A 144,179-nucleotide genomic window follows, 5' to 3' on the forward strand; every position below is an offset into this window, starting at 1 on the left:
ATATCTATGAGGTCCATTTGGTCCAGTGTGTCATTCAATGCTCTTGTTTCTTTATTGATTTTCTGCTTCGACGATCTGTCTATTTCTGAGAGAGGTGTGTTAAGATCTCCTACTATTAGTGTATTCATATCAATATGATTCTTTATCTTGATTAACAATTTTCTTATCTAGCTGGCTGCTCCCATATTGGGGGCATAGATATTTACAATTGTTAGACTATCTTGGTGGATAGTCCCTTTAAGAATGATGTAGCGTCCTTCTGTATCTCTGACTACAGTCTTTAGTTTAACATCTAATTTATCTGATATGAGAATCACTACCCCAGCCTTCTTTTGAGGCCCATTGGCATGAAAGATACTTCTCCATCACTCCACTTTCAGTCTCGGTTTATCTTTAGATTCAAAATGGGTCTCTTGTAGACAACATATGGATGGGTCCTATCGTTTTATCCAATCTGCAACCCTGTGCCGTTTTATGGGCATATTTAGGTCATTCACATTGAGAGTGATTATTGATAGATACGTTTTTATTGACATCGTCTTACCTTTGAAGTCTTTCTTTCTGCAAATTGTCTCTATATTTCTGTTCAATGCTATTCTTAGTATTTTTCCTCTTTTATAGAACCCCCCTTAATATTTCCTGCAGTGTCGGCTTGGTGTTTGCATAGTTTTTTAAGCCTTGCCGGTCTTGGAAACTCTTTATCTCTCCATCCATTTTGAATGTCAGTCTTGCTGGATAAAGTATTTTTGGCTGCAAGTTCTTCTCAGTTAATGTCCTAAATATGTCTTGCCAGCCTTTTCTAGCTGCCAGGTCTCTGTGGACAGGTCTGACGTTATTCTGATGGGCTTTCCTCTGTAAGTAAGGAGCCTCTTTGTCCTAGTGGCTTTCAAGAGATTATACCTGCAATTATGATTCCTCAATTTGACTATCAGGTGCCTTGGTGTTTTTTTGGAATGTACAATCTTGGGTGGAGACCTTTCAGCCTCTAGAACATGAATGCTGGTTCCATTCACAAGATTGGGAAAATTTTCATGAAGAACTTGTTCCACTATGTCCTCTAGACTTCTTTCTTTCTCCTCCCCTTTAGGGATTCCAATAATTCTGACGTTGGAACGTTTCATGGCATCATTTATTTCCCTGATTCTGTTTTCGTGGTTTCTAAGCTGTTTGTTCCAGGCTTCCTAGTGATTCTTTCTCTCTATCTGTTTGTCCTCCAGATCACTAATTCTATCTTCTGTCTCAGTTACCCTAGCTTTGAGAGAATTTAGATTAGATTGGAACTCATTGAGAGCATTGTGAAGTTCATCCCTGGTAGCTTTCAGCTCAGCCCTAACATTGTGAACATCCTGTCTGGTCACTTTCAGTTCGGCCCTACTCAATTCCATTTGGTCATCCATGGCTTTCTCCAACCTAGCTATTGCCTGGATAATTGTTAGCCTTCTCTTTCCGACATATTGTCTATGTTGATAGCCATTAGCTCTGTTCCAGAAGGTCCATCCTCTGTGCTTTTTTTCTGTTGGGCATTCCTCCTCCTAGTCATTTTGGTGAGAGATGACTGAACAGATGTAGCTGGATGTATCGACCGTGGTGCAGTCAAGGTGCACCCTGGAATACTTCTGAGCAATCAGGATTCCCCACCCGAACAAGAGACAAAAGGAAAGAAAAAGAAAAAAAAGAGAGAGAGAGAGAGACAGGAAAGAAAAGGAAGATGAAAGAGAAGGTTCAGCCCAAATGGGCCCCAATGTACGATTTATGAAGTATATAAACAAAAACAGACAAACAAAAAGACTGGTAAAATATATGCCACGAGAAAAAAAAAAAAAAAATATATATATATACAAATAAAGGAAGAACCTCATCAAAAAGAACCCCAAGTATAAGATTTATATACTATCAGGACAAACACAAAAACACAGAAAGAGTGGTGGAAGAAAAAAATGGGAGAGTGGTTATAAATTCTCAGTGTGGGCGAGAAAGGTTGTTTTGATTCTTCCTGGTTGTATCTTGATATCTTTGTTAAAGGACTCAACTTTCCTAAGATAAAGCAGGATTAAAAATTGGTTTACCTATAGGGGTAGTGACTGGGGGAAAGAGATTACTTTGAAGTTTAACTCTCTATGAATATTAGAAAATAAAAATACAAAGGAATAAACTAGACTAAACTAAACTAAAATTAAAAAAAAAAGAAATTAAAAAAATAGAAATGTAAGAAAAACACAGGTGTATGTATCAAAAAGTTCAGGTTAGAAGGTTATTATGCCTTTTTTTTTTTTGATGTACTGGACAGCTCACTGTGATGGTAAATAGGTTAAAAAAAATATCTATATATAAAAAAAATGAATCAGAACAGTGAGAATGAGTTGAAAATAAAAGTTGTCCTATGAAGTAGTGGTGGTTGCTCTCTTGCAGTCTTTTTTTTTTTTTTCTTCTTTCTTGGTTTGTTTTCTGGGGGAGGGGCCTGCCACGTGGGTTTTCAGTCAATGATGTTCCCTGACTTAAGTCCCCCCGCCCCCCTCAAGGGGGTGGGCTCTGAGGAAACTGTTTTTGTTTTGTTTTGTTTTGTTTTTCCAGGCTTTTGTTCTCTGGCGGTTTTTATATTTGTTCACTTTTTTTTTTTCTCTCACCTTGACTGCTTTTGATGGTTTTTGTAATTTTAGAGGAAAACAGACTGCACCCTGACCTCCCTCTCAGAGAGAAACCTCTGTCTGGCTGCAGAGCCCAGATGAGTTCCCCCTTTGCAGCTGGCAGAACAGGTTCAGATTTGTGGTCCCTGGGGAAGCAGGATCTTTTGCTTGTACCCAAAACCACAGCAGCGGCGGCAGTCTGGGAGTTCCAGACTGCCAAAGAGATTCCAAGCAGCAATCTCACACTGAGATTTTCCCGCTGGCCTGGGCTGGGAGTTCCTGGTCTTTCTGGGTCTAAGAGTGCCGGGCTTGTGCGCACCTCTTTCAGGGGCGACTATGGGTCTTGCGCGTGTCTCAGGCACTGAGAACGGGGCGCAGGTCCGAAAGCACCAGGCTGGGCTTTTGCGCACCTCTGTCAGGGGAGGGATTGGGATGCACATTTAGGCTCTGAAACAATGGCGCGGGTGAAAGAGCGCCAGCTGGGCCTTTGTAACTCTCTCTGGGGAGTATGAGGGACTCGCGCATATCTCAGGCTTTCTAGCAGGGCTCTTGCGTTCTGCCATCGGGCATGGCTCCCAGCCCCTCACAGGAGCCAGAACCCACGCATTCTTGGGCGCGCTGGCAGCTTAGGGACCAAGACCTGGTTTCTCCGCCGCACTCTCTCTGGATCTGCACCAGGGGAGGCTGTCCTGGGACTGAAGACTTAAGCCCCTGTCCCTAGCCGCCCCGATTCCTACACTTTCCCGCCAAGATCCTTTGCTCTTTTTGAGTGCTTTCAACCAGTCTCCAAGTTAATGCTGGTCCCCAGACGCAGTGCACTCTCGGATTGGGGTATTACTTTCCAACTGGTCGCCTCTGGTGGCTCCCCCCTTTTGTTTATCTTCTGATATCAGTCCACAGTTCCCACTCTGCTTTACCTGCCCACTGGAATCTTCTGCCCCTGTAGAGAGATCCAGACATGTATAATTCTGATCTCAGGCTGATTTCATGGGTGATCAGAGTTCCTTGGTAGGTAATCAGCTCACTTTGGGGTACCGGTTAAAAAGGCCCCTCTTCTTACTTCCCCGCCATCTTGTCCCCTCATATAATATATTTTACAAAGGTTTATGAATCCCAGAATTTAGGGGCGCCTGGGTGGCTCAGTGGGTTAAGCCTCTGCCTTCAGCTCAGGTGATGATCTCAGGGTCTTGAATGGGTTTCTTGAAGCTATCTTCATTTCTCCCTCAACCATCCTAAATTTAATATTGAGCTTAATTTAGCCATGATTTTCAACCAAGGATGATTCTGCCACAGAAGATAATTGTCAATATCAGGAGACATTTTTGTTGGTCATATCTATAGTGGGGTACTGCCTTTATCTAGTTGGTAAAAGTAAATTATACTGTTAAACACACTATAATGTATTGGACAAGACCCTGCAAGAAAGAATTAAGTGGTCAAAATGATCAATACTTCCAAAGCTAATAAATTCTTCTTTAGAGTCATTCTATCATACAGGACTTGGTATTATTCCAAATGTAGAGCTTCTCTGAAAGATTTTAGACTTCCCAGGTTCCATGTGTGAAACCAACCCCAATACTTTCAGATTAACCCAAACTTACTTAAACCTTTCTATCAGCTTGTTTTTTTATTTTCTCCCCATCTGTTCACTACAGTGAAACTCTTACAGTTCTCTCCCTCACTCTGCATTCTTTCTCAACAAAGCTAAGTCTTCATGACTATTGTCTAGCTATCAATCTTAAAAACTGAGTTTGATTCTTAAAATGAAACAAGTATTTCTTTGATGTATGTATTCCCTTTCTGATACCTCTCTACCCCTGAAGTACTGATTGCCATTGTCCCCATTATAATTCACCAAATGCTCACAAGACTAAGCACTTTGGTGCCAAGAGTTTTGTTTTATTCCCCTCTGTAGCTTTAGCCTTTACCTGGAACAGTGGAGGCACTCAATACTTGTGAATAAATGAAGAATGGATGAATGGTGAACAATGGCATTATCTCCCATCTCAATGTTTCTTGTTTCTCTGATTACCATTGTTTCCTGTTTGTGGCCACCATCTGATTATCTAATGTCGAGCTAGATATCCTTTATCAATGTCTATGACTCTGGATCCCTGACTCCTCCAAGTACTCTAGATCATTAAGCAAGCCTCCTTTTTTCAAAGTACTTGTATCTTCACATGATAAAAAATACATACGAAATTTTATTTTAATCTTACATAGAAGAATACTAGGACTCAAATTTGCTTTCTCTGCCTCTCATTCTTTTCTTCCTTCTCATGCGTTCTTTCTCATGCAACAGGTATCTTTTCTATCTCTCATCTTTTATACTTCATATACTTACATACTTTATATACATACATACATGTATGTATACTTTCATTTAAGTACATCTTCTATACTTATCACTTGTTCATATATCACTTGCATCAAACATCTGTTCATCTTTCCCTGCTGTTAACCTTTATACTCATCCTTCTCTCATTGCAGTCATTTCTCTCTTCCACATCCTCCTCTGCTTTGCTTTTCTTCATATAACAGCATCTTAGCTCAGATTCTGTAGAAACGGTTAAAAGAATGGGCTGTATCCAGACTATTTGGTTCAAATCTCGGTTCTGCATTAACCATCTTGTGACCCAAGGCAAGTAAGATCACCTCAGTTTTCCTCATCTACAAAAGGTGACTAAAAAATTACATTAAGAAACAAAGGAGTATGAAGAGTCAATGAGTTAATGGCTATAACAATGCTTATAAGAGGGCCTGGTACATAATAATTAATCAATCATGCGATTTTACTCTGACTATGTATCTTTAAAAAAAAAAAGATTTTATTTATTTATTTGACAGACAGAGATCATAAGTAGGCGGGGGGTGGGGGGAAGCAGGCTCCCTGCTGAACAGAGAACCCAGTGCGGGGCTTGATCCCAGGACCCTGGGATCATGACCTGAGCTGAAGGCAGAGGCTTTAACCCACTGAGCCACCCAGGCACCCCATCTGACTATATATCTTAAGTGTGTTTATCCAGCCCCACCTCATTCATTTCATTTCTCCTCTTTCTCTCTCTCCAATTCTTTCACTCATTTTCTACACACACTCTTTCTTCTCTGTCCTTCTATCTAAAATTCTTTCAGCTCTTACATTTGTCATGTTACAGTCTGCAAAGCAGGGTGAGAAAAAGCAAACTTAATTGCTCCCATCACCTGAGAGAGCAAAATTACAGGATTTGAGGGGGTTATCTGATTTCATTTCCTATTTCTTCTTATAGAACAGATGATTATATTTAGTCTTGGACTATTGTTTTTGGGAGTAAGAGTATTAACTCTTTGAACCCTAAGCATATGTCCTTTCTTTCATGGTCTAGTGCATTTTATTTATCAACTCTGTGATTCAAATTTACTACCTTAGATATCTATGTTTTTCTTCTTCTAGCATACATTAAATCTGCTTCTCCCCCATGCTATGAATTTTCTCCTGCTATTTCCTCTCTAAAGTTTTGTGGTTTTTTTATGAAGTTTCCTTAACAATCTGTAAACTATTTATAAATCTTGTCATGTTATAACTGAGGCTTCATTACTGTTCTGTTTTATTCATTATTTAAGCTCATCAGTTACAAAAAAAGAAGTCACATCCCAAGGCAGGTTTTGGGCTTAGAAACCTACACTACTAACAAGCATTGCACCCAAGGGTACATGGATCATACTTGAAGAAATCCAGAGCTAAATTCTCAGAGTTATTCCTCTCTTATATTTTTAATCTTGTAAACTCTCAGGGCCACTTCTCTTCCTAATGAAGAAATACATGTTGCCCTGAATTGTTATGTTAACTAGCATTATCTTTATCATTATGAACGTAAACTCTGGTACAAGCAAGAGGGTTTTATCATATTCTAACCTAAATAAATGAACACTTTGCTCAGTATCTATTATCTGCGGCTTAAGCCTATTCCCATTAATAGGCTGTTGGGAAATGGTTACTTCCAAACATACTTTCACTTCTACTGCTAAAAATTTATGTTGCACAAGGTAACTTCAGATTCCTTGTTAGGTAGGTAGACCACATTATTCTCAATAATTCAGCTGGGTTGTATTTTAGTATTCTTTCAATCTAAAATCTCTGTTTAAAATTACTTCTAATGGTTTAAAAGTTTTAGTAATAACATAGCTCTCTTTTGGTCAAGAAAGAATAATTCACCAGAGAATGGCAGAATTATAATAATCACTAAAGAGTATTAAAGAGTATCAGGGCATCTGGGTGGCTCAGTCAGTTAAGCATCCACATATTGCTTTCAGTTCAGGTCATGATCTCAGTGTTGTGTGATCAAGCCCTGAGATGGACTCACTGCTGGGTGTGGTGCCTGCCTAAGCTTCTCTCTCTCTCCTCCTCTGTTCCTCACCGTGCTCACGCATGCGTCTCTCTCACAAAAACAAAAACAGAACCCCCTCAAAATCAAATAAATAAATAAATAAATAGAAATAAAGTAAAGAATAACTACTTTTATTTTAGCAAATCAATTCCATCTTTCAAACAAAATATTTTAAGGAACTTCAGCTTTGGGGGTACTGGGAAACCTCAAGGGACCCGGACTGAGGCCAAGAGATTTGGAAGTGGTATCATGACTAAGCAACTCACTCTCCACTGGTACCTGCTTTGGCCTTTCCCTCCTGCCTAAAGACTAGCACTGATCAATGATCTTTTCTAACTAGAAATTTCATTTGAAAACAAATTGTATTTGTTTAAAAAAAGGTATTTTTTTCTTTAAAAAGTTATTAACTTTTTTATTTTTTTGCTTTGAGTCTTTTAAAATTTATGATTATTACTTATATTGAAAATGTTTTACTTTCTGTGTAAACTGAAGGATAAAACTTTGAATGATAAAAATTTAAAAGAAGAGCAACTATGGCAGAAGCTTGACATTAGCTGCAAGCTATTTCTTCCCCCTTTAAGATACTATAGTTACAGCACTTTCAAATCAAACTTTGTACATTTTCGGCTATGCTTGACTTCTCACTCTTTGCAATTTACTTTTAGATATTCACCCTTGACGTATTTATCTGTAGCTACTAAACATCTCATGATTCTTCATACCATAAGTTTCTCAAATATATTTAAGAGTTCAAGCAAAAATGGCAAGCCTTAGGAAAAAAGGATCTAGCCTACAATATATGTTAAAAAAAAAGAGCCCTCAAAAACTAACATAATACGATTTTATCTTAAGTTTTATATTGTTTTCCTTTAACAACCTTGCCTGTAACCTTTAAAACCCAGTTACAAAGTGATGTTATGTGGCATTTTAGTATATCATCAGTGAGCATGCCGTGCATAACCCATCTCTAGAATGTTCTGTGAATGCTTTTTAATGACTCCAAAGAAGAAGTTAGTTGGTATAAAACAAACTGAAATAAAAGCCTCTGGCAAAATGTTGATGTTTTGATCACAGCTCATGTGAGAAATAAGCACGGGTAGTTTATGACAGTCCCACAAGAAAACTTCGCATGGTATATGAAATATAAATATAAAAATGACAGGAACCTAAGTTAAAGGACATTTGACAGAAGTGCCATATTTTCAAAGTTTGCCTGCCCATACCTTTCCTGTCATATATAACTGGAGTAATATTTGACGAGCAGAAAAAGGAGTTATAAATATAATATTGCTTTGGTACCTGAGGTTAATGCATTTAATTAGCACACTAACATTAAAATAAGACCATCCAATTTGCCTACACAATCAGAATCAGAACATTAAGCATTTCTCATTAAGTTATGTTGCCTTTTCTTCATATGACTTTTCTTCTTCTCGTTATTAAATTTATTTACATTCCCAGGCTAACTCTTCTTCACACTTCTGCATGAGAATCACAAATAGTATTTTAATGAATTGATATTCAGTATAATGCCAGTCAATATCTCTTTCAAATAAAATTCAGTATTTTTGGTACTAAAAATAGGTAAAAAATATATACACAGAATTTTCTTTCACTCTAAGAGTTGATTAAGGCTGTCACTGCTTTCTTTTTAATGTCAAAAAATAGCCTATAATTCAGATGCTTGTTAAATTTTATTTTTCATTACATTAGTATTTACCCAAATTTCTGAAACACATTCCTCAAATTTGCTTCAAAACATGTTATATTTAGTTGTAAAGCAATTTCTTTTTTGCATTTATTTTCACTGTATAACACTTGGGATGATAAACCAAGGATATGAATATGTATTTTGTGTGTGTGCTTGTATGTATAACAAACCAAAAAGAATGCTTATCCTTGCAACGATAAACTGTAAGAATATCTGTGTGTAACTTATCCAGTGGATAAACTGTGTCATCCATTTTAACAAAATAAATTCATCTTTTATCCAAGAGTCTGAATACTTCTATGTATGGCACATTTCCGTGAAGATGATTTCAAAAAGGATTTAGTTTCATTTATTCAACTGCATATATAGATTGGTTTGGCACATTCTCTTTGTGTCATATGATGTGATAGCACCATAAAGATACAGAAATATCAGTCCAGGGTGACAGAGCTAAAAAGACATATAAGAAATTGCCAAAACAGAGATCACATGTTTGTATTATACTTTAGAAACTTCATTTTTTTATATGACAAAAGGAAATATAAAACTAGAAAGGTTGTTTTATGTTGGTGTTTTTTGTAGGTCATCCCTACAAATTCCTGATCCTCTTCTCTCTTTGCTTTAAACTGTCAGACATCCCACCGAGTCTTCTCATGGATGCCTCATTGAAAGCCTCTCCATGTGTTTCTGAGTGATGTGAAATCTGTGAAGGGAAGAAACATAAATTACCCCTTTTTACTGGAGGAATTGCCTATCTCACAAGGTTCAGAGGTAAATGTGTTTCCCAGTAAATAAAAAATTAGAGATGACAGCCAAATGCATTATTTCAATTCAAATCAATTTAATTCAATAAAAGTTAATTCATCACCTGGTATTTACAAAGCACTACTGTAAGTGTCCACTTTATCTTTGAAGAAGAGTTTTCCTAAAGGGGAAAAAATAAACAACAATAAGAGAACTTTTCATATGCACCAGCAGGGAAGCTGTACTTGTCATGAGAGCGCTGAACTCACCTGACAAAAGAACAATGTGAGGAACCCTTAAATGACTACTGCAAAGATGTTCAATTCCATAACTTCAAAGTGAAGTAATAAAACAGAAGTAAAACGAGATCTGGAATAGATCATATGCTAATTTTTATCAGAACATCAAGCAAAAACTAAAACATAAACAATCACAGTAACATAATAATGTTTCAATGCAAGTCATGATTAAAATGTACTATAAATGATAACTGATCATGTTTCTACCCATTACATTAACAAATATGCACTGAAAAAAGTTAACATCTATCTAAAATCTGAACTTTTGTCTTAACCCATGAACCCTTTAAAGAAAACAATATCATTGCTTCACCTTTAAAAATGGCTTTGCAAAAGCAGTGAAACAAGTGTTTGTGTTATTTTCATGTCCATTAAACTGAATGTCATTACTTTTTTGAAGTCTTAAATGGAAAAATACAACTCCTGTATTTTAGACAGATTCCCTCCATGACATAAATATCTGAAAAAGAGAGTTTATTTTTGTTGCTGTTGTTGTTTTTGCTGTTTAGACTCATAGAAAAACATACCTTAGAGCTATATGGTGCTTCATTTTAATTTAACTTCTTAGAGAAATTGAAGAATAGGTTAGGGTATCAGCTCTGATATCTGGCAGATCTCCTGAATGGAGCCAGTTGAGACAAAAGACACAAATCAATATAATAATAATATTGGTAGTTGCTAACATTTTCAGATCTCATATATTTTGTTTGGTACTCTTTGCATATATCAATTTAACAAGTTTCCAATCCTATTGTTATTAATTATACCAGATTTACTTGTAGAACAATGATGTGATTTGTGGCCAAATGGACTTGAAAATATTCAACACTTCCATTAGCCTTCCCTCCCAGCTCCCAACACACATACACATTCCACTCCTTATTAACTTATCATCTATCACAGGCAGAAGTGGACAATGGTAGACCTCTCTGTTGTTGATAGGACACTTATGCATAGCTAAGAAAATAAGCATTTCCTTAGGATATGCCACTCCCTAAGAAAAAGACTGTTTCTTCTATCTCAACAGGTAAATATCAACTTCTCGTATGGAAATATGAGATGTAAGGAAAGGAGATAGAGATACTTGAATTATTTCTCCTAAATAACTCTTTCTTTCATGGGAACATGAGTAAAATAACATAGAATTTCCTTCTAAAGAATAGATACTTAACATATTGAATTTATTAACTTGAACAAATCTACAAACACTTCAGAGCCCTTTAATTTGTAGATATTTTTAGGTTCTAAGTAATATTTTCCTTATCATTATAAAAGTAGTTAATTAAATCTCTGAAAATATCGAAATTTTTGTGTTTGAACACCTTTTATGAAATGCTTCTCATAACTATGTGTGATACTTAAGTGAGAATTCATAGAAATTTAATTTTTCTCACAGGTATTTAAAATGTCCTGTGGGAAGAAAAGATAAAAACATCAAGAATGTGAAAAAAATCTATTTTTTCTTGTACTTTTACAAGCCAAAGATAATTAGAAATGGCTATCAACTTAATGTTCATAGCTAAGCTATATTGCTCTTATAACAGTGAAAGCTTTATCAAAATTTTATTCTAATTACTCAATCACTCTAAAATACTCATTCTACTTAGAAGTTAAAAATAGTTGTAACATTATACCAGTCAGAAAAAATTTGATTATACATTTAAACACTACTTTTCTTTTATGTTTTGCCATGACTTCATAAGACCCTAATATTTAACTAATTTCAAAATACAATGTTTAACAATAAAGGAATTAATTTTTGATTATCTAATTATTCTTAATAGAGCTACTAATATCTGCAGAACTACTAAATCATAAATGCTATTATACAGTTGTAAAACCAGAAGAAAATATTTATTTGCACATAAATTTGAACAACTTAAATGATTGCTTTTCTTCATTCATATTGGTTTTAATTTTTTACCGAGAAAACTTGAAGTAACATAAATTGCATATCATCAAAAAAATTTTAGAGTTCCCCATGCTGTAGCCTAAAACATAGTGCACAGTATAACTAGTAATTATAATAACTTTGAATGACTTCATTGGTCAGTATAATTTTTGAATATTCTATTATATTTTAGTTTTGGTGTTGTATAGTCAATTAGAATGATGACTTTAATAATAGTAGCACTAGCTGTTCATACTGATAACCATAACATGTGGCAAAATGTGAGATTCCCAGAATTGTTCTACTAAGCAATTTTATAATGACCTACACAGACACAATCCCTCAGAAAATATCTTATTTTCTGGGAGTCTGTAATACTGACGTTTCCTTTATTTATACCATATTCTACCCCTGCAAAAGATTGCTTCCAAGAAAATATCATCCGATAAAGAGTATTTTCATATTTGTACTGAGTTATAAATTCTTAAGTAGTGTATCTTACCCCAATTTACAAGAATATCTATCTTGGTGTTAATTACAGCATAATGTTTTATTTGTGTAACTTAGTGCTAAGGAGGAAAATTAATCAACATACAGGTTAGTAGAAATGAACTTAACACATGAAATTGTTGTTAAATGTATTGAAAGAGAAAGACTCTTATTCATATTATAATTAATGTAATTCATACCAGAGCTAGCTTTTAAAATACTCCAATACAATTTATGAAAATTATGCATGTGGCCATGCAAACATTACAATGAAGAACAATGATACCATTTGCTAGGGTTGGAGAAAACTTATTCAATAGTGTTTTGATTTTCAAAATTTCACTTGATTTATTTTAAAATATTTCCATCCCAGGGTTAGAATATTGACTGATGGAAGCCTTAAAAATTTGCCACTGAAAATGTGGTTAAGCATATTTCTACTTCATCATGGAGCTTATTGAGAGTGCAAAATTTCAAGCCCTACTCCAGACCTACTGAACCGGGAATTATATTTGAATAAGATCTGTAGTTGTTTCACAGGTACATAAAAGCTTTGGAAGGACTGCATTAAGGAAGGCTAGGAATTGCTTCAATTTCTCCTTCTAAAACTTCCTTATTTTTAGGGACACCTGGGTGGCTCAGTTGGTTAAGCAGCTGCCTTCGGCTCAGGTCATGATCCCAGCATCCTGGGATCGAGTCCCACATCGGGCTCCTTGCCCCGCAGGGAGCCTGCTTCTCCCTCTGACTCTGCCTTCCACTGTGTCTTCCTGTGCTCGCTCTCGCTCGCTCTCTCTCTGACAAATAAATAAATCTTTAAAAAAAAAAATTCCTTATTTTTAATATAATCATAGTTGACTTATATGAAATTAGTTTCAGGTGTAAAACATAGTGACTCAACAATTATATACATTATAAAGTGTTTGCCATAATAAGTATATTACAATATTATTGTTTATATAACCTATTATGTACTTTCATCCTGGTGACTTATTTATTTTATGACTAGAAGATTGTACTTCTTAATGCCCTCATTCATTTCACCCATTCCTCCATCCCCTTTCCTTTGACAACGACCAGTTTGTTCTCTGTATTTATGAATCTGTTTCTCTCATTTTTATAAAAAAGATTTTATTTATTTATTTGACAGACAGAGATCACAAGTAGGCAGAGAGGCAGGCAGAGAGAGAGGAAGGAAAGTAGGCTCCCTGCTGAGCAGAAAGCCTGACATGGGGCTCGATCCCAGGACCTGAGATCATGACCTGAGCCGAAGGCAGAGGCATTAATCCACTGAGCCACCCAGGCACCACTGTTTCTCTCATTTTTAGTTTGTTTGTTTGTTTGGTTTTTCTGGATTCCATATATAACTGATACCATATGGAATTTGTCTTCCCTTGTTTGACTTTTCTCATTTAACATAGTACTCTCTAGGTCTGTTCATATTCTCATAAATGACAAGATTTCATTCTTTTTTATGGCTAAATAATAATATCCCATCTTGTATACATACCACATATTCTTTATTCATTCATTATTCATTAATTTTATGGAAGCACTTAAGTTGCTTCCATATCTTAGCTACTGCAAATAATGCTGCAATAAACATAGGGGTACACATATATTTTTGAATTAATCTTTTCATTTTCTTCAGTAAATACCCAGAAGTAGGAATTCTGGATTGTACGGTATAAGGAAACTCCATACTTTCCCAGAGTGGCTGCACTAATCTACATTTCTATCACCAGCACAAGGGTTCCTTTTTCTCAACATCTTCACCAAAATTTTTATAGCTTGTCTTTTAGATTCTGCTCATGTTGACTGGTGTGAGGTGATTTTTTTCATTGTGGTTTTAATTTGCAATCATAAATTGATTAGTGATGTTGGGCTTCTTTACATATGTCTATTGGTCATCTGTATTGTCTTCTTTGGAAAAATGTGTATTTATGTCTCCTGCCCAACTTTAAGTTATTTGTGGTTTTGGTGGTGAGCTGTATGAGCTCTTTATGTATTTTGAATATTAATCCCTTATTGAATATGCCATTTGCAGATATTTTCTCATCCAATGGGTTGCCTTTTTGTCTTCTTGATAGTTTCTTTTGCTGTGTGTGTGTGTGTGTGTGTGTGTGTGTGTGTCTGTGTGTGTGTGTTTTAGTTTGATATAGTCTTAATTATTTACTTTTGCTTTTGTTTCCCTTCCCTAAGGAGACAGATACAGAAATTAAGAGATCTAAGATTGATGTCCAAGAGATTACTGCCTGTATTTTCGTTTAGCAGTTTTATGGTTTCAGGTCTTACATTTACTTCTTTAATCCATTTTGAGTTCACTTTTGTGTATGGTGTTAAGTTTTATTCTTTTGCATATAGCTGATCAGTTTTCCTGACACCATTTATTAAATAAACTATCTTCTCTTCCCTTGTATATTTTTGCCTCCTTTGTCATAGGTTAGTTGGCAACATATGCATGGATTTACTCCTGGGCTCTCAATCTATCCCATTGGTCTCTGTACCTGTCTTTGCACCAGTACTTGATTACTATAGTTTCATAGTCTATCCTGAAATCTAGAGTTTTTGTTTCTCTTTCTCAAGATTGCTGTGGTTCTTTGGAATTCTTTTTGTTCTTCCATACAAATTTTAGGATTTTTGTTGTTGTTGTTGTTCTAGTTCTTTAATTTCTTATCCAAGAAATTCTGCATATAAAAGGAAATAAGCTCTAGTCCAGGTAGAGTAAAAGGGAAACAAGATAACTACACATTACTATAACATTTATCTAAGAACCATGTTTTTATGTTTGTAATGTTTGAAAGGTGACTCTTCAAGAATAATTGTAAAAGAGATAGACATGGACTTTGTTATCAAAGAGCTTATCTGTTAACAGGAAAATTGTAATAAACTGTATGGGTACTGAAAGAGTCAGTGTTCTGGGACCTGGGCTCAGGGAAGATTCTGTATATGCAGAGTTCAAGGAGTTGCTAACATATCTTAAATGAAAGTTCTAAAAAAATAGGAATTAAGTATTAATTCTGAAATTCTGTATTGAATAACTGAAGGGCAGCACCATTAAGCCGATGGACAAATTTGGGAAAGAATTGGTTTGGGAGATAAATAATATATTTAACAGAGACTCTACAGGCAATCAGGTACTTCAGTATGGAGTTCAGTAGAAAGCCAGAGTTACAATTTTTTTGAGTCACCAGCAAATAGACAGCATTTTAAGAAGTGGAACAAAATGATATTATCTGGTCAGAATGTGTAGAATGTAAAAATGGGACTTTGGACTAATCTCTCCCCACTACCACTTAGAGATAATACAAAGGAGATACAACCAATGAGGAAAACTAAGAAAAAAGCGGCCAGGGAAATCATAGGAAATCAAGTAGAATATAAAAGCCAAGAACAAAATTATTTTTTTGAGAAAGAGAGGGTAGATACATATCTTTTTTATTTTCCCTTTTCAGCTTAATAGTATTCATTGTTTTTGCACCACACCCAGCGCTCTATGCAATATATGCCCTCCCTAATATCCACTATCTTGTTCCCCCAACCTCCCACCCCACACCCCTTCAAGACCCTCAGGTTGTTTTTCAGAGTCCATAGTCTCTCATGGTTCACCTCCCCTTCCAATTTCCCTCAACTCCCTTCTCCCTCCATCTCCCCTTGTCCTGCATGCTATTTGTTATGCTCCACAAATAAGTGAAACCATATGATAATTGATTCTCTCTGCTTGACTTATTTCACTCAGCATAATCTCTTCCAGTCCCATCCATGTTGCTACAAAAGTTGGGTATTCATCCTTTCTGATAGAGGCATAATACTCCATAGTGTATATGGACCACATCTTCCTTATCCATTTGTCCGTTGAAGGGCATCTTGGTTCTTTCCAGTTTGGCGACCGTGGCCATTGATGCTATAAATATTGGAGTACAGATGGCCCTTCTTTTCACCGTATCTGTATCTTTGGGGTAAATACCCAGTAGTGCAATTTCAGGGTCATAGGGAAGCTCTATTTTTAATTTCTTGAGGAATCTCCACACTGTTCTCCAAAGTGGCTGCACCAGCATGCATTCCCACCAACAGTGTAAGAGGGTTCCCCTTTCTCCACATCCTTTCTGACGCATGTTGTTTCCTGTCTTGCTAATTTTGACCATTCTAACTGGTGTAAGGTGGTATCACAATGTGGTTTTAATTTGAATCTCCTGATGGCTAGTGATGATGAATATTTTTTCATGTGATAGCCATTTGTATGTCTTCATTGGAGAAGTGTCTGTTCATATCTTCTGCCCATTTTTTGATACAATTATCTGTTTTCTGTGTGTTGAGTTTGAGGAGTTCTTTATAGATCCTGGATATCAACCTTTTGTCTGTACTATCATTTGCAAATATTTTCTCCCATTCTGTGGGTTGCCTCTTTGTTTTGTTGACTGTTTCCTTTGCTGTGCAGAAGCTTTTGATTTTGATGAAGTCCCAAAAGTTCATTTTTGCTTTTGTTTCCTTTGCCTTTGGAGACATATATTGAAAGAAGTTGCTGTGGCTGATATCGAAGAGGTTACTGCCTATGGATTCTGATGGATTCCTGTCTCATGTTGAGTTCTTTTATCCATTTCGAGTTTATCTTTGTGTACAGTGTAAAAGAATGGTCTTCTACATATAGCTGTCCAGTTTTCCCAGCACCATTTATTGAAGAGACTGTCTTTTTTCCACTGTATATTTTTTTCTGTTTTATCGAAGATTATTTGACCATAGAGTTGAGGGTCCATATCTGGGCTCTCTACTCTGTTCCACTGGTCTATGTGTCTGTTTTTATGCCAGAACCATGCTGTCTTGGTGATCACAGCTTTGTAGTAAAGCTTGAAATCAGGTAGCCTGATGCCGCCAGTTTTATTTTTGTTTTTCAACATTTCCTTAGCATTTCAGGGTCTCTTCTGATTCCATATAAATTTTAGGATTATTTGCTCCAGCTCTTTGAAAAATACCAGTGGAATTTTAATCGGAATGGCATTAAAAGTATAGATTGTTCTAGGCAGTATAGACATTTTAACAATATTTATTCTTCCAATCCAAGAGCATGGAATGGTCTTCCATCTTTTCGTGTCTTCTTCAATTTCTTTCATGAGTGTTCTGTAGTTCCTTGAGTACAGATCCTTTCCTCCTTTGGTTAGGTTTATTCCCAGGTATCATATGGTTCTTGGTGCTATAGTAAATGGAATCGATTCTCTAATTTCCCTTTCTGTATTTTCATTGTTAGTGTATAAGAAAGCCACTGATTTCTGTACATTGACTTTGTATCCTGCCACGTTACCGAATTGCTGTATGAGTTCTAGTAGTTTGGGGGCGGAGTCTTTTGGGTTTTCCATATAAAGAATCATGTCATCTGTGAAGAGAGAGAGTTTGACTTCTTCATTGCCAATTTGGATACCTTTTATTTCTCTTTGTTGTCTGATTGCTGTTGTTAGGACTTCTAATACTATGTTGAACAAGAGTGGTGAGAGTGGGCATCTTTGTCATGTTCCTGATCTCAGCAGGAAGGCTGCAAGCTTTTTCCCATTGAGGATGATATTTGCTGTGAGGATACATATATTGAAAGGGAAATAGACAACGAGCCAAAAAGAAAATAAAAGTGACAGTTAGCTTTGTCTGCCTGTGAGGCATTGAAGTTCTTAACAAGAACAGCTTTAGGTGTGATGTAGTTGAATATGGATTGCAAGAGGAAAAAAAATATTACCTATTCAGAAAATTGATCATTCAATATTCTGGAATTAGAATAGAAAGAGACAAGTGACAGAGGATATCAGAAATGAAATTGAGGCCATATCATGAAAATAATTTTAGTCCTGATAAAAAATATGGACTTTATCCAGTGCAATCAGTGAGAAGGAACTGACATGTTTTAACTAAGAAAATGACACAATCAGAATTTGCTTTAGGAATATCATTCCTGCTGCAATTGAAAAGTAAACTGGAGAAGTGCAAGTGTGGAAAAGATGGACTGGTAATCTGAGAGAAAGCAATGTCTTCAACTACGATTGTGGAGGTAGAGGTGGAAAGAGGTGGAGTGGCTGGAGAACAACTTGAGAATTTGAATTAAAATAACTTTTTGGTAGAATATAGGAGTGCAGGAAGAAAAGGGTAAGATGATGCTTATATTATGACTTGACCATCTAGGCTGATGGTCATGACATACACTAGGTTAGGGAATATTTTAGTAACAGAAGATAGTTTCTTCTATGTTGTTCATTGTGTTTCTTACTTGTTTATGGGCATCTCAGGTATATTATCCCATAGGTAGTTTGGTAGGTAGGGCTCCCAAAAGTGGAACTCCTGATGGGGATCTGACATGGCAAAATAAGTATAAGAAATAATAGTGTTAGGTTGGAAGTAGGTGAAACTTCCAGGAAGAGTACAGATTGTGAAAAGATCTAGAAGAGGATCTTGGGAATTTATTAATAGTTAAAAAGCAGAGAATATTAGATGCAAATACAGAAAGAGTTTAATGTGTGGAAATTATCATAACATCAATAAATCTACAGAAGCAGAAAAGTTAAATCCATTATAATATGCTAGTTATAAAAATATTTTCCTACTTGCATGTAACCAGGAAAACAGTTATTTACTCATGATATTTTTAAATAAATAAAAAATAAATAAACTTCAAATTCTCCCCCTAAGGGAAATTATTCATACATAAATATAAATGACCCTGCTCAAACCTTCCTTGTGGCCACAGATACATATTTTTCAATTTGTATCCCTTCAAAAACATTTCATATTATCTCAAACATTACAATACCCAAAAGAGTTTGGGTGTGGGTTATAATAATGGAATAGAGAATTTTTAATTTATATTTGTAAAAGCAGTGCTTTGAGTGGCAAGTAGAATTTGCCTGAGTTACCAGGTAATAGAGACATAATTTACACTAATAGGGTAATATGTTGATATGAATTTATCCTCTGTTCTAGTTACCATTTAATTGTAAATTTTACAAATGTAATTAAAATGTTAAACTACAGTGTTAACATGATTTAAATTTGGCACTATTCCTTTCACTAATCTTGCAGAGTTTCATGAAAAAGTAATCAACCACCACAACACCTTACATTAATAAGGTACTATTATTTCATTTTTAAAAATGAGGATACTGAACCACATGCTAGTTAATTAACTTGAGAAAATGAAGAATTAATGAGAGCCATGACTTCAGATTTAGTGAAGGTTAGCAAGGCAAAATGACAACATATATACTGCCATAATTTACATACTCCACTCATTTAACCTAGTTGGTGTGAATTCTACAAAGGTTATGATCAGTGCACCTTGGAGAAGCAACCTAGTTTCTCCTAGTTCCAAGAATCAAAAAGGTGACTCATTATCATAAATCGCTCTTCACAAGGTTCAACAGCCTATTATTCAAAATCATGTGCTCCCTGCTTCCCAATATCTTATTTTGAGACACAAGAAAAATGAGTTCAGAGAAAGGCAAATTAAGGTATGCTCTATGGATAATTAATACTATTAATTTAAGTTAGCCATGCAAATTAGTATGAAGCCACAAGTCTTGGACGCAAAAGAAATGTATCTCTTGGTAGATGCATAACTAGTTATCAAAAGGTATTTTTGGTGAATATTGCCAGATCCATCTCTGTATTACCTTGTCTTCTTAACAGGTAGAGACATTCTATCTCTCCTGGAAGATTAGTTCTTCCTCAGGTGTAAAGCAATATTCCTTTCTAAGTCTGGTCCAATTGCCTGCATTGTTATTATATGTACCGTCAACCAGCATGTAGATACCTGAGTTAAATACACCAGACATACTTAATGGTAATATTTTATGATAAGCCCAGGAATCTGCATTTTAATTTAAACCGGCATTAAGGACATTAAAAATATTTTCCTAAAGGTAATCTTAACCTGAGTAGGAGTATTATAACCTGAGACAGGATATCCATAGGCCCTTTCAATTCACATTTATGGAAAGAAAAAAGAGTTGGGATTTGGATAATTAACTTTATCCTATGAATTTAACCTTAACTCTTTTTTATGCTCTGGCTATCAAATTTGACTTCCAAATTTGGCCCTGCCCTGAAGTTTCACCTTGGCATTTTATGTATTTCTACAATCTTTTAAGAGTGGTGTTCTTTCTTATCTATAGACTGTCCTCCAAACAGAATTTGATTTTTAAATCCAACATCCCCAGTGGCTTTTCCGTCCTGCTCACTGACAGAGAACTGTATCCTATGCAAAGACTATCCCTAGAGTTTCTCCTTCTGTTCTATCCACTTTTTCAAAAACCCTTAGCATTTAGCCTCTCTCTGCTTTAATAACAATCACACATATGTACTCCGTGGGTACTGTGACAGTTAGACTGAAGCATATTTGCTGGTGGGAGCAGCAGGTCAGTCCTCTCAGGACTTGTGCTAATGGGTCAATTTATAGGATAGAATCTTACTCAGTAGGCCAGTTAAGTTCAATGCACAGAACTTTACTGTGCTCTGAAGATTTCTAAAGTTAAACTTATAAAAAGATCACCGCTATGCTGGGACTACAGAATGAAAGGCGACAATTCCTATTTCAGCACTTGGGCCTTAATCTAATTTAGGTGAAAGAGGCAATATAAAATGTAAAAAAAAAAATTTCACCAAATTAACATCTTTTTGCTATTGATTATACTATCAGCCAAATGCTCAATACTTCGGTTAAGTATATGCATTTCAGAAAACCTAAGTTTAAAGTCATTACCAAATAGAAGGGAAGTTATATGCATAGAACATAATAGTTATGATACAGAATTGTGCTTCCCAAAGCAGTAGCTACTATTGACATGTGACTATTTTTTCCTTTTTATTGAGATAATTATAGATTTATAAGCAGTTTTAAGAAAGCATACAGAATGATCTCATGTACACTACACTGTTTTTCCCAATTTTTCCCATATCACAAAATTATATTTAAATGTTGGGGAGCCTGTGTGGCTCAGTGGGTTAAAGCCTCTGCTTTCAGCTCAGGTCATGATCCCAGGGTCTTGGAATTGAGCTCCACATCAGGCTCTCTGCTCAGCAGGAAGCCTGCTTCCTCCCCTCTCTCTGCCTGCCTCTCTGCCTACTTGTGATCTTTGTCTGTCAAATAAATAAATAAAATCTAAAAATAAATAAATAAATAAATGTTATATCCAGGATATTGATACAGTCAAGATATAAATTATTTCCATCACCATGAAGACCTCACAAGTTGCCCTTTCATACCCATATCCATCCTATCCTATCCCACCTTTAATCACTAGCAACTCCTTTGGTGCCTGGGTGGCCCAATTGGTTGAGCAATGGATTCTTGATTTTGGCTCAGGTCATAATCTCAGGGCCCTGAAGTTCCTGCATAGGGCTCTACTCTCACTGGGGAGTCTGCCTAAGGATTCTCTCTCCTTCTGTGTCTTCCCCTGCTCTTGCTCATTCTCTCTCTTTAAAGTAAATACTAAATCTTAAAAAAAAAAAAAATTACTGGTGACTACTAATCTGTTTCTCATTTCTCTGATTTTGTTACTTCAAGAGTGATGGAATCATACAGTATATAGTCATTGCTGGTTGAATTTTTTCATAAAGCATAATTCTTGGGATATTCAAACAGGTTGCTATATGTTTTGGTAGTTCATTTTTTGATACTGCTGAATAGTATTCCTGTTTGTTCACAATTTACCTGCTGAATAATATTTGAATTGTCCCACTTTGGGGCTGTTACAAATAAAGTTGCTACACACAAGTGCATTATCCATTTTTGAATGAACAAAACAGAAATCTTCATTTCTTCAAGACAAATGCCCTGAAGTGCAATTACTAGGTCAGATTATATGGCAGTTTCATATTTAGCTTTTTCTTTTTTCTTTTTTTTTTTTAAAAAGATTTTATTTATTTATTTGACAGATGGAGATCACAAGCAGGCAGAGAAGCAGGCAGAGAGAGAGGAGGAAGCAGGCTCCCTGCTGAGCAGAAAGCCCGATGTGGGGCTTGATCCCAGGACCCTGGGATCATGACCTGAGCCGAAGGCAGAGGCTTTCACCCACTGAGCCACCCAGGTGCCCCGTCTTTTTTCTTTTTTTAGTAACTACCAAACTGCTATTCAGAAATGTATGAGTGACCCAGTTTCTTTGCATCTTCTCCAACATTTAATATTGTCAATATATATTTAATTTAACCATTTTTATAGCTGTGCAGCAATATCTCATTGTGGTTTTAATTTGCATTTTCCTAGTGGTTGAATATGGTTTCATGTGTTTGTTGCCTATATTCTTTTTAGTGCCATGTTTATTTATGACTTTTGTCTATTTTCAAATGGATAAGGGAATATCATGAATTATGTTAGCCTAACTTCAATAAATACAATCAAATGGACAAATTATTTAAGAGTAAATTATCAAGTTAACTCAAAAAGAAATAGATAATCTTAATATTCTTACATCTAATTAAAATTTCATTTGTAATTTAAAATCTTCCCACAAGGAAAACTCAAGATTTGACTTTGAGTCAAATTTACAAAATATTAAGGAAAAAAGAATACTAAGTCTGCACAAACTGCTCCAGAAAATTGAAGAGACTATCCCAATCCATTCTGAGTTCAAAATCCCTATGATACCACAACCAAATATATTCTAAAAAATAAACCTATAGACCAAAAATACCTATGAATATATCTGCACAAATTGCTAACAAAATTTTAGCCACAGAGATACAATAATAAATTAACAAGAATATTCAAACATGAACATATGGAATTAACCATAAGGAAGCATAGTAGGTTTAACATTAAAAAAAAATTAATTCCCCCATAACTGGCTAAAGGGAAAAAAATACAATTACTTCAATAGTTGTCAAAAAAAAAAAGTGCTTTTGAAAAATTTAACATCTATTCTTGATTTTGAAACTCAGTAAAGTTGGAACCTCTGCAATTGGTAAATAATGTCTATGAAAAGCCTATGGTTAAAATTGTACTTAATCGTGAAAAAATAAATACTTTACTTTAAGATGAAAAATAAAACAGGATAACAATTGAGAATTTCCATTCCATATTATATTGCGCGTTCTAGTTAGTGCAGTAAGCAAGCACAAGAAGAACCCTGATAATAAACTGTCTACTTGCAGAGTACATTATAATCTATATGGAAATTCTTAGGAATCTTAAAATATATACAAGCACTAATAAGTGAGTTAAATGATTTTTAGCATACCAAATCAATATATATAATCAGTTGAATTTCTATGAATTAACAATGAATATCTAGAAACTGAAAACAATACCATTCACGATAGCATGCCACTTAAATTCCTAGGGATAAATATGACAAATAAAAGCACACTGAAAAATTAAAACAATTATAAAAATAAAAAAGACTGATAAATGAAGGGATAATTCATGCTCAAGAATCATGAGGCTCAATATTTTTAAGATGCCAGTTGTCACTCCTGTTTATCCATAGATTTCATACAATCCTAGTCATTTTCTTAGCAGAGTGTTTTGTAAAAATTGACAGTCTGATTCATGTGAAAATGCATAGGACTTAGAATAACCTAAAGAACTTTCAAAACAACTTTTTAAAGAACAAATTTAAAGAATTTACATTGCCTGTTTTATTATAAAGCCACAATAAACAATCTGAATAGAGACTTACTCTTCTCACTTACCTTTTTTTCTTCTTTTTAAGATTTTATTTATTTATTTCAGAGAGAGAGAGAGAGAGCATAAGGGACAGAGGGAGAGGGAGTGAGGGAGTAGCAGAGGGAGAAGGAGAAGCAGACTCCCCACTAAGCTGGGAGCAGGTGTGGAGCTAGATCTCAGGACCCTGAGATCATGACCTGAGCTGCAGGCAGGCACTTAACCAACTGAGACATCCAAGAGCCCTTTTTTATTTCTAATATACTTAATAAGACATGCAGTATAACATAAGCACAGCATAGATATTTACTAAGATATTTTAAGATATTTCTTATTTAAGATCTTATTTCTAGGATATTTTAAAATATTTTCCTAAAAAAATAAGGGTACTTCAGGTATCTATAGAAAGTCTGTCCAACCTGCGGGACCCATTTAGATTTTGAATTTAAATTTAGGTTTTGAAGAGTTTGGCTCATTTGGAGTGTATTAATGAATATAATGATATTGGTAGTGTTTAAAGTCTGAAAAGTCTTTTAAATATGTATCACATCCCAAACTCACCAGTGGTAGTAATAATAAATTATAAAGCATCTGACAAGAAAAACAATGACTCAAAAAAATGTCCTTTTTCCCTTTGACCAAAGCATTTTTCCAGGAAACTCATTTATTTAGCAATTAAAGATTACATCCCTATGTTCCTACATTAATTTGAACAAACAAAATAAAACAATTTGAATGTGCACATGAGAAAATTTCCAGGTTTTATCTCATTTATTGTTACTGGTATTTTTGTTCACCATAGGAAATTCATTATTAATACTGCAATGTTTTAAGGAAAGAGATGGGTCTCTGTTGTACCCAAACTTTATTAAAGTGGTTCTGAACATACATTAAATAGTAGGAATATTGACATTTTTCAAAGATGTCCCACAATAAGACATTTACTTATTTCAGAAAAAATATTAAAGGGATCCAAACAATAAATATTACACATGTAATATTTATTATTTCATGTACGAAAATATACAGCTTTCACCATACTATTGAGATTGTAAGAGCACATTAAACTTTAGATTCTATCCACAAAAGTTGGATATAAGACATCATACCCGTTATTAGGGCATTACAAATCATATATTGATGACAGGAACCCTATTACTTTTTACAGTAAATTAAAGTGTTTGAAACCAAAAGACATAAACTTATAAAAGATTTATTGAGTGTGCAATAGACAATTCAATTCAGTCCAAAATGTTTTAATGGGTACTGTGTGTTTGCTTTCTTTGCTTTTCTTTCCAGAGGCAATCATTTCACAAGGACAATCTCAAGGTTCGAAGACATTTTGCTTTCTGACTATATTGAATGGAAATTTTCTTTGTTTAGTTTATTTGTGTATACATGTAGAAAGAAGATTATGATAAAGTAGCAACGACTACTTATTCACACATTATCATTATACCACTGGGGAAACTAGTCTCATTCAAAATGTTTTAGAATGCATCTGCCAACAAAGGAATAAGCTATTATCTGTTGTTTTGCTGTGTGTGTCACCCTTGCTTAAAACCTTGATTGTGCCAGGATTCTAATTCCATTGATTTGTTTCAACGCTTTAAATTGCAGGTATGACCAACCAGTTTTATCAAAGCTGTTTCCTTTATATTCAATTGGGGACAAAGACTAAAAATTATACTTAGGTATAATACAAATTTTTTTGCAGCAATGATTAGGTAAATAGCACATTAAATCATCATTTTACGAAACTTCTCTCTTTTTAGGCAACTGTAGGACATTAGCCACTGAGTTGTTTATTTTGTTTTTTTTTGTTTTATTCATCTGTGAATGTTTTGTGGCATTTAATTTAAAGTAGGTTTTGAAGCACTAGGCTTACTTTAGAAATAGTCATCAAAACTTGTCATACAAATAATTATAAGGTGCAGAAAAAAGTATATTTAGAGTGTACAGAATTTAATCATTTGAAGGAAAGAACATCTTTTGGTTGACTTTATGAACTCATTACAACTAGTAAATCTCCAGGGTATCAGGATGTTGAGTGATAAAAATGTAATATTCACTACATTGCCTAAGGCTTTTCCTAATTTTTGGTCAAGTAACTTAAAAGTCATGATTCAGTACAAACTAAAATTACTTATTTAAACCAAATTATAAAGGTATGGATTTAGAAGTTCCTTGTTAACTATATTTTTATTGTGCTATTTCAACATTTGAGAGGAGTTTACTTTTCTATGTATAACTATTAGTAGAATAATGAGCATAATTTTCAAAAGATATTTGTAAGAATATTTGGATTATGTAAATCTAGGCTTTTAAACTATATTTGCTTAACACACACACACACAAATACACACATACACAAATGATCACAAGAATATTTTTTTAATGTAAAAATCCACTGCTCCAAACTATTTCAACCAGGTCATCAAAAAGATATTTTTAAAAAATGAAACCAGGTCTGACCTCTGGGGAATATCACTGATTCAGGCTAATTCCAGATCTGTCATCACCATCTGTTTAACATTATCTTCCAATCAGTTGGGGGTTACTAAGATAAGAATTTGCCTAATATTCTTATCTTCCTAATTCTTCAGAATTTTCTGGTGATGTAATCAAAGCCCTTCTCGAAGTCAATACAAATTTGAATGATTGCTACCTGTAATTTTATCTTCAAATTAAAACTTTAGGCTAATTCCTTCTTCACAAAGCCTATGATTATAACACAGAAATTCTCACCATTGAATTTGATTACAAATGAATAAAATGAAATAATACTGTTTTATTTTTCAAAAGCTTTAAGTTAGACATTTTTTCCTAGTCTTCTTTTGTTAATGCTTTGTTCTGTTCTTACATTAAATATATAGGTTATCAGATATCTCACCTACAAATACCTTCAATATTTTCAGGTATACGTTACAAGGTTCTTATTATTTAAGGAGGTATTCAAAATCTTCAAGTCTTGGGGATTTATATTTCCAAATTATGAACTTGGAAATTCATTTGGAATTTGGAAATTTGAATTTCCATTATGAATCCTGTTTGTTGTTAAAGTGCTAACTTCAAGTTTACTCTCCCCCTACCCTTTTATAAAGCTACGTACCTTTTAGGCCTCCTGATACCACCTCGATACGACTTGCTTTTTTTATGTGGCATTCCTCATAGTCTGGTCTGTTAAATATTTTGTTCACTCCATATAAATGAAAATCTTCTCATGAAAAATAGAATACAGAAAAAGATTTTAATATTTTCTTGTCAGCTTTTACAATGAAAGATGATTCAAAGCTTTAATTTTGATAAAATCCACACTGTTAAAAAATAGAACATTAACTTTTGAATTATAGCATTTTTTTAAAGCTTATGTTTGGCTAAAAGCCCAGTAAAAATCAATTATGTGCTAAATTAGTATACAGAAGGTATAAAAACTCATTAATTTAAAGAAAAAGAAAAAATTTGAAAGACCTAAGTACTCATTATATGCTTTTCTCAATTTTCTATTTAAACTTTTTAATACTGAAAAGTCTTCACTTGATTATCATAAGAATATTATATACCATATTTCATAGTGATAAAGTGAATATTATTCAGTTCAGTTTTTGCTGATTATTAATCTTAAATGACAGGATACCTATTATATAGCTATGGCTTATTCTGCTCCCCATAAGAATTACTCATAAATTTCTAACTTATAAGAATTTCTATAGACTGACATAAACTTGACTTATATAACAATTTAAAATGAGAAGAGCCAAGATTATAAAAGATCACTAGGGAATGTCCACGGTGATATATGACAAATTCTAACAAACAATAATCTCCATAAACTCTGTGCTCTGCTTTGGAAATTAATGTTGATATTTCTGGAATGGGTACTCCTAACCTAAAACTTTTGAGACTCTATATTACATAAAAATATTAAATATTATTTCCTACTAATTGAATTTAGATATCAAAGATTAGATGTGGTGGTGATGCAAATTAGGGGCAACAAATTTTATATTTTTCATTTTTGAGAAAATATACTTGAGAAGTAACCAAAAGGACTACTATAAACAGATCTACTATGAACAGGAAAGAAAAATGCAAATGTAATCACAGTAAAAATAGGCAAACAAAATATTAGCTTTCCTTTATGCTTTTATTAAGGAATTATTGTAAATCAAGTATTATGCTAAGTAATAATTAATCTTCACAACTCTATAAAGTTGTGTTCTTATCCCACTTATTCAAATGAGAAAGCGGAGCTATAAAGAAATTAAGTAGCTTAAGCAATGAACGTCCTCTGAGTGACATCATGACATCATCTAAGTTAGAGAACAATATTTAACACCTAGGTATTTTGCATATAGAAGCTGCTCTCTTCATTAATCAGTATTTTTAAGAAAAAAACAGGGCAAACATAAAATTTATTTTGTAAACAAAGCTTTAATAATGTTAGAAAAATTGCAACAAAATTTTAATTATATAATATTGTTTTCAATTCTTTATTTCCTTTTCATGTATTATGTCATTCAGCAAATTATTAAATAGGCATTGTATTTTCTTTTTTTCCCAGCTGAGCAAAAAGAGGCACAGCAGATTATATATTTGTCACGCAGCCAGGAGTACATTATGGGAAAACATTTCTTTCCCTCGGTAGGCATAGTGTCTGAGAGTCTGTGTATCAATTAAGCAAATCCTGACTATCTGAAAATTATAGTTATAGTAGAGATCTTTCATTTGAATTGTGGGTTTTGGCCCCCTTTCTTCTGAGACATAATCTTAGGACTCTTTATCCTGAGAATCGTTCAGCCCCTGATTCATATTATCACTTGTGTAGTGGTAATTAGGGAATTCATATTCTTATTCTCATTGTCTAGTCAGTGAGTTTGGTCTAGTGTTTGGCATTAAATTCTAAATAGGTTAATTGAAGCAGTCATTTCTTCTAGATATAGCTGATTGCTCTAATAATAGGCACGTCACCCAAATGAAAATAGTCATATTTCTTCCATATTTTCCCCAAAATTGGAACAAGAAGAAAGACAAATTTTTAGATGTGAACACTGAGAAATGTTGACTACCAAATTGCCTTCTATGTGTGCAATGAAGAACAGGAAGAGAGACTGGAACAGAGAAGCAGAATGAAGCAGAAACAGGAAACCAAGTATTCATGTTTTTGTCCTTTCTGGTTTCTGAGGCCCAGATACATTATAGGGGTCTCCATGGGTATCTGAGACTTCCACAAGTTTTCTCTTTTGATTCAGTTACTTATTTATGGTTGTTTTTTGCTACAAATAAAGGATTATAATAAATGCAATGATCTTCTAAGAATGTCTGAATGCTAAAGTGGCATTAGGTTGGCTTTAGGTTTTAGCCACCTCTAAACTCCATCAGTTGACAAAGCCACCCTAAATAATAAAGAATGAATATGATGGCTTAATATAGAAAACTGATATTTTCTTAATGTAACTTATACTGTGCATAAAAACAGTTTCAGAAAAACCACTGTTTTAATTAATCTGTAACTATCAATGTAAATAGTGCTTGCTATGAAAAGTCTATTTTAAGACATGTTCCTAAGATTCCAGCCTCTCATATATACTGACAGACTGAAGTCCCTCATACATAGAATTTCTAAATCTCCTTTGGCCAAAGAATAATAACCAGATACGGGAATCTAAAAATGTCAGTAGAGATGATTACCTGAGTTCATTCAGGTGTGATGTTTACTGGATGAAATATTTGTCTAATAGCTATTTTTAGCAAAAACTAATTGGAAGATTTATTCACATTGGGGAGGAAAAAAATAACTCACAAAAGAACTTTAATTCTAAGGGGGAAAAAGGCTGCTAGTTTACTTCTGGCAATGCTAAAGTATCCCAAATAAATATGTTTTCTGCCACTGAGCTCACATACTTAAAGAGAGAAATTAACCTGAGCATAAAAAAAGAAAAATTTTGAAAAAACTTGCTTTCTTTCTTAAATTGAGATATAATTGACAGGTAATATTATATTATTTTCAGATACATAATGTAATATCCAATGTAATGATCTGATATTTGTATACATTGTGAGATGATTATCACAATAATTTTAGTCAACTTCCATCACTGTACATAGTTCCAGATATTTGTATAATGAGAAATTTTAATATCTACTTTATCAGCACTTTGCAAATATACAATACAGTATTATCAACTACAGTGCCCATGCTGTGCATTGCATCCCTGTGACTTATTCATTTTATAAATATAAATTTGTACCTTTTGACCACCTTCATCATTTCACCCATGTTCCTAAACCCCTCCCCCACCATACCTCTGGCAAACACAGATCTGTCCTCTGCATCCATGCCCTTGTGTTTGTTTATTTACAAGTGAGAACAGATGGGATGTGTCAAAAAAAGACTTACTTTCTTGAAGGGGAAGGACCTCACTCAAACCTGGGGACCAAGAGGAAAAAAGGCACAGATATTCAGAGGAGTTGGTGAGTGTAGTCAATATGTATGACTTAGAGGTAAGAGTTTCTTCTTCAAGTCATGACCAAAGCAAAATTGATTGTTTTCAAGGCTATTGCAAACCAAAAATAGGGCAGTATTGTTTTTTTTTTTACAACAGAGAGAAACTGACAGCAAGGCTACATAAACAGAAGGGCAGTCATTCTGGGTTATATATGATATTGAGGAAAATTTTCAGGCAAGGCAAGTTGTTCTTTTGTCGGCTGATCAGAGAATTTGGTCTTTATTTTGCAAAGCTTACAGTTTGTTTATGTCTTGCCTCATTTTAGAAATAATTTGAAACAAAATGTTTAAAACCAATAGGGCTGCTCAGGAGCTAGTCCCTGAATGTTCCCATTAGGATTTCTTAGCTCTATAATAAACCCTTTATATTGCCTAAAATGGATTAAATACATGCATAGGTCTGTTTTTTATATTCCTTACTGAAACTTGCAGTACATATAGTCAAAATTATTGTTCAAATTAGTAACAAGGCAAACATGATGAATTTAGGCGTAACAGGAAATGCTTACTCTCAGAATATATCTCCCAGCTGGTCTGATATTAAATCCCAAAGTTTTAAAAATATGTTAGAAATTCATTCTTTTCATTTGTATTAATTTAGCATTCAGATTTTCCTTGTGTATAAAATGGATAAAGTTGGAAATTTTACCATATTAAGCTTCTTTCACCAGGTACTGATGTTATATAGTCTCACCCAAAAACATAGTTCTGAGAGATTTTGAGACAGCTGCACACTTAAAGAACGGATGTGGGAAGTACAGACAAAGGGCAGTACTTGTGTGGAAAATGAAGAAAACTATTTTTATGGGAAACATTTTCCTCTCTCTGTTTTTCTGACACTATATTCTTTTCTTCATTGTCTTTTCTTTCTACACCCTCCTTTTTGTCAATTTCTTGACTTCAACTATTTACTCCCAAGAAGATATGCTCCCAAATCTTTGTCTCTGCTCCTGACCTTTCTGTTGATCTGTTGTCCTTCATTCCCACTTCTTCTAGGCTCTTTAACACACACACAAACACACACATGCATGCACAGACACATATTCTATTTCTGAATGTATCATTTTTCTCTCAAACCTGAACATTCTATGTCAAAATTTTACTTTTGTGGGCCACGATAAGTAAAATATTGAAGCTTCTGTCTTCCTTACCATACCAATATTACCAAATATTACTACTAATCTGGCCTCCCAGCTCTTTCAACCTCTGCCATCTAGAAGAGACAGCCAGTACCACTGTCAGCGTACTCCAGCATCAGTGGTATGACTTGGCTCTAAATCTCAGCAATACCATGGGTAAGCCATGAGTTCGTAAGATTCCTAACTGGTTAATACTATTCCATTGATTAAATGCCAAAGAAATATTTGACCTGAATACAATAATAAATGAATGATTTAACTTCCTTTTCCCTTATTATTTTTTTCATAGCATGATAATCTTTGCCTATCTGATTTTTCTTGGCAAGAAACAAATGCATCATGCATTTGTTTCTTGCCAAGTAAAGTGAAACCATTTCACATTCAACAATCTGACACTATATTTAAGATAACAGTAGCAGGGTAGCAGGGATCGGTGAGATTGAGGAACAGCATAGACTCCAATATACTGTTGTTCAAGGGGTAAATGTGTACTATCATTTCGGGAAAAGTTTATAATATCAGTTTATGACACAGTGAACTCTCCCTGGTGAAGAGTTAGGGTTCTCCAGGGAAGCAGAAGCATCAGATGGAGAGAGAAGGAGGGAGAGTTATTTTTTGTCTGTCTGTTTGTTTGTTTGTTTGTTTGTTTCTTAGGGAATTGGCTTATGTGATTTTAAGGGCTGGCAAACACAAAATCCACAGTGCAAGCCAGCAGGCTGAAAGTTCATTAAGACTTGACATTGCAGTCTTGTCTCCAAAATCTGCAGGACAGGCCAGCATGCTGGAAACTCATTCCATGCTGCAGTCTCGAGACAGAATAGCTTCTTCAAGAAATGTGAGTCTTTGAAGACCTCCAACTGATTGGATAAGGCCCCCTCATTATAATTATAAAGAGTAATCTTTAATTAAAGTCAACTGTAAACAGATAGTCTTCCCAGCAACATCTGGACTAGTGTTTGACCAAACAACTGGGCACCAGAGTTTAGCTAAGTTGACACATAAAAATTTACTATTGTAAGTTATGTTTTTAATATGTTAAGTACTTCATCCCAGAATCAGGTGATTGAATTACTATCACTCTGGGTTTTTTTTTTTTTTTTTTAATCATTTTGGGTTTTAATAGTTTGCCAACACATCAAACATCATTTATAATAAGCATAACAGAATAGAATGTCCCTATTAATGAAGATGAAATCATAATATTCTTTCAAATATTAAATGCAATTTATGGTTTAAAAGATTGAAGAATTATGGTAGTTTCCAGCATAACTTAATTTGTAATCTGCATGTATTATGTCTATGGGAAATTTGTTTGAGATAATTTAACAGGTATTTGTTTTGTTCTAAAGATAAATGTGTGTTGTTAGCAATTTCTTAAATGTTGTATAGTTATTTTAACTACAATCTACCTTTCATTATTATCAATTGGTTTCTCATTACATAGTCTCAAAGCACCAAAGATAGTTCTATAGAAGTGAACGATACTCTTTTTTTTTTTTTAATATTTTATTTATTTATTTGACAGACAGAGATCACAAGTAGGCAGAGATGCAGGCAGAGAGAGAGAGGAGGAAGCAGGCTCCCCGCTGAGCAGAGAGCCCCATGTGCGGCTCGATGCGGGGCTCGATCCCAGGACCCTGGGATCATGACCTGAGCTAAAGGCAGAGGCTTTAACCCACTGAGCCACCCAGGTGCCCCGAAGTGGATGATACTCTTGATGCAAGCTGACAAATGCTGATTATAGTGTGGTAATATTAATGCTCTGGCCAAATTCACAAAGGCTAATTCTTTGAACCTACCAAACAATGCAAACTAAATGTCAATTATTTTTTTCTTCTAAATTTATCTAACATGTCTCATCCCTGGAATAGAAGCCTTTTTCAAACACAAGGTCAAAATAGCCCCAGTACTAATATTGATCTAAAATGTGTTGATATTTAATTAACGAAAAGAATCTGGGGGGAATATAGCAGAGCCACTATTGAGAAGAGAAAAGAATATGCACATATGGACAGACTTATTTTAGATTAATTAAAAAAAATAACTGATAAATATCCACTCTCTTGGGCTACAGAGAAATTCTTGATCTGCCTCAACACCTGATTACTAGTTACAATTCACTTTCACGTTTTAAAAAATAAAACTAATAATATTATGGTATAATTAATGATTGCTCTTCCATTTTCTTTTTGTACACACAAGCAGCTAGCATTGAACGTTAAAAATAATAATTTAGATATTCTGAGTAATTTAGATCCTTTTCTACCACTCATCCCATGTGAGAGTAAGCTTTGATATAAAAGAATTTGATTGCATATCAGTGGAGATAGTTTTCACAATTGTCATGACTCACTGTTTTCTAGTAAATGCAGAAATAATTCTGAGGTTAATCTTCCATATCAAAATAAAATGAGCAGCCACCTGCTCAATGGCTTCTCACTGCTTCAAATGGGCTGACGAGCCAGAAGAGCAGCTGGAGAAGGAAATGCCTTATGATGCCAGTGGTTTGTTTACCTAATTCGACTTCAACTCATTTTACTTTATTTTTCAAACAGTATTTATGGTTTTCTTCTGATCATAAAGCGAATGTATTTCTGTTGAGAACATGCACAAAATTTGTTACCTCTGTTTCCAACATTTACAAATTTAGTAGTAAGTTTTCTAATATTTCAGCGCATATACATTTTAGATTTTAAAAATTAGAATAATACCTTATATATAATTTCCTACCCAACATATTTTCATTTAATAAAATAAAGTGAGTAATTTATGACATTAGAATATTTCTGAAATATGCTTTACTAATGCTGTAGGATTTCTGTCTTTGTCAAGATGACAATCTAATCAGTCTATGACTGTTTAAAATTTAGGGTGTTTCAATTTCTGGATGAATTACAGGGTATTTTAAATGAACCCACATAGATATCCATATTAGTGCATACTTCTGAATATTATATAGGAACTTAACTTATAGGTGAAGTTTTTGCATCGAGATTTTTGAACAATTGGAAGGCTTGCAATGCACATTGCCAGTCGGCTTTCTAGAAATTTTAATCTTACACTCTCAACAACACTGAATGAAACCATCCATTCAAGTGTATCATTGTTGACACTAAGTTAGCTACTAACTTCTACATCTTACAGGTTAACAAGTAGAAAATCATATATCTTAGTGTTAATATTTGTCTTGACTTCTTGTGTAGTTACAATGTTATTACTTTTATTGGGCTCCCTGCTCAGTGGGGAGCCTACTTCTCTCTGCCCATTTCCCCTGCTTATGCACTCTCCCTCTCAAATAAATAAATAACCCCCTTAAAAAAAAAGATTGTAACTATTTTATGACATTAATATTTTGTAAATTAAATTTCCTTCTCTTTTCCTTGTAACCCACTTCCTCCTTCCCTTGATTTTCGTTTTTGAATTCATTATTTTTTTTCTCCAGTAAATCAAACAGTTGAGACTGTGGACTTTGAGAAACAAACTGAGGGTTTTAGATGGGAGGGGTGTGGGGGAATGGGTGAGCCTAGTGGTAGGTATTAAGGAGAGCACATATTGCATGGAGCACTGGGTGTGGTACATAAACAATGAGTCTGGAACACTAAAAAAATAATAATAATAAAATAAATAGTAATAATTTAAAAAGAAAAAAAAATGATGCCTTTTATTTTTCCTTTTATCTAGAACATGTTTATGAAACACAAAAACAAGACCGTGGAATGCTCTGCTTATGTTTGTGCATGTATAATGGGTCCAGACACAGGAGTGTTAGTGTTAGAAATCTGGCATGCTTATTAGTATTCAACACTTGTATTTCTCTAATATCTTTTTATGACATCAACATAAAAAGAGTTTCTGAGGAACACTGTTCTGTGGAAAACAACGTGAAAATGTAAACTTTAATGTTAGACAAATTAGTGCAAAAAATATTCAATGTTTGTAAAAAGAAGAACCACATCATGCCAGTCTTCTATTCTCCAAACTATAGAATATAATTTACATCTTTTCCAAAATCAGAGTACAGTAGCCTATAGGTCAGAAGAGTCAAGAAAATCCTCAGTAATCTAAGCACTGCATTTCTGAATGCAGAGACTACATGAAATAAAACCAGAACATGCATATTGTACTCACAGCAAACTGGAAAGGTAGCACAACATAAAAGTAAAACATCTCCAGCTTTGGTGGACATTTGTTTTCTATTGTTAATACATCCATTTATCAGCTCTCTAATACTTGACAACAGTGTTAAACACTGATCCTCTGTAGTCTGGAGAATCAAGGTATTGATATTTTATTAGAGTTAGATATTATACAAACTTACAGCATCTGACATATCAACTGGGTCATAGTAGCTGAATAAATTATTGGATTAATTACTATTTCTTGGTATTCCTGGACACATTTATAAGCTTTCCTCTGATGATCAGTTTCCACATATTTTAAAAATTCTTGATGGGTGTAAGTCTTCTAGTTTTTATAAGTTAAATGTCATGAATTTAATCATTAAAATTTCACTTTTGCAACAGAATAAGCACTTTACCTAAAAAAAAAGTTTATTTTTAATATAGTGGACATAGTATTTGTACAATGATGACCAAAAATTTTTATAATAATTTAAGTGCAAAACAATCAAAAGAGGTCTTCACAGAAATATATGGAGAGAGGAATAAATATTTTGGTTAACTAAATTTCCATACTCATGCATGTGAATGTCATATGTATTATATAATTCTCAATTTTTGAAATGTATATTTAAAAAAGCTAATGAAGAATTAGAGGCTAGGAATACTGTAAAGCACTTTCCATTTGGAAAAATGATTATTGGAAAAATGATTATTTTTATCATAGATTAATGCCACTATATTAATAAATAATATTTATAAAATATATATCATATAGCATAAAATGGTAACACTAAATTTTAATTATTCACATTTAAAAGTTTCTCTGATATAGGAATCATATTCATTACAATTGTTTTTATAAACTATCTCTTATACATGAATCAAGATACTGATCAAATGTCCTTTCCCAAACTGACAATTCATTGAAACAAAACCAATTCATATGACTGTATTTAATATTTTTAAAATTTTTAAAATTTATTTGCAAAAAAATTTTTTTTTTCTCTGCTTTGAACAGTCCTTTAAGACTTTGAAAGCATGCAGACTTTGGCACAGAAGAGTCAGAACTTCAGGCTGTATGTGCAGACCAACTGCATTTGTCCCACTGGAATAAAATTTCTAGACCCAAGAGGGAGCCTCTCCTTTGCTGTCTCTGACAAGTCAGCAAACTGAACTTTTATGTTCCGGTAAAAGCTGCTTGCCCAGGAACTTAGTACATCCAGTCGGCCGGCTCCCCAAAGCTAGGCTAACTCTGGCGTCCATACCTACTTCCTTGTTCCTTGATCTTTCTAAATAAGGTCAGAGACGGAAGCTCCCAGCCAGTCAGGCGCTGTTCCCACCGCGGCCACTTCCGGGGTATGAAACTCCCGCCAAATTCCCTCAGGCGCAGCCTGCGCTGTTGGGGGAGGCCCTGCCCTCCGGGTTGTGCCCCGTTTTACCTTGAATAAAGAGCGTTGAACTCGTCGCTAAATAGTTTCAGTTTTGACATGCTGACAGTCTTGGCAAGGACGTGGGACCCCAGGCAGCAGCCGGGAATTCCAGGACTGCCCCTCACGAGGCAGAGCTTCCGTCTGAGCTGTTGCCGTTCGTTCTTCTGGCTCGCCGAGATCGGTAAGTTTTCTCGGACGGAGCTCGCAGGTTTCGTGTTCTGAGCTCTTCGAGTTTGTTTCTTTTAATCCTTCCGGGGGTAAAAAGTGAGGTGTGAGCATCCACATACTTCAATGAGGCGTGGCGGGGCACACACAGCATTTGGTTTGTGGCCAAGCTCATGTCCATGGTTAAGTGGCTTCGGGAAGACCTAACCGGACTCAGAAGCTGTGTACCGGCCCCCAGAAAGCTTACAGTCCGCTTGAAAGAGAAGATTCTTTCCAAAGGGGAAAATACTGGTCTAAAAGACAGCAAGAAAGGCAGCTGTGGAGGAACTCACAAAAATCTTGAGGTAAGTCCACTGTAAAAATCACTTGGGGAACTTGGGGGTGATGGTGGACTGTTTTGACGAACGGCACATCAAAATCTAAGTAGGCACAAGTCGTATTATAAAGGCCATTAGGGCGCCCACCATTATAAAGAAATCTTGTGAAAGGAATAATCTCTTGTCAGTGGGCATCTCAGAAGCCAAGCTGCAAAACTGGTGGACAGGCGGGGTGTCAAGCCCTTAAAAGCTGTTAGATTCCTCACCACCTGACTTGAAGACGCCTGAGCCAGGACAGGTTGGTCATGGAATATATTAGATTGACACTAGGTCACCTGCCAACCTCAAGAAAATTTCTGTGCAATGAGATATACTGTGAAACACCAAAAAATTCCCAACCCAGCAGGACACCCCTTTTGGGGTATTAATTTAGCTCTGAGAAACTTAAAACTTAGCTAAATGAATGGGATCCTCAAGTTTCAAAGCATGGAGCATGTCATCTTCCACATACCTACTTATTTTATCTCTAAAAACTGTGGTCTGGTAGCTATAGATATCTTTTTTTAAAAAAGGCAAAATTTTACTAAGGCAGTGTAGAATACAATGGTCATTATGGGAAATGTTCCAATTTCCTATGATAGTTCATTTAAGAACTGCACTTGAAAGCAAGGCCTCTCAAATCAAACTACATGGGATACCTGTTTAAACAGGCACGCAGAAGGCTTTTCAAGTTTTCAAGATTCCAAAATAGCTTCATTGAAAAATTCATTGCAAAACGTTAATGAAAAAGTAAAGACACAAGTTACGGAACCTAAAACAAAACCTCTCTAAGACTGTGCTATCACTACTGTACCACTCTACTGTTCTTTTACCTGAGTGGTGACTCTGCTAATCCTCTATCTGAATTACCTTTCTACTCTGAAGAGACTGGAAGAGCATAACCAGAAGTCTACCAAGCTAGTGGCCTTTTAGTTGCAGTAGCTCTAAGACCAGAAACCTAAAACAATGGCCAAACCTTCCCTTTTGTATCTTCTTAGGGGTCCATCATCAAGACTCTGTCCCAGACATTGATGACATACTGGGGAAAAAACCGAAATGCTAGGGAAAAAAGATTATCCTCATAGGTTATGTTAAATCCTTCCACACTACCTGGAATGGCCCATATCTTCCCTCAAAGGAGGGCCACGATATGGGCTTCTCCCAGGGTTGACAGGATTCCAAGGAATTCTTTGGTAAACTGCTACAATTATTCCTTTAAATAGGCAAGGGGAAACTCAAATTATAATTAATGGAAAGTCTTGCCAAAATTTTGTAGCTATCAGGGCTGCACTGTCTATTTTAAACCCCACTCTTCCGGGAGCCTGCAGATAGGATCCTGGGAAAACTGGCAGAAGCCATCAAAGAATTCTTACTGTAGAATTTTAATCAAGAGTTCACTTTCTGGAATCTCCTTAGAGCTTGGTTGATTATAAGTGCAAGCATTAACAGAAATTTTGGAGCTAAACAAAACCGAAAGGAAAGATAGGAGACACCAATTCTAAGACTCATATACAACCATAGCTGCTGTTTAAGTCTATTGTTCTTTTCATAATTGTGATTATATAAAAGGAACTAAGTTATATTCAGCTTTTTAGCATGGCATCATAAAACAAACAAAAATCCATCCATTTCCAGAGTGTTTTTCCTCAGAATTTATATTCACATACCAATAACTTAGATTTTTGGCATCTTTTCACATCCTCCTTCATGACTCTGATATGTCTCTGTTATTAACTTAAATTATTATACAAGCTTGTTGAAATCCTACTAATCCTCCAACTCTTGGCTCACATTTTACATTTTAAACATAGCCTTCTGAAATACCAACCAATAGGAAGCAATCTTTCTTTATTCTAAATAACAGGATTAGTATGCTTTCCAAAATGTACTGACTCTCATTTCTAAGCCATTCAGGCACAGGGTCTGGGTGGTTCTGGAAAAATATTCTTAATACGTCTCTCCTTGTGTCATTCCCTTAATATAATGCAATCCACAGAGTGAAAGATACACACTGTAAATCCTCCATATATACATTTATGTACATATTCACACACAGAAACACATTTGCATGCCGCATCAATGCCTTAAATATCATGTTTAAGAACAAATGATCACAGATTATAAACTACTTGACACAACTAAAATCCTCATTTACAGTATTTTTATTGAAAAGAACAAATAAGATTTTGGAAGAATTGGTTTTCTTATTTTTACTTTGTGATAACCACCCACTACCATTAGTAGCATGACAAATTGAAGCATCATTATTAATATTATTCATCCTACCCATGTAATTGATTAAAGTGGATGATCCTAGTATCAGAGTTAAAGTAACATTTGGGGATTGTTTTTATTCTTTGCTTTTTTTTTTTTAAATGCTTTTGAAAATTTGGCTTCAAGTTTTTGTGAAATTTCACATTATATTCTTTCATTCTTCCTATATGAGTTTTATCAACCTGTTATGTGTGAAAAATATTTCACCCTCCAAAATCATTTTGTTACCCTGAAATGCTTACCTTGAAATAAGTGAAGGATAATAATCTTGTATTATTTTTCACAATCTATATGCATTGTGAATTTAAGTTAGGTTTTGCCCTCCCTCGTAACAAGTGTAGGATATTTTTTTATGGTTGATTCATTGTTTTGAATTATTTTTATGGAGAGTTGTTATAAGAAAGAAAGAAAAGATAGAGAAAGAGAAAAGAGAAAAGAAAGAGATAACAAGTGTATGTGTTGGAGTATATATACCACTTAATGTAATCCACATACAGGGAATTTCTATAGTGAAATAAATTACAGTGATTACATAAGACATTCTTAAAATGCCTGCCCCTTTCTCTTTTTTTCCTTCTTTTTTTTTTTTTTTTTTGTAATGGTTTGAGACTTTTATAGTAGAAAAGAAAAGAAAGGTGAATAAATAAAGATAAAAATCTTTTCGAGCAATATAGAATGTTATGCACCGTAGGAACTGAGTGAGTAGCTGTTGCCAGTTTATAACTTTTTTCACATTAAAAGGAATAACTCTGGATTGAGGCTAAACATGATAATATAAAAACTTTCCAGAAAAATAGATGTTGTCAGGATTTTATAGCTAAAGGTGCAACATAAATCTTGGAGGATCCATTGTGATCCAAAGCAGTTACTGCAAGACAGCATTAATAGTGCATGTCTTCAAATAAAACTGAAACTGGGGCAGAGCACTTCAAAATGACTTTGGAAAAGGATAGTATCCTAATATGGATTGAAGTCAACACTCTAATATATCATAGGGTTGTTTATTATTATGTCTTATATTCTTCATAACACATATGACAGTGATTAACATAGTAGCTATATTTTTAATTGTTGGCTATTATATTATCTAAGTAATGTATGATAATTACTAATGAGAGTTGAAGTTCACAGGAAAAAATAGTGATCTGAAAGCCACTTAACCATAAGTTATTTATACTTACCACATAGTAACTGATTTATTATTACTTGGTAAATGATGAAGGCAAGCTTTGGAGAATCTTACAAACCACTGTATGCTTTAATTCTTTTTGAATTTCTAATAGTTGTCATACAATTATTAGTCACAAAGAATAATTCTTGATTCTCACACATTGACTCACCTCTCCTTCCATTCAGTCAATGTCATGATCATTACATCCACAAATCAGGTCCCAACCTAACCAACAAATGAACCAACCAACCAACCAGATAAAACCAAAGTCACTCTTCATTACTTTATCTTATCTCTCTCAACCAGTACTATTTATTTAAACATATACTCCAAAGTTCTCATCTTGCTCTACAACAACTATGAGCAACCTTGAGAAGGGCCATAAGTTTTTTCTGGACCACCTTAAAAACCTCCAGAACTGATCATTCACTTGGAGTTTTGTCCTCTCTACTCTCTAGATTATAAACAATGTGACATAATATTAATTAAATAACAAATACATCAGACCATTGACTTCCCTGCTTACAAATTTCTATAGCTTCCCAATAGCCTTTGAATAAAAGTCCCTCTAATTTCAGTTTTCAAGAAAGAAGTGCCTTCTTTCTCTCCAACTTCCTCTATTACTCTCTTTGTATCTTTCTATTTCTCTGCCTTCTAGCAATACTGGCTTTTTTTTTTTTTTTTTTTTTTTTAAACATGCAATGTTTGTTCCACTTCAAGATCTTTGTCTTTGTAAGTTTTTGCCTCTGGATGAACTGCTCTTTCCCCAGACACTTCCATGGTTGACTAGCTCTTATTATTCAGGTCTTACTTCAGAAGTCTGTCTTGTGAAGGCTTCTCTGTCTGTACCCTCTGATGCAGGCCATAAGTACTCTCTATCATAGTGCCCAAATTTATTTTACCTATAAGACGTAACAATCAGATACTGTCATATCTGTTTAATTATTGTCCAAGACCTCACTACGTATAAAGTCCACAAGGCAGGTAAGTCTTGTTTCATAACTTTAAAGAATGCCTAAAACGTAGAAGGGAGTTGGAAGGTGAATATTTAATGAAAACTTGAATTTAAGTACCCATGGTAGACTGGAGATGGACAAGAATTATTCAAAGTAACTCTAATGGAGATCAAAAACTTGGTGTAATAGTCTGTCTTGACTTTTTTATGTTTGATTGATAACACCTTTCAAGTGTCAGACTTCCTTTTTCCTCTCTTGGCTCACATCTAGGCAATCTCAAAAGAAAGCTTGCCCCCCTCTTTGCCTTTGACAATCTGTGGGATGTTCAATCCATGAAAACTTCTGTATACTTAGGAACTCTTACCCCACTCCCATCCATAGCCACTTGTGTTTTCATTTTCTTACCTGACTCCAGCCAATTCTGGATCCCCTTAGGCACTGTCCCCCTTCTCAGAAAGTCCCATGATATGAGTGATAAATTTTTCATAGCTTTTTGGTGTGTGCCCCTGTTATTAGTATTGATATCTGACCTATTAATTAAGAGGGGGTCTGTACCATCTTTTCATGGTGACAATAGAGCTACTCATTTTTATTGGGAATTTCAAAATAAAAATTAAAAATTGGATCATATCACTGTAAGACATTTTGCTTTAATCCCATTGTATAATGTGGATATTTTAAAATTGTGTATATATATATATATATATATATATATACACCTCAGACCATGTTGTTGATTCTTGCTAAATATTTTTGAGAGTGTTTTTCAGTTAAATTGTAAAGCTCTTAGTTTATATAAAATCTGAGTGAATTAATGAGTGAATAATTTGTAATCTTAATGTGAGGTTATCATGATACATATTACATACATATGGAATTAGAATCATAGCTTTCTAGTTTTATAGTATATTTAGTTGGCTGTTAAAATTAACATTTTTTGATGAAATGAATTAGTATTCATTATTAAACTGTAATTTAAACATTTGCTAAGAAATGATTGATCATTATTTCTTAAAAACTAAAGTATGGTTAAGAAGATGTCATGTGATGATAATATTCAAGTATTTATTTTGAGAAGAAAAAGTTTCAAGATGTGATTTGAAACTTATTTGTAATCATTTTGCTATGATTGCAATAACTGCAACTCAATAATTCAACAAGAAAATTGGGAACTAGTCAGTCATCTTTATCTGTGGTTACTAAAAGACTTCAGGATGCATTTACAGGGACAAGCACACAGGCTTGACTTTTAAAATACTGGGAGACAAACCATAAGTGACTCTTAATCTCACAAAACAAACTGAGGGTTGCTGGGGGGAGGGGGATTGGGAGAAGGGGGGTGGGGTTATGGACATTGGGGAGGGTAGGTGCTTTGGTGAGTGCTGTGAAGTGTGTAAACCTGGAGATTCACAGACCTGTACCCCTGGGGATAAAAATATATGTTTATAAAAAAATACAAAAAAAAAATAAAAAAATAAAATACTGGCTTAAATCCAATTTGTGTTGATTAAAATTCATTACAGAAGTTGATAAAACAGCAGCATATACTTTAGTCCATATGTTGAGTTAAGAAAAGGAAATTATTGTTTATGAATCTTAATTTCCATTTCTCTGGGAGGGAATGAGACTCTCGGAAGGAAGAGAATGCATCTGTTTGGGCATTATTTAGACAGTTGTGGGAGAGATGACTCTACAATGTGGAAAGTCCTTAGCTTCCACAAGCTTCTATCAAGGGCAGCATTATTTGTTCTGTGTTTTGTAAACACAGTCTTGACACCATATATTATATTTTATATAGTATGTATTGTAATTATGTACACAGTTTGTTTATTCTGATTCAGTGATGTCTCATTAAAAGACATATTATTCATTTTTTAAATTAATTGACCATTTAGCAGACATTTATTGAGAGTCATCTATGTGTCAGGCACTATGCAATTTTATTGTTGTCATGCTTAAACATTTTGTTAACTTTTAAAGATTTGTTTTAGAAAGAGAGAGAGAATGAGAGAGCGTACATTTGTGGGGAAGGGGTGGAAGGACAGGGAGAGAGAGAATCCCTACAGATTCCCTGCTGAACAGGGAAACCATGGAAGGGCTCAATCTCATGGCCCTAAGATCATGTCCTGAGCCTAAATAAAGACTCAGATGTTCAATCAACTGAGCCATCCAGGTGCCCCTGTGCTGCTAACTTTTAATAAATAAGTGTTTCTGTCACAGTGACTACCTGCATGAAAATTGTGCGTGAACTTTCAGAATGCTCCACTTGCTTTTATTATGCTTTAGATTAATGGTTCTCCAACTATGGTCTGGATATTTTTGCTAGACTATTGACTTAAAAACCAACTTGAGATCCTGCTTAAAATTCAGATTTCAAGCCCCCCCTAAACCCTCAGAAATTTAATATTTTGGGGACTGAATCCCAGGAGTCAACATTTTCCTGCCAACTTTGCTAATCATTTCTTTAGAATGCAATACTTGAAAGTTGGAAGATTGTCTTTAATTATACAGTGATCAAGGATAAGAAAAGAAAGAGTATTTTGCTCCGTAATTTCTGAATAGTCTCCATACCAGTCTGCTAGGTAGTGAGATTCTTTTGTTTCACTAATTTGTAATCCACATCTTTTATTTTAATTGGTAATTCTGTGGGATTCTCTTAATTTACTTTGAAAGTGGAGTATTTTCCATGTGATAGCGACTTAGAAAGTTTCTTGTTTAAAGAAAATGAACATGAAAAACTTCATGAAGTATATCTGGCATATACTGACAAAATTATTTCATTGATTTATTTATCAAAAGAGTAGATTGTAGAACTACATAAACAGATAAATTGAATTTACAATCTCTTTATTTCACAAAAAAAAGTTGACCAATACCAGATATAGATGGATTTTATTTATATTCTTTTGAGTCTTTTAATCTAAAAGGATGCCTTATTAGAAACATGATGTTTTGGAAAAACTCTCTGTCACCAGGAACTAGCTCTAAAATTATTGGTAGATTAGAATTCTGACAAAAATATATTTTGGAGTGCTGGGCTTCATTCTTAGAAAAATGGAAATATGTCTGTATGCATATTTTTCTATCATCTAACCTATCTGTTGGGAGAAATGTATCCTTATATTGCATGCTATTTAATGATGCTGGACTAATTCTTAAATGGAATCCGCTAAAGCAAAGAGACAGTGAGCTAGACAGGTTGGAAAATATCTTCACATACATCACTCAGCTAGCCATTGAAATGAAAAATCTTCCTCATGGCAGATGAACAGCCTGGAGGTTGTTCAGTTTGTCATAGTGGATAAAGGCTTTTCTAGCACACCGCATTAATTTTTGCCAAGCAAGAGGAAGAAAAACGGATTAAATATTTCACACAAGCCCAGAGTGCCATATATGTTTTAAAGGTTGAAGGAATTATATATTCACAGGATTGTTTTTTTTCCTCCCCCTGATAATAGCTTTGTATGGTGTATTTAACGAGGGTATAATATTTACTAAAGTTTCTAGTAGACTTTATGAAAAGGAGTAGCTCTTAGGAAAAGATATCAAAGCATCATGTGGCAAACAGGGTGACATATTAGTTCCTTGTGACACATCAAGTGCAAATATTACTAAAAACTACCAAGTTACAAAGCTGCATAGTCTGATCCCTATCCTTATTCTATTCCATAAAGGGAATTGTTCTCCAGGGGCATCTACTGAAAGCATGTACAGAAGAAATGAGGTTAGTTTTATTAATTTACTTTCTTCACAACTGAATAGCCATAGCGTTATTCTTTTCATTCCCCTTGGCGCTACTTTGTTCCTTTCTTTAATAACAGTAAATGTGAAAAATCTGGATTTGTTTTATTCAGCTTCATTTCACTGGGAACGCTGTAGGGAGATGAGATTTGAAACTATTCACCATAATGTACAGGATATCTGGATTCACTTTACTGATGATGCGGTATCACTGTAAATGACTCACTTTGGGATGTGTGGCTTTATCAGAGCATTAAGTCTTGAACTCCTGACTCCCTTTGAGTGGCACTGGCAATTGCTTAGGAAGAATTGCTGAGATCTGTAAGTGGTATTCCTTTTTTCAATGTTCTGTTGTCAGTGCAAACAGAGCTTGTTGGCAAACATAGTGACAGCTAAAAAAAAGTAGGACATTTGGGATAAGCTTTCTATCATACATAAATAAATGTAAGTTTTCCTACAGAAAAGCTCATTCACATGATTAGAGGAATCCCCAGAAGGAGCTTTTCAATCTGGAGCGAACATTCCTTCTCTATAGGTGCTGAGAATAAAGTGATGAAATTGGTCAAGATATGTATTCATATATGACACTTTTGGTGTAATTTGAAGACAAATAATGACCAAGTATGTGGTACCCATATACGTGTAGGGTATAAGTTTATATATTATATACATTTTATATTGTTGTGAAGGGGCAAAGCAATAGCTAAGTGTTGAGAAACACTTAATAAATAAGTGATTCGTGAAGTATTTTCTTGTGAAATGACATCTAAGTTGACATTTGAAATTTAGGAACAAGTCAGGCTTTCAGAATAAAGAGAAAATTTTTTTATGGAGAAGGCACAACGTAGGTAAAGATCCTGAATTTGGAAACCTGTTAATGTGGAATTTAAGAGACATTAAGCAGGATTTGAGAGTAAAAATTCAAATATTAATTTTTCTACCCATATCTCTTATTTCCTGTATTAAATAACTGCCCAAATCTTATATGCATGGGGCTTCTTGCATGGGGGGAAGGGGTTGAATAGACACAGGAGGAATAAAGGAGCAATTTGTGAATTATTCACATAGAAGAAAGCCCTTAAATTCTCTGTTCTTCAGTTTGCTCAACAACAAATGAAGAATTAATAATAACTTGTGAAGTTAACAATCCTGCAATCATTATAAAGGTATGGACATTTTAACACTTATTTGGGAAATTATTTCATGTTTTAAATTTTAATATAGCTATAGAAACTCCTACAAGATCCTTTAAAATTCTTACACGGACTACAAATGGACCTTAAAAATTTGTTTACTTTCTTTTTGGAAAAGTGGAAATTAAACTCTTAGCTTGAAACAAACTCTCAAAAGATTTAACTCCACTGTAGTAACCTATGTTGTTTTGAGAATAAGAAAATTAATCCTTTTGCTTCTATTCAACTATAAGAACAATGTAATAATGTTGTTTGCAAAATGTTTTTATATATTTAAAATGAATGTATTTATAAAAGAAATTAATATAATCTCTTTGGAAATATTCCTATTTTAAGGATAAATTTAAAGTCTTTTTTTGGCTACTCCTCCAATCTAGGTATCTGCTTCTTTCTCTAATATTATCCAAACATTTTACCCCAAGTATTTTATACATATATTCATAAATATGTGCTTGCAAAATAAATATAATGTGTAGTAATATTTTAGATTTGTATATTTATCTGTGGTGATTTTGCTAGCAATGTGATTTTATTATCATATGAAATCCTCACAATTTTTAATACATAACATTGTTATTCATTAAACTAGGCATGGCAAGAAAAGAGGAATAGAGAAAGAGAATAGGAAAAAAGAAGAGAAAAAAAAACAATAGAAAAAGATCCACAGTAATCCAGGTATTAAGTGAGCTAATAAATATATTTAGTACTATAGTTAATATGTTACAGAAGATAGGGGAAGAGCTGGACAGTTTCACTACAGAATTATAATTTACTAACCAACTTTAATCCTAAAATACAAAACAAAAAATCTAAAATTAAGAGCTCAGATGATATTGAAAGTAGGTAAGACACATTGAGGACAAGATTATAGAACTGGTAAATGATCAGCAGAGAATTGCCAAACATTGTACCAAGAAGAAAATTAAGAATGAAAAGGATAGAAAGGAGCTATAAAGGCACACAGGTATGTGCAAAATGTTTAATATTCATATAACTGCATCCCAGAGGGAAAGGAGAGAATAATGTGGAAAGGATTTTAAAGACATTGGTTCTTGGAAAAAAAAATTCAAAAATAAATATTTAAAAAGATAGTGGATATTTTTTTCCAAAACTGATAAAATATATCAACTCAGATTCAGAATCTTGGTGAAATACAAACAGAATATGGTAAGATTGTTGAAAAGTAGATTTATAGAGGAAACTTGAAAGCAAAGAGAAAAATAAATAATTTCAAGGAACAATAGTAAGAATAGCCAGGTTCTCAAAAAAGATGATATTTGGAAGACAAGTGGCTAAGTTATTTAAAGTTCCAAATATTAGTCTCCCTGGGATTCTACACCTTGGAAAAATGTCCCTCAAAAATGAAGAAAATAAATTTTCAACTAAAATGAGAATGAGATTAGCAATTCCTTTTGCTTTTATAATTCTGTTCTATAATTTCAACAGTTATCATAATAGGTTTAAAGATTGAGTAGCCTTTTTAGTCCGAGTCCTTATTTACATATTTATCATTTACTCAATAAATCTCTGATGCTCAATAGGTGCTAAGAAACACATTAAGTCATTAAACACATATTGAGTTTAAATATGAATGAACCTATCAATGTTTGTGGTCCTGGGAGCATAGAAATGGAAGATACAGTCATGGTCTCAGTTCTAATGAAGTTAGTGACTCATACACACACTAAACAAATAATTAAAGTTTTTATTTTTATGTAATGTAATAGTTAGGACAAAAGGGAAGTATAAGGATGCAATAGCAGAGCAACTTGACCTAGAAGTCTGATTAGGGACTATTTCCTTGAAAGAAAAGAAAATAAAGGTCAAATTCAGAGAGTAAAGAAAACATTCAAGACAGAGGGTAAAGCAATTCTAAAAACTCGTAATATGTTCAAAGGACAGAAAGAGGGTCATTGTAGATGTAATGCCAAGGAGTGAACAGCTATAGACTGAGTGAAGTGGACTGTTTTAAGATAAAATACAGGAGGGCAACAGACTGTGGACTGCATTTTGACTTTATACATTATTCTAAGATAAGTGAGTCAAAATTGAATTGATCATATAGGGAACTAACAGTTCATGTTTTTATTTTAAAATATCCCTCTTACTATGCTATGAAAAAAGTATATCTATGTATCTGTATAATTTTATGTGTCATTATATATGCCCATGTATATTTTTTAATGTGATAAGCACAGCATGATATCTAACTTCAAAAAACTTTCTATGTGCAGTGGATGAAATATGCAGTGGGTGTTTCTGAACTGTCAAGTGACGGGATGAAATTTTGAAAGTATATTTATGGAAATTTGTATGTGTATGTGTGTGTGCGTATTGTTAAATGCATTTTGGGTGGGACAAGAACAAGTTAAAAAAAAAAAAAGCTGAGTATAGAAGTGAGCTACCTAGTTTTAGCATGTTAGTATTTGTTGATACAAAGAAAGATACTAAGTAAATTTTGACTTCAGTAACTCAAGGCTTGAATAAATCACCATCAGCTCCCATTAATTGTACCAGTTGATAACTGATAAATCTAATCAATGTCCCACTACTTTTTGATATCCAGACAATTACTATAGCACATGAATTATTTGGATGTTTTGCTTTCTTTGCTGTTTTTACTTTATATTTTTCACTTGGTGGTTATAATCTAAAGTTTGTTTTAGGAGTTATAGATATCACTGGCATTTGGACATATAAATATGGATTCACTTTTTTCCATGAAAATGGATATCCAAAATATTATTCCAACTCATTGGCACTTATACATTTCTTCTAATCTTATCTTTCCCCCATATTTCTCTTTCATGTGTTGAAAATTAGATAGGAAGATCTTTATTTCATCAGACTTTTCTTAATTTCTATACATGAGGCATATTATATACCAAATAAACAATTTCCTTATGTTTACCCATAAGTTAGTAATATTAACTACCTTCTGATGTTGTGTCAAGCAATTACTACCATCTTGCATTTTTTCTGTTTCTTTAATTTAGCATTTATCGAAATTATCTTACCCTTTTCTGAGAAGTGGCAAATATTCATGTTCCTTGCATCACTTAATAAGCAATTCTTATAAGTACAGCACTTTTTACTTGATTATATTTTAAGCAGTATTTTAAGGGTATAAGGAAACTAAATATATATTGAAATAAAAGTACAATATGCTTTGTAAATTTTTGAAAATTAGTTGAATTCTAGCATTATTTTGAACATGAAAAAATGAAAGAGATTGCACAACTTAGTCAAATCCAAGCTTGATTGTTATATTTGAGCTGACTGATACTTTCTTCTCTCTATAGTTTTAGTGTATGCCGTTATATGGATTATTTTTTTCAAGAATTTGACTTCTAGTGACCATTCTAATTCAGCTTATAAGGATTGTTCTCTTAAATGTCACAATAATATGGGGCACCTGGGTGGCACAGTTGGTTAAACAACTGCCTTCAGCTCAGGTCATGATTCCAGGGTCCTGGGATCTAGCTCCTCATGGTCTCCCTGTTCTACAGGGAGTCTGCGTTTCTCTCTCTCCCTCTGCGTGCCCCTCGCCCTGTTTGTGCTCTTTCTCTTTCTATCAAATAAATAAATGTAATCTCAAAAAAAATTTTTTATAATAATGTGGTTGAATTGTGTTAAATATATTTCAATGTTGTGTATCTGACTAGTATATTTTAATACCAAATAAACAAACCTTGACCTTTTTGGATTACCAGCATATCTCAATATTAACTTTGATTCAAGTCAAGATTGGTCTATCATCAAAATATAATGATGAATAACTAAAGAAATCTAATTTCAAGTGTCCTTATCAAGAACCCAAAGTATTTAAGTACTTTGTACTTTACTTAAGCTTACCTAAGTATACTTTAACATTTATAGATAAAAGAAAACACTAACATATATTTATATCTCTGCCTAGAATGTTAATTAAGCAAATTGTTGGTTTTGTTTGAAAACAGCAGAATTGAAGAAGAGAATTGAATTGAAAAAATAGAAGAATCCAATTGAACAAGAGTCATGGAACTGTTTTTTTAATTGATTACTTTCAGTGAAATTAAAAATTTTGATCAAATAATTTACTTAATAAAAATTTTTTTAAGATATTTTACTTTGATTTTAGGATCCCATATGGCAGTGCTGTTTATTTAAGATAATTCTTGATACACAGAAACTCATCATCTTTCCAGCAATCCCTTTGGTTCTATAGAATTAGTTCTCTCTGTTCTAGAATCCTCAGTGGGTGCATCTTAGACCAAATTATCCAGCCTTGGAACTAAAAATTCCTACTAGGTATAAGTTGAAGTATGATAATTGTTTTCACTTCATATACTTTATAAAAGAAAACTCACTGTTATTTAAAATTATACAATCAATACTTTTCTGGGATGCCCAAGAATGGAACTTGTGTTCTTTATAAAACATGCTCCTTAAATAATAAAAATGGCCTTTAGCTTGTCAGCCAGAACTGCAAATGAAGTATATTAACTTGGAAATGCAGAGTTTTGCTTCTGACTTCCTTATTGTTGCAAAGGGTTCAAACAAGAGCCAATTTCAATATGCTACTGATGGGTAATATGCTACCATAGTGCAATTACCACTAGACAGTCATGTGATAGCTTTTAGGTATCCCGTAATTTCCTGCCAGGAGTCCGAGTCACTGCAGGTGCTATGGTGTGATCCCTCAAAGTGAGTGTTGTGTTCTGTATGGCTACCAAAGCTAAGGAACACTTGCTATATCAGAATGATACTATAGAGTACTGCTTTTCAGCAAGTACTACTTCCAGACTAATCTTACCACTTACCAGAAAAACTTAGATATAATATGAAAACACCTCTTTAAGTGCCATTGAGAACTACCCAAAGAAAGAGGATTTGTGGGGCTAAGCTCCAATCTGGTAGAGAAGTGATATTCAGAGGGGTGAGTCAACATTTGGAATATGTTTTTCTTGAGGAATTTGCCATTTCTATAAGCAGTACCTAAGAGAAAGTGTACTTGAACAGAGATTTAAGCAGATTCATGGAGTTAGTTGGCCAAAAATTGGAGATTAAATTCTTCCTAGACGTTTTGTGTCTATTCTTGAAAATACTGTACTTCAGAAGTAATGATGAATGAGAAATAGAACAGCTCTCACAGAAACTGAAACTCAGCTTCACGTCTTGTCAATTTAATCTGAATTGACTAAATTTTATCTATAGGTGCTTGTGCCACTACATTGATCATTGGAAACAAGATTCTCACAGAAAAGTTTCCCTGGAGTAAGATAATATTATCCAGTCTCAAAGTATCTGTACTTTTTTCCCCCAAATGCAGTGTCTTACACTAAATCAAAAATAACCTGGTGAATATAAGAAAACTAGATGAAATTTAAAAAAAAAGAAAAAGAAAACTAGAAATATACACACAGGATTTCCAGATAATGGAATTATGACATATGACTTTTGAAATAATTTATGATTAATTAATTCAAGGAATTAAAGACAAGCAAAAAAATCTTAATAGAAAATGGAACCTATAAATAGAAACTTTGGTACATAAATACAGAAACATAAATGCTGAATGTTTGGGTATAATAGAAGATTAGAAATACATGCAAATGGAATTACTCAGTACAGAACTAGGTCTGAATAACATACTTATATGAAAGGCAAAATAATTTTAAGTATAGAAGATAATATAAGGGACATTGCAGATATAGTGAAAAGTTCTAATGAGCATGTCATTGAGTCCCAGGAACACAATAGAGATATAGAATTGAACAGAACCAATGTAAAAAATAAGTAAATAGTGGCTAAGAACATCTTCAAACTCATGATAAATTCCAAAATACAAACTAAAAGGGCAATACAAAATCCACAATCTGGACAAAAAGGATCATAACTAAGCACATTGTAGTTGTCCTTGTATGTCCCAACTTGATCCCAGTAACCAGGCTCATGCACAGATCCTCGCACTAGTGTGAGTTGTAGTTGCCATCTGTTCAAAACTACCCAATTCTTCAGACAATTGCTGAGGCACCTTACTCAGGAGATTACCCTCTCCTCCAGGAGAAACCCTCATTGCACTTGCTGATTAACATAGGTCAAAGTGATAGAAGAGGTTGGGGTTTAAATTTTTGCCTTAGATCCATCTAACTCAGTAGTGCAATTCATGCTGCTGGGCTTACTGAGCATTAGATTTAAAGTAGATTACTACTGATACATTTTTTAAATTAACATTGCATTTCATTCCCTACCTTGATGCAGTTACTCCCCTTCTCTTGAGAATACTTCCATAGTAAGTGACTTGCACAAGAATCATTCTCTCAAGTTTTGCTTCATGAGGATCCGTCATGAGACATACATCATAGCAGATATTCTGAAAATTCAATACAAGAATAGAATTTTAAAAGGAACCAAGGGAAAAAGACACATCTGCATCAAAAGAGCATCAAGAAAGATGGCAACTCCTTCGTAGAGGCTCTGAGAATTACCTCCTTCAAATTCTGGAAGAAAATATTTTATCCAGATTTCAACAGAATTAACTCTTTCAAATCATAGAAGAAAAAAATCTACCCAGATTTCTATATATCAAAACATTTTCTCTAAAATATGTGGGTGAACTACACATATTCTAAGAATAAAGACCATGCTCACAAACAAAATTGCCAATAATTTTTTTTAAAGTCAAGATTATAACTGAAGAGAAAAGTAAATATTGTAAAAACCCTAGAAGAAAAATGTGGAGGAAATTTGCCATTTTAAGTTGAACTCTGATTCTTTCAAAAGAAAAAAATAAAACTCTGTTTTCTCTGTTTTGGAAATAAAAATGTTTGGTTAGGGTTTGCTCAATCTGTAGTCACCCAACAAACATGATCAAATGAAATCTGGCTTCTATAACAAGGTGGGAACTGCATGTACTATTTCTCCATAATATATTTGGGATAGGTGTTGCTATTTTAATAAATTAAGTGAAGAAAGATGAATTAATTCTTGAGAGAAGTAGCATTGAACTTGTACCAAATTTGACTATTTGTTTCATCCAGCCATGAGTGTTATAAACAAGAATATTTAAAAACACATCTATGCTGTGTTGACAAGCATAACAATAAATATATCTATATGAACAAAAGATTGAAGTACATGTGTATATTTTCAGACAAATGTAAATTGTTAGAATTTTTCTTTAGAAGACAAAGTGTAACATTAGCAGTTGTTTTATAGGGAAAAAAAAAAGTGATTCAGATGGCAGCTCAGAGATTTAGGAAAGAATTAAGAGTAAGGAAAAGGATAAATATGTGGTTGAATTTCAATGTGCATTGCCTTTATAAGAAAATAAAATAATCTCAGTTGATTAAGCACCTAATTCTTGATTTGGGCTCAGGTCATGATCTCAGGGTTGTGAGATGGAGGTCCCTTTTGGACTCCCCAGTCAACACAGAGTCTGTTTGAGATGCTCTCTCTCTCTTTCCCTCTCCCTCTGCTCCTCTTCCCATGAGCTCCCTCTTTAAAATAAATAAATGAAATTTAAAAAAAAAGAAAGAAAAGAAAGAATATCATGTTTGCCGAGGCCTTTTGAGAAAACAAAATTGAGACAGGCTTAAATATTCAAGTAATTCCTCAAACCTATTAGGGAAAATGAAGAGTGTTGGAAGAGGTTGGGAGTGGTGTCAGACTACAAGGCAGGCGTGACCCTAAATGGAGAGAAGAAAAAGAGTTAAGAGGGATTATTTTAGGTGGTACTACATATCTTGAGTTCTGGGTAGAAAAGGGGAGGAGGTACAAATATCCAGTTATAAAATAAATAAGTTATGGGGATATAAATACAACATAGGGAATACAGTGAGTGATACTATAGTAACTTTATAACGCTTGGTACCTATCTTAATCTTGGTGAGCATTATGTAATGTGCACAATGTCAAATAACTATGTTGTACACCTGAACTAGTAAAATATTGTATGCCAACAATACTTCAATTTAAGGGAAAAAAGGAAAAATGACAAGATAGAGAGTCTCAAGCTGTAGTCTACTAACAGAGGAGTTCTGTATCCCTCAGAGGTGGGCTTGTGCTGGTAACTCTGTCATGATCAGTTATTAGCTGGAAACAGCCCGTGAAAATGTAACCTTGAACAAAAACAGTGATCAGTTTCAGAGTTGAACAGATAAGTGGTCCATTAATTAGATTCCCTGTACGAGGAGATCTGATAAACACATTCTCATGGTCAACATCCATTGCCAGAAATGCTAGGTTATATGGAAGTAGTATGTTAACTTTTTAAGAAAGTGCTAAACTGTTTTTAAAAGTGACTACAGATTTATATTTCCTAACTACATACAGTATATGAGAATTCTATTTCATTTGAATCTCTGCCATCACTTCATATGGTCATTTTTTTTTTTTTAGTTTAGTCCATCTAATAGATACATAATAGTATCTCACTAAATTTGTTAATTACTATGGATGTTAAACGTCTTACATATTTATTTGCTATCTGTACATATTTTTGGTTAAGTGTTTGAATCTTTGTTCATTGTTTTAATTGCATTGTCATATTAAGTTGTAGGAATTATTTTCTGTATACTCAGGATTCAGATATTTCCTCAGATGTTTGATTTCAAATATTTGCATAGTCTGGGGCTTATCTATTAATTTTCTTAATAATATTTTTTGGAAAGCAAACTTCTGCTTTAAGTTTTGAAGAAGTTCAGTTAATCATTTTTTTTTCTCTTATGGATCATACTTTTATTATCCTATCTAGAAATCTTGGCCTACCCAAGGTCATAAAGATTTTCTGCTCAGTTTTCTTCTAGAAATTTTATAAACATAGTTCTTTTATTTAAGTCTGATCTATTCTGGGTTAAATTTGTGTGTGTGTTAAGTAAGGATCTGTATTCGTTTATTTACATGTAAATATCCCAACGCAGCACCATGTGTTACAAAGACTATACTTTTCGCACTGAACTGCCCCAACACCTGTGTTGAAAATCACTTGTTCTGATATGTGTGGATCTGTTTTTAGATCTTATGCTGTTGCTTTAATTTATAGATCTTGACATTAGTACCACAATATCTCAATTATTATAGCTTTATAATAAGTGTTGAAACCAAGTGGTGTTTGCTTGGCAGCTTTGTTCTTTATCAAAGTTGTTTTGGCTGTTGTGGGTTCTTTGAATTATTACATGAATTTTAGGTTTAGCTTTTCAGTTTCTCCCAAAAATCCTGCTGGAGTTTTGAGAGAAATTATATTGATTTGGTAGGTCATATTGTTAACTATTATGTAAACAATACTGAGTTTTCTTATCTATAAACATGGTATAGTTTTCATTTATTTTAACTTCTTTAACTTTTCTCAGAAATATTTTTTGTAAAGATTTCCACTTTTCAGTGTAAAGGTTTCCACCTCTTTTATTAATTTATTTGTTTTTATTTTATTTTCCTGGATGTTATTGTGAATGAAATTATTTTCCAAAATTTTTGCTCCTTTTTTTTTGGCTAATATACATGTTATATAAATGGGTTAGAGATACTCCCTGTGTATTGGCTCTTGTATTATTTACTATGTTGTTTATAACAGACTGGGACTGTTAGCTCAAAGCTGCTGGCACCAAACTCAAATTTGATATATCCTCCTGTTTTAAATATATCCCAAGTAAACATTTTTAGCCATTAAGAGTCTTCCTGCTTTGCAAACCCTGCAAAACTGCACACCACAGATGCTAGGCATTGGTCACACAAACACTGAGGCTATGAAGGACCGGAGGTTGCTGCTGCCCTTTAGAGGTCTCTGGCCAAAAGACTCCCTGCTGTGGTGCTAGCTGACATTGCCTACACACATAAGCCCCTCTCCAATTTGCCTTTCTCCTAGTCCTCCTCCTCCCATTGTGCGTGATGGTCTCATAATGCTATCCCTGGAAAGCTTCCTTCTCTGAAAGAATACCCCCCTTATGCAACATGTCCAAAGAAATCTTGTCTGCAACTGTCATCTTGTGCATGACTTTTTCATTGATCAGGTCGAAAACACTTGACCTCGAGAAATACAGAAATACAACTGATATTTATTTATTGATTGTTCATCCTGTGATCTTACTGAAATTCTTAGTTTGTTCAAGTAATTTGTGTGTGTGCCTGCAAAGTATGCATGCATTCCTCATGATTGTCTACATGAAGGATCATGTTATCTCTTATTTAAAATATGTTTACATTTTACTTTCTAATCTACATGATTTTAATTTATTTTATTGTTTTATTTAAGTGGCTATACACTCCAGTACAATTTTGTTGGTTGAGTTTTCTTCTCTTTTTCAGTTTGTTGTATGGGATCCTATTTTCCTGGTTATAAGGGCAAACCAGGGACAAAGCACTGGTGTAAGTGTGGGGAGATGTACTACGTAGACTACTTGCTTACCGAGATTATGTAAGCCTTCTTGTTTCAAGTGGAATGCGATAATTTAAAATTATATCCCATGTTGGGGCAGAAAGCAAGCTCAACCATGGAATTAAACAGAATAATGATGGCAAAATATAATTAGAAAATTCTCATAAATTTTGAAATTAAACAACATACTGTTAAATAAGCATGGATCAACTAAAAAATAGCTTTGGAAATTACAATTTTAGCAAGCCAAAGCTAAACAGTCTCTTCACAGTAATTTTCAGGAGAGAAGAGCAGGCCTGTAGAAAAGACATCCAACCGACCAAAGGAAATAGTAGTCCTTCCAACATAAGAAGAAAAAAATATTTTAAATTAAAATATAAAGAATATTTTGAATATGTTATTACACACTGTAGATTATATTAATGCATTCTCTATTATGAAATTATTACACACATTATTATTACTATTTTAACATTATACACATTTCAAGGTCTTCTCTATATAGTTAGCTTTGTGACGGTATCATGTGGTTTATATCTTCCTTTATTGTTTTGTTTGTTCCCCAAACAAATGAGACTTCTAAGATTGATTTAAAAATCTTAAGATATGTGAGCATATCAGAACTCTCTCCTTTACTGAGTTTATGACATATATATGAATATTCAAATAAAGTATAATAGTGGAGTGCCTGGGTGGCTCAGTTGGTTAAGGGTTGGCCTTCGGCCCAGTTCATGATCTCAGGGTCCTGGGATCAAGTCCAGCATCAGGCTCCCTGCTTAGCAGGGTGTCTGCTTCTCCCTGTCCCTCTGCCCCTTCTCCTACTCATGTTCTCTCTCTCTCTTTGTTTCAAATAAAATCTTTTTTAAAAAAGTGTAATAGTAAACTTGGGTTTTCTTTTTTTGTGTGCCTTTTTAAAGGCACATATGAAGATCTTTCTTATTTGAAAAAGGGCAGGGTTAAGTTGGCAGAAGGAAGCAAACCAAAGTCAAAACAGCCATGATAATAGAGATTGTCTGTAAACTTAAATCGTGATTGTTCTAAAAAAAATCCATATTCTTAAAAGTGTTTCATATCTTTAACATACCAATTGTAGTTAACTATTTTTAAATTTTTTTTTAATTTTTTATTTTTTATAAACATATATTTTTAGTCCCCAGGGGTACAGGTCTGTGAATCACCAGGTTTACACACTTCACAGCACTAACCAAAGCACATACCCTCCCCAATGTTCATAATCCCACCCCCTTCTCCCAAACCCCCTCCGCTCAGCAACCCTCAGTTTGTTTTGTGAGATTAAGAGTCACTTATGGTTTGTCTCCTGTTGGGCTCCCCGCCGAGGGGAGGAGGCGCCCGGGCCAGCCGGAGGCCTCTTCTTGGGGCTGAGCGGAATGGCGAGTGTCGCGAACCCGGAACGCACCCACAGAAGACACCGGGCTCGGGAGGTCTGTTGAAGCAGGATCTCGCTTTATTGAGCAGGGCAGTGGCTTATATGGGGTGAGGGAAGGGAAGTGAGGTCAGCAAAGTGGGGGCCAATGGGGATGTGCCGTGTCAGCGGGAGTTGGGAGAGACACGCCCTGCAGGGGGGGGAGACTCGCGGGAAACGAAACTGATGGGAAACCGAAACCGCCACTTTGGCGCCTTTGTGGTCAGCCATGTGGGTTCCCGATCCGGAAGAGAAGGCCACCCGGCGCCATCTTAACCTCTTGGGGCCCAACATCCCCCCCTTTTGTTTTTGTATGCATGACTTCTGTCTTAGGTCGCCGGCGGCGGGCCTTCAGGCTTACCCGTCATTGGGGAATCACACTGCTTTGGTGTACCCCCTGTCTTAGGTTGCTCTGCGTCCCCCGCCGGTCTTACCCGTTATTGAATATCATGCCTGTATAGGGGTTTGGTCCCTGACCTGGCGTGGGTTGTTCCTGCAAAGAATCCCATCCGCCATAGGTCGTGAGACTATTGATGGGGCCCCTCGTAGGACTCGTCGTCACGGGTGGCCAGTCTCTGGTATTGAACATGGACGTTCATGAGTTGAATGGCCTCCACTCTTTTTTGGATGAATTGGGCAATCTTATTGATAATACAGGGGCCAAAGGTCAGCAGGAGAAGTAGGGTTAGGATGGGCCCCAGGAGGGGGAGGAGAAAGGGAAGTAAGCCATTAAAGCTTGTCCAGAAGGGGGAGGTCATCAGGGCGTGGCGGCGCTTCTCTAGGTCCTCCTGTAGCTTCTTGATTTTGTCTCGTACAATACCCGACCGGTTGGCAAAGAAACAACATTCCTCCTGTAAAAACAAACATATGCCTCCCTTTTCGGCTGTTAATAGATCTAAGCCTCGCCGGTTTTGGAGTACCACAGTGGCTAAGGAGTCCAATTGTTCCTGGAGGTTTAAAATGGTTCCCGCTATTGTTTGGAGATCATCAATCATTTGTTGGGAGAGTGTTTTATAAAAATGGAGAGAGGTTCCCAAACCGGCCAACCCAGTGGCTACCCCGGCAGTGATGCCGAGCCCCAATAAGAGAGAGATGGCGGGATTGGCTCGAGCATTTCTCTCTGCAATTTGTTGGCATTCCTCCTTGTATAGGGCTGTCCACTTTGTATATAAGGCCCCTGGAAGAACGGCCCTAGCTAGCGACCGCCAGTCAGCTGCTGTACATGGGGCATGGGCCAGACCTCGGAGGATGGTTTCTGTCCATGGGGCATTGGGCCCGTCCTCTAATACTGCCTTTTTGAGCTCCTTAAGGTCCCCAGGTTCCCATGGGTACCAAGGAGCCGGACGGTTGCCTCCTGGGTTAACGTAAACAAAGTGCTGCCAGGAGGCAGAGAAAAGATTCCCGGTTTTAGAGCTCATAAGGCCCAACAGAGGAGCAGACACCATGCTTTCCCATCAGCCAGGGGGGAGGGGTTAGGCAGTCCAAGTCAGGCCAGAGAACACAGGAAACTTCCCCGAAACAGAGTTTCGGCAGCTGCTTGGGAATATTCCCTATAGTCTCTGTCTCGAGTTAGACCAACCCCAGTTAGCTCCAGTTATAGCCATTAACACAGGAAGTGAGTGAGGGAGAAGCCCCCACATCTATTAGGAGAAACGGAGAGAAATACAGCAAGAGTCCCCTTTGTTAGGGATGGCCCAGCAACCTGGGTTTACTAGAAGAAAGCACTAGAAGAAGGCTTATTTGCATAATTGTTATCCAATATGTCAGGAGGAAATTTACTAGTTGACTCACCGAATCTGGTTTTAGCTCTTAATACCTATCTCTTATATTCCCTCCCGACATGTACGATGTCCTCAGATTCAAACGGGGCAGACATCCTCCCCTTAAACAGAATGTAACCTTAATCAAGGGAAACACAAAGGGCAACGAGAAAGACACACAAAACAACTAACGAGCCGGCAAAGAAAGACGCTGCGCGATTTCGGTACAGAACCAAAAGTACAAATTCAAACGGCCAAGGGGAACCGCGAGTTTCCCCTGTGGCCCACAAACGAATGGGGCCCCGAAAAAGCGGGCCCCTCTAATCCCTGGGGCGTCCCCCAGGGTGGCAGGGGAGAAGTCCGAGTTTGTCAACTCCTTCTCAAGCTGCCCAAAATACGAAGCAACAACGTTGTTGTACGAAACAGAAAACAGAGCACCGATAACTGACAGACGAGACAGACGAACAGGGGAACAGGAACATCGATATCGAAACACGAGTGCTGGCCAGCTTTCCTCCCAGTGGGAGTCAGTTGGGTCCTTGGGCAGGAGTCCGATGATCTTTATTGTATCGCAGGCGCCTGCGGGTGGTCAGCAGCTCCTGCTAGCTGAGCACCCCAGGGTGGGGTGGTGCAGGATTTTTATAGTCAGGTACAAACAAGTTTTGGGTGGGGCGGAGCTGATTGGCTGACAATTTACTTGGTGTTAGTGGATTGGCTTTGGAGGACCCGCGCGCGAAGAAAAAGGCAAGGCGGGAAGGGGGAGTGAGGAGGGGGAGTTGGACCTTATTACTCAGCAGAGAAGCATCCTGCCTACATGATATGCGGACCCCTGCCTACGTGACTATGTCTCGGCTATTAGCAGAAGGTATCTTGTTCAAACAGGAGACAAATGTCACACCCTAAAAGCCAAGCGGTTACAGAAAGGCAAAAGAGCGGTTAAATTGGTCAACAACTGGGGGAAGGGTCTTTCATTGCAAGGGGAGGAGGGGTATTCTTGCACAAGCAGTTACAAGAAGGCAAAAGAGCAGTTAATTAGTTAACAACTGGGGGAAGGGTCTTTCATTCCCCCCCTTTTTCTTTATCATGGATAGAATCTTCTATCCATTTGTCCTGTTCAGTCTGGGGCTCGGTTTGTTTAAGGAGTTGATATTGCTGCGTCAGTACCATGGTCTGGATTACTGACAAGCGGTCTTTTATAAACTGTACGAGTTTATTTAAGATACAAGGGCCGATGGAGAGGTTTAATAGAAGTATAATAAGGAGCCCTAAGATGGTGGATAGTAAGGTGGTGAGCCAAGGAGATCGATTAAACCAATTTTCAAACCAGCCCTGGTGGGATTCAAAATCCTTTTTTCTTTGGGCTAGTCTTTCTCTGAGTTTATCCATGGTTTCCCTAACAACCCCTGTATGGTCCGCATAAAAACAACATTCTTCCTTGAGGGCTGCGCATAATCCCTCCCTCTCTCAAGAACAATAGGTCCAGCCCTCTCCTGTTTTGTAGGACCACCTCGGAGAGGGAGGTTAGGGATTTTTCTAAGGCAGTGATATTGAAGGCCTGGTTACAATTGGGAGTCTCCTGGTGGAATGTTGCATTCCTGCTATCAAACATCCTTGTTAATGAGATTTAGGTTTAGAAGAAATTTAACTTTATTTACCTTTCCTTCTACCTCCGCCTCCTTCAGTTTTTCATGGAGGGTAGGGTGACATTAGGGCTATTGATAAGGTAACTTCTTTGTTGTAAATCTCAAGGACATTTGCAAACCAAGGGAGACTCCTACCCTGCAGGACTGTGATTTCTGCAAGTTAGCTATTTATCTTTTTATGGCAGTCAGGGGTGCCTGAGGAATGCTACACATATGGAGGGGAGCGGGTGAAGGGGGGGTGCAAGGCGCCAGCTTTTGCTTTGTCCTCAGCCAGCCTCCTGCTCCCTCATCATTCCCCCCTGAACAATTTTGACCCTTAAATCTCTAAGGTGGTTGAAGGTGGAAGGTCTCATCTTCTGTAACTTCTTCATGCTGAATAGGGGCGTAGAGCTGTCCCTACCTGCTCTGGTCAATATTGGTCAGGGTAGGGACGTATAAGGGAGTTACAAAAGGTGGAGGCAGCTGAATCCAGCGCTGACAGTGAAGAGGCGTCCTCGCATGCGATAAGGATAAAACATTGTCCTATGCTCCGGGGGGGGGGGCAATAAGGAGGCGGAGGAGTGGGCGCTGATGGTTGGAGGAAGGGGTTAGTAGAAGGGGGGCGCGTAGGAGGGCCTTCAGCCCGAGATTTGGGTTGGAGATCCGGGGGCCAAGGAGCTGCATCAAAGGGATCTAGCGAGGGATAGAGCCTCTTTGGTTTAACAGGGGGGTCTCCAGTGGTGTTTGAGACGGTGGAGGCGGGCTCCTTTGAGGGCTGGTGGGATTCATTTGGGGCAGCTGCTTCGGGAGGGTTGACATGGGCTTTGCGAACTAATTGTTCGATACTCTCCTAGGTGTCCCAGTCAAAGAGATTACTTTCAGGCAGCCAAGGGGCGGCTTTAATAAGGGTTTCCCATGTTTTGAGAGCCTGGGAGTCGGTGAGGGAAAGACCGCGGCTCTTCAGAAGGAAGCGTAGGGATTCTAAGGAAGGGTCATTTTTAGAAAAGGACTGCCCCATAGCTTATGGGGGTACACTCACCCGTAGACCGATTGGCCCGTCAGTGAGAAGAGCGAGGTTCCTCACACGGGGCACCAGTTGTTGGGCTCCCCGCTGAGGGGAGGAGGCGCCCGGGCCAGCCGGAGGCCTCTCCTTGGGGCTGAGCGGGATGGCGAGTGTCGCGAACCCGGAACGCACCCACAGAAGACACCAGGCTCGGGAGGTCTGTCGAAGCAGGATCTCGCTTTATTGAGCAGGGCAGCGGCTTATATGGGGTGAGGGAAGGGAAGTGAGGTCAGCAAAGTGGGGGCCAATGGGGATGTGCCGTGTCGGCGGGAGTAGGGAGAGACACGCCCTGCAGGGGGTGGAGACTCGCGGGAAACGAAAACTGATGGGAAACCGAAACCGCCACTTTGGCGCCTTTGTGGTCTGCCATGTGGGTTCCCGATCCGGAAGAGAAGGCCACCTGGCGCCATCTTAGCCTCTTGGGGCCCAACAGTCTCCCTCCCAATCCCATCTTGATTCATTTATTCTTCTCCTACCCACTTAAGCCCCCATGTTGCATCACCACTTCCTCATATCAGGGAGATCATATGATAGTTGTCTTTCTCTGCTTGACTTATTTCGCTAAGCATGATACGCTCTAGTTCCATCCATGTTGTCGCAAATGGCAAGATTTCATTTCTTTTGATGGATGCATAGTATTCCATTGTGTATATATACCACTTCTTCTTGATCCATTCATCTGTTGATGGACATCTAGGTTCTTTCCATAGTTTGGCTATTGTGGACATTGCTGCTATAAACATTCGGGTGCATGTGCCCCTTTGGATCACTACGTTTGTATCTTTAGGGTAAATACCCAATAGTGCAATTGCTGGGTCATAGGGCAGTTCTATTTTCAACATTTTGAGGAACTTCCATGCTGTTTTCCAGAGTGGCTGCAGCTTGTATTCCCACCAACAGTGTAGGAGGGTTCCCCTTTCTCCGCATCCTCGCCAGCATCTGTCATTTCCTGACTTGTTGGTTTTAGCCATTCTGACTGGTGTGAGGTGATATCTCATTGTGGTTTTGATTTGTATTTCCCTGATGCCAAGTGATATGGAGCACTTTTTCATGTGTCTGTTGGCCATCTGGATGTCTTCTTTGCAGAAATGTCTGTTCATGTCCTCTGCCCATTTCTTGATTGGATTATTTGTTCTTTGGGTGTTGAGTTTGCTAAGTTCTTTATAGATTCTGGACACTAGTCCTTTATCTGATATGTCGTCTGCAAATATCTTCTCCCATTCTGTCAGTTGTCTTTTGATTTTGTTAACTGTTTCCTTTGCTGTGCAAAAGCTTTTGATCTTGATGAAATCCCAATAGTTCATTTTTGCCCTTGCTTCCCTTGCCTTTGGCGTTGTTCTTAGGAAGATGTTGCTGCGGCTGAGGTCGAAGAGGTTGCTGCCTGTGTTCTCCTCAAGGATTTTGATGGATTCCTTTATCACATTGAGGTCCTTCATCCATTTTGAGTCTATTTTTGTGTGTGGTGTAAGGAAATGGTCCAATTTCATTTTGCTGCATGTGGCTGTCCAGTTTTCCCAGCACCATTTATTGAAGAGGATGTCGTTTTTCCATTGGACATTCTTTCCTGCTTTGTCGAAGAAGAGTTGACCATAGAGTTGAGGGTCTATTTCTGGGCTCTCTATTCTGTTCCATTGATCTATGTGTCTGGTTTTGTGCCAGTACCATGCTGTCTTGATGATGACAGCTTTGTAATAGAGCTTGAAGTCTGGAATTGTGATGCCACCAACGTTGGCTTTCTTTTTCAATATGCCTTTGGCTATTCGAGGTCTTTTCTGGTTCCATATAAATTTTAGAATTTTTTGTTCCATTTCTTTGAAAAAGATGGATGGTACTTTGATAGGAATTGCATTAAATGTGTAGATTGCTTTAGGTAGCATAGACATTTTCACAATATTTATTCTTCCAATCCAGGAGCATGGAACATTTTTCCATCTCTTTGTGTCTTCCTCAATTTCTTTCATGAGTACTTTATAGTTTTCTGAGTATAGATTCTGTGCCTCTTTGGTTAGGTTTATTCCTAGGTATCTTATGGCTTTGGGTGCAATTGTAAATGGGATTGACTCCTTAATTTCTCTTTCTTCTGTCTTGCTGTTGGTGTAGAGAAATGCAACTGATTTCTGTGCATTGATTTTATATCCTGACACTTTACTGAATTCCTGTACAAGTTCTAGCAGTTTTGGAGTGGAGTCTTTTGGGTTTTCCACATATAGTATCATATCATCTGCGAAGAGTGATAATTTGACTTCTTCTTTGCCGATTTGGATGCCTTTAATTTCCTTTTGTTGTCTGATTGCTGAGGCTAGGACCTCTAGTACTATGTTGAATAGCAGTGGTGATAATGGACATCCCTGCCGTGTTCCTGACCTTAGCAGAAAAGCTTTCAGTTTTTCTCCATTGAGAATGATATTTGCGGTGGGTTTTTCATAGATGGCTTTGATGATATTGAGGTATGTGCCCTCTATCCCTACATTTTGAAGAGTTTTGATCAGGAAGGGATGCTTTACTTTGTCAAATGCTTTTTCAGCATCTATTGAGAGTATCATATGGTTCTTGTTCTTTCTTTTATTGATGTGTTGTATCACATTGACTGATTTGCAGATGTTGAACCAACCTTGTAGCCCTGGAATAAATCCCACTTGGTCGTGGTGAATAATCCTTTTAATGTACTGTTGAATCCTATTGGCTAGTATTTTGGTGAGAACTTTTGCATCTGTGTTCATCAGGATATTTGTCTATAGCTCTCTTTTTTGATGGGATCCTTGTCTGGTTTTGGGATCAAGGTGATGCTGGCCTCATAAAATGAGTTTGGAAGTTTTCCTTCCATTTCTATTTTTTGGAACAGTTTCAGGAGAATAGGAATTAGTTCTTCTTTAAATGTTTGGTAGAATTCCCCCGGGAAGCCATCTGGCCCTGGGCTTTTGTTTGGAGGTTTTTAATGACTGTTTCAATCTCCTTACTGGTTATGGGTCTCTTCAGGCTTTCTATTTCTTCCTGGTTCAGTTGTGGTAGTTTATATGTTTCTAGGAATGCATCCATTTCTTCCAGATTGTCAAATTTATTGGCGTAGAGTTGCTCATAGTATGTTCTTATAATAGTTTGTATTTCTTTGGTGTTAGTTGTGATCTCTCCTCTTTCATTCATGATTTTATTTATTTGGGTCCTTTCTCTTTTCTTTTTGATAAGTCGGGCCAGGGGTTTATCAATTTTATTGTTTCAAAGAACCAGCTCCTAGTTTCGTTGATTTGTTCTATTGTTTTTTTGATTTCTATTTCATTGATTTCTGCTCTGATCTTTATGATTGCTCTTCTCCTACTGGGCTTAGGGTTTCTTTCTTGTTCTTTCTCCAGCTCCTTTAGGTGGAGGGCTAAGTTGTGTACCTGAGACCTTTCTTGTTTCTTGAGAAAGGCTTGTACCGCTATATATTTTCCTCTCAGGACTGCCTTTGTTGTGTCCCACAGATTTTGAACCATTGTATTTTCATTATCATTTGTTTCCATGATTTTTTTCAATTCTTCTTTAATTTCCCGGTTGACCCATTCATTCTTTAGAAGGATGCTGTTTAGTCTCCATGTATTTGGGTTCTTTCCAAACTTCCTTTTGTGGTTGAGTTCTAGCTTTAGAGCATTGTGGTCTGAAAATATGCAGGGAATGATCCCAATCTTTTGATACCGGTTGAGTCCTGATTTAGGACCGAGGATGTGATCTATTCTGGAGAATGTTCCATGTGCACTAGAGAAGAATGTGTATTCTGTTGCTTTGGGATGAAATGTTCTGAATATATCTGTGATGTCCATCTGGTCCAGTGTGTCGTTTAAGGCCTTTATTTCCTTGCTGATCTTTTGCTTGGATGATCTGTCCATTTCAGTGAGGGGAGTGTTAAAGTCCCCTACTATTATTGTATTATTGTTGATGTGTTTCTTTGATTTTGTTATTAATTGGTTTATATAGTTGGCTGCTCCCACGTTGGGGGCATAGATATTTAAAATTGTTAAATCTTCTTGTTGGACAGACCCTTTGAGTATGATATAGTGTCCTTCATCATCTCTTATTATAGTCTTTGGCTTAAAATCTAATTGATCTGATATAAGGATTGCCACTCCTGCTTTCTTCTGATGTCCATTAGCATGGTAAATTCTTTTCCACCCCCTCACTTTAAATCTGGAGGTGTCTTCGGGCTTAAAATGAGTTTCTTGGAGGCAACATATAGATGGGTTTTGTTTTTTTTATCCATTCTGATACCCTGTGTCTTTTGACAGGGGCATTTAGCCCATTAACATTCAGGGTAACTATTGAGAGATATGAATTTAGTGCCATTGTATTGCCTGTGAGGTGACTGGTACTGTATATGGTCTCTGTTCCTTTGTGATCTACCACTTGTAGGCTCTCTCTTTGCTTAGAGGACCCCTTTCAATATTTTCTGTAGAGCTGGTTTGGTGTTTACAAATTCTTTCAGTTTTTGTTTGTCCTGGAAGCTTTTAATCTCTCCTTCTATTTTCAATGATAGCCTAGCTGGATATAGTATTCTTGGCTGCATGTTTTTCTCGTTTAGTGCTCTGAAAATATCATGCCAGCTCTTTGTGGCCTGCCAGGTCTCTGTGGATAAGTCAGCTGCCAATATAATATTTTTACCTTTGTATGTTACAGACTTCTTTTCCCAGGCTGCTTTCAGGATTTTCTCTTTGTCACTGAGACTTGTAAATTTTACTATTAGGTGACGGGGTGTGGGCCTATTCTTATTGATTTTGAGGGGCGTTCTCTGAACCTCCTGAATTTTGATGCTCGTTCACTTTGCCATATTGGGGAAATTCTCCCCAATAATTCTCTCCAGTATACCTTCTGCTCCCCTCTCTCTTTCTTCTTCTTCTGGAATCCCAATTATTCTAATGTTGTTTCGTCTTATGGTGTCACTTATCTCTCGAATTCTCCCCTCATGGTCCAGTAGCTGTTTGTCCCTCTTTTGCTCAGCTTCTTTATTCTCTGTCATTTGGTCTTCTATATCACTAATTCTTTCTTCTGCCTCATTTATCCTAGCAGTGAGAGCCTCCATTTTTGATTGCACCTCATTAATAGCTTTTTTGATTTCAACTTGGTTAGATTTTAGTTCTTTTATTTCTCCAGAAAGGGCTTTTATATCTCTCGAGAGGGTTTCTCTAATATCTTCCATGCCTTTTTCGAGCCCGGCTAGAACCTTGAGAATTGTCATTCTGAACTCTAGATCTGACATATTACCAATGTCTGTATTGATTAGGTCCCTAGCCTTCGGTACTGCCTCTTGTTCTTTTTTTTGTGTTGAATTTTTCCGTCTTGTCATTTTGTCCAGATAAGAGTATATGAAGGAGCAAGGAAAATACAAAAGGGTGGCAACAACCCCAGGAAAATATGCTTTAACCAAATTAGAAGAGATCCCAAATCGTGAGGGGGGAGAAAGGGGATAAAAAGAGGTTCAAAAAGGAAGAAAGAAAAAAAAAAAAAAGAAAAGCAAAGAAAAGAAAAGAATTAAAAAAAAGAAAACAAATAAAGAAAAATATAAAAAAGAAAAAATATATATATTAAACTAGTTAAAACGTTAAAAAAGAAAAAAGTAAAACTTTAAAAAGAAAATTTTACCAGAAGGCGAGAAAAAAAAAAATGAAAAAGAAAAAAATTAAATTAACTGCAAGAGTAAAAAAAAATCACAGGGAAAAAGCCATGAGTTCCGTGCTTTGCTTTTTCCTCCTCTGGAATTCTGCTGCTCTCCTTGGTATTGAAACCGCACTCCTTGGTAGGTGAACTTGGTCTCGGCTGGATTTCTTATTGATCTTATGGGGGAGGGGCCTGATGTAGTGATTCTCTAGTGTCTTTGCCCCAGGCGGAATTGCACCGCCCTTACCAGGAGCTGAGTAATCCGCTCGGGTTTGCTTTCAGGAGCTTTTGTTCCCTGAGCGCTTTCCGTAGAGTTCCGGAGGACGGGAATACAAATGGCGGCCTCCTGGTCTCTGGCCCGGAGGAGTCGAGAGCCCGGGGCCCCACTTCTCAGTGCGCCCTCAGAGAACAGCGCCCAGTTACTCCCGTCTGCCTGACCTCCGGCCGCGCTCCGAGCTCACCGAGACTGCGACCGGTTCAAGGTAACACCGAGCTGTGAGCTTACTGTCGGCTCTGTCTCTGTAGCCGGCTTTCCCGTTCCAATACCCACAAGCTCCGCGACACTCAGACGCCCCCGATCCTTCTGTGACCCTGCGGGACCTGAGGCCACGCTGACCCCGCGTGGGGTTCACCCCGGGTAGCCTCTGGAGCGATGTCCCTCAGTGGAACAGACTTTTAAAAGTCCTGATTTTGTGCGCGGTTGCTCCGCCGCTTGCCGGAGCAGGCCCCTCCCCCCGGGGTCTATCTTCCCGTCGCTTTGGATTCACTTCTCCGCTGTCTTACCTTTCAGAAAGTGGTTGTTTTTCTGTTTCCAGAATTGCTGTTCTTCTTCTCTTCGATCTGCCAATGGATTTTCAGGTGTTTGCAATCTTTAGATAAGCTGTCTAGCTGATCTCCAGCTAGCTGAAGTAGTCTCAGCCTGCTACTTCTCCGCCATCTTGACTCCTCCTCCTATTTTTAAATTTTACTTAGAATCTTGGTTTGTGTAAATTAACTTCTATAAACAGATTGTTTTTACTTGAAAAAATGATTTTAATTTTGTCAAAGCTAGCCTCTTTAAGATCTCATTAACATTTTTATCTTCTTAAGTCTCATTAGTATATCTTCTTGTTAGCTGGTGCATTTGATGCTAGGATAGTTTCTAATTAATGGTCCTTAAGGTTAAAATATCTGAAAAAATATATATATGTACTTTTTTTCAGGTGTTTTTCAGACAAGTATATATATATATATATATGTATGCATATATATCTCCTTTATATATATGTCCTTAATGATTTTATATATATATATATATATAAAACCATTAAATGTCCTTAATTTTCATGTTTAACAATATCAGGTAAAGTGATTTTTTTTTATTTTTTGTGTATCTTATTTAATGACATAAAAATCATGTGTTGCACATTGAACAATTTGAGGAGGATATAATGTGATATATAGTCAATCAATGGCTTGATGATATGGAGGCCATACTCTAGGGATTCTAGTAAAGAAAACTGAGCTCATATTCAGTGAAGGATTCATAGAACAGTTGTTACTCCACCAGGACTTGAAGTAAATGAGGGACTCCACAAAATTTTCTTGTTAAGCAGGTCCTGAGGCTGACATTGTTGGGGTCATGTCTATTGCTCAGTCCTCAGACACACAACGTTATGATACAGATGTGCTCAGGTGAGAGTCCTTAAATGTTGCTGTTGTGAGATCAGTTTATCACTTTTGGTAGAAAGAAGGGGGAGAGAGAGAGAAGGAGGAGGAGGAAGAAGATGAAGAAGCAAAATGGGGAAAGGAAGAAGAGAAGGAGAAGAGCAGAAGAAAAAAGAGGAGGAGGAGGAAGAGAAAAAGGAGAGAGAGAGAAAAAATTACTCTTAATATAACATGTTCCTTTGCATTTGCTTTCAACTGATTAGTGGATTAGATCATAAACATTCATTCTTATGTTTTACTATGTCTTGTAGTTGTTTTCTGACAGTGTTATATTATGTACTAAATAATAAAAATATTAACTTATTTTTGTCTTAGATTTCCATTTTTACTAATATTTTAGTTATGCATAATTGTCACAATGAAAGAAAAAAATAATAAAACAAACTCCATTTTACTTATTTATTTATAATACAGAGTAGGGAAAAATGAGAAAATAAAACATTTTTGAGTATGTTGAAAATATTTAGCAGGGCAGAATATCATGAGTTGTCTTTCTCTTTCTCTCTCTTGTTTAATGATTACACAGAATTAACTATTTCCTATGAGCCAAAATTAAAGTAGCTATTCAACCTTTCTAACAGCAGTTCAGCTAAGCAAGTTGACTCAGCATGAACATTATTAAAAATATGAAAAGATAGCAATACCTTTCAGTAAAAGACAGTAACCCAAATCGTTACATTGTCAGAAGGGAAAAACTGAAGCATCATTGAGAAACTACTCAAACTATAGATTGTTTGAAAATGTGATCTCATTTTAATTTGTGTGGTAAACCCATAATATGACACTCTAACAAGGAGTGACAGCTATCAGTTCAATAGCAGAGTGGATTAAAACACAACCTGTTTATGAAATCACCATGAAATTGAATTGAAGCACACGCAGAATTCAACAGATTGCTTGGAAACTATTCAAGTACAAATCTGTTTTTTTCTCAGACCTGCTGAAATATAAGCTGATTAAAACAAAAACAAAAACAAGACACAAAGGTTTCAATTTGCTCTTCTTCATGAAGCCATTGACCTTGGATATTGCAGAATTGTTTAAAGAATATCTACAAAAAGCCCTTGCCCATTGATAAAAGAACAATGTTTTAAATTTTCTTGCAAGAATAAATAATAAGTAAATAAATAAATAAATTTTTCTTGCTCATTAGTAACCTTAAAAATATTACAGAAAGATAAACACTGTCTGAAGAAAATAGTTTTTCAGTTGCTAAATTTTTATGCTTTGAAGTAGAGTCGGTGTATACTTAAAATTATATAATCTTCATCTTCATTGTGATTAACTCCAACTACATTCAATTTTTGGCTTAATTACTTTTTCATTATTTTACTCATCATAGCTAGTGTCTTTGTGCTTTAAATTTAATTATTTAAAGGGTGCAGCAGGATTAAAAAATTGTAAATATGTACTCAGATTTACAAAGAAAATACTGTATCTCATATTTTAACTAATCATTCTGAAAAACCCTCTATGATTTTAATATTGTCATATTCTTTTAATTTAATTATTTATAGTGTTATAAGGCCTGCTAGTTCATGTTTTCTCCTTGGATGATTTAGTGTGATTTAGATAAATTCTGCCCCTTTGCTTGATTCTCTCCAAGATACTTTCTGATTATAGGGATGTAGGAAATCACAACTGTGTGAGAGAAAGAGGAATGAAGACCTCAGGGTGATCTCTGTATTCTTGCACTTTTAAACATTCTGGTCTGAAACTGTTATCACTTCCTGAGGAATGACTATTTCCATTTGAAGGTACTCACTTAGCCACATTTCTGCTTTCTTTAACCAGTCACACAAGAATTTCTGACCTCTACATATTCCTCATGGGTAGACATATCCCTCTGGCAATACAGTACTTTAGTCCCCATTCCATGTTGGACATGGCATGGTTATGATCATAGTTTCTCTCCGCTATATCAACCATTAATATGTCAAAGACAATTGATATTGGACCCAATAACATTCTCTGATTCTCACATTTTTATTTTGTCATTTCTGAAATGCTCTTTCCCCTTGACCCTGAATAAGGGCAAAGTGCACATGACCACCCAACACGATCTCCATTTTGCTTCTCCTTTCCATATTCTCTGGTAACAAAAGAGAGTGAAATTCCTCCCCTTTGGAGTTGATTAACTCTTCGGTTTATGTCCTTTCTTCAAGAGAGAATATAAGCTTCACAACATTATTTTAATATTTTATTTGGCTACTACAAATAAAGATTCTATAGACACCTGTGTTTTTGTTAAGATATACTTTCCTTTCTTTTTCTTTCACCTAGGTGTAGAATGACTGGATTCTATGGTAGATATATGCTTTACTTTCTATGAAACTGACAAACTACATTCTAATGCAGCTATGCCATTCTACCTTCCCACCAGCAGTATATGAAATTTCCATTCAATCTTCATTCCCACCAACACTTGGTATAATCATTCTAATAATTTTAGCTGTTCTAATAGACCAGTGGTAACATCCTTGTGGTTTTTATTTATGTTTTCTTAACAGTTATGATGATAATATTGTTATTGGTCAGATATATAATATATAAATATTTCCTCGTGTCTTTAGTTTGTCTTTTAATTCTCTTAATAGTAACATTTGAAAAATAGAAGTTTTCCATTTTGATGGAAATTTAAGTTATGTTTGATGACATTGAAGTTGTTTTTACGCATCATGATTTCAGAAATATTTGCCAAGCCCAAGATCACAAAGATTTTCTTATATGTTCTTTTCAGAAATTTTGCAGTTTCAGGTTACATTTTTATATAAGTTAAATTTTGTTAAGTTAGCTGATTAAATTAGTTAAATTTTATCTGTGCATGGATATGTGCACATGCAATTTATATGTGCATGGAACACATATCACTTTTTAAAACATGGATATCCTATTTGTTGAAAACATTATACTTTGATAATTACTTGTCCAAATATGGGCAGGTTTATTTCTGGATACTCTATTCTTTTCTCTTGATCTATTATCTGACTTTATGCTAATGCTATACTTTGTAATATTCTGTCTAGAATAATCTGCTCTCACCCTTAGTCAGCCTTTATAACATTACTTACCTGATTATACCCATAATTATAATCTCTGAAATGATCTCAGTATTTTTGCTTCCACATTTGCTATCTTTCCACTTCTCCCACATATACCAAAGTATAATCTTCTCAAGGCAACAAACATTGTTTTTCACAGCTATATGCCCATTACCTAGAACATGCTCATTATATGGCAGGTGCTAAGAGAGATTTTTATATGAATGGGTGGATAAATCTTGTGGTCATGTCTTCATTCCAAATGACTGAAGATTTTGATCTAGACTGTCCTAATTTTGACAAAATTACGAGTTTTATGCTCTTTCAATAGATGGTAAAAATATCATGACTTAATATGTTTACCGGAGAAATTATTCATGGTTGAAATGTGATGTTTGATTTATAACACCTCTTATAATAAACATATGATGCTTAATTTATTTGGAAACTAAAGATAGAATGGTGGGTGAAGTAATATGCAGAAATGACATTTCTTACTGACTTATATGCTGTATGAATAAGTATCTGAAAAAGAATTTTAGATTTACAGAAAGGGGAATAAGTATTTGCTCAAAATATTTAACTAATTAATAATGTTAGCTCACCATTCAAATAATACTAATATTAAATTTGCATTGTGGTTCACAATTTATTGGCTGCTTTCATGTTCATTATTTTATATATTCTAATTAATATCTATGATTAAATAATCATTCCAAGGTTTAGAATAAGAATAAAGACGTAGGGGGCCACCTGGGTGGCTCAGTTGGTTGGGTGGCTGCCTTCAGCTCAGGTCATGATTCCAGAGTCTTGGGATCAAGTCCCACATTGGTCTCCCTGCTCAATGGAGAACCTGCTTCTCCCTCTCCCTCTGCCTACCACTCTGCCTACTTGTGCTCTCTATCTCTCTTTCAGATAAATAAAATCTTTAAAAAAATAATAAAGAGATGGGGACCTTCATGTTTCTCTAGTATAAAGATTAAGATAAGTGCATTTTCTTAGGCCTTCTTACACCTGTCCTACAGCTATATTAGTCAAAAGAGGTCTCTGATAGATTGAGTGTGCATGTTAATATTTAAATCTTAGTAGGGGAAGATTTAAATAGACCCCCAGACTTTGACCTTTACTAAGTTATGTTATGTCAGCTAAGGATGGGCAGGGACATCAACAAAATGGAGTAGGTTATCCCCAGCCTTCATCACCTGGCAGAAACAATAACTTATCACCTGTCCACAGACAGTAATGGTATTGTTAGAGACTTGAGATCCCAGGTAAGATGTTGCAAATCCCTGTGGAGACCAAGACCAAGGAGTGCTGCTTTGAGAGGTGAGGCCCATGCCCTAGTGGCATGCCCACCAACTGTCGTCCTGGCTATAGACCCAGAAGTGGTCTGTTAGGGGCCTCAGCTTCAGTCATCTTTGTCCAAGGTCCTGCCACCAGCCCCATCAACCCAGGAGAAACATTCCCATCTGTGCCTCTGGTAACAGTCCTGCTCATCATAGACTCAGTTGTGAGTCTGGAAGTAGCCCTGTGACTGACTGCAGACCAAGTCTACCATGGTTGGAGTTAGTCTTACCTACTCAGGGACATGATGGGAGTCACAGGCCTCCATGCTCCTAGGAATAGGCTCACCAACCATGGGCTTGACTACAGACCTGGAAGTAGTCCCTAATCTGGATCCAGTCCTGATTGAATACGGTCCAAGGGTCATTCCTGTCTACGCAGGGATCAGCCCAGGGATATGGTGGGAGATCATCCAGGAACTTGGCCAATTCTGCATTTATTTGTATCCCAATAACTGACCTGATATCTATAGACCTGACTATAACCAGAAACTGGCTTCATGACTCAGTTCTAGCCCATTTTGACTAGTCTCAGAGGCAGTGTTGTATATCCCAGGATCTTCTCAGTAACCAGATAGAAGCCCTCACAGACACAAGGCTGGAAACTCATACATCCACAACCCTGTTAATGGACTCACTGTCTGTGGACCATCTGCGGATCCAGAAGTGGTACTATGACCCAGCTTCAGTCTTGCTCACTGTAGTCCTACAAGAGGAGGACCTGGCAGAAGGTCTGTACTCACCTAAACTAGTCTACAAGGACTTGGAAGAAGTTTCTGCTTTTTCAGATTCACAGTCTCCAACACAAGGCTATATGATCATGAAGAATCAGGCAAACATGACATCACCAAAGGAAACTAATAAGGCTCTAGTAACTGATCCTAAAGCAATGGAGATCCATAAACTGCTTGATAAATAATTCAAAATAGTCAACTTAAGCTCAGTGAGTAGCAAGAGAATACAGGTAAGACATTAAATAAAATCAGGAAAATAATACATGAATAAAGTGAAAAATTCAACAAGGAAATAAAAACCATAAATAGAACCAAACAAAATCCTGGAGCTGAAGAATATAATGACTAAACTGAAAATTCAACAAAGTGTTTTAATATCATTCTTAATTAGGGAGAAGATAGAACCAGCAAACTGAAACTAGGTCATATGATGTTAAAGAAGTAGGGCAAAGAGGTCTGTGTTGAGACACATAATTAAAATATCAAAAGTTAAAGATGAAGAATTTTAAAGACAGCAAAGGAAAGTTTACTTATCACATGCCTTCATAAGAGTATTAGAAAATTTCTCAGAAAATTTGCATATCAGGAAAAGTGTGATAATAGATTTAGTATTAAAGAAAGAAAGAAAAAAAAAAAAACTGCTGACCAAGAATTCTTTACCTGGTGAAACTGTCCTTTAGAAATGAAAGAGACATAGACTTTCCAAGACATACAGAAACTGAAGTAGTTCATCATTATTAGACCTGCTTTATAAGAAATGCTAAGCGGAGTTCTTCAACTTGACATGAAAAGAAGTTCAACAACAACAGAAAAGTATATGAAAGGTAAATTTCTGCTGAAGGTAGATATGAAGACAAACAGAATATTGTAGAAATGTAATTACAGCACATAAAAGACAAAAGCCATAAGAATAATTATAACCACACAAATTTGTTAATAGAAACAAGGTATAGAAAGAAATAGAATCTGACATCAAGTGCACAAATTGAACTGAAATCAAATGTCAATTTCTGTACGTAGTTAAAATTACCAGCTTTAAGGGGCACCTGGGTGGCTCAGTTAAAGCCTCTGCCTTCGGCTCAGGTCATGATCCCAGGTCCTGGGATCGAGCCCTGCATTGGGCTCTCTGCTCAGCAGGGACCCTGCTTCCCGCTCTCTCTCTGCCTGCCTCTCTGCCTACTTGTGATCTCTGTCTGTCAAATAAATAATTAAAATCTTAAAAAAAAAATACTAGCTTTAAAAAGATTTCTGTAACTATAACATGTTTGGTGTGAAAGCCCTGTTAACATACACCAAAAAAAAAAAAAAAAAAAAAAAGTGCAGGGGCACCTGGGTGGCTCAGTGGGTTAAGCCGCTGCCTTCGGCTCAGGTCATGATCTCAGGGTACTGGGATCGAGTCCCACATCAGGCTCTCTGCTCAGCAGGGAGCCTGCTTCCTCCTCTCTCTCTGCCTACTTGTGATCTCTGTCTGTCAAATAAATAAATAAAATCTTTAAAAAAATAATAGATCCAAAAATGATAAAGAGAAAAGAATCAAAACACACCACTACAGAACAGCACCAAACTACAAAGAAAAACTGCAAAAGACAAGGGAAGTAAGAGAACTACAAAACAGACAGAAAACAACCAAATGGCAATGTAAGTCCTTACCTATCAATAACTACTTTATGTGTAAATGTACTCAACTTCTTAGTAGAGACACAGCAGCTGAATTAATATAAAAACAAGACCCAACAAGGGGCACCTGGGTGGCTCAGTTGGTTAAGCGTCAGACTTTTGATTTCAGCTCAGGTTATGATGTCAGTGTTGTAAGACTGAGCCTCGAGTAAGGCTCCATACTGGATGTAGAACCTACTCCAGATTCTCTTTTCTCCCTCTCCCTCTGGTCTCTGACCTCCACTCATACTCTGTGTCTGTCTCTCACTCAAGAACAAAAACAAAAACGAGATCTAATTATATACCATGTACAAGAGATTCACATTAGAATTAAGGGCACACAGAGGTTGAAAAAGGAGTGGAGAAGATATTCTTTGAAAATGGTAACCAAAAGAGAGGTGGCTATACTTCTATCAGACAAAATAGACTTTAAAAACCAGTCACAAGAGACAAAGAATATAACTTTGTAGTGATAAAAAGATGAAGGGGAAGATATAACAATTGTAAATATATATACACCTAACAGTAGAGCTCCTAAATATATAAAGCAGGCTTTGATAGATCTCAAAGGAGAAATAGTTAGCAATATAATTATATAGAACAATTGAATATCCCACTTTCTTTTCTTTTAAATTTTTAAAAAAAATATTTTATTTATTTATTTGCCAGAGAGACAGTGAGAGAGCACAAGTAAGCAGAGTGGCAGGCAGAGGGAGAGAGAGAAGAAGGCTCTCCCCTGAGCAGGGAACCTAATGCAGGACTCAAACCCAGGACCTTGGGATCATGACCCAAGCCGAAGGCAGACGCTCAACCAACTGAGCCACCCAGATGTCCCTGAATATCTTACTTTCCATAATGGAAGATCATCCAGATAGAAAATTTGTAAGAAAACAGAATTGAACCACGTTATGGACCAAATTGTACCTAACAGATATACAGAATTTTCCACTCAATAGGAGAAGGATGCATATTTATCACAGGTGTACATGGAGTATTTTCCAGGATAGATGACATGTTTGGTCACAAAACAATTCTTAACAAATTAACAAGATTGAAATAATTTCAAGTGTTTTTCTAACCGCACTGGAATGAAAGTAGATGTCAATAATAGTAAGAAAACAGTAAAATACACAAATACATGAAAACCAAAAAAAAAAAAAAATGGACAGCCATTTGATTAAATAAAAAATTGAAAAGTAATTTTAAGAATATATTAAGACAAATGGAAACAAGAACAAACCAAGATTTGGTACTAATATTAATGTTTAAAACAATAAATGGTAAAAGAGGAAATAAATCCAATAGAGAATAAAAAAAAAACAGTAGAAAATTAGCAAAACATAGAGTTGGTTTTTTAAAACCATAAAAAAGATGGAAATGCTACCATTTGTAACAATATGGTTGGAACTTGAAGGCATTATACTAAGTGAAATAAATCAGCTAAAGAAAGGTAAATACTCTATGTTCTCACTTATATGTGGAATCTAAAATGAGCTCATAGAAGCAAAGATTAAATCAATGGTGGTTGCCAGTTGCTAGGGGTTGGGGGGAAATGGTGAGATGCTGGTGAAAGGATACAAAGTTTAATTTATGTAAATTGAATAAGTTCTGGAGGAATGTACATTTTAACTATAATTAATGATATTTTATTGTATTCTTGAAATTTGCAAGGAGTGCAATCTTAAATGTTCTCAATATATTAACATACAAACGGTAACTATTGAAGTTATGTATATGTTGATTAACTTAATTGTAGTTATCATTTCACAAAGTATAAATATACTAAAACATCATATTCTGCTCTTTAAACATGCACAGTTTTTATTTGTTAATAATGAAAAAAGTTGGATCTTTTAAATGTAACAGATGTCAATCTTTTAATGGTTTTCTACAGGTTGTTTATAAGACTAGTTTCTTATCTTTGTATTATTTTTAGTGTTGGCTAAATCTTGGATCTCAGTTAATAAGCACTAATGACAGTTATTGAATGCCAGATATCTTACTCAGTTTCCAGGTACTATTGGTACCAGCTAGAAATTAGTTAATGGTGACATAGAGAGCATAAGGGAAGTTGCCCAAGGCCACACAGATCATAAGAGCAAATTAGTGATTAAACCCAGCCACTTTGTGTAAGAGCACATACTTGAAATCACTAGTCTAATGCCTCCCAAGAAAAGTATTATCACACTGAGCTATGTAGAATTCTGTGAATCACCTTCACATACTGTCTGAGCAATTTTGACCTCTACTGGTCTTTTAGCTGTTTTCATACTCTGAAAAAGGGTCTGTGTTAATATGGGGTTTGAACTTTCGAGTAACTTTATATGATGTCAGCCATGCTGAAGCTGGCAGTATTGTGCAAGCTCCAGAACCAAACTACCTGAATTTGAATCTTAGATTCTGTATTTTCCATTTATTTCACCATGGTCAATTATTTAATATCTCTGTGGCTCATTTTCTGGAGACAATGAGAGTACCAACCTAAGACGTCATAGAATCATAATAAATATTTAATTTATAAAGTCAGTAGGGTTAAATCTAGTAATCACTCATTGTATGAGCCTATTTATAGTTTATACTGTAAGCTGAAAATTATGACAGTTTAGTCTCTAAAACAAGTATTATTTGGTCTTTGTGGATTCTCTTTAGACATAGGCCCCAGATCTCAGCTTAGAATGTTTGTGTTTCTGAGGTAGGTGGGTGGTTCAGTGGGTTAAGCATAGGACTCTTGATCTTGGCTCAGGTCATGACCACAGGACTGAAAGATTGAGCTGCATGGAGCTCCATGCTGGGTGTGGAACCTGCATAGTACTCACTCTCTCCCTCTGTTCCTCACTGCTCCCTCTTTAAAAAACAACAACAACAATAAAAAAAAAAAAACTAAAAAACAACAACAACAAAGTATGTGTTCCTGCACTTTTTTTTTTTTTGGTATCTATGAGACGATTCAAGTTGATTTTTGAGGTCCTTTCAACTAATAGCTTTGATTCTATAGTTATCCCTTCCCTTCCTCCCACTACATCTATGTCTACCACTTATTTATATGCATGCTATCAAGCCCTATTTCTTCAGTATTCTGCACCTCTTTGTAACCTCATTATATAATACCCTTGCCCATTTGCTCAATTTTTTTTCTTATATTGCTTATCATTTTCTTATAGAATGTGTATGTATTTAATATATATATATACACATTAAATATACATATAATATGTATAAATAATGTACATATAATGTATTTAATATATTTGTGTTATTATTTACTTGACTCACTCCACTGAAATATAAGCTATATGAAGTAAAAACAAAATCTAAGGGAGCAAAGAATAGAGAGAAGTTGGCCTGCTTTTAGTAGAATTCAATGTTTTCTGATTATTTCTCTGTATGTTTCCCCTTTCTTGCTTGTAAGCATTCCTTAATTGTTTTTATTGTAAGGACCATAGTCTTTCAGGGTTTCTATTCTTTCTCATCAGCAGACCAGAAAATAATAACTAATTAATATTATTAATCTGAGGTTCAATATTTTTATGTGTTCTGTGTACATTTTTTAAATATGAATCCCTTTTTTGCCCTTTATTATGTGCAGATTTTAAACAAAATATTACTATAGAAACATTGACATATATGCTATGGAATTTGCAGCAGTGGAGAGTTAGAATACAGTTATCGCTGAGCTTGGTCCTGTAATTATCTCATACTCAGCAATGACTGCCTGTATGATGCTTTATACGTAAATGGTCTAAGGGACATTAATATTGTCATTGCCACTTTAGAAATAATGGGGCCAAAGCTTAGAAAAGATGAATGCATCTAAATTTAAATGATAAAATACAGAAGTTATAAAGTGCCTAGATTCCCGCCCCCATGGAAAGCTGTTCACTGAACTTGACTGCACGCTCATAGCATCATGGTGGCTATAGAACACATATTAGGCTCTCTCCCAGAGTTTAAAAAACTAGTTGCATCAATGGAGCATCAGGCATGTTATGGCAAAGAAACTAAACTCAATAATATAGGGTAAATACTAAATTTAATGGCTCTATCAATTAACACCATAAGAATTTCAGAAAAATAAAAAAACAATATGAGTTATATACCAGGAAACATATATAGGGGAAGAAACATATATAGGGGAAGTAATATTCAAGGATTTTCATTTGTTTTATTTGTAAGGATGGAAACCAAAATCTACTCCAAGTATTTAAATATAAAACATTTAGCTTAAGGCATTGGACTAAAGGAGATAGAATTTGAAAAACTACAGAAGGGACTGTTGGACAACACAGATATTAACAAAAGCATGATGGTTAGTCACCCCAAACTGGAATTAGTGGAATTAACAGTGTTCTTGGAGTTTAGGGTTTATGGTTACTTTGTGGAATTTGGATCTACTGGGGGAACCTGGAGACAGAAAGAAATGCAGCAGCATCTACCTAAGACAGAGAGGCCTGCCTCTCTGCCTGCTTGTACCTCCCACTGCCTGAAACAAGCTGAAGTAATTTGAAATCAGAGCCAGGGCAACAAAGATGCAGAAGCCAGGCTCCGATACAGTGCAGATTTAGCAATGTCCAGGAATTGCTGTGAGGGTGAACAGGTCTACAAAGAGGTAAATAAGAGTAATGACTTAGTAGTAACTATACTAGTGATCGACATTGGTATCTGAGGCTGAAGCTGAGTTTTCATGCTGCATATCATAAATGAGAACATTGGAATTCAACTCTCAGGCAACATGAAGCAATTGGGGAAGAAAAAAAATGGAGGAAGGAAAGAAGAAAAAGAAAAGGTAGAAGGGAACTGATGGTCATTGGTAGAAGGACCAGTTAATGATCAGTTGTTAAATTAGGAGGGCTTCAAACTATGTTGGTGGTGGCATTGAGAATAAAATGGGAGAGCGAAAACCATTTTATGGACATAATCAAAAGTGTATAGTGTTAATTACCCATAGGGAATAAATTACCATATAATTATACAATTTTGAGCCTGAGAGATAGATATCTTGCTTCCTTAATAGAGAATACAGTTCAGTAGAGTATCTCCTTTGTTTAAATGTTCACTATATGGCTATCACATAGTAGTAGTTAAGGTCATGGATTCCAGAGATAGAATCTTTTCATGTCACCTATTAGGTTTGTGATTTTGGAGAAATTAATTATACATTCTAAGATACCATTTTTTACTCTGTAAAATGAAAATAATAGTATTACTTCCTAATGTGATTTTTATGAGAATTAAGTGGGTTAATACTTACAAAGACTTCCTAACACTTAAGTGTTGTTAAATTAAGGTGGCATCTTTGTGGGGATATTCTATATAAGCAACTATAGATTGTGGTTTGAAGAAACACTACATTTTGAGATACATATTTGAAAGTCAGAAATAGAGAAATCCATAAGAAGGACTTGATCTTACAGAGGAAGATTCTGGAGAGAAAGATTAAGAGTCACGGCAAGATGATTAAGTGAAAGCTATAAGAAAAATAAAGAGAAGCAAATTAAAAGATGAAAGGAAAAGTTAGGAAAATAACCATGTAAGTCACAAAACTATAACATTTGGAGAATAAATTAAAAGGTCAAACAAATATTGCAAGAAATGAGAACTAACACAAGGTGATAGCTTTTGTTAGAAAAGAGTTTTTTTTTTTGTTTTTTTGTTTTTCTCCTTTGTTATATTTTAATTCAGAGGACAAAAAAAATCTTATCAGCAGGTGTTGGTAAATCTATCATGCATCTTTTTTTAATTTTTAAATTTTTAATTAACATATAATGTATTATTATCCCCACAGGTACAGGTCTGTGAATCACCAGGATTACATACTTCACAGCACTCACCATAGCACATACCCTCCCCAATGTCCATAACCCCACCCCCCTCTCCCGACTCTCCTCCCCCCAGCAACCCTAAATTTGTTTTGTGAGATTGAGAGTCAGAAAAGAGTTTTTTTTTAAATAACAATTCAGAGTCCCAGTTCAATTTAGAAGTGGAGAATGAATGAAGACTAACTGAAGTAGAGAAAGAACATCCTTTCTCATAATGCATGACAAGAAGAATGAGTCAGATATAAACCATCCACTTGAATATGAAATCATCTTAAAGCGATAAGCAGATCACTTTAGATAATTCAGACATGCAAATTGAAAATCAAAATGTGACTTGAACAGGTTTTCTTCTTCCGCCAGCAGATTTAAGAACTTTCTTATTCTTGGCCCTCTGTCATTTAAGTTATGCAGATAGACATACATGATTTGAAGTTTAGCTGTCATCTAGTCTAATTTAGAAGTTCTTCTCGAATTACCATGCCCACATTTCCATATTTGTTGAGAATATAAAATTCGAGTCCTAACCAAGAGACACTACAAAGAGTTTAACAGAATTTTTGGAGTAGTATTAATGGTAAGAAATAAAATTAGAGATTTACAGTCTAAGTATGAAGTTGGTTTAAAAGTCTTCAAATTAGGGGCGCCTGGGTGGCTCAGTGGGTTAAGCCGCTGCCTTCGGCTCAGGTCATGATCCCAGGGTCCTGGGATCGAGCCCTGCATTAGGCTCTCTGCTCAGCGGGGAGCCTGCTTCCTCCTCTCTCTCTGCCTGCCTCTCTGCCTGCTTGTCATCTCTCTCTGGCAAATAAATAAATAAATAAATAATCTTTAAAAAAAAAAAAAAGTCTTCAAATTAAATACTCCAGCTGTAATTTTCATTGGTTGTAATTGCACATATTTTTTAAATAAAAGTTTGAAAAGGCTTATAAGTATGACATTAAGAACATTTCTCTCTTTTCTCTAAAGTCGATTCCTAAAATAAATAGTTTTCAACTTTTATAGTTGTTTCTTCTAGAATTAATCTCTCTAACCTACAAATAATAACTGCTATTTTTGGATTATATGTAATAAATGTCATTAAATGTATGTTATATTAAAGATTGTAGTACTCTTATATCACCTTCCTCTTCTCCATTCTTCATACATAATGATCCTACAATTTTTCTTAAATTCCTTATTCTGCTTATAAAAAAAAAGAAAGAAAGAAAATATTGTTCTCTATTGAAACAAGCAATGCACTTCAATAGTCTTTCCAATTTGGTACAACTTTCTCTTTTACTTAAATAACTGATCGTGTATTTCATTTGGATAGCTGAATTTGTACTAAAATCTTTCCAATCCTCTAAAAGCTCTGTAATATACTTATCATAATTTTCCACATATTTAATCCTGTTAAATAATCAAATAGTTCAATTTCCCTGTTGGACATACCCTTCCTGCAGCTATTCTTTTCCTACAGCGCTGTAGAGCTAGAGTTTCCTTTTACTGTCATCATAGGACTTCCCCCACCATATCCCCATGCCCTCTGCCATACATGCATATTTCTTCTTGTGTTGGTTCTGTTGCCTCAAACACAACTTTCTTGTTTTATTCCCCTGTGCTATCCTGAGAAAGGACAATGTCAGGTAAACTTGCTGTGATTGTCCTGAGAATTTTTTTTTTTTTATTTTAAGATTTTATTTATTTATTTGACAGAGAGAGATCACAAGTAGGCAGAGAGGCAGGCAGAGAGAGAGAGGAGGAAGCCGGCTCCATGCTGAGCAGAGAGCCGGATGCGGGACTGGATCCCAGGACCCTGAGATCATGACCAGAGCTGAAGGCAGCAGCTTAACCCACTGAGCCACCCAGGCGCCCACTGAGAATATTTTTTATACTCTAACATTTGATGAATAAGTTTTCAGGGTATCAATTCTTTTATTTATTTTTGTTTTGTTTTTCTTATTTTTATTTATTTATTTTTTTTTTATTTGACAGATGGAGATCACAAGTAGGCAGAGAGGCAGGCCGAGAGAGAAGGGAAGCAGGCTCCCCGCTGAGCAGAAAGCCCAATGTGGGGGCTCGATCTCAGCACCCTGGGATCATGACCTGAGCCAAAGGCAGAGGCTTTAATCCACTGAGCTACCCATGTATCCCCAGGGTATGCAATTCTGAATTGAAATTTATTTTGCTTGGTGATATTAAGAGGTTGTACCATTGAATTCTAGTGAATGTTCAGTGATGTTCAGAAATTTGAAATTATTTATATATTAAATCCTTTTTCAGTTTGACATGTTTGTATTTTATTGTTTCTTATAGAGAGTTTCATCTCTTTTCTCCTAATTTTCTGAAATTTTACACTGACTTGCCCTTTATATGGATATATTTCTTTAACTGAGCTGAGAAATAGATATGCCCTTGCCATCTGGAAATGTAAGCCATTCAATTATGGTAAGTTTTCCTCTATTATTATTATTTTCTTTTTTTTTACAATTTCCTTCCTACTCCCCTGATAGTCCCTCCCAAGCTCCACAAAAAACTTGTTTTAGTTGGATATTGAACTGCCTTTATTGTTCCAGTAATTATCTTATTTTCATCTTTTGTCCTTCTCTGTCTTTCTGTTAAAATTTTTGTGAGATTTCTGTAACTTTAACTTCTACATTTTTATTTCTGTATCTTTATTAACTTTGTATGTTGAACTTTTGATACCCAAGATTCCTTGTGTTCTCTGGTATTTCTTCTTTTTAGCATAGATACAATATATTTCTTTAGCTCAAAGGATGAGATTCTGAGTTTCTTTTCTTCTTTTCTCTAGGCATTGTTCTTCAATTATATTGCCAATATGCTGATTTAAAAGTGAGACCTTTAAGTGCTGAGTGGAACTCTTGTGTGCATTGTGGACTTTACTGTATCACATTAGAGAGCTAGTGAGCTTTTTTTAATTTGAGGACCCTACATGTCAGTACATGCAGATAATTCAGCTTCTTTGGAGAAGGTTTCCCTAATTCCTTGTTAGAGAGATATTAAACTGATTGTCAGAACAGATATTAAACTAATTTAAGCAAGCACAAAGTTGCCTGAACTGTGTTACTGAAATAAAAAAAATGTACCTTGGTGGCTCTCATCCCTGGTCAACATGTAAGACATCTGATTGAGAGTGTCACTCTTTGAATAACTATAGGTCAGAATCCTATCAAGTTTCTGGAAAATATGTATCAGCTTCTTAACACTGTTTGTTGTTGCTGCTGTTGTTGTTGTTACAAGTTTCCTCTGCCTCCGTTAGTGTGTAAATCCTGTCTTGGGTTACTCATATCTGCTAATCCCACAGGTTAGTCTGTTTCCTCATCTAGACGTTTTGCTATATTTTGGACCTGTGTCTTCATTCTGTGGTTCAGTATCTTTATAGAACATTCCTTCCAGTTTCTGTGGAAATAACTTAGTTTGGAGATTGAGTAATCAGGCTTCTAATACTGACTTTCAGTTAGGTTCTCATTTTTAGACCTGGTTGCTTTAATCCAGTGTTCTTTAACTACTTTCCAGTTACATTTAACATAGCACGGGTTTGCAAGGGTCACCTAGTTTTGTTAAAAATGGAGTTTTGTGTTTTTGGGGGGGCTGTGTCTGGGGAGTGGTGATTTCTGGAAAGAAAATGTCTCTGTCTCAAAAGTAAAAGATTCAAAGGTTTATTTTGATTTTATACTAGACTTGAGCTAATTCACAGAGGTAGATTTTCTTTAGGGAAAATGCCCAGACAAAACAAACAAAGCAGTTCTTCTCTCATTTGTTTCAAACCCAAAGGCCACATTTTTCATGGGAAGCTCTGTGTGTGTGTGTGTGTGTGTGTGTGTGTGTTAAGGTAGGGCTGTTTGTGTTGGGTGTTTGTGTTTTCCTCACATGCAAACATTAGTTTATTATGGGAAGACAGAAGATCAGAAACATGAGAATGTTTAAACATGTCAGTAAAAAGAGAGAGATGATGGTCATGCTTTCTCCCATGTGGCAAAATGCCTTGGTCCATTTTAAAAGCTTCACATCTTATAAAAGGAAACAAAGGGGAAAAAATTATTCCCTTGACATTACCTTTTTAAGCTAATGATTTTTATCAACCATATCTCTGTGGTTCTGCAGTGACCAGAAATAGGGTTTATTTAATACTGACTTTTATGTATCAAATATAGCCTACATGGAGCCTTTTGTAGTTGGCAGTTGGGAAAGAAAGAACTAACCTTCTGCATGAAAAGAGCATGTAACCAAGAAGTTTCAGGGCACCTGGGTGGCTCAGTCAGTTAAGCGTTTGCCTTTGGCTCAGATTATGATCTCATGGTCTTGAGGTTGGAACCCCATGTCCAGCTTCCTGCTCAGTTGGGATCTGCTTCTCCTTCACCCTCTCCCTCTGTGCTTTCCCCCACTCTCAAATAAATAAATAAGATCTTTTAAAAAATTAGCTAAGAAGTTTCAAACCCAAACATCTTCATCAGAGCTTTGTGGCTCCACATCCAGATTTATCAGAGTTCTCATAATCAGAAACTAAAATGCATCCTAATATAGGTTAAAGAATTTGTGGTGATTGTCATCTGATGATTCAAGCCATTCAGTTGCTAAAACTTGGATTTCTTTTTGGTTTTTTGCTTGTATATACTATTGATCATTAGTCACTATCATCCAGTAGCGCTGGATAAGATTCATGATTTATATGAGGCTAGGCTGCTTTTCAAATCTACATCTTTGTTGTATCTCAGCATTAAAAAAAAAAATTCCATTTTAGCTTTATTGACCATCAAAGACACTATTGATTTATTTTAAGCCTATAGCCATCCAAACTCCCTATGAAGTTATCTTTCTTTCATTTTATGGATATATCTTAGTAATTGTATAGTTTATGTTTTATTATGTGTAGAGGGTATTAGAGAGGGTAGTACCCAAGTGTGATAGTTACATTTTCCATTTTGACATTTTTATCATATTAGATTTGATTCATTGCTAGCTAGTAAATAGATTTAATCATTATTTCACACAAACTCATCATCAGACTGTTACTTTTACATGTTGAAAACACGACATGAGAACTAAAATATTCATGGGACCTCTTTTGGCTGCTTTCTACTTGCTCATCAGTGATCTCTGAATGTGTTTTTTTTTTTTTAAGTGTTACAATTAATCTCTTTTAACTTTATTATAACACAGGATGTACTGTCAAACATTGCTTAGAAAACATGAATTCTTTGTCAAATAAACATTATAGATATTCAAGATACAAGATAATCTTCCTAAAGAGAACTTTGTTGAACATAAGATATGTTAGATCAGTGGTATTTCTCTGATATGTTCCAATATGCTTTCAAAATATGTTTAATTTTTTAGAATTTGCTCGTAGCCATGTTTTTCTTGCTTCTAATAGTCATTTCTTCCTGTTTTAATTACTTAAAATCATGGAAATTTTTCCCAAATTATCTATCAGTATAAAGATATTTAGATATGTTAATCTATAAATTATATTTTCCTCAAAGAATATATAATTAGTTTGATTAAGAACATATAGTTTAGAGGATCATGGTATTTTTCTAATAGCTTCTAATAACTTTTGTTCTATATGTAAAAATATCTTTTATTTAATAGTATATTTTTATATCTAATAATGGGAATACTTAAAATGTTAGTAGTTGTGCTTCTATTATCATGCTAGCTATGGAAAATCATAACTCAGAGCCATTCTTTAATATGTATTTCAAAATAGATTCTATAAATTTTCTTTTTTTTTTTTTTTTTTTTTTAAAGATTTTATTTATTTATTTGACAGAGAGAAATTACAAGTAGATGGAGAGGCAGGCAGAGAGAGAGAGAGGGAAGCAGGCTCCCTGCTGAGCAGAGAGCCCGATGCGGGACCCGATCCCAGGACCCTGAGATCATGACCTGAGCCGAAGGCAGCGGCTTAAACCACTGAGCCACCCAGGCGCCCCGATTCTATAAATTTTCTATTTAATTTCTATAATTTGAATATTATCTATTTTAAATTTTGTCCATTCTGCTTACTTTTTCATCAATTCTCCTACTTTTTTTATGTTTTCAGAGTTCATTTGCCTAGCATATTACCAAAACATTTACTTTCAGCTTATACTCAGATTATTTTACTTTTTGCTTTGTGAATATATCAGTTGATTTCTATGTTGTCTTTTAAAACGAATGACTTTAACTGATTCATAAGTCCTAGGATTCCCATCAGGAACATGACATATTTGTAAACATGTGGTTAAATATAGAATATTCAAAACTAAGCACATGCTAAAAATAGAATTTAGTCTCAAAAGAGCTCAAGGCATATGATAAAAATTCTTAATTGTGGTACATTATGTTTAGTATTTATCCCCCTGGGTATTATATAATGTAGAGGTGATTATTGAACCATTATTAAACAATAAATTTAGACCAGAGTGTTAGTGTTCTACTTCAAGACCTTAACTTTAATTTTACTCATCCAAGATTATTTGGAGTGATTTCTAATAAACAAAGGATGTCTAAATTTGGAAAGAAATCTGTTTTTTGATATGAATTTAAAAGGGTATGCATTGAATTTTGAAGGTATTATAACCAATGTCTGCACAGGTAAACTAAGCTGACTCTCAGAAATGAAAACTATATTTAAATAGGAAAAATTAAAACCCTTATTTATAGTGTTTCCATGGTATATACACCTCATCATGACAGAATGAAACTGTTTTTATAAATGCCTTACAAAATTTCTGAATACTTTCAGTAACCAATAGTCAACACACCACCAGCTCATAGTTGAGCAGGGAATTTTTTTTTTTTTTTAAGATTTTATTTATTTATTTGACAGAGAGAGGGAGGGAACATAAGCAGGGTGAGTGAGAGAGGGAGAAGCAGGCACCCTGCTGACAAGGCAGCCTGATGCAGGGCTCAATCCCAGGACTCTGGGATCTTGACCCAAGCTGAAGGCAAATGCTTAACGACTGAGCCACCCAGGCACCCCTGAGCAGAGAATTTTAAAGTAAACTTCGATGGTGTTGTTTTTTAATGGTTGAATTTTGTATTCTAGAAATTTATAAAGAGCTATATATTTGCCTCTAATTTGCATTATTGTGATCTTGGAGAAGGTGGGCAGAGGAGGTGTGATTATTATTTTTTATTACATGAAATAGTTTTCTACTTTCTTTTTTTTTTTTTAAAGATTTTATTTATTTATTTGAAAGACAGGTCACAAGTAGGCAGAGAGGCAGGAAGAGAGAGAAAGGAGAAAGCAGGCTCCCTGCTGAGCAGAGAGCCTGATGCAGGGCTCGATTCCAGGACCCTGAGATCATGACCTGAGCTGTAGGCGGAGGCTTTAACCCACTGAGCCACCCAGGCGCCCCAGTTTTCTACCTTCTTAAATACTTCAAATTTTGGAAAAAATAGCCAACACTTTGAAGGATTTAAAAAATCTGCTTTTACTTTTTACATGTGAACACAGTATTATCTAGTTTAAATTGTGTGAATTTCCAATTACAGTTAACATTCAGCCACTTCATAGTGCTTAATGATAATGAATTTTGTCTCAATTGTGTTTTTATCAGAATTGTTTCTTATTCTTTACTTAGATTTATAAAAAGGCAACTAAGCAACTAAAAATAAATATAATAAATGTATACATCTAAATCTAAATTTAATAAGATAATTATATGATAAATGTAAGGTAATAATAATATCTATACTTATATCATTTAAATGTATAAATGATGAAGTTCTAAATATAAATACAGCAAATATCTAATTATGTGTGAGATATTTATCTGTCATAAATAATTATGTTTTGCCTTTTTACAGTTTTATGTGTTTTAGACTGTTATGCCCCAATAATGGGTCTGTGATTAAAGGAGTGAGACTAATATAAAGCGAAGGTCAAGCAAAGCTTTATTTTGCACCAAGCATCAAGAATCTAACCGAACGTTCGGGGATGCATCTCTTACAAGAGAGGGCGACCCCTCTCTGTTTCACAGACTAGCTTTTAAGGGCAAAAAAGGCCATGCAGTTGGGCCTGGCCACGCACAGGTGGCCAATGAGATTGTAACACACACAGGAAACTCCACAGTGATGCTAGGTGACCAATTGAATTACAATTTACCCTAGTAGACATTTGACCCAGCCTATCACCCTGGTTGGGATTGGTGCCCAAAAGGCTCCCAAAGGGCGGGGCCCATACTCCTTGATAACCATGGAGACAGTATGCATCCCCCCACTGGTCAGATGTCTCCACCTGTCCTGACCCACCCTTGTATCTGGGCTTTGTTACCTGGAGCTGGTTTCCAGGACTTGTTTTTAAGTGAATCCCCTAAGGAAAGGGGAGCAGGGACAGTTTAACTTTAATGAAAGCCTCTTGTTAAATAAGTCCTTATAAGACTAAGCTACACATATCATTCTGTTATTTCCTTTTTAACATTCAATATTTGTTTTTTGCAGGGATTCATTCAAGTGGCTACATATAATTCTAGTTTACTCATTGTGTGTGCTTGTGTATGTATGTAAACCATGATTTTTATTTATACATTGTTTATGAATATGTAGGCATGAATGAATATTTGTTTAATATTTTGCTCTCATAAGCAAGTCCCAATAACTACTTATGTATTTGGACAATCTTTTTTTTTTTTTTTTCAATGAATGACATAGAATCAGTGGAATAATTAGGATTTGGGGTTTGTGCGTATTTTGCTTTCTTGGGTTTTGTTTTTTTTTTTTCAAATTTTCCTCCAAATAGCGTGCATCAATTTATACTCTACCACTGATGTATAAGAATGTCCTTTGTACCAGATCCTTGCTAATGTTCAGAATTGTCAGACTTAATTTTGTTAATGTCATGGATATAAAATGGATCCTTACTGTTTATTTTACTCTAATTTTCAAAATTTACATTTTGTAAAAACCGTTATTGCCTTTAACAGTTATTTTCCATTTCCATCCTTCCAGGCACTTGGTAAATCTACAATTCCTGGCTTATTTGTGGTTGGTTACCAAGTTCCTTGTGCTGGCAAATAAATGTTTATGGCAGAAATGTATGTGTGTCAGTTCTAGTCTAGATGACTTTCTTGCCAAGAGAAGAGTTTCCATTTCTAGCTACAGCAAACAGAAATGTTTGGTATGGTGACTGCTCCATCAGTTCAGGGCAGTGCATGATTATGATAAACAAACTCTTATTGTAAAAGATACAATTGAAAAATAAACATTTGTTGTTTTAAGTGATTTAGATTTCACAATTGTTAACATAAGAAAATCTGGCCTTTCTTGAATTTCTTTCTTTACTCTTTGAGATTTCAGTCAAAATGTCTACTTTATATAGTTTACAAAAATCTTTGACATTTATTATATTAATATCTCCTAATAATAACTCAGTAAAGCGATATTCTTCTTATTTTACATGTATGAACATTGAGGCATAATGGAGTCATTGTCTCAGAGTAACAGTGCATTTTGCAACTAGTTAGAAAACAAAGTGTTTGCATCCATGTCCTATTCTCTTTTTATAAAAGCATGATGCTTTTTTCCCTGATTGCTATTCAGTTATGCAAATGACAAATGCCTTAAAAAAGCTGTGGTTTTCACATATTTCTTTTAAAACTTTACATAAAATAACTTAAGATGTCTTTTAATTATGACTAACATTTTAATATCTGTAGTATAGATGTATTTCTTCAGGAATATTTAGAAAAAGAACTTCATTCTACCTTACAATATTGTTAGATTTAAGACTGTCTAAAATACTAGTAACAGGAAAAGTAAAAACTTCAGTTTAAGACTAGGGTAGTAAGGAGGGTTTGCCAGTGTTTTCAGTTACAGTATCTCCTTGAGTATGTCAGTCAACTTGACAAATTCAAGTGCTGAGTTCCTATTATGGGTGATGATATAAAACTCAGAAAGCAACTGCTAAATTTTTCTCTCAGGTTGTGCCTGCAGCATCAAGTGATAAAAATGATTATAAACTAAGTAAACTTGATGTGCTGCTCAACTCATTGAGAAGATAAATATAGCGACCCACAATGTCATTTTCACAGTTATATTTCACACTACAGCCACATATTGAGGGAATAAAAAAACACACAACTTTTAGCTACATAGCAGCCTCTAAGGGATCATGGTTTTGTTAATATTTTTCAAGATGTGTAATATCTGAAAGACTCAGTAATTAAGGCTAAAAATTAGTTTCTAACATCTGTGAGAGCATGGAAATAGAACAAAAATTGTCACTTGCTTGATATTGGGTCTTGTAATTCTGTTTAGTGAGAAAATTATTTTGTACCAACCAGTATTTATTTGTCTTCCATCCATGCATAGCTCATTTAAAATGGAAAATATATAAGGCTCCCTTCTTTTTGCTTTCTTCTTCCATGAATTAAAGGTTAAGTTTTCTATTACTGTCAGATTTCAGCCATCAAAACTGTTTTGATAAGATTTCATTTTGTAAGTTAACTCATGATTTGTTTCCATCCTTGTGAACAATGAATGTTATGTTCTATCCTTTTGAACCTGGAAAACTAGATTAATCTCTTTTTTCCTTCTATAAGGAAAAAGAAATTTATTACATTTGACAAAAACTAAATTGTATTATTTTAGCAACAACTACAATTCATTTTCAACACTTTACCTTGTTCCTTATGTTAATTTACGTTTTTAGCTTAATATTTTATTTTTAAAGTAGTTTAAGGTTCATAGCAGAATTGAGGACAAAGTACAGAGATACCCAATATATTCCCTGCATCCATAATACCCACTTCCCCTACCAAACTGATATATTTGTAACACTTGGTGAATCTTCACTAACACAACACATCACTATCATCCAAAGTCCCTGGGTTCATTCTTGGTATTGCACATTCTGTGGGTTTGCACAAACATATAACAACATGTGTCAATCATTATAGCATCATATAGAGTTTCACTGCCCTAAACATTTGTGCTTCACCTGTTCATTCCTCCTCCCTAAACTCTTGGCAATACTGACCTTTTTACTATCTGCATAGTTTTATCTTTTCCAGAACATCATACAGTTGGAATCTTATGTATGTAGCATTTTCATATTGGCTTCTTTCAGTTAGTAATATATATTTAAGTTTATTTCATGCCTTTTTATGGCTTGATACTTCATTTCTTTTTAGTACTGAGTAATATTTCATTGTCTGGATCTATCACAGTGTATTTATCCAGTCACCTACTGAAGGGCATCTTGGTTGCTTCCAAGTCATGGCAGTTATGAATAAAACTGCTATAGACATCTGTGTGCTAGTTTTTGTGTGAAGATAAATTTCCAGCCTCTTCGGGTAAATAAATACTGATTAGCGCAGCTGGTGTGTACTGGTATCTCATTGTTGTTTTAACTTGAATTGCCCAGATGATGTATGATGTGAAGCATCTTTTTGCATGCTTGCCAGCCACATATCTTCTTTGGCAAGGTATCTCGTAAGGTCTTTGGCCCATTTTTTACTTGGGTTGTTTGTTTTCTTATTGTTGAGTTTTTAGAGTACTTTGTATATTTTTGGTTAACAGTTCTTTATCAGATGAGTCTTTTGAAAATATTTTCTCAGTCTGTGGCTTGTTTTCTCATTCTCTTGACATTGTCTTTCACAGAGCAGAAGTTTTTCATTTTAACAAAGTTCAGTTTATCACTTATTTCTTTTATATGTGCCTTTGGTGCTATATCTAAAAAGTATCACCATATCCAAGGTTTTATGTTTTCTCTTGTATTATCTTCTAGGACTTCTGCAGTTTTGTGTTTTACATTTCAGTCTGTGATCTATTTTGAGTTAATTTTTATGAGTGATAGCTCTACTATGATTTTTTTCACCTGCTACATTCTTTTTGATTATGTTTTTGAAGCAGTGAGATAGCTCACAATAAAAAATTCAGTCATAACCTGTGATAATCATCAAGCTTAGCACATACCAAACAATCAATTCCATAAAATACCACTGTACCATTCCCAAATATACAATTTGTTTTGCTCAAATTAACTTTCCCCCACTGTTTCCCATGCTACTATGGAAATCTTATTCAAATGTATAGCTTGATTAAATGCCACACTTTCTATGAAGTGTTTCTTAATTCGCCACACAACAGGTTAAATCCCTTCTTTCCATTTAATGTAAGTATTGGTAAACTGATATGAGTTTTTATTAATATTTGCTTAATGTTTGTGATATTTAAAATATTTGTGTTTTTGAAATAATTTGAAGTTTAAAATGTTTCTTACAGGGGCTCCTGGGTGGTTCAGTGGGTTAAGCCCTTGCCTTCAGCTCAGGTCATGTTCTCAGGGTCCTGGGATTGAGCCCCACATTGGGTTCTCTGCTCGGCAGGGAACCTGCTTCCCCCCTCTCTCTCTGCCTGCCTCTCTGCCTACTTGTGATCTCTCTCTGTCAAATAAATAAATAAAATCTTAAAAAAAAATGTATCTTACAGTTTGAAGTTACTTGTTAATTATATATATATTCAATTATATATATATGTAATTGAAAAACATATATACTTTTGAATATTCAAAAATGGGCAAGATTTTAAAATTGTATTCTGTTCCATATGGAAATTGAACTAACTTATGATATATTATGTAAGAGAATTCTAAAGGTAGCCCTTTGAGAACAGTAGTTCAATTGCTTACTTTTCAAATAGCCAAATTAAAATTTAAAGAGGGGGGTGCCTGGGTGGCTCAGTAGTTTAAGCATCTCCCTTTAGCTGGAAGCCATGATCTCAGGGTTCTGAGACTGGCCCCGTGTCAGGCTCCTCCCTCAGCAGGGAGTCTGCTTGTCCCTCTCCCACTTGTGCTATCTCTCTCTCTCTCTCAAATAAATAAAATCTTAAAAAAGAACTCAAAAAGGTTAAGTGGCTTATCAAAATCATACATATGTTTGGTGTTCCAGTCTATTACAATTGCCTACTTATAGTATTTCCCTTTGAAATTCAACAAATGAGACAAAAGATAAAAAAATTATCAAATGTGCTAATATAACTAAATTTGTAATTGAAAACTTGAGGTATTTATTTAAGTGTAAGTCTATTTGTTATCATTTAAATTCGCAATTATAAAAATTAGTTATTGCAGGCTAAAACTATTAAAGCTAAAATAATCAAATCCAAATATAAATATTTTCTTCATAAAATATAAATTAACAATATTGATTTCTGTAGGCTGTAGTTAAACACTTCATTTTGACTACGCCATGACTTACATGAAACATTATCTTGCAAATTTTAGTATAATTGTGTGTATTTATAAATATATAATTTTCTCAGGGTAAGAAAAATACATTAAAAGCTTTTTCAAGGTGTATTAACTTAGGAAGTAACGTAAAGTCATTTTGATAGAATGATATCAGTAAAAAGATATGATTTTTAAAATACTTTAAAGATTGGTATCTATTTTATTAAATGTAATGTTAATTCAAATAATGTCCAAAAGTGGGGCTCATCTTTTGCAGTCATATGATATATAGCTCTCATCAGTATACAGTATGAGTGTTTTAGACAGAATCATTCATTTGTAAAATAATTTGATTATCTTCTACAGGGAAGTATGACAGGAATTAATCTAGATGCTAAGGAAGCATTGCTAAATAAAATGCACTATTAATCCTAATTTTCAAGGAGCTGGTACTCTTGCGGGAAAAGTTTCCTTCACAGTAATCTTTATGTGGTTTGCTTATCATTGAAATCAGAATCTTTTGTTTTTCCTCAAGTAAGACAGCAGAAGAGATGATTTACTCTACATCATATATGTATTCAGAGCTGAGAACAGAATAGGCCAGAATGTCAAAGGTCTAGGGCAAAGGACTAAAGGGACTGTTTTGATATGAGCAAGATGGGTCTCTCAGAGGTGGTCACTGAAAACAGATGACGATGGATGTTCTACATCCACTGAGACAAACTCTAGACAGTTAGGCATGCAGTTCAGCGATTTGTACCAGCCTCCCTGGCCCCTAACTTACCTTATTTCTAGCTCCTATGGCTTCCATGTGTGTACAAACTAGTAGTTTACTTGGACCACTACCTCATCTTTTTTGTTTAGGCCAGTGCATTTGCTTCTTTCACTCCTTGGTAATATAGTGCAGAGGTTTCTGAGAGATTAATGCTGAGGCCAAGAGCCAAGAGGTGTCTTTATTATGAAATGGGGCTTTGCAGACTTAGTCAAGTATGATGAGGTTATTATAGTGGGCCCTTGTGCAGTATACTTGGCATCTTTATAAAAAGGCAGAGTTTGGACACAGACCCACAGAAGGAAGTTGACATGAAGAGACACAGAAAATGCCATGTGAAGATGGAATATTAGGGTGATGCTCCTCAAACTAGGAACATCCTAGATTTCCAGCAGACCACCAGAAAAGGCAAGGAAAGACCCCCACAATTTTCAGAGGGAGCATGGCCCTGCCAACACCTTGTTTTAGAGATGTACGTTCCAGAACCACAAGGCAATGAATTTCTATTCTTTAAGCCACTCAATTTGTGACTCTGTTGTGGCAGCCCTAGCATACTAATACACTCAATATCTGCATTCAGATCTAATAGAAAAATAAAGCTATAGAATCACTTGCTGTACATTGTTTTAAATCCTGTGATAGATACTGAATTATTTATTAATTGTTTATTGTTTGATTACTGTGGTTAATTCTACCAGAAGATAGGGATGACCGTTTAAATTGTATTTATCAAACAGGAACTATTCTAAAAATTTTATATAAATGTATTAAATTGTCATCAACACCATATGATCTAGGCCATATTATTATGCTTAGTTACAGATAAGAAAACTGATGCAGAGAAAATTTGAATAATTTGCTTAAAGTAAAAGGATTTGTACATGTGAGGATTTAACTTCTTGATCCTCTAAGATCAAATTTCTGTGCCTCTCTAGTTAGAGATGAAGACACTTCATTGATATCTCCCAAGGAAGGATGATGTTGACCAATAGAAGAAGGCACAAGACCATTAGAAGATGCACCATTGGCAGATAGAAATAGGTAAAACCGTAACATTACTATGGAAACACAAACTGGAAAAAATTGGTTATGTATTCATGTAAAGTCCTGTATCAGTGAAGTTTGCAATTCAATCACATATTTAAAATGGACATTATATTTTAGAGGACTTTAAAAGGATATCAATCTTTTGGTGAATGAAGTTTCAGCAACACTCTCAATAAGAACAAAAGATGGATAAAGTGGATATTTTAAAAGGATAAAAATATCTAAAATAGATGTTAAAATGCTATTACATGCAAGATATTTTAAACAAAAATATATATTGAAATATTGCATGTAAGTCAATATCTTTCCAATTTAAATCATGTTATACATTTATTTTTTTTTTAAGATTTTATTTATTTACCTGACATACAGATCATAAGTAGGAAGAGAGGCAGGCAGAGAGAGAGAAAGCGAAGCAGAGAGACCAATGTGGGGCTCGATCCCAGGACCCTGGAATCATGACCCAAGCTGAAGGCAAAGTCTCCAATCGCCCAAGCCACCCAGTGCCCCCATGTTATGCATTTCAAAGACTTTCCCCCCACCTAAATGTAAATAAATCCAAATTGTATGTCTTTCTAGTTATATTTCTTGGCTCATTTTTGAAGTGAGGTTCTTTTTTAAATAGTCATTGAATTATAAGTATTTCATTAATGATGATAAAGAATTGAAATTTAATTTGATGCAAATACATCTAGGATACTATAAGTTGAGATGTAAATAAAGCTAAATGTGGGAAATTCTTGAGAGTAAAGAATAGGTTTAAAAATAAATCAGGTTTTAAAGGATTTCTTGCTCCAACTTTGAATTGAATGGAATGACCAAAGAATGTCTTTGTAAAAATTTTTTTGCATCATGACATTTGGAACATTACCAAGAGATCTCAATTCTATAATTTGCAATGCTTTTACTATTGTACTCAAATATGATTAGCTCTCTAATAATTTCTGCCCAAGGAAAAACTGACATTGCTGACTTAAACAGTTCCTTTTTACTCAAAAATTTGTCAATCAGTTCTATTCTAATGAATTTATTCTGGACACGTGAGCTACAGATTACATTCTATTAAGTGAACAAAGTAAATAGTTCAGCACTACATTGGGCAATGTATAAATGGTCCGCTATTCTCTGTAGTTAACATAGAAGAAGTTGCAAATAAGATTTTATTCATTAACAGTCCTTAATTATCATTACTTATTTTCCAGTCTCACTCTCTCCCTAATATTTGGACTAATTAGCCTTTTTAATCTAGCTTTCTTTGATTTTTCCACCTTTTAACTTCATTGTTCCATTTTGACTGCTTTGTTTTTATATTTGTAATCAGATTTTCTCTTAAGACATCTTGAATAGATCTCGGGTACTTTTTCAGTAATGAAGTAATACAAGGCATTTCTGCATCATCAATCCTGAAAGCATATCCAGTATTTATTTATTTTTAACATAAATGAGCTTCCTCTTATATTAGACTAATTTTCTATACATTCATTTTATAAGAAGTTGGAATTTATGGAATTAATTCATTTCAATATTGCCACCTTGAGGAACAGCTCCATGAACAATGTCACATGAATTGACATCTCCATGCAGTTGAAATCATGCTTTCAGTTTCATGAGTGGGGAAAAAGAATAGAAATCAAACTGATGTTTTCATCGGCATTTAACATACATATACTATCAGATGGACAAAAATATAAATTATTACCATGCAAAATGAGAACAAGTGCAGTATATTTGAGATCCAAGTACCTGTGAAAATCTCATTTATCTGAGACAAATGATCTATATTCTTGACTTCATATTAAAGAAAACTTCTCAGAAACAGTAAAGGAAACTGTATCTATAGAACAATTTATGTCTCTGATTAAGAGTTATTTCTATACAGATAGCATGGCCACAGCTTCTTTATCCACTCATTTGTTGATGGACTTCTCAGCTCTTTCCATAGTTTGGTTATTGTGAACATTGCTGCTATGAACATTGGGGTGCATGTGCCCCTTCAGATCACTATATTTGTTTCTTTGAGGTAAATACCCAGTAGTGCAATTGCTGGTCATAGGGTACCTCTATTTCTAACTTCTTGAAGACCCTCCACGGAAACTGCCAGAAAGAAAGTTTTCCTTTGGATGGAGGCTGCTTACCCATAACCAGGTCAGCAACTCCAGATAGAAACCTTCCCCCTAAATGAATGAAGAAAATATACTTTCCCGGAAAAATGTATTTACAGCTATAGTGAGGTATAATTAATGTACAATGAACTGAACATATTTAAAGCTTATACTTTCATTAACATTGATTTGCATATACCTATGAAAAAATTTCTACAATCAAGATATTGAGCATATTCATCCAAAGGAAGACTTTCTTCCTAGCATTTTCCATGGATGTTCTTTAAGAAGTTAAAAATAGAACTGCGCTAGGACCCAGCAATTTCATTGCTGGGTATTTACCTCAAAGATACAAATGTAGTGATCTAAAGGGGCAGGTGCATCCCAATCTTCATAACCGCAATGTCCACAATAGTCAAACTGTGGAAAGAGCTGAGATGTCCATCGACAAATGAATGAATAAAGAAGCTGTGGTGTGTATGTATGTGTGTGTGTGTATATACATATACATGTATACATATACATGTATACATATACATATATGTATATGTTTATATAAATATATAATATGTGTATATTATATGTATATAATATACATATATAAATATTCCATTGTGTGTGTATATGTATACATATACATGTATACATATAGATGTATACATGCATATGTATATATACACCTTCTCTTTTTTATATCCTGATCAATCCTACTGGAAATTTATAAAATTCTTTGATTTTTCTCAAGTGACGAGGTCTTTCATTGATTTTGTTTTCTGTTTCCAGAAACCCAATTGCATTGGTTTCTGAAATTATCTTTATCATTCTTTTATTTTCTGCTGATTTTGGATTTTATTTGTTCTTTTCCTAGCTGCTTAAGTTGGAAGCTGAATTCATAGATTTAGGATATTTCTTCCTTTCTAATACAGAAATTTAATATGCCTTTGTTATATCCTACATGTTTGCAATGCTATGTTTTTGTTTTTACTAAGTTCAAAATACTGTCTTATATTCTATTCCATTTATTTTCTTTCAACCAAATTTCATTAGGAGTTTTTATTTAATTCAAATATTTAGAGATTTTTATAATCTCTAAATTTGCTTTCAAATTTAATTCCTTTGTAATACATTATGACCCTAAAATATTTTGGTAATATTTTAAAATTATCTTTAAATAGTTATTTTTTAAAAGATTTAACATTACAATGGTCTTTCATATTTACCCACCTATTTACTATGCATTTTTCCCCTTGCTGTAGATTCAGATTTCTATTTGTTATCATTTCCCTACTCCCTGAGGACCTCATTTAACATTTCTTTAGTGTGAGTTTCTTGGTAATGAATCCTTTCAGTTTTTGTTGTGTGAATATTCCTTTTTTTCCCTTCATCTTCTGCAAAATGTTGGCTGAATGTAAAATTTCAGGCTCACATGTTTTTGTTTTGTTTTTGTTTTTTTACAATTCCATTTTTTCCCCCAAACTCACTTAGCTAAAATTTAGGCATATTTTTGGCGATTGTTACTTTGAAAGAAAATAAAAGAGGAATTTTAAGTTTCCGTTGCTTTGCCAAAGAAGTTACTTCATGAAACATTTATAGGAAATGATGTCAAAAAGGATTCCTTACTAAAACACCTTGCTTTCTGAAGGACTATAGATAGCATTTTGCTTCCAAAGTGATTACTCAGCCACACAGATAGTGCTATGGCTCCTGGCCTGATTTTATACAATGGTGTCAACACCAAGGCAGTTCTTCCTTTCCTCAGCAAAATTCTTATGCCTCCTTGTCTGCATGCTTAATTCTAAGATAATAGTGTAAAATATCAGACGTAATGTAGTGGATAAAAGTAGAAAAGGAAAAAAAAGGAATTTTAATATATCTCTTAATGATATATCATCAGTTTTTCACCTTTTAAGACAATACATAGGGCTAGTTATAGGAAAGCAATATTTACATGCTATGGGAGACTTTCCTGTGAAGGCTAGAGAATGTATAAGATAGTTTTTTTCTGGTAAAATTCTGTAGAGAGTAACAGAACTTAATCTTTGAGGGTTTTCCCCAATTAAAAAAAAAATTTTGCCATATGAAAAAAATAAATGAGTTACTTGGGATGAGTTATTTGTGAATGGGGTTAGATTGAATAACACTTGCATAGAATTAATAAGAATGTATAGCAAATATTAACCTATATACAAAAGAAAATGTAATCTAATTTTTAACTTCATAATAATAATAACAAAAATAATTAAAATTAAAATATTGGGCAATTGGAAGATTATATTATATATTTGGCTTATGTTAAAAGTACTTTTTATTCACTTTAATCAATAGAAAACTAGTTAACATTATATTTATTAAAATATCAGTTTATTTTAGCTGTAAATTTGCTAGTTCACATAAACGATTTATATTAAAGGCATATGCATTGAAATATACTCTATAACATTTCAGTGATGTCCTGTTTTTAAAAGTAAAGTGAGGGGTTCCTGGGTGGCTCAGTGGGTTAAAGTCTCTGCTTTCAGCTCAGGTCATGATCCTGGGGTCCTGGGATCGAGCCCCACATCCCACTCTCTGCTCAGCAGAGAGCCTGCTTCCTCCTCTCTGCCTGCCTGCTTGTGACCTTTCTCTCTCTGTCAAATAAATAAATAAAATCTTTAAAAAAAAAAAGTAAAGTGAATCATGAACATCACACCCTACTATTTCTCTTTTATAAATTAATAAAATGATAGCCATACAACAGTAAAAATCTATTATAATGGTAAATCAGGATTTATTGCCTACACACAAGAAAGAAGAAATAGTGTCAGGCTTACATCAATGGCTCAGAAAGGACCACGTTGAGAAATTATTTTTGAGGTTCATCCATTCAACAATATCTAGTCCATAATATATGAATAGAATATATTGCTCAGTATGGACACAAATATGTCCTTCTCCATGAGTTTATAGACTTCTATTAAAAAATAGACATTAATTTAATCATATAAAATTGTCACTATGAAAAAGTATTTTGAAGGAGAGACTCAGAATAATATCCAGCCTGTAAGAGGGAAAATATAATCTGAATCTCAGAGAAGTATTTATAGAGAAGTGAGTTTGAGCCAGGTTGAACAACTGAGAGTCTATTAAAAGAGGGGGAAAGATTGTTCAAAGCAGAAGAAATAGCATGTACAAAGGACTTAGACTAAGAAACAACATGAAGTATATACAAGACTGAAAGAAATTTAGGATATCAGAGAGAATGGGGAACAGAATGGCTTGAGTGAAGCTGGATAGTAGCTTGTACTGTCATACAAGATAAACTTTGAAGAACTTTGTGTATTAATAATTTGCCTTTGTTTTTTGACCAATGAGAAAATATTTGGCTTTCTTTTCATGATGAATAAAATAATCAATTTATGGTTTGGCATGACAACCCCGTATTAAGTGTACAAAACTGCAAGGAGAGGTTATTAAAGGAATGAATAATTCATGCAGTACTTTGGTAACCCAGCTGAGTGATGCTGACAGCTCAGACTATATGGTAGCAGTGGTGACATAGATAAGTAAAAGATTTTAAAAATAATTAGGAAGAAAATGTATACAATATGGTTATCTATGATAGAAATGAGAGAATTCAGACTACTTTAAAGTAACAGCAGGCACTGAATTATACACTCAAGTATTTGAACTTGATGAATTCAGTAACAGAAAACCACTCAACATTCAAAACTGGAATGAACTTTAGGGAGGAAATTGAGAAAATATTCAGGTTTTATTCTCTGGTAATAATGTTACATTTTAAATTGTGAGCTGGTTTGTTGAATTGAAATCATTGGCTTATTTTAGCAGAAATGAGTATGTGGTATTAGGTGAATAAACACTAGAAATATATAATGCCAAGTTTTGAGTAAGAGCTCGAAGGTCATGATTAGAGCCATAATTTATAGTAAAAAGCCAATAATTTGTAGAGAATGAGTGGGTAAACAAGTAAATGAATGAATGTTTGAGAGGAGTTAAGAACAATAATCAGTATCATTATAGGTAGTCAAGTGGTTTAGGATGAAAAAACATTGTTCTGAGAAAACACTGATACAGCTATAAGAAAGTTACTGATAGTCTCCGAAGGAGTAATTTTATGGAAATTATACTGTCAGAATAAGAAAAAACATAGTAATAAAATAGAATGTATCATTACTATTACCATGTGTAATAAAGTAAAACAGAAAGCAAAAATAGCCATTGTCTGGTAAAATTCATTAAATTTAGTAAAAATCACTCTCTCCTCTACTGGGAGTCAGCAGTCTAAATGCTCACATTAATAGAGATGTTTGTATATTATGATTCTTGAATATTGTTTCACCAAATAGTTTAATTGCTCCTCTAGCTTTTTTATTTTATATTGTCAAATAATTTTATATTATAATTGAGTTTATGACAGTTTTTTATTACTTTATTGAGAAAAATGTTATTTCAGGAGAATATGAGAGACTTTTCTAAAGCTACACACTATATCTGTGGTTGAACTGTGGTAGAATCTGATTTTTTTTCCTTCATCTTATATCCATATATTTTCATTTTTCAAAGATATCTATGTTATTTTGTTTACACACGACCATTTCTTAGGTTAGGTTAAAACGCTAGCTATTAGGAAAGAAAGAAATATTGCCTGTATTATATGCCCCAAATATGATATGATATTGTGATATGATATTGTGGCACTATTGGAGAATTTCTTTTTTCAAGTGAAGGAAACATACAATCAATCTTATCCCTTTTCTGCTAAGTTTATGAATTCACTTGTGTGTGTGTGTATGTGTGTGTGTGTGTGTGAGAAACAATAGCTTTGAGAATTGTCCATGATCTACATGTGTCTTTGTAAGAGCGTGGATCAAAAAACAAAATAGAGTGCATTAGCTATTAAGGAGATAATTTCACTTCAATATGTTGTCTTATTTGTCGATTCTCTTTACACCACTAAGACATATCACTTTGTATGCATTATTTGTCTGATAAGTGTACTTTAAAGAAATCCTAGCATACCTTTGATGTAACTGGTATAAACACTGGCTTTGATGGGGAAACACTTTGTTCCTATTAAACTTAAAAAGCGCATATCTGAAGGTTGAAGAGTTAGAAGAACACGGAAGATACCTTGTGTTTTCTTAGCTTCTACCTGTCATGCTTGCTGCTTTGAAATATTTATGTCCCTCATTGTTCTGTCAAGTATAAGACATCCCTGTTAACATTTAGACATAATTTAGGACACATTTCATAAGCAAACTGTTAAATATTTATGCCTACTGCCTATTCCTTACAAAGCACTTCACGTATGCATCCATGTTTCAATTATTAATGAAGAGATTGGACAGACCTTGTTTTTATTGCTCTGTTCTTCTGAAGATTAACTTTTTCATATTTTTCCATAGTAATATCCTGAGTTGTTTATTGTTTGGTTTAAAAAGATTGTCTCTTCTCTTGATACTAAATTTATTTTGTGTTTAAGTTTCTAGAAGAGTAAATTTAAGATGTATGGGAAGACGATAAAATAAAATTAAGTACTTTACATAAATATATACTAAACCATGTGCAAAAATATTAGTTTATTTTTGAAGGGGAAATGTAATTCAGGATTAAACAAGGACATTCGTGAGATTGTTTTGCCTTTTCAACCATGTGTAGCTAACAGCAATGTCATCTGTAAACATAACGGGAAGCACTATTCTTTGTCTACTTAATACAGTATAGAAAACTCATACACACAGTTTACATAAGTGGAACCGTCTGAGCTGTTGTTATTACTAAACCTAGAATCATTTAGTTTTTAAGTTTCCCGCAACTGCAGAAATTATTGCACAACATTTTCAATTTAATGTCATTTGATGTTGTTGATTTGTAAAACACATGAAACCATGGAATTAATCTGCCATTTACAGCTTCCAACTTAATTGAGGGGACTTGGCATTGTAGTTAATTTTGTTTCTGGTACATCTATGAATTTATATAATCTCCTGTCTCTGATTACTTAAATAAATGTAGTCCAAATGGAGGAAAGATTAAGAGGATTTGGCTGGGTTTTTTCTCCCAACGTATTTTCCAGTTCTTAATTTTGGAATATTTCCTTTACATACAAAAGGAACATTTCTTAAATAGACATATCAATGAAGCAAATTTATTTGGGGTTAATTTATAATATAGTTCAGTTCTTTTCTAATAATTCATAAAAATTAGAGGAAATCATAGCACTATATTAAAAAGAAGAAAGTATGGTCTGGTAATATTAAAAAAAGAGTAACAAAATCCCAATTGTATAGACAGTAAGAAGCCCAAATGAGCAAGAATAGTAGGAGTCACTGCCCTAACATACATTAAGTAGGAAAAAAAAAGAGAGAGAAAGGCAGGCCAAGAAACAGACTCTTAACTATAGAGAACAAACTGAAGGTTACCAGAAGGGAGGGGTTAGGGGATGGGTTACAGAGAGCACTAGTGATGAGTACCGGGTATTGTATTTAAGTGTTGAATCACTAAATTGTATATATGAAATTATTATTGCAGTAATGTTAACTAACTATGATGTAAATAAAAGTTTTTTTTAATTAAAAAAAATTTAAAAGTCTATGTAGAATCATTTTGATTGTATCAGAAACCTGAGAGCCTTGAGAAGAACCTCCAGTTAGCTTTTTAAGTCTACCTCATGCAAAACTCAATGTGGGGGAACCTGGGTAGCTCAGTCAGTTAAGCAGCTGACTCTTTATACAGGCTAGATTATGATCTTAGGTTCCTGGGATTGAGCCCCATGTAGGACTCTGCATTCAGTAGGGAGTCTGCTTTGTGATTCTCTCTCTCCCTCCATTCCTCTCCCTGCACACGCACTCTCTCTCTCTCAAATAAATAAATAAATAAATCTTTAAATAAAAAAAGCTCAATGTGTATTTTACCTTTTTTCTGACTATAAGATTATAGTCAAGTTAATTAGAATTTTTTCATGTTAAAATTATCCTTTTCTTATAAAAACTTACACCAAGTTTATGGAGAACATAGATATTAATATTACAGAATAATAGAGAAGAAAATATTAATAGAGTTATTTTGAGTACTTGAGAAATGAAAAGATATTTTGGTTCCTTCAGTCTTTTCACACAATTTTTGAAGTTTCATTTAGTAGTAGAGGAAAGTGGACAAATACATTTGGAACCAGAAAAAAAATGAGGGTTAGAATACTGTTTTACAAAGGATGCTTAAAAATGTTTTTTCTATAAGGGAGATTGAGTGTCAACATGAAAAGAATGAGGGATCAGGAAGTGCAAATATTTCAGGGCAGGGTTTCCAGGTCAGAGAAAGCAACACTTACAGAGGACCTGACACATAATTTGACCGATTACTTTCTAGGGACACCAATGAGTTTGCTGTGACTTTAGAAGGATGAGCAGGGGCATAGTGTTAGAATATGATATTGAGGAAGGAATAAGAATGGGTGGAGTTAGGAGTTCTGGAGACTTCTGCAAGAAAACAGCAAAAGAAGTTGAGCAGAATCAGAATGGTTGTTAAGAGACATCTGATAACTGGATTGTCTGCAAAAACATGGACTCGAATAAGATCACTTGGATTTAATATAAAAATAAAAATGAAAATAAAGCAATGGAACAATCCTTGAAACATTTCTTTGAGAGTTCAATGCTGAGGACAGAAGAGTACAGGGAAGTGACTAGCAAGAAAGGAGGAAAGGTAAGAGAAAAATTATATCTGGGGAGTGGGGAGTATTTATATAAAGAGGGTGTGGGTTTTTGAAAAGTGAGGATTTGTGACCCTGAAAAAGTAAAATTTGAATTTTAATGAATTAGAAAGATAATATAGAAAAAGAAATCTGGAACACAGAAAATACATAATTTTTTCAGCCTTTTTCCCCCTTATAAACTTAAGCAAAAAATGGGGACAGTATTAGGAGTAGGGTACTGGGTGGCAAGAGAAATTTGTTTTGATAGTAGGGAAACTGCTACACATTTTTGTGTATTGAAAGGACCATTATGTGGAGGGGTGGGGGAAAAAAAAAAAAACTAATGATGAAGGATAGAAGGGAGGGATTACTGGAAAAAATTCCTGAATTACACTATAGAAAAAGGGATCTGAGGCATACATACACAAAGCAATTACTTTAGATAACATGTTGAATGTTTCTGTTGTAAAGAGGTGAAAACTAGATTCTATGGATATAGATACAAAGAAGGGTATTTTTTTGGAGTGAAGAGCACATATAATTTCTCTTTTGATTGCTTTTATTTTCTCATGGAAAAATAAAGTAATGCATTAGCTGATGTGGTTAATCATCTCTGAGAGGGTGAAGGTAAAAAAGTGGAGACATGTAGTAGGATTACTGCGCAGAACTAAAGACACCCCTGGGTCTAGTGATTATGAATTTAAATTAGAACCAGATGTGAGCAGTGAGAGATTTTAATGGTGGCTTAAGAATATAGCCATTAAAAAGAGGGAAGTGGGGCTATATAGAGAAAAGACAGAAAATTATAAAGGAAGAATCAATGGATTGGAGTTCTTAGTGAGGTTAAAATAGTGGGTCCTAGCTGGAAGTATAAAAACTGGTGCTCAAAGTGTGTGCTATTTAATATTTGGGTTATAAAATAGGTACAGTTACTGTTAATAACAACTTTTAGGGTAAGACCATTAAAGATTATGACTCAGATGTGATTTATAATCCTCATGTGAGTCACAGTGTAATAAAAATTAACTGAATACTGAAATCACCAACAATTTGGTCAGAAGGAATGAGGAAGAGACAGGGACTAAGCCATTTGCTAATGTTTCAAGGAGTGAGAAGGAGCACCTATAGACCCCAAGAATTTTTACAGATGTGTAAACAAATGTCATGATCTGCAATGGAGCTTCAGAGGTTTTTTTTCCCTCTAGCTTCTTTTAAGATTTTTCTTTGTCCTTGATTTTCTGTGAATTGATTATGACATGTGTTGTTGTATATTTTAGGTTATTTCCTGCTTCGTGTTTTCTAAGTTTCATAGATCTGTGGTTGGGTGTCCATCACCAGTTAGGGGAAATTCTTAGTCACTCTTGCTTCAAATATTCTTTTATTCTGGTATGTCCCATTGCATGTATTTTAAAACTTGTAAATACCCCCCACCGTTCTTGGATATCTTGTTCTGATGTTTTCACTCTTTTTTTTTCTTCCTATTTGTATTTGGAAGTTATGGAAGTTTCTATTGACATTTCTTCAAATTCACTGATTGATGAGCCCCTCAAAGGCAGTCTTTCTTTTTTTGTGTGGTATCTGATTTCTTTCTGATTCTTTTTTTTTTTTTTAAGAGTTTCCATCTCTCTGCTTAAATTACTCACTTGTTTTTGTATGTTATTTTCTTTGTCCATTAGAGTCCTTAGCATTTTAATCAGTGCTGTTTTAAATTCCCAGTCTGATAATTCCAACATATCTGCCACATCTAAGTTTAGTTCAGATGTTGGATCTCTCTCTTCAAACTGTATTTTCAGCCTTTTAGTATGTCTTGTAATTTTTTGTTGAAAGTTGGACATGATGTACTAAATAAAAGGAACTGAGGTAAATAAGCCTTTAATATGAAATTTTATATTTATCTGGCTAGGGATTAGGTTGCATTTACTATTCGCTCTATCTGTAGATTTTAAAGGCTAGAATTCCCTCTGGTGTGCTTGTTTCGGTCTCCCCTGTTGTTCTTGGGATTTTTTAGAGATTTCTTTTTAACATGAGATACATAGATACATTTCTCTTTTAACATGAGATACATAGTTTATTTCCTTGTACCCTCCCATTACTACATAGTTTTACCGTAAAGCGGTGGTGAGGTGTGGGTGGAGGGGAGGTGTTCTATAGTCCTCTGATTAGGTTTCAGTCCTTTAGTGAACTTTTGTCCTGTGTTGTGGCCTGTGAATGTGCTGCTCAATTTTGTTTTATTTGTTCCCACTTGGGTGAGATAAGATGACAAGTTTGGGCTGGAACTTGATATTTACTCTCAGGTAGGTTGGCTAGGCTCTGATAAAATCATAGTTGGTTAGGCCTATTAAAATAGTTACTCTTGGGGTGCCTGGGTGGCTCAGTGGGTTAGGCATCTTATACTCTTGATTTCAGCTCAGGTCATGATCTCATGGTTGTGAGATTAGGCCCTATGTTGGGCTCCATGTTGACCACAGAGCTGCCTGAGAATCTCTCTCCCCCTCCCTTTGCCCTTCTGCCTGCTTACACACACACTCTCTCTCTCAAATAAATAAAATCTTTTTAAAAAAGTTACTCTTGAGGTCAGACCACCTTAAGAAAAATGGAATGATCTCGGTAAATTTCAAAATGTTTACTTTCTTTTCCCCTTGCTGGAAGCAAGGACTTTTTTTCTGGTTATCATAAAGAATCTGGAAGGGCTCCTGGAGGTAAGATTCATGAAAGTTTGTGGGCCTCTCTATAACTGGGCCCTTCTAGAGATTTTATCTCTCAAATGTATCCACACTGAGCCTTCAGGAATTTAATAATTACAGCTTAGATTTTTCTACCCTGATACTGCTGCCATTGGAGTTTTCTCCTCTTCTACTTCTGCTCCGAGAAACTGTGATTCTCTGTATTCACCTGTCTCTTCAATTTTGGGGGCAGTGGTTTGCACTGTGACCTTAGTTCTCTGATAGATCAAAAAGAATTATTGATTTTCAGTTTATTCAGTCTTTTTTCTTCTCTTGTGTGTGGACAGAAGTGACAACTTCCAATTCCTTATATAGCAGACTAGATATTGAAAGTTCTATGAAGGTTTTTAAGAAGGATCAAGGAATAAGATGTGGAACCTACAATTAAAATTAAGGATTAGTTCAATCTAATATTGTATGAACTGTGAGAGAAAACTATATGTCAAGTCAACAAATATGTAGCCTCTCTCTGATGCAGTGTATAACAATGGAAAAATATTTAAAAAATAAGTAAACACTATAGAATACATGATATTTGATTTACTTATAGGAGTGTTGAGTAGAATATATGTATATTTACAAATAACTAATTTAAATTATGTATTTCTAACTTTGACATGTAATTTGCTGTTAAAAATATAATTGAATTTTAAGATAGTGTCTTAGCAAGCCTAGCCAATTTCCTTCACAGATCAGTAATCCTATCCAATGGTTCCACCAGCTGTACTATAAATATTGGAGGAGGTCACCATCCATCATGGGTGCATTTATATTGAGAGGGCTCCTGGGTCATGATGTGGAATCCACGTCAACATCTGTGGGGAATGCCAAACACACATTTTTGGACTATCATGAGCAACACTGGAAAAAATATGGGTAGGCTGTAAAGGTGATAGAATCTTGAAAAGTACTGTAATAGGAAAAATACTGCAAACCTGGCAAAAACACATTACATTTTAGCAAAGCACAGATACACTGTTTAGCTCAGCCAGAATCTTTAGTTACTGCCTTAGGCAGCTACAGTACTAAAATGAACAAATATTTTTGTGGGGCCTGTTGAGATGTGGCAATGGACTGAGTGAGAAGAGGACAGAAATTAAGGAATGAAGGTGCTGAGAGAGGGGATCATTAAAGATAAGAAGAACAATGCTCTGGCTTTAGCAGAGTAGACAACATGGAGGGCTCGTAGCTATTAGAGACACCATCTAGAATTTTATATACGCCAAACTCAGGTTTTTAGGAGGTTAGAAAATGATCAGTATGATATAAACACGAGATTTCTCATTCTGCACACTGTGACCATAATTTGTACTGCATGTCTGTGTAAATGACATCATTTGTAAACATGCTTCTGAGCATGCTTACATGCTGTACACGCTCGGAGGGCTAGCGGTCAATAAACGGAGTTTCTTTGATCTAACTTTTTAATCTATTGGTTTTATACCATACCTTACATTTTTCCTATAGCTGCATGAACACCTTTAATTTACAAGTAAATCTATAAGTTGCCATAACACTACTTTTGGTCATTTTTCATTTTGCTGCCCTCATTACCCATAAGTATATTATATTAGTAAGCAATAGCCAGCAATTTGCTTTAAACACTAAGTCATTGTTCAGTTAAATAAATAAGATACCTGTTCAACCTGAAAACACAGGCTGCAAATGAGAGACGAGATACTTCCTACACTAGTTCCTAAATTCCAAATCCTGGCCAGAGCCTTTGGAAACAATGAAGGAAAACATTGTGGTGGTTGTGAAACAGTGTCTTTTGGGAACAGGAAGATTACACAAATGGAAGGAAATAATGTCAAAGAAACGATGGCACTTTGCAAACAAATTTGTTTCAGTATATAGAACATTTAATTGAGCTTTTAGTTCATAAAAATGAATGTGGAACATTTGTACATGGAGTTCTTGCTACGTTGTCTGCTTTCACTGGAAACTGAGATATATTAGGAGTCAAAACTTTTCACAGATTTAAGCAGACTTAGGGGAAAGAAATTAGAAGGTAAAGTTGAAAAAATGTGGACTTCAAAAGAGGAAAGGGATATGTTATTTGTATGGAGTATGGCTTCAAGATTCAAAGCTGGGTAAATATTATAGGCCAAAGGAAATTAGGTGCTTTAAATTTTTTTAGTATTTTGCTGAGAAGAAAATAAAAGAGTTTCAGTTTGGATAATATGGACCCAGTCCATTCAAGTTAAGGGATGATAGAATTTTCTTTTTAAAACTAAACAATTTAACAAAAAGTCCGATAGTCTCTTGCTCAGACAATGTTATAAATCCACTTTGAATAAGACTCAAGAGTAAGAGGAAATCTCCTTAAAATAGGATAGCTTCATGACAATGGTATGTTTATCAATTCTGAAATCACATTTGGAGTAAAACCATTGATGGGATCATTGCTGTAATTTGTACATTATAACTCAGATGTAGACATCAAATTTTTCTTATTTAGTGTAGAAGTAAAGCATCTATTTATTGTTATTTAGTGTAGAAATAAAGCATCTACTTATTCATTCATTCATTGACACATTATATGATTTGTACATTTGTGATTATTTTCAGCTAAACCATATAAAGAATATAGAGTTATTTTTCTAGCAAATAAAAAAATAGCATTCATTTTATTTTGGCTGTTCTGCATACTTCAATAGATGGCAAAGACAATAAAAAGAGCTAAGTGACTCCTACAGGAGAGGCAGCTTAAGAAATATTAGTAAATAGAATAAAAGTAAAATCTGTGCTCATGTCCCTAGTTCCCAGGAATTATTTCACAAGTTTCCCCAGTTAATTTTTATTTATAGAATACTAAAGAGAGGAGTGCACCCATTAAGTGAGAGCTTCTTTTTCAAAATTACTTACATGAAGGCTGTTCTTTCTTTCTTTCTTTCTTTCTTTCTTTCTTTCTTTTCTTTTGAGATTTATTTATTTGAGAGAGAGAGAGAGAGAGAGAGAGAGCTTGCATGAGCTGGTCAAAAGTTAAAGGAAGAGATATTAAACAGACTCCCTGCTGAGCACAGAGCCAAAGGCAGGGCTTGATTTCAAGGACCCACAAGATCATGACTTGAGCCAAAACCAAGAGAGGCATGCTTAACCAACTGAGACACTCAGGTGCCCCAAAGCAACTTTTTTAAAAATATTTTTTGCGAGTAAGGAACTTAAATCCAAACCCTGAAGAAAGGACTTAGCCATTTTGTAGAATCTCACAACAAATTTGTGAAGAAGATAATGCACCATTATGGTGTTAAGAAAAATATGCTCAAAAGCATTAAAGTATTTGTCATGATCACATTGAACTTGAAGCCAGGTTTACCAGATTGTCAGATAGATCTGTTGCTATAAATAGTTTATATAAAAGTTCTCTGTAGTTCTGAAGTAAGTGTTAAAAAAAACAGCAGTAATTATTATCATGCATTTTATACTTATTTTTGCAATTGTAGTGCAAGTTCTTGTGACAAAGTAGTGACTTGTTTTCTCATTCCTGTCCTACTTCACTGCTCCTTTTACTTTAGTGGTTCCTTTCCCACTACTGATACAATGTGGCAAGTGTCCAGTGTGAATCATAGCCCAGCTTCCAGATTTCAGGCCTTATCATTTTCTGTTTCTCCATGTCTGCCTTTCCTGGGCACCAGAGCTCAGCACGTGCCCTAGTCAATTCTTTTTATTCCCCACATGCCATCAAAATGCAATTTACACTTTCATTTCTTGGATTACAGCTAAAACAGAATTCAATTTCATGATTATGTACTAAGAATGTTTAGTTAAAAGCAAACAAAAAACACCTCAATCATCCCCTAAGTGGAATAAAATAGATCGATACTCCCCAAACTAAAATTTTTATTCACTTCCCACCCAGTCCTCATTAATGACATGTGTTATTTGTCTCGAGCGCTAAAAGATTCTGGGGTCTTATGAGTGATTTCCTGGTGATGGCTACTGTGGGGAACAAAATGCCTGGTATATGATAAAATATGATATATTTTAGATATAATATTCTTTTTCATGACATCACCACCTATCCTTTGTTCCCCCTGCATCCCCCAGCCTCAAAATATTTTAAGCAGTTGAGTACCTTTTACTTACAAGGGCTTGTCTAGTGATGACATTTATAACTATTGCTGATTGTTTTCACCCCATTTCTTGTTATGATTCAAGGTAACTCTCTTTTTTTTGGAATTGAATTGAACATAAAATACTTAAAAAAGTTTTATGTAGCAATTTAAAATTAATATCTATTTTTTATTAACTAGTATAAACATCCATTGATTTGTTTTTAAAGCATGATTTTAGACAAAATATTGCATTTAAATTAATTTATTTTTCTCTTTTTTCATTATAAAACATTAACCATATAAGTAATATTGTGAAAGGAGACAATAATTTATAAAGCACTGCCCTGTTGGGTGATTGGAATCAGCAGTTCAAGGCACTCATTCAATTGGTACGATAAATATCTTGCAAAATATATTTAAATTCATGCCCAGGGCCGAAGGATTTTATCACGATACATTAAAATAGCATTATTTCAAAATAAGGAAGTAATCATTTTGAATGAGAAAAGCCTGAGTTTGTGTGATTTTCTACGGTGAACTCAAGATAAAACAATCTTGTTTTCTTTTTCCTTATCTGAATACAAAGTGTGAGTTTTAAGTTCCTCATACTGCTGTGCCTGTAAGTGAATGAAGGAAACATGATCTTAAAGATAAGCAGCCTCTTTAGTAAAGCACAGTGTTTTACTGTTCAACTTTATACACCTCCAATCATGTGAAAAAACAAGCCAAAACACACTTAGACACAGAAGAAAAATTTAAAATAAAATACAGTGTATTAAATTGAAACACACACACACACACACATACACACTCACAATTCTATTGATTCTTTTTTGTGCAAAAAGTTCCAGAGGCAGAGTTTGATTAATTATGATTATCTGTAACTTCACTGTATAAGACGTTTTGAAAGCTTAATAGCAACAGCTACTAAGTTTTCTGCAACTTATTTTTATGAACTCTTCTTTGTTTTCAGTGGTTGTTATTGAACTGAATGCGATTTAGCTGAAAACGGGCTAAACCTGATTTCACAAAATCTGTATATTATTCCCAGCTTGCTGTACCAAAATAGCCTAGCTCTAGATCTAATTTCGGAAGCATAAAATTGACTTCTGAAAGGATAGTTAATGATCTTGTGCCTCTGTGAATGTCCAATTTATAGACTGTTCACTGGGTAAATGAGATATATATTTTTTCTCAAATATTTGCAATCTGGAAGCTGGACAAATTCTGTGTTTGGAATATTTCATATAAGTTCGTTTTGATACTGGTAAAACAGGGAATCTAGAAATGATGAGATTGATTCTCATTCATATTCATAGTTTTTATTTTTTGAGAAAATTTGTATTTATTTCACTAAACTGTAATAGCTCAGATGCCATATTTGAAATAAAGGGTGGTAAAATTTGCTTTCCCCAAATATGAGAAAATGGGTCATTATATGCTATGACAGCAATGATATTGATGTTTATAGACTGACTTTTTTATAATATTAACCAAAGTTATTGTATATTTGTTTTGAGATATGGGGCGATTAAAATTTTCCTGGCTTATTGAGGAAATGATCAGTAAATTAAATCAATTTAGGGACGTCTCGCTGGCTCAGTGGGTTAAACCTCTGCCTTCAGCTCAGGTCATGATCTCAGGATCCTGGGATCAAGCCCGCATATAGAGTCTCTGCTCAGCAGGGAGCCTGCTTCCCCTTCCCTCTCTGCCTGCCTCTCTGCCTACTTGTGATCTCTGTCTATCAAATAAATAAAATCTTTAAAAAAATAAATTAAATCAATTTAAATATTTTATATAGAATGGTTAATATTGAATGTCGTAGTAAAAAGAGCTATTGTGACTAAAATATTACATGCATTTTTCTTAATTTTTAACCAAGTAACTAAGAAGTTAAATTCAGATGTAAGAATTAAAAAATAATTGTAACCACTATTTCTATTGGAGGAACATCTAAATATGAATCCTGTTAAGATCACATGCATAATAATTGACCATATTGTCCTGATGTCATAGCCTTTATCTCTTTTTTGCTTATTGCCAAGAGTATCCCTTGTTTGACTTTCTCATTCCCTGATTGTTCCTCTTCTTAATTATGTAACTGGAGGCTCACTGTGTTTCTGTAATTTTTTATTCTTTTTCTCTTTTGTCTCCTGTTTCTCTGCTTTTTAAAATTCATTATTCTCCTCTGCAAGCTCTTCCTTCTCCTTCTTTATTTTCCTCTTTTTTTCTTTCTGTTTCTATCTCTGGCTCCTGTTTTGTTTTTCCATCCTCCCCTTCAAGTATGTCTCCAAAGCTCTGTGGTGAACTTCTTATTTTTCTCTCTTGAGAAGCACGAAGGTTTTTCAAGTGGTTGAGAATGTATCTTGTAATCAGACCACCTCTATTTGAATTCTAGTGCTACCACTTACAGGTTTTATGGCCTGGGCATTTTTGACAACCCTTATGTACCTCTTTTCTCTGAAAAATGACACAAAAAACAGTGCCCATTTTAAGAGCACTATTGACAGATATTACACACCACTATACATAAAGCACTTAGAAGAAAGCCTGGCACGTAGTAAGTCCTACACAGTGTTGATTTTGTTTCAGTTTTTATTGATGTATGAGTGGAAGGTGATATCCTTTTAGTTTCAGATGTCCATAATAGTGATTTGATATTTGTGTATATTTCAAAATGATCCTCATAATAAGTCTAGTTACCATCTGTCATCATACAAAGTCATTATAGTATTATTGACTATACTCCCTATGCTGTACATTGCATCTGCATGACTTATTCATTTGATAACTGGCAGTCTGTATGTCTTAACCCCCTTCTCTTATATTGCTCATCCCCCAGCCCCTCTCACTCTGGTAAACACAAGGTTGTTTCTTATATTTATGGGTCTGTTTCTGTCTTGTTTTGTTTGTTGGATTCTTTTGTTTTAGATTTCACATGTGAATCATATGGTATTTTCTTTCTCTGTCTTATTTATTTCATTCAGCATAATGCCCTCTAAAAAGTTCACCTGTGCTGTCCCAGATGATAAGATCCCATTCTTTTTTATGGCTGAGTAATATTCCATTGTAAATATTACTCTATACCACATCTTCTTTATTCATTCATCTGTCCAGGACACTTAGGTCATTTCCATATTTTGGTTATTATAAATAATGCTACATTTAATGTGGGGGTATATATTTCCTAAAATCAGTGTTTTGGTTTAGATTTTCTATTCTTAATTATTATATATATAATTATATTATTATTGCTCTATTTTTCAGTTTTAAGTTATTTTCATCTTCTCTTTTTACTCAAATCACAGGGGAAATATTTGTTGTTGTATCTTAGAGCATGTTACTCTTTTCATTTGAAAAAGACAGGATTACTAGTGTCCCCATTCATAAGAAGAGGAAATCCCTTCCATTTTAGAATGACTGGCTTGAGATATAAATAGTTTCCTTGAATTTAAGCATTTCCCTACCAAAGTTAAGGTAAACTAAGTGTCACCAGGTAAAATATAGCATGTTGTCAAAATATTGTCAATTTCAAACAACTCAGTAGTATAAGGTGATTAAAACTGGTCCTGAAAGTAAGTACTATAAGATCATAAAACAAATTCTTCCACTAGCATAGCTATAGTACTAAGATCCTTTATGTTCAAGGTATCTGGTTCTTCATTGTCATCAGTGTGTCCTGTATGTGCTCACAAGCATTCCACTGGTGAATGTCTATATCAAGAATTCTCAGTGAGGGATGATTTTGTCCCTCCAGGGACAGGTGACAATATTTGGAGATATTTTGGTTGTCACAAATGGGATGCAGGAAGGGTGCTCCTAGAATCAATAGATATAAGCCAGGGCTGCTCAATATCCTACAATACACAAGACAGTAAACCACAGTAAGTTTTCCAGTCCAAAATGTCAATTGTGGGGAGAGTGAGAAACCCTAATGTAAATCATTCTTTATGCTCATGTCTGTTGCCTCAACATCCACTCCTGCAGAGACCTTCCGTGAGAAAGTTTTCCTGCCTATGTTGCTCTCCTCTACTGATTTCCAACTTGCATAAACTTCAAGGTAAGCTGAAGAGCACTAGATTTCTGTCAGTCTCTTTTTTACCAGAGACCCACTGCATTTAATTTGGAAATGGGTGATTGCCTCTCCGTCTAAAGAGCTTTTGATGTAGTCCTTAAGAGCAGACAACATGAACACGTTTTCATCTTCCTGGAAACTTGTAACTTTTACAGCCCTGGAAACTGTAATCAAATGTCCTGTCTTGGATATATAAAAACCAGCACATGTTGGTCACATACAATTCAACACAGATATGAAGATGCAAGTGGGCTGCCAAATCATTACTACTTCAGATTTAGCAAAATTTGAATCTTAGTTGAGACACAGTCATGCCCAGGCAACAGTGAAAGTATTAATTAAATTTTCAGCAATTCACTTGACTTTTGTCTAAGGTAAATTATTTTGTAAATGTCAAGTAGATTTTAGTTTAGTAATATCAAGGAAAGCTTTTTTGATATCACTAATTATTCAGTGGTCTTCATTCATAAGGGTATGAATAATTTGTTAACTTTTACTGTTTTGAAGATTAAATTAAAAGCACACTAAAGCATCGAGCCCTGAATTTACATATAGAAAATGCTGAATGGTACTTATTTTTAATATTATAATTACTTCACTATCTAATCAAGACCAGAGAGTCTATTGGTATTTTTTTGTTGTTGTTCTTCATAGTTCCTTAAAAAGTATTAGTATGCATGCTGATTGGTCTTGTAACATCTTTAATCCTTAAAAATAACTCCACTGACCTCTCATTTTCTTCCAGCTAGTAACTAATTCATCAGCTAACACTCATAGTCAAAGTTTTTGAACAGTTGTCCCCAGATATATCCAATTTCTCATTTCTCATTTTTTTTCATGTCACAAGAATTTGCTTTCTACTCCACACTGATGCAATAATCTTGTTGATATGGCCACCCATCATTCCATGTTGTTGGGCCCAATGCAACCTTAATGCACTTAAGTTATTTACACTCTGGCCCCAATGCAACCTTAATGCACTTAAGTTATTTACACTCTGGCCCCTGTACAGAGGGGCCATCTGATTTTTTGAAGATATATTCTTCTCTGGACTTCAGTTATACCACATGCTGTGGGGGTTTTTGTTTGTTTTTGTTTTGGCTGTCCTTGGAGTCCTACAGTCAACCCTCCTCCTCTCTCACAGTTTACCTTTGTTAAATCTCTTCTCTCTGTATTCAGTTAACTTATCCCCATGTCATTCCAATGTCTTTAAATTACATGCAGTATGCTGCCAACCCCCAAGCCTCTCTTGGTTGTCAGTTACCTAACAATGTAATGACATCTTTATCAGAGACAATGTGAACCTAACAAATTTCTAACAGAAAGCTCTTTCTAAATATTCCTCAAGAATCATTGAATGGAATCTCCATGATGCCTCTTGTTGAGGGAGTAAACCTTATGATTATTTGTGATCTTTCCCTCATCCTTCATTTCTGAGTCTATTATTTTATAAAAGGGTAAAATATTTCTTTATTTTCTTTCTCCTTTTTCTTTACATGAATCCTTTCATTATCATCTGTCTACTAGACCATTGCTTTACTTTGTTTCTTCAGCTTATAATGTTAGCTTTGTTTGGTCAGATCTCACTAAGTAAAAGGAATCACTTTTTTTTTTTAAGATTTTATTTATTTATTTGACAGAGACAGCAAGAGAGGGAACACAAGCAGGGGGAGTGGAAGAGTAAGAAGCAGGCTTCCCATTGAGCAGGGAGCCTGATGGAGGGCTCCATCCCAGGACTCTGGGATCATGCCCTGAGCTGAAGGCAGATGCTTAATGACTTAGCCCCACCCAGGTGCCCCAAAAGGAATAATTTTTCAAGAATAAAATAAGCCATATTATTCCTGAGTATAAGACTCTTCAAAATTTGCCATTTTATAACTAATTAAATGCAAACTGTTTTACTGTATACAAAAAATTCTACATGGGTAGACCTGCCTCTTTCATTTGCCTCATTTCCTTCTCTTCTTTTACTTACTAAGATTTGGTCTATTAAATTCCACTCAGTTTTCCTATGTGGCACACTGTTTCTTCCTTCCAATCTTATACTGTTCCATCTACTTGAAATACATTTTCCTTCATAGCTCACATCATTGATGTATTTTGTCATTTTAGGGGGTGCCTGGTTGGCTCAGTTGGAGGGGTATGTGACTCTTGATCTTGGGCTTGTGGGTTCAAGCCCTATGTTGGGAGTAGATATTAATTAACTAAATAAAAATTTTAAAAAATTGTCTTCTTAGTTTCATTTTCTTAATTACAGAAAGCCTTCTCCACCCACCATATCTAAATAATCTTCCACCCAGCTAATTTTCAAATCTGCACTTTCTTTTTGGCATCAGAGTGAAGCATCATGTGTTGTATTTACATGTATATTTCTGTGTTTACTTATTTACTTCTGTGTGTATTTCCTACTTTAGGCTATAAGTTCCATGAATCATGAATTAGGTTTATTTTGTATACTTGTATATATCCAACTCCTAGTAATGTGCCTGATCAGCTTCATACATTAAGATAAATACATATTTTAATAAATAAATTAGCAATCTTACAAGTGCTTCAGAAATAAAAATCATTTACTCTTCTTAAAAATCTTTTTGTGAAATATTAGATAATCTAGGAAGAACTCATGAAAAAACACCAAAACAATAATAACAAGATTAAGGGTCACTACACTTTCAAACTCATTCTTATTACCTGATGCCTTGTAAGATAACACTTTGAAATATGTTATATTTTCTCTTGGTCTTGCTCTCTTAGGTCAGACAAATAGAATGGGTTATTTTTCCATCGCTGTTTTCTTTTTATTCTTCATTAACTGATGTGTTTCATGTCCTTCTGAAGATTTCTATTAATAACACATGCCTGCTTCTTCAGAAATACAGAGAAACCTGTTTAGCTCTCATATGATAATTTTTTTGACATTGTCAATGTATAACAATGTCAAAACTAGTAATATTACATTTTATAGATTTGAAAACTATGACAAGAGATAAGTTATTTAATCTGGATAGTCAGATTGTTAATTGGTAAATGACTAAATGATTCTAGACTGAGCTATTTTTTTAAAAAGTATTTGATAGTTTGGTTTCAGGATTTAGAAGTGGTAATTTTCTTCAGATCATTAAATCCATCAATCTGAACATGTATGCGATCAGAATATAAACAAGTCAGAGATTATCACTGAAAAGCTGCAGTACCATGTTAAAGAATTCATTATAGTGCTGCTTAGTTTTATACTGGGTACGAACATGCTGGTTGTGGTATATTATAGAGAATGCTTGGTGTATTGGGAAATATTTGTATTGGTTTTCAGATTTTGTTGGGTTTATCAGGAAGGTATCAATGAATGGAAAATTCACATTTCAAGGAACAATTGCCATAGATTAATAGTTACTTCAACACTGTTCATTAGATCAAATCTCTTGGGGTACCTCAGTAGATCAGTCAGTTAAGAGGCTGCCTTTGGCTCGGGTCATGATCCCAGGGTCCTGGGATTGAGCCCCATGTCCGACTCCCAGCTCAGTGCAGATCTTGGCTTTTCCTCTCCCTCTATTTGCTGCTTTGCCTACTTGTGCTCTCTATATCTCTGTCAAATAAATAAATAAAATCTTTAAAAAATTCTCTCTCTTTAGTTAAAACCTATAAAGGCCAAAAGAGGAATAAAAATGAAGCTCCAGTCAATCATCAAGACCTGCCATTTTATTTTCTTGTATCATTTTGCATCTCTATACTTCTCTCCTTCCCTAGAACCACTAGCACAGCTCAGCACAACATTGTCTCAGAATGCTCAGTAATAGTAAGCAGAAATGAATCAGAGTTCTGCCTGCCAGATTTATGGGCATCTTCATTCCCCATACTTAGGTGTGACTTTCAGTGTCATGATTTGGTCATCTAGAAAGTAAGAATAATACTGGCAATTAAATACTTGGGATGTTCTCAGGATTAAAAACTACATAGAAGAATATTTGGATCAAAATAGACACTCTGTTTTTACTATTATTAGTGAATTTAACTGATCGTCCAGATTCCAGTTTTGTTCCTTTTCAATGCAATCTTCTCATTTTATACTCTTTTGAAGTCCAATCAAGGTGCTTTCACATAGACAGATAGACTGATCTACATGTATCTTGTTTTCAAGGTGCATTTTTTTCCCTCTGAGAATGTGGTATGCATAATTTTGATGAGACCAATTAAGAAGCTAGAGATGCAGAAGTATCTTTAACTCTCTGATCATAGGCTAGCATTATGACTTGGTGAAATGAGTATTGAGGGGTGCCTGGGTGGTTCAGTCAATTAAGCGTCTGCCTTCGACTCAGGTCATGATCCCAGGGTTCTGAGATCAAGCTCCATGTTGGGCTCCCTGCTCAGTGAGGAGCCTAATTCTTCCTCTGCCCTTCCCCCTGTTATTGCCCCCTCCTCTTTCCCACATCCCCTCAAATAAATAAACAAAAATTTAAAAAAAAAAGTGTTGAGACTATGTTAGCATGGCCGCTCTGATGTTGGCACCATGTTCTTTACTTTTGAGACCTACTCAAGATGACAGGTAGCTCAGAGGTGCCTAAGCCTGCAGAATCCTTGCTGCATTCCCAGACTTCCATAGGCTTCTTTTCCTGTGATATGGAAAGATAATGAATATAATAGAAGGAAAAAATAGGAGAAGTATGAATTCCAAGGTTTTTAAAAATTCCTTTTTATAAAAGGAATTTTAAAAAGGGGTAAAGATGGTCTTCCAATCCGATGAAACATTAGAGACAAATTTACTGATTTTTCTCATGACTCAGGTAGCCACTGAAATCCACTGAAAATATATTTTGTAATTGTGCTATCCTTGTGTTGACGTTTTTAAATTGAGAATTAGAACACAGAACCTCAGAATGATAACTATTACTCTCTGGATTGTAGCTAGCATCATATAAAGATGACTACAACTGAATTTTAAAACAAGTAAAACCTACATGGAAATGCATTTATTCTTTACTGATCATACACTCCTTCACTTATTTTTCATTGAGAACCTCTTTTCATATATATAACTAGTACATTACACTGATTTATTGTCTATGTCTTTATTAAAGATAATGTATATAACATTATATTAATTTTTCTGTTTATTTTTATTATTACATCTTGAGTTTTTAATGTTAGTATCTATACACAATTAGCAATTATGATATAATGTCTAATTTTAAGATAAACATTTATGTAGAGTGAACCAAAATTAAGGAAAAAAGGTTTTGAAAGTGATAGTATATATACATTTAGATGTAGCAATACTTATGAAATGGTGTTGGCATGACTGGCACTTGGGAAAATCTACCTATGTATCAGACACTGTGTTTGACTAACTGTAGTAAAGGAGGTAATTATACAAGTAGCATGCTGAAAAGAAGCAAGGAGGTATAATTTAGATAAGCACTAAGCAGGTAGGTAGATCTTGCCTTAGGTAATACAAGGCTGGCAACTAAAGTAAGTAGTCATGATGCATGTAACAGGAAAATCAGCATAAAAGGTGTATATAAAAAGAATTATTAATAGGTAATACTTAAGTGAAAGGATGAAGAAAGGAAGATGTAGAGAGAACGCTGATGGTTTGCTTTCACTTTGTAGAATTCGTTGTGCATCCTTTCAACTCAGTTCTTTGTACAAGCTGTTCCCCAAGCTTAGGATATATTTTCTTTATAATTCTTTCCCTTTCCTTTATTTAACTGCTCTTAAAGCTTATAATTTCAGCTCAGGTGTCACTTCATCAGAGAAAAGTTATCTGACTTACCAGAATAGATGAAGCTTTCCTATATTTTCCCCCACTCCCTATATTTTTCCTTCAGAGCATTTATTATGTCAGAGTTTGTAATTATAAGTCTCTCTGATTGTTTAATGTGTGTCATTGGCTATAGATGGTAAACTGCATGACAGAGGAACATCATTTTCCTTTTTTTTTTTTTTCGCTAGCAATTTATCCCCAGAAGTTGTACGAATTTATACAGAATGCTGAATAAATATTGGTTGAATGAATGAATGAAAGAAACAGTGAAATGTTGTAGGCAGAGAAAACAGGGTAACAATGAAAGAAATGCATGTATTTCACAATGGTTTTATATTATCTCTGGGGCTTTGCAAAAACAGCTGCATAATAATACACTGTATTGTAATTCCCTATTTACTTGTCCTCTTCCTTCATTATTGTGAACCTGTGGATAGGAACTTTGCCTTATTCATTATACCTTCAATAATCAGTATGTCTATAACAGTTAGAGTCAGGCAATAAGCAGAAATCATACCAATTATTTTAACAGGGAGATTTGATATAAAAACCATTAACCAGGCATTAGAGAATTGAAAAGGTTTCTAGGATGAGAATGAGGTTTCAAGTTAATAATTGCAAAAAGCAGTTATAACCCCTGTGCCAGAGGAAATAAAGAGAAGGCTACGGTATTCTTAAAACTGAGAAGAGGCCGCATGGATCTGGGACTCAGATCTCAGAGGATGGGGAACCAGCCAGCTATCCTGAGGAGATGCACCAAGGCTGGTTCTGATAGTGTGTGAAACATGAAAACTGAAATCAACTGCTCTTTCTTGAATCAGTTATCATTGCCAAGATGAGAGACATTTGCAGGACTAATTTATAGGTATAGAAAACAAAAAGAATGAAGCAAACTCCTCCTTCCTTTGCCATCCTTTCATTCTCACTATAATATCCCATACTGGCAGAGTCTAACAGAGATCCAGCTGATAACACACAAATGTGGTTTGCAGAGTCCCATCACCAGCATTGCTGGAATATAAAAAGGTGGATTGAAGGTGAGAGCTAATAGGTAATTATCTAGCATAACATCCACAAATATTTTAACAACAAAAACAACCTCTGATTTTTCTTAACAAGAGGCAATTTTCATTTTGTACAAACAAAATTACTCTTCCACTCTTCTCAAATTATACAAGTCCTCACAATCAGTCTGTAGATCCATACCTGGGAGACAGTCACAATATCTGTCTGTAGGCTGCATTAATTGCTTTGCATATCCATTCACCGTCCCTTCTGAATATTTTGTATCTACAGAAAAGAACTGTAAAATAACCACTAACAAAGAACTTTACATAAAATAATAAGAGAAAGACAGAAGGAGAAAACAAAAATATACATAAAAGTGTACATGTATAGAAAGACACAGATAAAACAACCAAGGGAAAATATGTGCAACTGGTACAGCTGTAACTGGTTATGCACCCATAGTTGATCTGCAACTATCCTTTCCCTGTTTCCATTGTTCTTAGATAAAAGCTCTTAGATAAAAGTAGGTCTAGTTTTACCTGCTAGAATGGCAAACATCTTCATCCCTGAAGAGATTGATTCCTTAATGGTTCGTCCTTTGTTTATTTGCTGTAATTTTGTATTAACTTTTACTATTGGACATTAAACTACTAAGAGGCACCCTGTAGAGATTCCAGACATAATCCTCCCAGACCCCTATTGAGGAACAACAATACTATTTCCCCTTGAAATTTTAATCACCCAGCCAATAGAACAAACCTCTTCTTTGTTGGCTGGTTCAAGATCATGAAACAACAATAACAAGAAACAAAAACAAAAAAGCTAATTGCTGAGTGACAGTTTCAACATCCAATTTAGTAGAACAGTATTGCATCTTCTCTAAAAATATTCCTCTTAGGAACCAAGATCTCCAAACCAGCAGAGCTCAAACCCATAGGAATTAAATGGAGGGGAAAATAGGGTGAGATATTATGTGTAATCATGAGAGAAACCATTCTTATTTTTACTACTTCATTCCCAAACCAAAATATTCTGCATTGTATCTTGGTTGCTATTTCATAGGCTATACTACATTTTATAGGATAGAACTCCATCCTTCCTAGATGTTATCTCCCACCTGGCATACATTGGTGAGTCTTCAAAAGGTGCTTGTTCCACCAGGTCAATTACTGGTAGCCAGTGGGTCACATGGTAAGACCTATGAATTCTACATACACAACCCCATTGCTATAATACTCACCCTGTGAAATCTTTTCCTTTATTAAAAGCAATTGTGTACATATCTCCATGTTGGCAAATGAAGTCATTGATAGTTCATGGATGGTAGTCATAGAAGTGGTATAGGAAGGAAATGTAATTCTATATCTACAATATATTTCTGATCCTTTGAGAAAGAAAGCTATCTGTCTGATGATATAACTTGTCCAATGTAATCAGTCTACCAGGAAAATGTTCCACACAGAAAAACAAGGTTTTTCAGGGCCAATGGGTAACTCAGTCAGATAGGCATCTGACTGTTGATTTCAGCTCACATCATAGTATCATGGTTTTGGGATTAAGCTCCACATAAGAGTCTGTGCTCAGCATGGAGTCTGCTTGAGGATTCTCTCCACCCCCCCGTGACTCCACCCCCACCCTCCGTGTGTCTCTAAAATAAGTAAATAAATCTTTAAAAAAATGAGAAAACAATGTTTTTCTCAACTGTTAATAGGTTAGATACTTGATATAGCCTGGTGAAGGGAATTTCTATACTTAGATCACTAACATTATGATATTTTTTAATTGGGTTCATTGTGTAAGCGCAAATGACTGATGGCTAAATAAACTGTGTGCACAGTATATGTCATCTTGTCCACCTTTTATTGAAAGACCTCTCTGCAGAGGATAACCTTTAGGAGGTATATACATGGAACACAAATATCTTCACAATCTCTGATAATTCTGGGAGTCCCATCTCAATATTTCTTCCTCAGACTTCCTTGCTACCAATCTTCCAATCCTATTCAAGTGCTGATCATCTGTCCACACTGTGAACTATTCATGAATCTCTGTCAGTCTTTACTTATGGCAATTTTTCAGTCCAGATTAAGTAGAAAACCAGATATGCTGCTTGGATTTCTACCTACTAGAAATATTTATTTCCCCCATTGCCCTTCAGGACCACTTCTGGATTAGGATGTGTCTCTGCATCGATTCAGTTATTCTTAGAACCAGTATAGCATATAGACTCTATAAATCAGTAACACGTCTTCTCCTCTTCAGCCAACTGACCATAAGATATTTCCATGAAATCACAAATACAGATTAAAGAAGATAGATAAGGTCACAGGGGTTAATACTGATGTAATATGTAATATCTTTCTGATTTTTTGAGCTTAATTTCTTATCTGCTATTTTTGGTTGATAATAGACTGCTTCTTTATAACACAATATTATAGTTTGGTGAAAAATACAATAACCAATTAGTGAGCATTTAAATTAACATGATTATTGATTCCTTATTATTAACCTTACAGTGACTACCAGTGTTGAGTAGAAGCCCAGGGCTGTTTCTCAAAAGGACAGTAGTTACCAGAAGAAAACTTGAATTTGGTCTCAAAGTCTAGAAGTCTGTGCTGTTACTATTTTTTTAGGATTTATTTATTTATTTATTTATCCGAGAGATCGAGAAAGAGAAAGAGAGAGAGAGTGAGCACAAGAAGGGGGGCAGCTAGTGGAGAAGGAGAAGCAGACTCCCTACTGACCACGAACCCCCACAGAGGGCTTGATACCAGGACCCTGAGATCATGACGCGAGCAGAAGGTAGATGCCCAAATGACTGAGCCACCCAGGTGCCCCTGCGCTGTTATTTTCTAATCAGTGAATTCCAGAGGCTTCACACACCATTTATATTTTTCACAGAAGTTGTGATTATCATTGTGTATACTCTCAGTCTCTACCAGTGGTGAATAAAATCTAGGAGGTACGTCTTAAAAGAATAGTTACCTACCAAAGATAATAATATAAAGTAACTCCCAAATTCTGGAGGCCTGTGCTATCATTATCACTCTGACTTCCAGAGATTCAACACATTATCTACATTTGCCACAGTAACCTTGAATATTATTGGATATGTTGGGTCTTAACTCCCTGCTAAAAGAACAGCTTTCTCTGATGTCTGAACTTGCTGCCAAGCCTTCTTTTCTCCTCATCCTTATCCAAGACTGATAGTTTTATGAGATGCTTTGTAAATGGGTTTGAAGACCACACTCAAAATATCTCTTGGCAGAGAGTTAGAGGGATTGTGTAACCCTGAAACAATACTCTAAAGTTGTACTTTTAGCCCTACAGGGTAAAACTCAAGCTAGTTTTTAGCAATCTTTATAATTGGTAAAGAGAGGTAATAGAAACAAATTGCAGGTGAACAGTTTCATGCCAGAAACTGGGGCCAAAACAATATTTTCCCACAAATACCTAATATTTAGATCACCACTAGAGTCATCTTCTGATTTAGGTGACAGTAAGACATTTCTTCTCCAAAATCCATATAGTTTCTACGCAGGTAAAAAGCCTTTCCATGTTTATGTAGCAGCCCAATGTTGCAGTTTGTAGAAATCAATTCCATTTTTTCCCCCTCCATTCAGAAACCCAGCCAGTATCTATTTTCCACAACTCTATTCTTCCTTTCTGGAAATTGGGAGGAGAATTATAACTTTATTTATAACTTTAATTAACCCATACATAACTTGCTCAGGATAATTTTAAGACATGGGATCAGTCAGCTTTTCTGAAACAGAACTATCTTTAATATCTTCCAGAATGGAACTTAGTAAAGAAAATTCTGTTCACAAAACAGTTAAAAATCATAGGAAGTGAAAGTCAGAGAAAACTACCCTTGGCTTTGCAGGCATTGCAGAAAGCCACTAATGGTTTTCTTAGTTTCTGGGTACATTGAAGGAATGGTTTGCAACCTTGTCCAGAGCTTTCTACAATCTTTCTCTTTGCCCCCTGCTAGAATGTACTGCCCCTTCATGAAGAGTATCCTGCGTTTCCTTTCTTTAATGATTTCCTGATTTTGAGGAAGTGCTTACCCTTGGAGGAATTAGAACCATAATCCTGTTAGCAAGCTAGTATGCAAATAATAGTTTTTAGGGTCCATTTCCTATGCACTAAGGAAGTGTTTAGAAAGGTTGGGATGGAACTGACTATAAATCAATGACATCTGACACAGAAATCTTTGGTTGTTACAATCTGTAAGTCTGACTGAAACATGAATTATTGGAATTTCAGAGTCTACAAAATTTGTATTTTACCTTATCATCATAGCATCAGTCGCTGAAGTTATATTGTAATCATATGGTAATTGCAATCCAAGAGGTAGTCATCAGACTACTCAGTGGCAATAAAGCAAATGACAAACAAATGAAATAGTAAGAAAATACTAATGGTCTGGGACCAAGAAAAATAAGGGACTATCTTCTTGAACTTTTAAGCATCCTTTGGTTGGGGTCCCTGGTTACTTTGGTCAGTTGAGCATCTGACTCTTGGTTTCAGCTCCGGTCATGATCTTATGGGTGGTGAGATCAAACACCACCCCTCCTCTTGGGGTTCCACTCTCAGCAGAGAGCCTGCTTGAAGATTCTCTCCCTCTGTCCCTCCCCTGCCACACACCAATGCACACTATCTCTCTCAAATAAACAAATACATCTTTAAAAAAAGAGGAATCCTTCAGTTAAGGGTAATAAAACTTTCCCTCTAGTCTCTTTAAAGTCATATGTGATTGTAAAGCTTTTCTCTTGGTGAACCAGCAATTTCTAAGAAAAAAAGCATAATTAATGATCCAGAGGAGAAGTATTTGGAGAAATTTTTTTTTAATATTTTATTTATTTATTTAACAGAGAGGGAGAGAGAGGGAGAGAGGGACCACAGAGGGAGAAGCAGGCAGAGAGAGAGGGAGACGAGCAAGGGAGCCTTGATACAGGGCTTGATCCCAGGACCCTGGGACCATGACCTGATTGAAGGCAGATGCTTAATGACTGAGCTACCCAGATGCCCCTGGGGAAATATTTTTAACAAAATATTCTACAAAGAAAAATGGAAAATAAAAATTTATCATCAGTAGAGTAAAAATTGTAGGGTCTTAAGAAAATGCAAAGTTAATTGGATATGATTGAAGATAGTTGGGGAAAAAAAAAAAACAGGTCAGGAAACACACAGAACAGAAAACAACAGCAAAGGATGTCCTGGTCCTTCAAATCTTTGCACCCCAAAACACAATTTATCCAAAAATACCATTTCCCTTGGAGAAAAATAGCTGAAAATTAGGACTAACTTAGGGGAGAGGCTTACTAGTGGAATAGAACACACAGCATTTTGAACTCATGTAGATTTCTTTATGTGATCAGATAATCAATCCTTTTCAGACTTTAAGAATTAAAAAGAAAAACCAAAGTAATACCAATGATTACATAAAAACAATGTGATTCGGATAACAAAAAGAACTTCAAAATAATTCTAAACTATGCTTCAAATGAATTTGAAAAGATATTGGATCTACAAATTAAAAACTTTCATACTATGGAAAATACTTAAACATATATAAATTCTTAGAAGTGATTAGGAATTAAAAAAATCTAATTATAATCTGGACTATAAGTCAAAGGATGGAGAGCAAAGAATGAAATTTAAAGTATAAAACATGAGAGAAGAAGTAAATATTTTTTCCCCTCATACTTCCTCTAGTAATGTCATTAGGATGGAAAAGATGTGGATGGAATAGAATAGAGGTATTATGGTGGGTGCAGGTCAATGTAAAGAAGAAAAATCTGGGGAAGTTAGAAACAGTTGTGATGTGTTCAGTGTTTGAGAAATGTATATTAAAAAACTGATCATGGGAATTGTAATAAGTATTTCCAAAATATTGCACATGGAGTCTAAGACAAGCAAGATGTTGAATTTTTAAAAAGTATTTAATTTCCACAGACTGAGCTTTGATTTCAATCATATAGCAGAACTGACTCATGCAATGTGATTTTTAAAAAATTATATCTATCACTGTGAAAATTAGAATCAAAATAAATGTTTTGGGAATGACTAAATTTATTCACCTATACATAAATGTTTATTGAATATTTACTGTATCCTAAACACTATTTTAGGGGAAGAGACATAGAATTTCTCTTGGAAAGTGAATATTTTAATATGATGCATTGAATGTGGGGAAAGTAAGGAAAAGTCTAGCAAGAGACACATCATTAAGAGATCCTCAAAAGAAAAAGTGGAGAGTTTTGAGGGGTCTTTGTGTAAGGGTTATAAAAGAAATACAGCACAGATTCCAACAATCATTTAAAATATATTGAGATGTTTTTAATCCTTCTTTTAAGCAAAGGCATTCTCCTGTATTGTATAATTCTTCAGCAATGATGCTCATTCATATGCTCCTATTCATATACATTCTTATGTATATGAATAGGATACTCAAAAATTAGAGTTTTCTCAGATAAATGCAAGATAAGATCTTTAATAATGATTGCAAAGGATTGATTATAATGTTGAGCCATAATATCTAAGCTGAATAAGTAGGAAAGAAAAGAAATAAAATGAGGGGTAAATTGAAATTGGAGAAAGAAAATTTCTATAATCTTGGTGAAGATGAAGAATTACATTGGTAGGTGGAAGGATAAGGAGGTTTCTTTCTATTAACAGTGGAATATCTGAATGTGTGACTTTGTATAAGATTTCCAGTTATTTTTTTCCAGTTTATTTTTGCAAAGACTAGAGCCAGGAAGTAGCCATGTGATTCTAGAGAAGTGTTCAAGAAGAGATAAGGTGCTGAAACCACTATGTGGAAGTACCCTCCATGTGAACCAAAAAATCATTGAAATTGGTGAGCAGAATTGAGGTGGAGAGGAAAAAAAAATTTGAGGCCAGGGATTAAACCTTTTTGTCTAAGTATATATGACAAGAAGCTTTGTAGAGTACAGTAAGGATAGAGAAAATGTGGTACAATAAATTTACATGAGCTCCAACATATCATGGATTTTCAAAGGCTTGAAGTCAAGGAAAGACCTAAAAATGGTATTGAGGATCAGAAAGACATGAAGCTATTTTTTTTTTTTTTAACTCTGATGAGCTTTCTAGAACTAAGATATTATCAAGGTGCAGTAAAGGTTTAATTAAGAAAAGCAGGTAGGAGAAACTTGTCAGAAGATTGTGAGTACCACAAGGGAATTTCCAGATTGTGGGCTAAGGAATATGAAACTCAGGGGAAAAAATAGGAGTAAGGAGAAAGATGAAGGAATAGGTTACAGTAGGCCAGAAACCAAGAGGCATCAAAGTAGGCACATATGTAATAAGAGATGGAACTGGGAACTGGGGTGAAGTGGGTTTGGACTTCTAGAGATGACTAATAGACACAGAGACAAGATATTTAAGGGGTTCTTAGTAGAAGAGAAATACAAAAATAACATTGAAGCTCTGAAAGATTTGCCTAACAGCTTTATAAGAAATCAGTTGACTCAGTATGCAAGGAAGAAAATAAATCAGATGGCTAGTCAGGAAGACTTAGGTAAAGGCATGCCACCTGAAAGCTATAAAGACTATTTGAATCAAAGAAATGGAGTCTTACTGAATGATAAGTGGCTCCTGGGAAGGGCTTTCTATCACCTGGGTGGGGAAGTATTACCTGCATCTAAGTGGAGCTAGACTGCCCTGTAGAGTCACCCAAAGGGCAGAGAAGTGAGCCAGTAGCCTTTTAAAGAGAAAAAAAAAAAAAGTGCCAATAGCATATTGGCAGAAAGGCTCTTGTTTCTCTTGGCCGGTTTGCAGACTAATGAATCAGAAGCCGGCCTGTGGCCGGAATAATTAAACATACAAGCTAGCAGAGAGAAAACTTTCTTATGAAAGTATATTCATTAATTATCTATGGAGTAGAGTAATATTAATTATAAATTGTAATTGTTAATAGAGCAATAATAAATGACATCAAACTAAAATCAATGAATATTCATTCCATTTGGTAATTTGTGATTATCGCATAACTTTGTTGATGTAAAGATTGTTTTTAAGTTAGAATATTGGTATTCTTAATACATACATAAAAAAAGAAATAAAATTGATAAGAAAATAAGTCATATTTTCCTACTTTGAATTCAGTTCCAATTCTTTAATTCTGGGTATTTTTCTACCCAGAGAAATGTCTGCATTTAAAGCTGACATTGCATAATTATGAGGGAAGATACAAATTTACAATACCTCCCATTTTATGGATTGTGTGTACTTATGGAACAATTGGTATATTAAAATAGCTGGGAGATTTTTTTAAAAAGCCTCTGCAGTTATCTCAAAGAATATTAACTGGACAAATTGATACTGTATTTGCTTATCCGAGGTCATTTAAAGTTAGGTGATGGACAAAAGGAAGCTTGTCACATGTTTATTCTGACAAACAGATAATGGTTTGAGAGATTTCAGTCAGTATACATGGTGAATTAGATTCCTTAGAGGTATAATCTCTATGACAACTATCTATAATGCTGTTTGCAGATTGATCTCATGAATTCAGTAGTGTCTCAGACATAATTTACCCATATCATGACCACAATAAGCATTTTTAATTGACTGTATCACCATGCTAATACAAACATAGACACTGAGAGTTAATGGTTCTCAATTATTCAGTTTGTATTGGTGGAAGATGATAGGAAAGAATATGCCAAAGTTTTGGAAATTAAAAAGTACTAAATCAATCAGAAAAGAGGTATGCATGCTGTCATAGAAACATAGCATTATGTATATTTTTTAAAACAGGAACTTTGGGGAAAAAAAAACAAAAAACAGGAACTTTGGATGGCCAGCTAGTGTTCCCTATGAGAACTCTTCTTGCTATCATAATCTCCCTTTAATTAGTGTCTTACTATTTAAAGGATTTCTTACAAGAGCTAGTTCTCTGTAACACAATAATAATCAGCATCATGATAATAGATTGTATTGAAAATAATACAAGGAGGTCATGAAGGACATGAGTTTTGGAATCACACACATCTGGGTTTAATTCTTGAGTTTGCCACTTAACTAGCTATGAAGCTTGGGATTGAGCGCTAAAGCTTGGCAGTTGCTTACTTACATTTTGAAAGGGAATATAATATGTATAATAACACAGGCAGATTTAAAGAGATATAAAAGATAATGTACGTGAAATGTTTAACATATTGCCTAGCCCATAAAAAAGGATTCAAAAAGAGGCAATTATTATATCATTAGCATTAATATAATTTTTACCAATTTTATAATAAAAATGAGTTAAAATTATATTCTCTGGTCATCTGTTAGATCTATGTATGTAAGGGTAATGTTTTCCCTGTTTTTCTATATTAGTGACTAGATTCTTGATTATAATATTCTTAAAAAAGTGTCTTTTATTGTAGGAAATAATGATCAAAATTTAAATACAGTGCATTATGAAAATATTAATTTATACATTTTAGAGATTAATTGTAGAAAATATTTTTTAAAAGATGAGAAGGATTACTACAGAATGTTAACATTCCTGAGTTTTATCACACAGTACATTGATAAACGGTTTACAGGCACACCGATTTTCATATCAAATAAAACTGCACCTATCATGCAGAAGAAAAGTAGGAAGAAAAGAAATACAAATAAATTGCTTGAATGTATGTATCCAACTGATCTCCTTTGCATGTTCAATGCCTGTTTTTATTCCAGTTAAACAACCTAACTGGGTTTAAAGAACTGATGGTTTTAAATGGCTCTGTATGAAAAAATGTGCATAAAATCTTCTTATGCAATATTTCATATTTCATTTCTACATTTTGTTCTTGTTCACTTTTGATTTTTGCAATTAGAAAAATAAAATTCATGTAAAAATATTCTTGAAAATACACACTATTAAAAAATATACCATGGAAGAACTAAACTTTGACACAGTCATCATGGTAAATGAGAAATCTCTTCCAGGCAGAATTAGCATTCAAACTAGTGCAGGTGTCACACCCAACCTTATGCTTGTTGACCCTAAGTATTGACTTAATACTAACTCCAACAACTGATCTTCAGTGCTACTAAAATACTGCGCTGCTTTTTTCAAACCATATTATTTAATATGATTTGTGGAGTTGATACATAATAATGACTTAACATGGAACTGATGATATATAATAATGACATAAAGCCTATACCTCACTGGATTTAGTTATCAAAATTTCTCTAAAAGGGGGACGCCTGGGTGGCTCAGTTGGTTAAGCGGCTGCCTTCGGCTCAGGTCATGCATGATCACAGCGTCCTGAAATCGAGTCCCACATCGGGCTCCTTGCTTGGCAGGGAGCCTGCTTCTCCCTCTGCCTCTGCCTGCCACTCTGTCTGCCTGTGCTTGCTCTCGCTTCTCTCTCTATGACAAATAAAAAAAATAAAAAATCTTAAAAAAAAAAATTCTCTAAAAGGAAGTACAAAGAAGAGTGTAACAGCTTTTGCAATAGTGTGAGATATTGAAAGGGCATCAAGACATTAGGGAGCTGTATGAAAAGAATGCAGGATTCCTGTTTATTCACTGCCAAAAAACTAAGATGGTGACTCATAATATCTATTCTCATTTGGCAAGATCTTAGTAGTTTTGTAACTGTAAGACAAATTTTATTTGTATTAAGATAAAAAGGAAATAGCTGAAAAGAAGCAAATTGTGGCATATAATACTGAGAATATCTTAGGGAATAGTATTTGACAGCAATCTTATTTGAATTTCTCTAATTGATTTATTTGAAATTGCAATGAAAGTTGCCTAGGATAGATCACACATTATATTTGACTCACTGATGAAATGACAAGCTCTTGTAATCTTCAGTTATAATTATTTTAATTCTACAGTATTACAGATTTTCTTTACTCTGTATTTCTAAGCTACTAATCTAAATAATTTTGCTGAGAGTGTAGACATAACTAATATATGTATGCAGCTTGTAAGACTAGCACGCAGTTAATCAAACATTAAAAAGGGCACTATCTTTCTGCTGAAGAGTGTGCATTTACAATAGAATTAAAAATATAGAGCTAGATTTCAGAGAAAGTCAAGAAAACTTTTACAAGAAATCAGCAAAGTTTACTGGTGAGATATTTTGAATGTCATCATAAGTAGTAGGAAATCAATAAGAAATAGTGCCCTCACTTGATCTTTCAGTTTCATAGTATTAATTTTTCAAAAACTCTGCTTATTTTATTATTTTTATTTTACTTCCAAATCAATATGTTTACATTGATTGTATCTTTGCTTTACAAAAATCTCTTTTATTCCAACCCTTCAGAGTATCAACTATAAATTATTTTTTATATGTTCAATAAGATTGTTCCTTGGATAAAAAGATAAAGACAAAAAGACTGAATGTAACACTTAAAATACAGGGTGAAAAGAAGTGGGCTGAATTAAATAGAACATGTATCAAACAATCATAGTGATAATTTAATAAATAAAGATATAAAAAATCGCAGAATTTTATAAAGACTTCAAATATTTTCAGGGCTTCTGGATGGTGCAGTGCAGCATGGGACTCTTGATTTTGGGGTTGTGAGTTTGAGGCCCATGTTGTTTGTAGAGATTAATTAAAGATAAAATCTTTTTAAAAAGAATTCAAATATTTTCTAAATCATGCATTCATAATTTCTTCATATTTATTCATTTTACTTTTACATGTGCTTTATTTTTCCTGAAGGGGCTTACACACTTTGTACCATAATTTGTGTTTTCTTTTTATTATTTCTTCCTTTTTTGGCTAAGCAGCATTAAAAAGCCATAACCCATATTTTGGTCTTTGCGGTGTGATTGCTTCAAGTGATAGAAATCCAACTTGAACTAACTGAAGGAAGAAGAGAACATGTATTTATTTGTGTGGCTAAGCTCTGAGAATAAATGACATGAGGTTGGCCTCAGAATTAGAGCTACAGGCAAAAGCAACTCCAGTTTTCTGTTTTCTGCTTTTCTCTGTGCATGTAGACTTCTTTTTGTCCTGTTAGAGAGAGATTCTTTCCTCCTTGCAGAGGTATAGCTGCTGACAACCTGACTCTCAGCTATAGCACCCTGCAGAAAACAGCCTCTTCCATTTTCTGATCTAAGAATTCCAGGAATGATTCTGCTTGTCATAGATCATTGGCCAAAACTTACACTGGCCAGAAGTAGTGGGTGTTATGACTGTCCAAAGGAAACACTTTGCCCAAGGTAATAAGGTCACATAAAATACATTAATTTATATTTGGGCCACATTTCAGAGAATGCAGTGGGAAGAAGCTGGAGAGATACATAATACCCAGAGGAATAAGAGTGAAATCACTCAGATCCGGGCTCTGGTGAAATAAGTCCTAGTGAAATGGAATGTATACCAAGTTACATGCTGCATTTATCTACTAAGATCAGTTTATTGCCAGTAGCTTAAAAGATGGGTAAGCTTTTATCTTACAAGTTTCCCTAGGGAGTAATTGTTCATGGTATAATATGCTTATGGATTTTAACATTGCATTTTCAGAGACATTTACATATGTGCTATGTTCCTATATTCTGTCCTTTCTCTTTTTCTCACTTGTATAAAAGCTTCATTTCTTAGTGTCTTTAGAAAGGAGGAAGGTGATGAGAGTGAGCGAATTTTGCAAGTTCACCTAACAAGATACAAATCATTAAAATGTGGGCATCGATGCTACCCTGTTCTCAGTGTATCCTTTATTTTTAAGCTTCTACAGGCAAGTTAAAGAATGACAAAGCCCTCAGAAGTTTGAATAAAATTAGGTTTCATGACATAAAGATTACAAAATAAAAGAAAATACATAATTGAATCTAATTTTTCTCTTTTATACTTCTCACTCTTCTTTTTTTCTGATATACACATCCATTTTATAACAGTAACAATAGTACATAAAGAATGGAACTCCAATGTCTGCTATTTGAATGTCTTCTACCTGTATAGTAACAGGACTACAGATTGCCTTCCCAATTATTTTGTTGTCCCAAAGTAGTGCTTTACATGTGTTCTAGAATGGCTTCTGTTGCATTCCCCAAGGCAATCACTCTTTTCCTCATTCTTACCTGTTCACACCAGAATGATCTGGAAATTTTCTGTCCTCATCTCATCTTTGATGATAATGCTGATGTGCTTGCCAGACATTTACAAAGGTGCAAAATCACCACATATCCGAGCAGCACTTGGGTTTGCTTGAGATTCGGGGAGAGGACTGTTCTTCTCTTGACTTGTTCCCAGAGTAGATCAGGTTATCTGTTGAATAGTTTCATCAACCTTTTGTACTCATCTGTGTAACCATAGGAATTCAAACCCATTACCAGAGTTGAAGTGGAGAGGTAAACCATATCATTGAACTTTGTCTTTTCCTCACAAATACTCATTTTGAGAAGTCTCCCTTCTCAAACAGTCACAAAATAAAGCTTCTACAGTAATATTTTTTCATACTCAAAGAGGTAGGATAGTTAGGAGATGCTGCCTAAATAAGCAAAATCTGGGCCTTAGCTCACCAGCCAAGAACACCTCCTAACAAGAAAATAATTCTCATTTAACTGCACCATAGGATGCCCAAATATAATTTCTCAACCATCTGCATATGTATCCAATTGATTATTCTTACAGTCACCATAAAATTTATTTGAAATGCTTGTGATACTTCCATTTCTAAAAATATTCATTTATTCATTTATGATTATGCACAATTCACAACTTCAGAAGAAATTAGCATAGGGAAGATTTTACAATATTGGGCAACAAAAAAATAGAATAATCACACAGCAATCAACCAAAAACCAGTAATACTATGAGTATTCTAGTCCTATGTAAATGCAATATAAATCGAGACTGTATAGTTCTGAAGTGCTGGGACTAGAATATGATTCGTTGTGGTAGTATTCAGAAGAGTCCTGTTCGCATGATATCTCTACTTCAGGAACCGGAAATTTTACGGCAATTTTCTATTGAGGTCTATTCAAATGAGATGTTGTTAATGTTGACCTTAAAAATAAAATACCCAGTTATTTTATTAGCAAAATGAATTTATTTTGGAATAGCAAGAGAATTGCAAATCAGTACTCGTAAACTATGGTGAACCAAAGACAAGTGCAAAGAGATAAAGAGAAGGTCAAATTTTATTAGGCTTTAGGAAGATACTGAGAAGGGTTGCTGAAAACAACATTTGGAGAAGAACAAGAATTCTAGCTTGCGGTTAATACTCATTGGTAGTTAGCACTTTGTTTCTGCAGCAGGGAGAAATCTTCCTTTTCCTAAATGCAGATGAAATTCCTCTCTGAAAAATGTTGTCCCTTGTCAAGATAATTTTTATCTTCCTTCTTTCTGCTGGTTATGTAGGCTTCAAGCAGAGGTACCTGTGTGAGATCACCTTCAGAGCTTCCCAACTCCACTTAAAATGTTTCCCTTATATTTATTTTAACATAACCAACATTCACTATTTTATTGAACAGTCAATAAAATAGTGAATGTTGAGGATATAATGATAACAATGAAATTAGAGTGAACTTGACAAAATTTTGCCAAACTGAAGCCTCAGTTGAACCTGCTTATGTTATAGAGTTAATTTCACTGAAATTTCAATGTGATTAAATGCTATTTTATAATTGATCTACAGTAGAAATTAATAAAGTGCCCAACCAAATCTAATGTATAAAGTAAGCCATATCTTTCTCTTAGTTTTTTTTTTTTTTTTATACATGTACTATAGTTACTTTTCTTCAAACCTGATTTTATGCCACATATTTTTTCTTTGGACTGGTCATTATTTTACTAACTCTAAATAAATTTTAATTTCAACATAAAAATACTCAAGAAAGGAGCACCTGTAATAACAATGGCAAAAATAACAATGATAAAAATAATATTTGTTATCTCTTTACTCACTTTCTATATAGGAAGGCTTACTTTCTTCATGTGTTCTATAAATTCTGATGCTCATGTGCATTATGTTAATTCTGTTTTCTGTTTCCCTAGCTGTTACTGTGTTTCTCTTCTAAGGCTATGTGTTTATGTATGACCCTGAGAGGGATTCATCTTTAGATCGCTCTAGCTACAGGCAGAGAAGAAAGTTTCAAATATGGGTAACTCCACACCTTCTCTTTTTCTCAGATTTCTACTTATACAACATATTCAATTGGTGGTACAGCTTTACTGAAGATTTAAAAAGTAACAGGTATTTTGATACACAGGAACAAAAATTCCCAAATTTAGAATATTTGACATCCATGTTGCTAAGTTTTTAAGACACTTGCCTCTTAGACCTTATCACATAGGGGCTATATGCTTTGATCTCCGGTAATCATTCTCTGCCCCTCCATTTTCCAAGCACACCCTTTCAGACTGCTTTTGGGAAACACAGTACTCTTCTATTATTTAAGGCAATTCCATTCTCTATTCTGTTCTAGATCTACGGCCCACTTTTGCAAGCCAAAATACCCATTAATGTGTTAAACTAAACAAGGCTTTCTATTTTGATTCATTTCCAGTGCAAAACTTTAGTAACCTTTGGTGATTCAGTAGTTTGTTGTATCTCTAGCAATATATAAGTGGAATTGAGCATTATAGAAATTTAGTCCCTACTGATGATAATTATGCCATTGCACCATTTGTCCTAAAAGTTTGTGTCACCTAAACTCATTTTTTAAAACTTAATAGTGTTTGCTCCCTGCATTAACCATGAAAAAATTAAGTTTCCAAAATTGTATAATGTGTAGTTATTACAACTCCAGTAACCATTTACTGTTAATAATTATTTCTAAGGAATTTCTTACACAAAATCACTTATTTATATAACATTAAAAACCATTCTGTTATTTATTACCAAATATATAGTTCTGTTTGAGAAGTTTAATTATCAAACATAATCCCTTTTTCTCTAAGAGAATATATATCTAAAAGGCAAAACCTTTATTTCCCCATGTTATTTTTAAATTTAAAGTATTTGATTTTAAAAAGTTATTTTTATAACATAGAGTGCGACTGAAAATGAGTGTGCTATAACAGAAAGAAGCACATCAAGAGTAGAATGGATCAAAACATGTTGGTCGTCCTCAAGTGAGAGTAATTTGTGTTTGATTTGATCTACTCCCAAAGAAGTTAATTTTATTATAAGTTTATAAAATACTTTTTCATGAAATTAGTAAAGCTTTGTTGTACAGTGAGCATACCCCAAAGGGCAGTTGTTTTGTAAATAAGAGTTATATTCCAGGTATATTTCTAAAAGTGGGAACTTTTTTTTTTAATTCAATGAAAGAAGTCACTGAGGTCTTATAGGCAAAGAATAATCTAGCCGATGTCACTGTGTAATGTGTGAAAGTATTATTGAGCTGTGTTCTCCTTTTGACTGTATGTTACACAATGAATGTGGCAGTTAGTGCTATAACAGCAATAGAATAATGCAGTAGATGGTTCCCTGGTGTCTTGTTTTTATGAGCTTCACTGATCAGGCAAAAGTGACTTGGTTTGGAGAAGAATAAGACTCAAGAAGTTAAATATTATTTCAATTTATGGGAAATCACTTGTTTGGGAATTTTAGGTTTTATTTTCCTATGTGACAGAATCGAAATAAAATGGATTTTGAAAACAAATTAAATAGTAAAGATTATAATGTATCTTCTGACATTTGCAATCCCTTTCAAATGAAAAAGGAGATAAGGGACTTACTATTTTCTAAAACTCAATTCAATGGTAAGACATTACTTTCCCATATTTTGTTTTTTGAAATAGTTATGTTCTCTTCTTGCTTCAAAGCTTTCCTTTTTGATTCATGGTAATAAATTTATATTAAAATTGAGCTGGTGACATGCATTCCAATGTCTTTGATTTTTACTATTTTGTAACACTATTACAAATAATATCAATAATACTGAAAATAATGGCTAATACTAATGTAGTATTTGCCACTAACCAAGCAGTATTCTAGGAATGTTATATGTATTAATTTATGTAAGCCTCAGCGCAATTTAGGAGATAGAGTTATTTAACACCGTTCAACTGAAGACAAACTGAGGTGCCATTAATTTGCACAAGTTCACATAGCTGGTCAGTGATAGAATCAGGTTTGAATCCAGGTGGCCTACTGTTGAAAGTATGAGTAATAAATTATTCTGCATATTCCCTCTTATTTTATTATGCTTTGATGCACAATTTTGTACTTAGTGTTACATACATTTGTTTAGTAGAAATTAAAGAACCTGTGAAATATTTTATTGGTTATAAATGTGATATATATTTATCATTTGAGTTATTTCAAAGTAAAAATAAGTAACAGGTACAAATGGTCCAGAAAATTTTTATGATATTTTTGTTTTATTCAATAAGGAACTAAAAAAACAATTTTTAAAATAACGATTTTTTCATTTTAAAAATAAAACAAAAATCTACCCACTCTTCTGCAAAATTACTGCTATTAATTTAATCTTTATTTCATATTAAAATAATAAAAAAGGGGTGCCTGGGTGGATAGGTGGGTTAAAGTCTCTGTCTTTGGCTCAGGTCATGATCTTAGGGTCCTGGGAATCGAGCCCTGCTCAGCAGGGATCCTGCTTCCCTTCTTCTCTCTCTGCCCGCCTCTCTGCCTACTTGTGATCTCTGTCAAATAAATTTTTAAAAAATCTTAAAAAAAATAATAATTAAAAAAATCCTAGTGCTGAAAAAACTAAATATAGTTTTAAAGGGGTACTCCTATTGCCAAAGTGGAAATCAAATATGTAGATAAGATTCACTGTCTATGAGACAAGATTATATAAACACTAAATTTACCACATTGAAAAATATATAAAATAATATACCATAAATTTTCAAAGTCATGAAAATGATTTTATCCCACAAAGTAAAAAAATAACTGCAGCATTGTGCACATTTATACTATAAATTTCTCAGTCCAAAATGCCTTTCGGAGTAGCACAAATACAGGAAAAGCATAGTTCAAATGGCACTACTCGCTGAAACAAGAATGTCAGTGTCTTCACCATCTGATCTTGTAAAAGAGTGCAAATTAGTGGCCTAATTGATTCTGTGAATTTCATTTCCTGTCTCTTCCAATCCCATTCCTTGGCAGAAATGCTAATGAAAAATGAAATGACGAGAGGGCAAACAATAAGGAAGAGAAAAAAGTATGGTCTATGGTTAATCACAAATTAAATTGTGCCTCTTCCGGCTGCCTTCCACTAACTTTGTTAAGTGAAAGTGGTCTTAAGCTTAATCACTGTCCTAAACATTTTCTTTAATGGAGATTTCTGCAGAACTATTTATCGGATTTAGTTAATATGGAAAAATTATAAATGGAATTTCTTTTAATTAAAAATCAGTGGTTCCATATTGGGCCCCAAATCTTGCAGTCTTCCAAATTCTAATGTGTCTGACAGTTTTTACATAAGATCAAGTGCTGTTTTTTAAGATTATCAATGTAAGAATATAAGCGTGCTAACCAAAAGATTGAAACTTCTTAGATTTCACAAGGAAAACAAAACCATAATGAAAATACTTTTACAAAAATAAAGAATTACATTTTCCCCAAAATGATAAAAGAAATGAAGCAAACTAATGTTACAGTAATTGTCTGCAGGTTATTAGTAGTTATTAGTTTCAAATTAGAATTGTAATTGCACAGTACATTCTACACACTGGACTTTATTCAAAAATGGTCAAATTTCTTGAATATGTGTAAGCAAGTTCAGTGTACATAATCTATAAATTCTGAATTTTCTAATTTTAAAAGTATAAGAATTTTGTCATCCTCTTAATAGATGTAAAAATTTGTGTGTCTATGTCTTTGTTGTGCGTGTGTGTATATACACATACATACTCAGTATATAGTGCCTTGGTACAGGTTTTGCTTTCCTCTTTAT

This window comes from Mustela erminea, chromosome 15 (assembly GCF_009829155.1).
Source record: "Mustela erminea isolate mMusErm1 chromosome 15, mMusErm1.Pri, whole genome shotgun sequence".
NCBI classification, from domain to species: domain Eukaryota; kingdom Metazoa; phylum Chordata; class Mammalia; order Carnivora; family Mustelidae; genus Mustela; species Mustela erminea.